The sequence below is a fragment of the Cnephaeus nilssonii genome (assembly GCF_951640355.1).
Source record: "Cnephaeus nilssonii genome assembly, chromosome: 16".
Lineage (NCBI taxonomy): Eukaryota > Metazoa > Chordata > Mammalia > Chiroptera > Vespertilionidae > Cnephaeus > Cnephaeus nilssonii.
This window is the reverse complement of record NC_137087.1, coordinates 46,625,991-46,733,588: the sequence shown is the minus strand read 5'-3', so window position 1 is coordinate 46,733,588 and position 107,598 is coordinate 46,625,991. Positions and strand designations below refer to the sequence as shown.

Below are 107,598 nucleotides of genomic sequence, written 5' to 3'. Positions count from 1 at the left end.
TCTTCCAGATTTTTCAGTGCTCTTCTCCTCTGAGACTGACAGCAGACATGTTGAGTAAGTATTTATTTGGGGAAGGCAGGAACATTCCAGAAAGCAAGAACCCAATAGCATCAGATTCTGGGACATTGGAAGGGTTCTGAAATGTGTGACTCCAAGCAGAATATTGGGAGCGTTGGAGAGAGAACCCCACAAGTGGTGTTCAAACCCTTCAATGCATGTCTGTACATAGCAGGGTGCAGACATGCATTGGTGTTCTGCTAAAGGAATTCCATGGCTCCCCTCCAGGATCTTAGAATGATGCCTCAGAATTGAGAATCCAAAACTGATATTGGGTCCCAAGAAGGTGCTATGGCTCCAAAGAAGCCTGAGTGAGTTCTGAGTTGAGACTTCCCATATTACCTACTCCAAGAGTCTCAGCTAGTCTTTAGGGGTCCTGGAAAGCCAGATGCTCTTCAGATAATCATAAAAATTATCTAGATTGGTGCAAATTGGCCCTCGAGGGAAGTCCAAGGGTTCCACGGAATGCACCTGAAATGGCAGGGCCTCTGGGAGTCCACCCAGGTGTATGGAGACTATGCAGTTGCTGATTTGAGGAACAAGAACATCCTTAACCCTCCCCAACAGTACCTCTCTCCATTATTTAGGTGGCTACATGCCTAAATCCTGTGACTAGCATGTCACTCTTTGGAGTCAGCATCACTATATCAGGTTGCCTTATTTTAAAAATATGAATCCCCATTCCACCAATTGCTTCACATTTTCTGTCACTAACATCTTATTCAAAATTAGTCCACCTACTATTTCTTCCAGGTGGACTTGACCTGGCTTGGGTCAGAATGGGGGAAAGAGGTCCCAAACATCAATCCTGCCAACTTCACCGTTCTTCTGGGGCTCAGACGACTTGACCACAGGCCACTACATGCCCAGCTACACCACGGATCATGCATATTGGGCTTTTGCGTATTCCATGGCAGTGAGGAAGGGGAATACCAAGTTGTGGCAGTTCTCTGGCTAAAGAAGGTAAGAAGTAAAACAAGGGAATTTCCTTTACACTGACCTTTGTTCCATTTTCCCCCCATCGGCCCAGAAATGGTTAATCCTCCTAAACAGGTAGGAGAAAATTTCTGCCTCCTATAAAGTTTGATTCCTGGAGGCAGATTTTTTTTTTTAAATCCCGCAAGTGTCAGATAATTGGGAGGGTGGAGTAACGCTGTAAACCACGACACACCTTTGTCGGGACTTGTCTGGGAGCAAAGGACTGAAAGAAACAAGGGGGGGAGAAGAAGTGAACATTTCTGAAAGATCACTCAGCTTTAACACACCTTGGCTGGGTCTGGATAAAAAAAGTGGGAACTGCAAACGTCTAGAAGAAAACATCAGGGGAAGAGAGAGGGGGGATTTATTCAAAGTTGTTTCCCATTCCTCCAAAATCTCAAACGAGGTGAGTAACAGGAAGACTTTGACTTTTCTCCCTTTGCCTGAGACTTTGATTTGAGATTTGACATTTAGAACTTAAATGTTTGTTGGAGAAAATAAGATAAAGTTGTTGAATTTCAAGTGTTCTCATTGAAGTGATTAATTGATCATAGTGATGACTTTGGTTTATGCATTCTGCTTAGGATAAGTCTTTTAAAGGATCAACAAGAAAGATGCATCAGTGGTAAAGAGAAGAAAAAGGCTAATTAAGATACACTGGGCTCTATTGCCAGAATTTTTTGTGTTATTTTCAGTGTTATAAAATGGCTTGTGTTAAGTTGTTTTATTTAGAATATGATAAGAGTTTATGATTTCTTCTCTCTCAACCTCTCTCGCGTTCTCTCTCATTCTCCCACTCCCTCTCTTTCCCTCTCTCCCCTGACAGCAGAGGTGAAGTGGAGGTAAGGGAGCCTTCGGGAAACAGCCCCTGAGCACTAAGAGCTGATGTGCTGCCCAGGCCTCTGTGCTGCCAGGTTCTGGTTAAGCTGAAGGCGCTGGGCGAACATTGTTGTTTATCACACTCTAAAATTACTACTTGCCTAATCTAAAGTAACGTGAAATATCTGCAATGATATAATTAATCCAGGAATTTCCTGGAGACAAATGTAGAACAAAAAAAAATTGAGTGTGTTCATACTTTAACTGGCCAATTTGGGCCCCCAAAGTCATTTTGGGGTGAGAATTACTGGCTTAGGAGTCCCACTGGACCACATTAACTACTAACTGACAAATTACTACTTCACTTTCTGAAGTATAAGCAAAGCCTCTGGCACACCACTTCTTTTGAGAAGCAGTTCATCAGTAGCCTACTGGTTGGATTTGTTCTGTCCATAAAATGTAGTGAAATGTTATAAAGAGTTTCATTTGAAAAAGCAGAATAGTTCCTACCCACCTCTTAGAGCTAAGGCACAGAGCTAAGTCACAACTAAACTAAAGCAGGCGGCCAGCCCCTTCAGAGAATCAGAGGGGCCTGCTTTACTCTCAGCCCCTTCAAAACACCCCAAAAATCTGGGCAGAGTTTACATGGGGAAAGCTAAAGTGAACAGTTCTGATTTAAGCTTAGATAGAAACTCCTTATTTTAGTGAAACCAATCTGACCTGAGAACTGACCACATTCTTAAATGATGCCTGACCCAAAGAAATCTGTGTTTGCCTGGTTTGGCTCATTTGTTGTTATTAACAGCAGTAGGGTTTAACCAAACATGGCTGTAAACAAGCAGCATAATCACAAAGCTGGTGCCCAAGCTTCCCCACTCCCAAGCTCTGAAAATCCGAAGACGCCAAGTATTGCAAGTGGGCCAACCCATTGCTGGGCTAAAGACAAAAGCTTGGAGGCAATCAACCCCAGGGCATTGGTTTTCTTTGCTGTCAAACTGCTTGGTTCCTCTATGTCTACTGATCAAAGCTAGAGGGTGGTTTTCTTACACTTTGGCCATTTTGTTGTTGTTTTGTATTAAAGTGTACAGAGATTGGAGTAATAGCTATAAAAAGAAAACAAGCTTGTGATACCTTAGCAGAGTATAGGGACATTCATTATTAAAATAGAAAATAGAGAGAAAAACATTTCGCTTCTTTATTCCTTTCTTTGTATCAAAGACCAAGGTGTTTAATGAGCCATTAGAATAAGATGAGGTCTATGCTGTGGTTTTCTATTACTGTCCTTGCTTGTGTGTGTGTGTGTGTGTGTGTGTGTGTGTGTGTGTGTGTGTTACACCTCATATCATTGGACTAGTTTTAGGTGGATGTGACATCATTTAAATGAAGTGAAAAGAAAAAACTCAAAGAAGTAGAAAAATGATTTTGAAATTGCATTTTTTTTTTTTTTGCATCAGAAAATGGCATGGGATCAGTTCAACAGAGCATTAACTATGAAATAACCACAAAGCAGCCCCCTTAGAACTATAGATGGAAATTAGCATACTTCTGAAATGAAGAACTTGAGTGACTGCTCATCCTTAGTTCTGGTGAAGCGGCCCAAACATCCAAGAAGTTAAAAATTATTCTACTCGACTGTGTTTCCATTAAGTAGTGTTTTTTGGAGGAGAGTGCACTGCTCAGAAAGACAGGATTGGGCTTGTGCCTAGGCATGTAATTTCCTTTCCCTACTGTTATTTATGCTTTTTAAATCCATCGGCACTTAAAATGTTTAAAAAGGAAGTCTTGTGGAAATACTGTAGATCCCACAGGATGATCCCAGTCTAGGTTTGTGCCTCAACCCCTCGTTTTCCATTTGATAACCCACTTACAGAAAGTTTCCTCTCACATTTGGTTTAAAGGAATCCATCTCCCAACACATTCCTGCCAACTTCAGACTACCAGTCTGGGAAAATTTTGGCAAAGTCAACAGAGTTCCATCTTGTACATTTCAGGCCCAAGAAATCTTTCTGTTTGGCCATGGGACACACATTGGAAGGGCTTCAGGCTGAGAGAGAGGCAAGGGGCCATCCTGCACCCACCTAGGCCACATTCTATCCCAGCTCTAGGCAAGGAATGAAGCATCCTGGCAAAACTCCCAGGTGGATCTGGGAAGCCACAGAAGGTCTTTTTGTAGGTCTGTGCCCTCCCACCCCAGACTCTGAAGAAGGGCATCTGATTTCTTAGCACGATGTCTCTGGAAGTTGGGAAACCCTTGGCTTTTTGCTGCAGATCTCAGGGCTCCGTAATTAGGATTTAAGAAAAAGACGGAGGGGCGGGGAAAGTCTGTTATTCTTCTGGGTATAGAAACAACAAGAAAACACTTGCCTGTTTTGCTACTTAGACACTTCAACTCTTACCAAAAGGTCATCAGCCTGCCCTGGCCAGTTTGGCTCAGTGGATAGAGCATCGGCCTGCAGACTGAAGGGTCCCAGGTTCGATTCCAGTCAAGGGCATGTACCTTGGTTGCGGGCACATCTCCAGTAGGGGGTGTGGAGGAGGCAGCTGATCGATGTTTCTAACTCTATTCCTTTCCCTTCCTCTCTGGAAAAAAAAATGAATAAAATATATATTTTTTAAGTGTTTTTTTTTTTAAAAGGTCATCAGCCTGCCTTGATGGCCACAAGTGGAATAAACCCATCCCATGCCAAAGTTATAGTTGCTGGCAGCAACTTTCATTAAAGGATCAAAATAAGCAATCATTTGTGGGAAGTAAAAGTTTCCATGGATTGTTATAAACAGTGCCTTTCAGGATAATGTTTCCTATGGATTCAGGTGTCATCCTAGGTGCACCCATCGGCAGCCAGGTGCATTTGAATGTTTAATCTTCAAAATGGTTCACAGCTAATGACCTTTTTTTTTTTTTTTTTTTTAAGTGGAGAGGGGCTTCAGAGGTACCAAAGCAATTAATGCTTAAACAAAGGATTTCAAAGAGGATATCCAGTTATATGTAGGTTTGCATGACAAAATCATACAGGTTATTGCTGGGATGCAGAGTCACAGGCCAGGTCTGGCCTTCCAGAGAGGCTGGATTCCCTTGTTAAACTGTTTATGGGCCCCTCCTCTAGGCTTTGGGGCACATACCTACAAAAAGGCCTTCTGTGGCTTCTCAGATCCACCTCGGAGTTTTTCCATGATGCTTCATTCCTTGCCTAGAGCTGCGTTTAAAAAACTTCGATGAGCAAGAAGTTGGCACATTCAACCCAGCCCTGAAGCTAGGTGTGCCGATCTTGGTTAACCCTACCAGGTGGTTGCATGTGGTCTTGCTTTTCAAGGTGGGAAGTCACTCAGGGTTAATTATGACTTTCATGGGTCCTAGACACTTTTGCCTTTGGGACCCCTTCCTCCGTTAAAAAATAAAAAAATCCTTAAAAAAATTGTATTTATTTTATAACTGCATTGGAATAAGGTAATCCAGGTTGGAGTGTGTCCATTTTTCCTTCTGGTTTTAAAAAGAAATTAAAATAGTTTTTTGGGCATGTGAAAGTATGATGGTATTAGGCACTAAAGTCACCAGGCAAGGAAAAAAGCTTGAAAGCAGAAACCTTCAAGCAAGGGGTGTCCTGGGCAGAAGTGGCTTGCCCCAGAATTCTAGAATCCAATTCGAACTTTATCCAAAAAAATAATCTGGGAGGAAGGAAAGGTTGGGAGTGTAGGGGAAGAAGACCAAGGAAAGCCAGATTTCAAGTTTTTCCAGAACCTGAAACTGGGATCTACAGCCACAGAGCTCAGTTGGGCTATATAATCATGCATGTTTAGGCCTGAGCCCCACCCCAGCCCACCCCTTGATGTCAGCCCTACCTTATCCCATCCACACTCCAGGACACAATGGACAAGATCTCAATGATTTTCCTTTTCAGAATCAGAGTAATCATAAAGGGGGAGCATAACTAGCATGTATGAATATTTTATATTCTTACATATTTCAATAGATTTTACACATGTTTTCTTCATATTATTTTTCTAGTTATGTCTGCAACAAAAAGCACACTAGGGCTAATTTGTTATAAAGAGAAAGTTTCAAATTGTTAAAAGTGTAAAGTCCCATACAAGTATGACCATTATCATGATTATTATCCTGATTTCAATCCATCAAACATCATTCTCACACCCGAACTCTAAATAATAAAGCATAAATGTCTTACATTCATAGAACTTCATATAGAAGATTGAACATTATGGGATACATCAAAATGAGTTAGCTGAAAGCACTAAGTGCTTTGACAGATAGATATCCTTCAGCTATTTGTTTGACAAAGAATGGAAGTATTCTAGTCAGAGGTCCGGGCAGCACATCATCTATGTATTAATGCCCAGCAGGGGGCAGGCAGCCTGCTCATTTAGATTCTGAAAAATAAGATCTCAGTACAAGGAATAGAATCAAAATTGAAACTATTAAATTACTTGCTATTATAAATGATACACGAATCACAAGGGATGACTTATAAAAAATGTGCACAAGAAAGAATTATGCTTTGAATTCCAGGAATCGAGTTTTAGGTTCTCAGTTTGAATAGTAGGGACCTATGATTAGAAAAAGTGATAGTAAGCCTGACTGGCATGGCTCCATGGTTGAGCATTGACCTATGAACCAGGAGGTCACGGTTCGATATCCAGTCAGGACACATGCCTGGGTTGCAGGCTCGATCCCCAGTAGGGGGTGTGCAGGAGGCAGCCGATCATTATTCTCTCTCATCATTGATGTTTCTATCTCTCTCTCTTCCTTCCTCTTTGAAATCAATAAAAATATATATTTTTTAAAAAGTGATAGTAAGAGGCATGCTTGTTTATGGTTTCTGGCTTTTTCCACAGGTGGCTATGGTATGGATGTGACCAAGAAAAGCAAGCGCGATGGCGCCGAAGTCACTGAAAGAAGTAAGAGCATGATATATATGTCATTACCACAGTGATTAAAATTTGGAAAGAGTAAATAATTCATCCCTAGTTCCAGCATTAACTACTGTACCATTTTTTTCTGTTTTTTTTTTTGTTTTTTTTTTTCGTTTTTGTATTTAGGGTGTGGTTTTTTGGTGGTTTTTTTTTTGGCTTTTTTTTTAAAAAAAACTATCATTTTAAAGGTATTTCTAAAAAAAACTATTCCTTCCCATGAGATTCCTTTTGTTTATTTTTATTTTAACATACTTGTAATAAAAATGTGTTCTGCTTTTTCTTCAAAGATGAAAACTGCCATTTTGATGAATAATTTTTATAATCAGCATTTTTAATGGTTACATAACATTCTGTTGAATGAATTTGCTATCGTGTGTTTAACCATTTCCTTATTTAGGGATATAGTCCTGGAGTGTGGATGGGATAAGGCAGAGCTACGCCTCCCCAGGAATGCTCCTGCAGATTTTAGAATGAATTATGATGTCCTTGAGACACCCTCAAATTTATTTTTAAAAGGCAAGGTAATTATCCACTTCACAGTGAAATCAGCCAGGATGATGCACGGGCCCCAGCTGGACTGGGTGACCATTTGGAAGGGGCAGTGCAGTGAAAGAGTGTGACTTAAGACACTTGAGAGTGACTTGAGGTCCTGGTCCTCCTTCAAAGGCTAATCCAGGCCTGGACTGGATCTAATAGTTAAACGAGTGATATTGACGCCATGACAACTCATTTTTCAAATCAATGGATAGCTACCTCGTTTTGGTTCCAAAGGGACATAAACATATTTTCCAGGGACACTAAACTTCATTGTTATTGTACATATTTTCGTGTATAGTGAGAAAGATCACATACCTTATCACATAATGAACAAAAATCTCTGTGGAACTGAATTTAATGCACTGAGCCTATGACAGATGAGACCTTGCCGAACTACAGGGATTTCAGTGCCTTACATAAGAGCTGATCTTTTCCTTGTCTTTTCCTAGTTGTCACCGAAACAGTGACTACGAGACTCACATCCTTACCGCCAAGTAAGTGACTGTCTCGAGAGCTTCTTCTCAGTGAGTCATGTGTGAAGGACTCTGCGTCTAACCTTTCCCAGCGGCACTCACGCTCCAGTAGAGCAAATCCAAAATACCTGAAATCTCCTTTTTCTTTACAGTTATATTGACATCAATTCGTATCCATAAAATTCACCGGTTTGGGGTGTATAATTCAGTGGTTGTTAGGATATTTAGAGTTGTGCAGCCATTGCAACTATCAAATTTTAAAACATTTCCATCCTGCCCAAAGGAAACCTCATGGCAATTTGTAGCCGCTCCCCATTCTCTCTCCAGTTCCTGAAAACCACAAATCTACTGTCAATCTCTATAGAATTTCCTGATCTGGAAACTGAAATGTTGACAATACTATTATTATCCCACCTGAGCATGGGGTGGGAGCAGGGAACCACCAGTGAGGTTTCTGTTTGAGTCTACATTTTCCTCCGGAGGTCGTTATGTGTAGTTGATGCTGTAATGGAGGTCTGAGCCCTAAAGTTACTCCTGCCCCTCCCAGGAAGCCTGGCACACAGAGGTGGAGGAGTGTGGAAATCCCACCCATCAACATGGGAGGTTGGAGTATGATGGGCTGCCGGATGGGAAACTAGCAACACAGAGCTGTTACCACTCCCTCCAACAATTCTAGGGGCTGCATGCCTGGGGCACTGACCAGGCCTTTGAAAAAAGCAAGCCCAGCCCAGATATTGGCCTCAAGGAGCTTTTTCATCATTCGCTACCTTTTCTAATATTTAGATTTTCCTAATAAACGACTTGCTATGCTCCACCCAGAAGACGTTCCTTTTAAATCGGGTGGAATATTTTCTTTTAACATTTGTATCAGAAACAAATGAAATGAGAGCCTGGCAGCTTGCACTGTAGATGGGAAAGGGAGCCCAAGCCAAGAGGGTCATGGTTGGGAAGCTAGGGAAGGCTTCCAAGGGGCAAGGGATGAGGGGCCCTCTGGGCTGACTTCACCCATAAATGATCACCTGCTCCTTGTTTCTGCAGAAGGGGGGACCACCAATGGCTATGCTAAAACAGGCTCCCTCAGTGGAGGGAGCCGGCTGGAGAAACAGAGCCTGACCCATGGCAGCAGCGGCTACATAAACTCAAGTAAGTGGCTGCTGGTGGGGGGTAAGGGTGGGGGAAGAGCTTGCTGGGAGAGATTGAGTCCTGCAAGGAGAGGGGCCAAACTCATCCATCCAAATGACCCAAAGAGTATGTAAATGACACCGAACCCAGAAAAAGTGAGACTTTCACATCATCTGCATTTGATGCCAACCTAAAATGGGGTCAACTTTCATTATTTCCCTAATATAAATAACAATGATTAATTAAGGAGGCTTCATGGGGAGGTGGCTCCTTCCCCCCTGAATCACTCTTTAAGCCATCTCCTTTAGAGAAGGGTGTGCACATCTGAGGGTTTACAATTTGAATTAACAACAACCACTAAAGAAACTGAAGGACTGGGTCACTGTGCGCAGGGAATCTGATCCCACACCCTGTGAGTTTCCACTGGGCAAGCACCCAACATCGTCCTATTGTTCCTCATGAACCACTCTTTCATGGTAGCTTTCAAACTAAGCAAAACAAAACAAGGCTAAGGGGAAAAGCAAGCACACACATAGCCCACCAATTCATTTTTAAAATCTTGGAGTGACACTAAAAAAGAAGACCCAAGCCTGTCCGGTGTAGCTCAGTGGTTGGGCATCAACCTATGAACCAGGAGGTCACAATTCGATTCCCAGTCAGGGCACATGCCTGGGGTGCTCAATCCCCAGCAGGGGGTGTGCAGGAGGCAGCTGATCAATGATTCTCTCTCATCATTGATGTTTCTACCTCCCTCTCCCTTCCTCTCCGAAATCAATAAAAAATGTATTATTTTTTAAAAAAAGACCCAAGACAGGCAAATGGTCAGGCTGGCCAAGAGAAGCACCTGCCCTCATCTGTTGAGGAACCTTCCACATGGGATTATGTTCTAGTCTCTCCAGCAGTGAGCTCAGATTAGTGCCAGGCCTCCATTTCCATACCCTGCAGCTATGTGCACCAAGGACCCCAGCTTGGGGAGGAAGGGCAGGAACAACGACGCTACCCCCATTTCTGAGCCCCCGAGGGAATGTGGGGTGGAGCCTTTCAGTGCTGATGTCCTCTGGCCCCTCCGTGGGGCCCTCTTTCCTTCAGAGCAGCCTGGTGTACGTAGTTAAGATAACTGGCTGCCAATCTGCTGAAGTGCTACGAGGACTGACACTCTTTCTGGTTTGCAGGTGGAAGCACCCGAGGCAATGCCTCCACCTCCAGTTACAGGAGGGCTCATTCGCCTGCCTCCACTCTGCCCAACTCACCAGGCTCAACCTTTGAAAGGAAAACTCACATCACCCGCCATGGAACATACGAAGGTATGAGAGAGAGAACCACTCTCTTCCCAGTAACTTCACTCATCCTTTGAAGAACTGGCACCTGTATTCACCTGGGCCTGCCCTGCCCCCTCCCCTTCCTCTCCACTCTTCCTTCATTTCTTTTAAGAACTGACATTGCCCCTTCGTTCGTTCATTCATTTAGTCATTTTCTCATGTGGTATTTTTTATCACATATCTACCATGTGTTTGACACCATGCGGAATGCTTTGAGGGGCGCTTAAATGAATCAGACGCTTAAATGGATCTTGTCTTCAAGGAATCTATAGTCTAATAGACAAGTTAAGACGACAGATAAAAACCATAATACAAAGTACAAGGCAATTATCATTTCAAGCTGAGTCTCCAGGAAAGTGTCTCTAGGGAAGGTGCCTATGAGCTGGGCCTTCATGATGTGTAAGAGTTGGATACCCGGAGGTGTAGAGATGGGTGCTCCAGGCTGCGGGAGCAGCAGCACAGCAAGGACAGGCAGTAGAGTCAGGCCCGTGGTGCTTAGGTGAGAGGGAGGGCTTGAGGGACTCAGCGTCAGTGCCAGGCTAAGATGTTTGGACTTTATTCTGTATATAGTGAGAAGCCACAGAGATTTTTGAGCAAAAGAGTCGATCATATTTGAGGTCCAGGACTAGCCCTCTGAAAGCCACATGCAGGAAAAATAGGGAGGAAATATGTTGAAATTGGTGACATGTTAGACTGTGCTCAATAGTCCAGGGAAGGGAAAACTTGGCTGGGACTAGGGTGGTGGCAGTGGGAGAGGAGAGGAGGAGCTGGAGGGAAGAGGCATTGCAGAAGGGAAATTGACCAGTTTGACAATTGATTAAATGTTGGGGAAGGGGGAGTGTCAAAAGTTCAGAAATTACAGAAGTAAAACCAACGAATCACTAAAATACTAGTTAGTAAAAGTGTATTGTGTGCACACCAAAAAGACAGTTTGCACGTTGAGAGCACTCAAACCAAACGTGGAATGAGGCTCCAGGTTGTACTGTTACAAAGCAGCTTATGTAGTTTATTTTTCATGGTGACTGATTATACTGTTAGAATTCCCTTAAGTGATAGGGAATTGGTCAGTAGCTACCTCATATTAACCTTGGGAAACAGTTTCAGTTTTGCTTATGATTTTCAGAGGCATGAGCAAGAGGCGACTTAGTTCATCTTTCAAAATTAGCTAAACTACGCTTTGCTTGAAAGATTCATCTAGTTTTGTCTGTTCAGGAGATTTTTAAGGCTGGTCTCCCTTTGTTTTTTATTTTAACAAGAAAAAGGAGATAGTGATTCTGCTGAAATTTGAAACACCGGTGATTGGGTTCATGTTGGTGCCAACAATTACAGCAGGGAGTTCACGCAGATGAGTTCAGTTATTTGGTCTTTAAATAGAACTACTGGCAGGGCTTTCAGGTGGGGGTACCAAGCAGGTAGAGGGACTCATAGGACTTCAGCTCATGGAAGAAGTCAGGGCCAGACACCCCATTTGGAGTCATTCACCAAGAGATGTTAGTAGAAGGTGGAAAACTGAAGGAGCTGGCTGAGGAAGAGAGTATAAAAAGCAGCAGAGAGAAAAGAAAGGTAAACTTTTGGGAAGAAAGAGAAAAAGAGCCGGGGATACAGAGGAAGAAGATACTTTGAGGGGAGCAGGAGACCAGGTACAGGCGGCATCATTGAAGTCAGTACAAGAAAGTGCTCAGGGTCAAGAAGGAGAAGGCAGGAGGAGGTTACTGGAGTCTGGTGATCTGCAGAAGCAGGTTTAGTGGAAAACAGACATGCCAGGCAGCAAATGGGTCTAATAGTGACTGGAGAAGCAGGATTAGGGATGGGTACCCCCAGTAACTGACTTAAGACCCAGAATTGGCCCTAGCCAGTTTGGCACAGTGGATAGAGTGTCGGCCTACGAACTGAAAGGTCCCAGGTTCTATTCCGGTCAAGGGCACATGCCCGGGTTGTGGGCTCAATCCCCAGTAGGGGGCTTGCAAGAGGCAGCCGATCAATGATTCTCTCTCATCATTGATGTTTCTATCTCTCTCCCCCTCTTCCTTCTCTCTGAAATCAATAAAAATATATATACATATATTTTAAAAAAGACCCAGAACTGCCAGAGAGTCTTGGGGAGCCCCAAATCCAGGCTAAGAGGATGGTGTCACCACAGTGCTTTCTGGTGTTGGGCCTACACAGGGGCTGGCACCTTCATTTTCACAGGGTCCACACTCAGGATGACCTTCACAAGGTCAGGGACACCCTAGATAACAGCATATCTACTTGACCAGGGCCAGGCCACCTTCACCAGCACTGGCATGGGGCAAACAGTTGAGGAAGTGAAAACAAAAAAGGCTCTTACCTTCCTTTGTTCAATCCTTGCCCCACTGAAGTAGCCCAGGGACCGGATTGAAGGGCCACAGCCATGTCCGATAGGCAAAGCGGTGTAAGTCAGGAGCTCGCTGAAGAGCACCTGTTGTCCTGAACAGGCAGGCCGCAAGGTTCATAAAGGGGTACCTGGCAGCACCCTCTCGGAAGCTGTTTGGGTTCAAGTGATCATTGGTACAGGCAGACCTCAGAGATATTGTGAGTTTGGTTCCAGGCCAGGCCACCTCAATAAAACAAGTATTGCAATGGAGCAAGTCGTAATCCTTTTGCTGGTGGAGGGTCTTGCCTCCAATTTGTAGAAAACGCCAACACCTGTGAAGCGCAATAAAGCGAGGCGTGCCTGTACTGAGTGTTTTGTCCTCTCTCCAGGGAGCTCCAGTGGCAACTCTTCTCCGGAGTACCCTCGGAAGGAATTTGGTATGTCCCTTCCTTATTTCCTGGAGAAATGGTCAAATGAGGCACTGGAAAAGGGCCGGGGGGGGGGGGGGGCGGTAGGGGGAAGGAACATCGTGAGTTAAATGGATTCTCCTAAAAGAGGTTAACCTCTGCTGACCTGTTTTTTTCTTGCTTTTCATCCTAAAACATTTATGGGGGTTGTTGCAGCCTTTGCTCGTGAGGCTACCGAAATAGCAAGCTATTCATACAAAGCTCAGGCGTGGACAGATAAGCCCTAAGGCCAAGCAACAATTGTAGGATTTATTTCCTTCCACAGAGATCTCCCAGCAAAGAGGAGTGGGGGTCAGAACACACACATGCCAAACATCCCAGCACGTCCACCATAGCAGGCGTCTGAGAGGCACATGGTGGGACAAGTGAATCCCAAGTATCTTCTGGCCTTAAGTCTTTCATCCATGTTCTCAGGTTCTCACTGTGCATATGAATTGATATGGTCATTGATTATTCAGTGGTTATAATTTTATTTGTTTGCTTTCAGTGAGAAAACCAGAGCAATCTCTAACAAAACAAAACAAAACAAAAAGATCTGGCAGCTTTTTGATACATTGATCAGTGTGTGGTAAACTAGTCCAAATGGATCATGCTCCTAAATGAATTATCTCAGCTAACCTAACACTCTAAGTGTGAGCTGACTTGACATTCATTTAGCTACCTTAACTCCTTAAATCAGTGGTTCTCAACCTTTCTAATGCCGCAACCCTTTAATACAGTTCCTCATGTTGTGGTGACCCCCAACCATAAAATTATTTTCGTTGCTACTTCATAACTGTAATTTTGCTACTGTTAATGAATCGTAATGCAAATATCTGTTTCCTGATGGTCTTAGGCTCTACAGCAGCGGCTCTCAACCTGTGGGTCTCGAACCACAGGTTGAGAACCGCTAGTAGGGTCGCATTAAGGCTTAAATGCACTGGGGCCTTGTAAAACTTTCTCTGCCTTTTGGCTACATGGTCATCATTTATTAAACATCCACTATCCATAAGGACGCCTATCTGGAAAATACATACTGTGAAAACCAGCTCCTCCCCCAACCCAAATAGGTCTACCCCCACATCAAAAATATTTAGCATACCACCTCTTATCTAAGATAACTTTTTTTTGTTGTTCGTTTCTCAGCATCTTCTGCAACCAGAGGACGCAGCCAGACACGAGGTGAGCTCTACGGGTTCAATTCAGTTCAATCAACAAGTATTTTCTGAGCATTTAACGTGTCCAGCCTTGAGCCAGGAAATGGGGGGAGTGCAGAAGAATAAATGAGGCCTGGTTCTACCCTCAAGGGGCCTACAGCCTCCGGGGAATCTTTTGCTGGCTCCACCAGGATGGGAAGGGTAGATTTGATGGTAATCTAACAAGCACGTGGAGACAGGAATAAAAACGCATGGTAACCACCTGGGCAGTAGTTGGTTCTGCTGTGGATTGTCTGAAGATGCTGGCGCTACATCTTGTTTCACTTCTCGTCTCCTGGTTGACTTTAACAAGAGGTGCTGTGAATGCCTTTATGCATCAAAACTGGGCAAAAGCCCTTCTTTTCCCAATTATCCCTGGGGACAAAGGGCTCTGTGACAGTTTTGCACTCTCCACATCTGCCCATGGATAAGGCTGTAAGCGGGAAACGTGGTCCCGGGCAAGCTGCCCTATTGAACCTGGTGAGGAGCAGGTGTCAGGGCCACGCAGAAGGCAGAATTCTTCGTAGGCTTTGGGAGTTCTCGATGACCAGCCTAGACTTGAAAAGTTAGGAACACACCAACCAATCACAGCTTTAGGCTGATAGTGGAAAGATGCCAGTCTTCCACCTGAAACTAATGATGTTAAACTATCCGCTTTCTGCCCTCTCCATTTCTGAAGAGGCCAAAATGGCTAAGTAAACATCCTAGGTTTTAGAATCCTCTCGCTACTGCCTGAGAGACCCTGGAGGCAGGAGAGCAGCGTGGTTCTGGCAACTGGGAAACGGGTGACTGGAAAGGGGTGGGTCATTGATGACTGTGATGGAGCCGCCCTCTTCAGCCTGGGGTTTCATCAGAGCATCTCCGGGCGGCTGGAGGTGTGCAGTGAGCAAGCTGGGGTGTAGAGAAAGGACATCTCTTTTTCAGCAGCACTCGTCCTGGGTATACCTGGGTGTCCTGTTCCCAGGACACAGATCTCAAAGCAGCCCAAAGGTTTATCCACTGCTCAGAGCTCAGTGTCAGGCACTGTGACCCAAGTTCCTTCACTCACAGCCGTCTCCTTCCCTTTCCTCCTACAGAGAGTGAAATCCGGGTTCGACTGCAGAGTGCATCCCCATCTACCCGATGTAAGTGGGCACTGTCTTGCTGAAAGGGCCCAGGAATCCAGGGCTGTGTGTGTGTGTCACTTAATCATTAAATGTCTCTGAGGGCCTTCTGTGAGAGAGATCCTGTGCTAGGTGCAGGGGCAAGGGGGAAGGAGCTGAGTAAGTCACAGTCCCTGTTATTCTGTTGTTCACAGACTAATCAACCACCAACTAGGACAGCTCAGGGAGTGGAGGGAGCAGGGGTCCTGGGAAGCCTTCCTGGGTTAGTGTCACTTGAAGAGAGACTGAAGGGTGGATCAGTTAGGCTCCATGGGATGAGCTGGCAGAGACATTTGAGGACCACATGATGAGACTTTGGAGAAAGCTTCAGTGTGGCTGAAGGAAAAGCAGCAGGCGGGGCCCTCATGGGATAGTTAGATTAGAGAAGGTCAGGAGTAGAGTGTGAGAGGTTGAACTTGATCTCAAATGTTAGGGATTCCCCATCTCTGCAGACTGTGTTAGACTTCTTTTGTTCTTGTTAGAGGTTATTTGACATTTTGAAATGATCCCAACTATTAGGACAGGAGCCAAGTAGAGTAGGAGGAGGAAGAGTTGAGTGGGTGGCTCAGGAATCAGAGATGGGTACTTGCCCAAAGAGCTCAGTGCCTGGGGTCCAGGAATCTGCCTCTAGGCCTGATGCTATCTCACCTGAGCCCTTCTAGGCTTAGGGGTGCTGAGTCCATAGGATGGGATCTCAGGGGAGGGGGTCCTGGGTGGTCCTCCAGCAGTTATTGTCTGCAAATCTGTCTTCTTTTATGCATTGCCCTTGCACCATGCCTCCCCCTCCTCCCTCCTTTCCTGTTTGCCATGTGGGAAGCACTGGGAGCCTGTTCCACTAGATCGCCTTGCTACAAATAATACCAGCCAGACGGGCTTGAAATCAACTCACACAAAAACAGCATAATGTTTAGGAGTTATGGGCCACAAATCCCTTTGACACTGCAGAGCATACAAGGTCAGGGACCCGACACCTGAGGTGTCCTGAGCAGGGGTTGAAATCACGACTGAACCATTTGTTTCAAGGGATCTGGTTCTCTAACTGCCCTGGGTGTAAATTTCCCTTGACCCAGGATGACATTGTCTTTCAGCCACAGAGTCATCCCTGTGGTGTCTGATGAGGTATAATTAGGAAATATCTACCGACGACTTTGACCTCCTTGTAGAGGCACTATATTTATGAGGCCATTAATATTACAAAGTGCCAGGTTAATAAGTGCTATAAATTGACAAAATGCAAAAAGTATAAGGCTAACCAAAAATGTCCCAGCATGCAAAGTAGATGCCATCCTCCCTAGTGTCCAGAACGCCATAAATGTAACTCTCACTGCAGCCGGACTTGGGAAATAATCCTGGGCCTAATGGAGAATGTGGGGATTTTTCTACAGGGACGGAATTGGATGAAGTTAAACGTTTGGTCAAGGGAAGCCGATCAGCAAGCGCGAGCCCCACCCGGAATTCCTCCAACACACTCCCCATCCCCAAGAAAGGCACTGTGGAGACCAAAACCGTGAGCTCCCAGTCAGGTGAGCCCTACATCCCGGGGCTGCTGCGTGGAGGGAAGGGAACAAGGTGGTATTCAGTCATACCCTGGCAGGCCCTCCAGACTACAGCAAAGCACTGCCCTTTATGCAGCATGAAAATGTGGGCTGGTCAACCATCCCAGGGGCCTGCTGAGTCAGGCTCTACATCCTACAGATTTTCTCCAGGAGGTTCTTGACATCTCCTGGGAATGTGTTGGCCAGGTTCCCCAAATGAAGAATATTGGGAAGTTGTCATGTTTTCTTTCATTGATGCATTCATTCAGTGAATGTTTATTATTTGCCTCCTCCATGCCAAGCACCAGGCACTGAGGAAAGGCAATGAACAAGACAGACACAGTCATTGCCCTCGTGGAGGTGAGGGCCTCTGGGGGGAGTCAGATAACCAAGAGATCGTAGTCAGATGGGATGAGGGTTGTTCAGCACTCATATATCACGTGCCTACCACGTATAAGGTGGGTTCTGTGGGAGGCAGAAAGAGGAATGAGGAGATCCTCGGAGGGAGATGAGGAAAGAAGCCAGTTCTGCTAGGATGTGAATGGAGCTTTCCTGTCATTTGCTACTGGGGGAGAGGGGGAGAAACCTTGAGATTGTGATCTTCCTTTTATTTTTTAATACAACCGAAACCTCAGAGCACATTATGGCCTGTGGGGCTGGCTCCCTCTCGTAGAAGGAATAGGCCGAATTGGCTTCAGATTTGAAGAAGCACCAAAACCCCTTCTTGGGGACAGAGTGCCATTGGGTCTCCTTGGCAAGGAGGGTTTAACCAGAAAAGGCTGTCATCCGTGCGGGGTGGCCTCGGAAGTGCGGGCTCCCTGCCTGTGCTTGCTGTGTGCCCGGAATTCTGTGGGCATTCGCTATGGGCCCTCACTCGCTGCTCCCTGGTATCTTTGAAGGTGGAGACAGGAACAAATAGAGAATGAGAACATTGGTGGGGACCGCTCAGAGGAGGTGGGGGGGGGGGGCACTTAGAAGGAGAAATGGGCAACCCCAAAGCAAAATTTACCTACTTCAAATTTCATCAAGAGCCAGCAAGAATGTCTAACCCAAGGGATAAGGTTGCAGCAGCTCCGAGGCTTCAGACAGAACTGGGATGACCAACGGCCCGAGTTTGCCCTGGACCAAGAGGTTGCTGGGATGTGGGACCTTCAGGGCTAAACCAGGAAAGTCCCAGCAAACGGAGCCAACTGGGTCACCCCAGCACAGAGTTCTGGTTTGTCTCTCACTGGGGTGTCTGTCTATCTGTCTGTTTCCAGTGTCCGGCACCTATGATGCAACCATCCTGGATGCCAACCTTCCCTCCCACATGTGGTCCTCCACCTTGCCGGCAGGGTCCTCCATGGGGACCTATCACAACAACATGACAACCCACAGCTCGTCCCTCCTCAACACCAATGCCTATTCTTCAGGATCGGGTATGTGATGCGCAGTGCATATGCCCTCCCACCCCTGAGCCCTCCTCACCTTTACCTGGAGCTGAAAGACCCTGCTGGTGTCCACCGTCCCCAAGGCTTGCTAGAGGGGCTTTCTGTGGCCAAACATTCCAAGGTTTTTCCACTGGAATTTCATTTCCTTTCAGTCTCCAAGGTGTTTCTTTGGATGGGTCCACTATAAAAAGAACTATATTCCACAGCGTGTCAGGAAAAATGCAGTGGGAAAAAACACGAAAGCAGATGCAAGGAACCTGGTTTCACTTCATGTGCATTAACTGTGTGACCTTGAGCTAGTTATTTACCGTCTCTGGGTTTCAAGTTCCTTTTCTTTTTTTTTTTTTAAATCTCTTTTTATTTTTTTTTAGAGAGAGAGGAAGGGAGAGGGATAGAGAAATAGAAATGTGGATGAGAAACATCATCAGCTGCCTCCTGCACGCCCCCTAATGGGGATCGAGCCCAAAACCAGGCATGTGCCCTGACCAGGGAATCAAACCCGTGACCTCTTGGTTCCTGGGTCAATCCTCAACCACTGAGCAAAACTGGCCAGGCCAAGTTCCTTTTCTGTAAAATGGTCACTAACATGTGGGCTTTGTCCAGAGCCAATGTCCATCTGAGGCCCAACCAACCTTTGACCACCCCTTGGTGCAAACCAGAGACGAATGTATGGTTCTCTGCTGCAAGGCAAGTGCCTCCGATTTTCTGAAAAACAAATTTAACAAAATATAAAAATGCAACCTGTTAATTCTGGAGCTTTTGGGACACCCCCTGTTCTGGGCTGGACATCTCTCTCATCAGCCCTCCCTCTTCCTGCAGTCTTTGGAGTTCCAAACAACATGGCATCCTGCTCCCCTACTCTGCACCCCGGAATCAGCACCTGCTCCTCAGGTCAGTGCTCGCCAGCTTCCACCGCCTTTTCCAGGTGGTTTGCTTTAATTATATACATGCTCCTTCCTGGTGAGGAAAATCTATGGTTTCTAGAGAAGATGTCCTTTCTGCCCTGGAGCTTGAGGACATTCCTGCGTATACACCAACACAGAGGCAGTGGCCTGGGGGCTGCCCGAGGTCAGAGACAGCTCAATCCCCAAGGGAGAGGTCTAAGGGCAGAGGGGCCGGAGACTTCACTTACATGTTTTCTCTGAGAGGTGGAGAAATGGGAGGAAAGAAGCTAAGTGAGGCCTGGCTTAGGACATTTCAGATACAACAAACAAACAAACAAACAAACAAAAAGAAAACCACAACATTGTATAGTTAGAAAGCTCTTACTTCAGGTCTTTTTATAAATACGGTAGGTCATTGGGAGCTCAAATTTATTGACTCTATTTCCACATACATTGCAACAGCCTGAATGTAGGTTACCAGCCACCTCTTTTTTTAAAGGAATGTGCCTTCTCCTTGTGGCATCATGACTAATTAACATAATGATGTGGGCCTCCGTATTTATTTGACTGGCATATTTCTGATTTCAACACCTCCAATTGACTAGCATCCCACCAAACCCAGAAGACACCTGGTTCAGGCTTCATTTCTTCTGCCTCTGCTATTCTGTTTAGCCAAGTCCTGACTGAAGATATTAAATCCACAATCTTGTACCCCAAACACTACACAGGATGGGGTAAGAGAAAGCACTAACTAGGGAGGAGTTAGCTTCGGCTTTGAAATCAGACTAGGGGTGAGGGGAGCTTGATGTGTTTGAGTCAGAAGGAAGAGTTCAAGGGAAAACGAGGTCTCTGCCAAGTCTATGCCTTCGATCCCTTTGTCTGTATCCTATGCCCACAGTTCCCACACTGTGCACCAAGGCACCCTAGGGTGCTGTAGGGAACAGGGAACTCGGGGGTGTTTTTCCATTCCAAGGGTATTTTGAATACAGTGAAATGTCAGACCCTGTGTGAGCTACCACTGTAAGCAGTGGAGACCTAAGTATTCAATAAATGGAACTATTCATAACTTTTAGCCCAAGATGGGGAAGTGGGGCATAAAAAAATTGCTGTGTCACTTAGAATGTGAGCACTGAGAAAGTTTGGGAATCTCTGTCATATGCAAAGGCATTTATGTATCATGAAAGTGGTGTTGGGGTGCTGGGGGTAGAGCTGCCTTAAGCTGAGGACCCTCCTCTCTGCACCTGCGCTCACCTTTCTTCAATTCCTTTCACAGTGTTTGGCATGCAGAACAATCTGGCCCCCAGCTCATCCGCCCTGTCCCATGGCATGGCCACCACCTCCACAGGTCAGTAGCTGAGGCTTGGAGCTTAGGGACTGGGAAGTAATGCTTCTTTGCAGCTATAACTCACAATATCCCTTTCAACAACTGCATCCGAGGGACTAAGATGTCCCTAAAAATCAATCGACCTTTCCCACCAAAGAAACAGCCCCCGCTCCCAACCTAGAGATGCCAACCTCGATCATTTGCTGGATCAGACATGTGAAAACCCGGGGGAGTATTACTGTGGGGTGTCACCTGTGTAGCCCTGTGATTCATTGCTGTCCCTGACTGCCCACTGCCACTGCAAATCAATCATCTGGCTGATTTTGTGGTTTGCTCCTTGTACACACCTGAGGAAGGGTGGACAGAAGAGGCATGAGCCTCAGCTCTGGCCCTCACTTTGCTTACTGATTAGTTGGAGTAAAAAGTGTAATAAACATGAAACTATTGGGGGATTCTATAAGATAACATGAATCAAACTGTGCAGAGCAGGTCTTAGGGTTGTAGAAGTTCAGAAGGGAAGGTGATGTGGGAGGATCTAGGAGGACTTCATGGAGGAGGTGGCCTTTAGAACTGTTCTAGAAGGATAAGAATTATACCAAAGAAAGTTCCATCTAAGCTCTCATTGCTGCCCCTATGGCTGGAGAGTTGATTGCATTATTTCTTATTCTTCATGTTCATTATTCATTCATAATTATTATTCATTATTATTATCTTCCTCTCATGTGGGGAGGCTGCCTGTCTGCCAGGGCTGGTCAGGCTGCTGCTAAGTTGCATGGAGCTGCCCTCCCACTCTGGTCCCACTCACTCAGTGGTTCCTCTCTTGCAGCATACGGGATGAAGAAAAACATACCCCAGAGCCCTGCCGTTGTGAGCACTGGCGTGTCCACCTCTGCCGGTGAGTGCTGTCCCCAGCTGCCAGGGGCAGGCTGCAGTACCGGGAGAATTGCTCCTTGGTGACACTTAGCGTATGGGAGGAGCAGACATAACCCATTGGTGGTCTAAGGTCCCAAATGGGCCTCTCGGTTACTTCCAGAAATGAGCAGAGATCAGCAGCTCCCTGACCTCACCTTGACCTTTCTGTCCAAGGGAGGCAGGAAGCGTCACCCTCCATACCTGCCTAGGGTCGGACACTTACACCCCAGCTCCCACCTTTGTCTGGAAGCCCCTGGCCTGCTCCTGTTACATGTCACACATGGCAAGAACCAAGGAGCCGGTCAAAGCTGCCACAGCCTCCCTACTTTCTGTAGAGCCATTATTGACTTGGGTTCACCACACAGGGTCAGCCGTTTCCACCATTGCTCTGATCCTGGGTGTTTCCTTCTGGACGCTGTTCTAAGTGCCTGGAGCACAGAATGAACAAGGCAGGCTAGGTTCCTGCCCACCAGCCTGACAGTTGCAGTGGAGACAGATAAACAAGTAGGCAAGATAACTTGAAGGAAAGAAATAGGTGAAAGAGTAGAAAAAGGAATGTGTGTATATTAGATGGGGTGGTCAGGAAAAACCCCCCAGGGCGCTAACACCTGAGACCTAAAGGATAGAAATGAACCACCAGGTTAAAGAAGGGCCTGTCTGAGAAGGGACTTTTGTCCATTCAGTAGAGATCCTATAGCATCCAGGTGGGAGGCTGCCCATCAGCCAGCCCTCCAGTACTTCTGACATGGACCCAGCCTCCTCACAACCAGGCCCTGCGAAGCAGGGGAGGTTGTCTTTGGTCCCTAAGATGCTTCTTAGCAGCCACTGTCAGGGAGACCAGAGACCCTTGGACACACCCACTAATCTCTCTTTTCCTCCCCCTCCCCTTTTCCTTCTCCTTCCTCTTCTGGTCATTCCTCCCTCCACCTCCTCCTGGTACCTTTTCCTTCCTCCTCACCCACCTCGTCCTCTCTAGCCTGTACCACGAGTGTCCAGAATGATGAGCTCTTACACAAGGACTGTAAGTTCCTGATCCTGGAGAAAGATAACGTGCCTGCCAAGAAGGAGATGGAGCTGCTGATCATGAACAAGGACAGCGGGAAGGTCTTCACTGCCTCCCCCGCCAGCATCGCTTCAAGTATGTGGGAGCCCAAAGGACTCAGGTGTCAGAAGAAAGGCAGACAGTGTGGGAGACCCAGTGTCCTAGCAAGGTGGTTTGAGATGTTTTAATAGTGAAAGCACAGTCATCCATTCAAATGAAAAACTGCCTGCCTAACCAGGGTGCTCCTAGAATGTAGACAAACCTGGAAAATTCTGGAAAAGGGCAACCTCAGCAAGACTCCCAACCACAAACACAGATTGGGGCGGGGGGGATTAACCCCAGGAAAGCTGGGTCCTCTTCCTACCCATGTGGACAGGATGTGGAGTGGGGTTGGAGAGGGGGGAGGGAATATCCTAGATTGTCATGAGTTGTGTGCACAGCTTCTTTTTCAGAGGACACCCTAAAAAAGGAAAAGCAAGCTGCCTATACCACTGACACTAAGCTGATCTTGGATACTAATGGTAAGACCACATCTGATCTCTGTCCACCTTGCCTTCAGCCCATCCACGTTTCATTTACGTATTTGTCTCCTGAGACCTCACCACTCCACAGGTGGTCCCTGGACCAGCAGCAGCGGCAGCACCTGGGAGCCTGTTACAGACGCCCAGGCCCTGGCCCAGGCCTGCTGAGCCAGAGGCTGCGTTTTCACAGGCTCCCAGTTGATTCGTGCGCGCACAATATTGAAACAAAAGCTTTCCCATGACATGTGTAAAGCCTACAATGGTATTTTTTTTCTCACCTTACTCATCCTCCCTTAATTTTCGGAACTAATAGAAAATGCTTTGCAAAGCACTTGCTAGCTTTATTTTTTCTTCTCAAACACCTGGATCCTCTCATAGATAAATGCATTGCTTCACTGCTGTGAGTCCCGAACAATCTCTCCAAATCACTGGTTTCACGGGGGAGGGGAGGGCGGGGTCAGTAAAGGAGGGGAAAAGTGTGTCATAGAACATTTTTAGGTAAATGCAAAAGAAATCAGTCCCAGCCCTGACAATGCCTAAGTTAGCAGTTCCTTACATTGTCGGGGTGGAAATGGGGCAGTGAAGCCAAAGGACCCTTTCAGAATCAGATGGAAGCTGTGAACAACTTTCCCAGAAAACTGTGCACTTGCCCACAAACACTCCGTGGTCAGATAGCATCAGGAACTCATCAACAGCCCTCCTCCCAGCCCATCCTTGCTGTCGGGTTCCCTCCACCCCAGGTCAGGAACTTGCATTCAAAGTCCCTTCACCAAGAAGGCCGCGGGGGGGGGGGGGGGGGTTTAATGGGGGAAAAAAGGATATCTGTAATACTTTCAACAATAAAGATAAATTAAAAATAAAAGCCCCTTCACCAAAAAAATCAAGTCATTTCTCACAAGCACATTTATTGTTTGAGAGTAAAGGTCACTCCTAAAAATGTCTAGGGCTTTACAGGTTTCAGGTCACAAGAGGGTTGTGACACTGCTTTTTCCCACCATTAATTGTTTGCCAAGTCATGTCTGCATCGATGCAATTACTCAAGGTGCCTGGGTGGTACATCTACCTAAAGCCCTGCCCCTAATCTGCACAAAGGCTTTCTGTGGGCTCCTCACATTTAAGAGCTCAAGTCAAGCCCTAGACAGTTTGGCTCAGTGGATAGAGCGTTGGCCTGTGGATTGAAGGGTCCTGGGTTTGATTCCAATTAAAGGCACATACTCAGGTTGCAGGCCCGACCCCCAGTGAGGGTCTGATTCTCTCTCATCATTGATGTTTCTCTCTCTCTCCCTCTCTCTTCCTCTCTGAAATCAATAAAGATATATTTTTAAAAATAAAAATAAATAAAAGCTCAGGTCAAAACCTGTTCTCGGTGCTTGTCTTTCAGGAGACGTGAAGACCGTGTCCACAAAGGGCAAGGTGGCCTCCGCAGGTAGGTGAGCCCGGCGAGTCCTGCAGTGACAGCAACCCATGGGGCTGGTGATGGTGAATGGAACAGATAAGGCCCCTAGCCTGGAGCCAGAGCACACCTGAGCCACCCAACTCTAAAGAGTGTCCCTGAAGGCTCAAGGGAGCGGGGTGGAGGGTGGTAGAGGGGGCAGACCGGGGCTAGAGTGGTCCACAGAAAAAGCTTAGTTCAGGGGCAGTTTACTCACAGCTCCCCCCTCACACACACACACACACACACACACACACACATACACATACATTGCTACCTGCCCTCAGGTCCAGGGGCTCCCCCTATAGCAGGAGCAACACAGCAGGGCTGCTGTTGTCCACCCCCCAGACACACACACACAGGCTTTACGGTGGCACTAATTCATGCACATCTCCAACCCTTTACACTTTCCTCTCTCCCTCCTCTAACCTGTGAGAGAGGCAGAGCAAGGGTTAGCACCCCGTTTTAAATACTAACCTTTTTACCAAAAAAAAAAAAAATTGCCTGGGCCTACCTTCAATGCTGAGTGTCATTCTAGGCACTTGGGGATTACACACAGAGTTGTAAACACTGCACCATGGAGATGGGAACACCTTGGGTTTGGGCCTAATAAAATGCAGGAGGTTGTGGCAGGTCAAAGTTCTTCATCAAGAGCTTTAAACCGAGCCCTCTGTGCTACATCCCCTGCTAACTGCCTCCCATGCCTCTCATTTTCACTCAGCAACTGTCCTATGAAGTAAGGAATCTTTTAAGCTCATTGTAGTTAAAAGAAAAGAATTAAAAAAGGAAACAGAGTAGTTAAGTGACCATCTCAGGGTCACACAGCTCAAGCCCAGGGTTGTCAGACTTCTACTCACCAGCCTCATCCTTCACGGAGCCGCACAGGACCCTGAGAGACTCACTTACGTTCACCCGGGCCCACAGGAAGTCACCCGAAGCCGGAGAATTTAGAGGGAAGAGAGCCAAACCACCTGCCTTCACCTCCCCCTTCTCTCCCCCGCAGATATCCACGGCTACGGCTACGATCACCACAACGGTGTCAGTGGCAGTAAAGGCGGCGGCGGCGGCGGCGGCGGTGGCGCCGGCGGGGGCCCATGGGGAGCAGCGCCCACCTGGTGCCCCTGCAGCTCCTGCTGCAGCTGGTGGAAGTGGCTGCTGGGCCTGCTGCTCACCTGGCTGCTGCTCCTGGGGCTGCTCTTCGGCCTCATTGCTCTGGGTACGTGGTAACGGCGGCAGGGCAGCCGGCCCCCGTGCCCAGCTGCCCATTCAAAGGGCAGGGATTTGCTGTGTCCCAAGTGTCGGGCATCAGTGCAGAGAGCTCCGTGCTGCAGGTGGGGAAACAGGCTCTGGGAGGACGCCACCTAGTGGCGGAGCTGGGTTCTGGTGCAGCTCCCTTGCCCAGGCCCCCATCCCTGCAGCACGGCTCTAGGCTCCCAGCTGCCCCGGGAGTCAGGCCAGGCCTTCTCATAGCAGTTTGGCCCGAACGCTCTGTTGGCCTCACACAGCTCCCAGGGCGGGTAAGGGCCAGCGCTATCACCCTCTCAAACGAGAAGGCTGAGCCCGCCCACCCAGACCAGGTTTCTTTAAGGGCCGATGACAATTTTGAGTAGCTAATCCGGCTGCTAGCCATAAGCATTCTGTCAAAATGTTCCCAACAGCCTGGCCTGTGTGGCTCCGTGGATGAGCATTGACTTAATGAAGCAGGAAGCCACAGTTCGATTCCAGGTCAGGGCACATGCCCAGGTTGCGGGCTAGATAACCAGGGGGGAACAGGCAGGAGGCGGCCAATCAATAATTCTCTCTCATCGTTGATGTTTCTCTCTCTCTCACCCTTTCCCTTCCTCTCTGAAATCAGTAAATATATATGTGTATTTAACATGTCCCCAATGGCAAGAAGAAGCTCCCCAGCCCTCAGAGTCCCCAGTTCAGACTTCCGGGGGAGTGAGTGTGTGCTGGGAAGGCACTGGGCTGACCCTCGGCTGAGCTGCCCGTCTGCCCTTTCAGCGGAGGAGGTGCGGAAGCTGAAAGCGCGCGTGGACGAGCTGGAGCGGATGCGGAGCGGCGTGCTGCTGCAGGAGCAGATAGAGAAAAGCAGAAAGGACCGGCTGCAGGGGCTGGCGCCCGGGGTGGACACAGGCATGGACAAGTTGGGGCTGGATGCTTCCAGTCAGGAGGCGCTCTGGCTGTTCATGAGGAACAAGCTGATGACGGAGCAAGAGAACGGTGAGCACATCGCAGGGCAAAGGGCCGGCCTGTGTGTGGAGTGGTACCCGCTCAGGGGACTCCCACACTTCCTTCACCCTCAGGACCAGTACTGTGAACCCATTTTACTGTTGGGAAAACTGAGGCCTGGAAAGAATTGCCCAATATCACACAAGGAGCACATTTCAGAATCCGATTGCTAGTCCTACCCTCAGTTTCTCCCCACTACAACCACGGAGATTCCTTCCGTGTCTGTGTGTCACACAGATGTGTAACTAACTCGGGGTGTACTTTCTCTTGTAGGCAGTCTCCGAGGAAACCCTGGCCCTAAAGGTACTGTGGTGGGTTGAGCCCTTTCCCTCTCATTTCCTGAACTTGGAGCCCTGTTTTCTGGGTGGATTTAGAAAGCTGTTTTCCAAACTGAAGGATGAGCAGTAGACAAATCTTACAGCATCTGTTGGGAGGGTTGGGAATTGGCTGTACAGTCAGAATATCTCAGGACGGGAAGGGACCTAGGGCATCCTCTGAGAGGCGGGTGATGTGCCAAGTGACACAGACGGGGACTGAGAGGAAGCCACGCCCCACGCCAGCTCACCTTGAAATGCGGTTCACCCGCTGTCAGCTGGTCTTACCGACGATGAGAGACAGGCCCTTGGGTTCTCACCCCGTTCACAATTGTTTTATCTTTCTTATTTTAGGTGACATGGGAAGTCCAGGCCCCAAAGGTAATTTTTGCCTTAATTATTAGTGAGGGTTGACGGTTTAAAGCAATCAGCGAGCATCAGAGAACCCACCTCACATGCTCTTGGCCATCGCCCTTCTGTGGTGGGACCGTGAATTGCAGAGCAGCCTGCAGACCCTTGGGCTTTGGTGGGGCAGGGGCTTCGTGACAGAGCAGGGCTTCGCCCCTTGTCAGGGCTCCAGGGACTCCCAGGCCCTCACGCAGCCTGTGTCAAGGGCTTATATCTACCCCCAGCTCCAAAGGGCAGCTGAGGGGCTGCTACTACTCAGCTTCCCCAACCCCCTGGAGGTTTTTATAAATACGGATTCCTGGGCCCAGCTGAGAATCAGGTGATCCTGGAGCAAATGCTCTGGGGCTAGACCTACCCTCTATCCGGGTTTTAATTCTGATGAATCGAGTCAGGAACCACCATTCCAAGTGAGCCACCTGCTCTCAGGGGTCTTAGCCGAGGGAGGCCAGGGATAAAACGCAGCCGTTGGGAACTGAGCCTCCTGTGGGGCATTCAGCAGGAGCACCAGCACCTGCCTCCAGGGGTGCGGGACGGAGTCACAGGAGCGGGTGCCCACAGTGCTAGTCAGGAAGGCCTTTCCTGAGGGCTCCCTTGTGTGGCACACACTTACGTGCTGTAAGAAATGGATGTATTTCCTCAGAGAAGTGGTTTGACGGTCAATGGGGTGGACCCATGGGTGGGAGGAAGCGGTTCCCAATCCCAGGACCACAGCAGCGCCCCTTGATCTAGCCGAGTGGGGTTCACACACTTCAGAGTGCATGAGCATGGACAGGAGATTCTGGGTCCCACTTCCAGAGCCTCTGATTCAGCAGTCCTGGCGGCGCAGGTGGGTGGGGCCAGGAGTCTGCAATCCTGATCACCCCAGTTTATTCGGAGAATCACTGTTGAAGGTGACAGGGTCACCTCTCTGGGCTCCATCTTTCTTCCCAAGAGATCCCTATGCAGGAGTTGGGGCTCCTGCACTTGGTGGTCCTCCTCTCTTCAGGGTTGTCTGTCTCCATGCACACGCCTGGGTCACCGCCCCAGCTCCCCTCCCCAGGACTCCAGCGTGTAGGTCACACCCCCTGACCCTGCTGGGGATGGGGACTGAAGGTCCTGGAGCCCCTGAGCCTGCAGTTGCCAGGAAATGTGGGCTGCCCAGTTAAATTCAAAGCACAGATAATTTTTCACTATAAGTATGTCCCAAATATTACATGAAACATACTTATACTAAAAGTTTATTCAATGTTTATCTGCAATTCAGAGCACCCTGTATTTTTGTTTGCTGTATTTGGCAATCCTGTCTGAATCCCACCTGGTGGCTCCTTTAGGTAATGGCCCAAGTCTTTGAGCTGACTTCTCTTTCTTATCTCTGTCCCGCAGGAGATCGGGGGCTCCCTGGGACTCCAGGTGCGTAATCTCTGATGGCACGGCTGGTGGTGGGCTGCTGGGTCCTGGATCCCAGGTCCTAGGGGGTATTTTCATGTATCTACAGGTATCCCTGGGCTCTTGGGACAGCCAGGTCCAGAAGGACCGAAGGGACAAAAGGGCAGCATTGGTAAGAACTGCTTCTCCATCCTCTCTTTCCGTTCCTCCCTCCCTCCCTCTCTCAATAAACATTTATTAAGTGCCCACTGTGTGCCAGGCCATTTTAGCTGTTGGGGAGACATCGGTGAACAAAACAGAGAAACTCCTGCTTACGTTTGGGTGGGGAAGAAAAATACTAGATAAATTTGTGAAGTTCATAGCAGAGTAGGAGGTGGTAAGGGAATGGGAAAGGCAGAGGCTGGTGGGACATGGGGAGTCCTGAGGGAGCCCCCAGGAAAGGCCTCCCTGAGCAGGTGCCATGTGAGCCAAGACTTGAGGGCATGAGGGAGCCTGGCATGAGGAGAACTTAGAGCAACATTCCAGGCAGAGGGAGCAGCCACAGGCCCCGGCACAGGTGTGCCCACTGGTCAAGGAGTAAGGAGGAGGAGGAGGAGGAGGAAGAGGAGATCATACGGGCCTCAGCTACAACCCAGAAGGGAGGCGGAGAGTCCAGAGGGAGGGCAGGGAGCAAGGCTGACCATGTGGGGCCCTGGAGGCCTTGTGAAGACTTTTCCCCCCAGCGAGGCGAATAGCCACTTGCAGGTTTGGGGCAGAGGTGGAACATGATCCTCTTGCATTCTCAAGGGTCGCTCTGGCTTCTGGGTTGAGCCTGGGCTACAGGGGGCGAGGGGAGGCCCAGGGGACCAGTGCAGAGACTCCAGGCAGGTGTCCTACCAGCGAGATGCTGCCCGCGGAGCCCTCAGGGTCCTAACTCTCATATGGCCATTTCTGTTTTTAGGAGAACCTGGCATGGAGGGACCTGTGGGCCAGAGAGGGCGTGAAGGCCCCATGGGACCTCGTGGTGAACCGGGACCACCTGGGTTTGGAGAGAAAGGGGACAGAGGTAAGAGGCGATTCCTTCACCAGGAGGGTTGGTTACATCCACACTTCCTTCTTCCATTTTTCTCACTAGCATTTGCTGGGCATCTTGAGCCAGGGTCTGGGCCAGGCCTGGTGGAGGGTGTGGGCCAGGCCATAGGTCCAGGCCTCAGGCTAAGAACCTTGCAGAGCTCAGAGTGCAAGGAGAACATGGTCACAGGGAGAAAGGGCCTTCCCACGTGGGGTGGCGAGGAGTTAGGGCTGAGGTGAAGGGTTTAGAGCAGGGCCTGGCGGAAGGCGGAGTGCGGTTCAGATCCCCGAGCCTCTCTTGACTGGAACTAGCCAGGGAAGGAGGCATGGAGAGCCCCAGACACAGGCCCAGCCCTGGAGAGGCCTGGGAAGATTTTGCAATTAGATTCTTAACCATGAGTCTGTTTTTGTTTTTGTTTTGTTGTTTGTTTTTTTTTCAAGAAAAACCAAGCATAGACCCCAGAAATCCTCTCAATGCCAACAGGTCATGAGCTGAGCAAGAAGCATAATTTTTAGCTTCCCTCTCTCTTAAAAATATTGCTCAATAAGGCAACAAATGTGTATCAAGTATCTAGGGTGCCAGACTTCATGGAGCATAAAGGCTCTGAGGGTAGAGACTGAAGGTGTTTTGCTGATTGATGATGGCCTTTGGGAGGGGCACTCAGTGGCTCAGAGGGTGGGGACCACCCCCCACGGACACCTCCAGGCTGGGTGGACTCTCTCAGTGCTCCTTTCTCCCCAGGGTCTGGTGAACCGGGAGTTCCTGGCCCACCTGGCGTCCCGGGTTCTGTGGGTCCCAAAGGTAAGTCAGGTACCCAGGATGGTACCCAAGTTTGCCATGTCCTGGATAGATAACAGAGGTCCAGTGCTAGGATCCCAGACAGCCTTAACCCTCTGCCCCAGGCCTGTGCAGGGGCGATGGGCCCACAGAGGGTCCCCTACAAAGGAGTCAGGGGTCAGGGTTGGGGCTAGTTTGGGCTGCATGGCGGATTTGGGGACGTATTTCCATCTGTTTCCAATGGCCCCGTTTTGTGGCCTCTAATATGGATCAGGAAATCAGAAGTCAGACCATCTCCTCACCTGTCTGGGCCCAGATACACACATTCAAAATGCAACGTGTCTGAACCACCCGGGAGAGTGGGCCTTCTCGATTTGATGCCCACTGCTCATCTCTCCTCCCTCCTCTGCCCCAGCCCAAACGTTTTACTCTGACTGGGAAGGAGCAGGGCTCTCTTGATCCCACCAGTTTCAGCTTCCTCCCTGGATGGCTTTGCCCTGGACTTGGGTCATCTTGGACCCACTGGCTCTGGGGTCCTGGGAAGAACCCAGACCGTGTGGGTGGCATGCACACACAGCCCTCACTGGGAAGTGAGCCCCACCCCTCCACCTGACCTTCACCGTGGGGTCAGCTGCCCCGGCCCGTGTCTGACCCTTCTGATCATTGTTGTTCTGTCATCCTTCCAGGTGCCAATGGTTTTCCAGGCCCCCCGGGTCCCCCAGGTCAGTACGCTTCTCCTTATAATAGACGTTATTTCTGGGGCAAAGAAAGGGGTGCCAAAAGGAAAAGCAAACATTATTTAAGCAAAAGAAGCAAATTTAAAGAGCGCCTGGAGGTACAAAATTCAGGTCCACACTGTCCCCTGCGGCCGAGGTCAGGTACCAGGGAGGCCTGTGAGAGCCTGGCTTGGGGCCTGGGCCCTCTGGCAGCTTCAGCAGCAGGCAGCTCCCATCCTGCCCTCACATCTGAGCAAGTGCCTGCCTCCACCTCATTTCTACTGGCCAGAGCTCGTCCTGCTGTCTTGGGAATCTCGAGCTACGGCCCACATTGTAATGCAGGCCGGTGTCTCTGTCAGGGTCCCACGAGGTGCCCTATGACCAGGGCCTGGGAGTCAAAGAGGCAGAGAAGCTGGACCAGGACGATGTAGAGGGAAGTGGGGAGGAGTCCGCAGAGAGCAGCTCTTGATTTTCACTCCAAAGTGTGTGTGCAAGCGCCTGGGTGTGTGCACACATGCGTGTATACATGGTTATGTCCTGTCTGCCTGCATGCGTGTGTCTGTGTGCGCGTCCATCCATTCCAAAGCTGGGGCACTCACCCACCTGCATGGTTTCCTCTGCTCACAGGCCCTGTAGGTCTCCAAGGGTCCCGAGGTGAAGTGGGACTCCCTGGCCTCAAAGGTAAGCTGATGGGAAGGAGCTGGGTAGGGGGAGATGTCACCCTGTAGGTGCCAGTCACTCAGGAAGAAGGTGTTGGGGGGACAGAGAGGGTCAGATGGACATAACCAACAGCCTGTGCAGGCTGACAGGCACACAGGAGAGGGGAAGTCAGGATGGTGGGCGGGGTGCTGTCTTCAGACAAAGACACTGCCCTTCCTGGTCTTCCTTGCCAAGGCTCTTTATATCAGGTTGGCCATTACTTTTTCAGGTGACAAAGGTCCTATGGGACCACCAGGACCTAAAGGTACGTTGCTCCTACTGCTGCTCAGACATCACTAGAGCCTGCCTGACTCCTAGGAACCCAAATGTGACTCATGCCCCGGCATCCAAGAACACAGATGACTCTGGCTCCCGGGCCCTGGGGCTGGGAGGGATGTGCCTCTCCAATAGGGAAACTGAGGCACTAAGAGGAGTCACAAAGCACCCACACTGCAGCATTGTGGGTGGGTAGTCCTTGGGGTGGCGAGGATGCAGTATTGAGGTCCTCCTGTTCTGGCCATCCTGTGCCCACAGCACCCACTGTATGACAGTCAGGGCCGGGGGCAGCTTGTGGGTGGAATCAAATGTGCCCCTTTGACTTCATAAATGACGAGTTCTCACCCAGATTCTGCTGACAGCAGCTTGCAGGCACAGGGAGAACTGTTCTGCAGCAGGGTCCCTCTAACGGGGTGAGAATGCTTTCCTTGCTCCTGACCGATGCTTCCTGCCCCCCACCCCATGTTTGTTTTAGGTGACCAGGGTGAGAAAGGACCCCGAGGCCTCACAGGTCAGTCCTACATGGGAATCCACTTTGATCATTGAAAGACATTTTATAAATCTACTGGGCCCTGGAGGTGGGGAAAAAATACAGAGGTATGAGACAGAATCTCTGTCTACTTCAGGGAACTTGCAATCTACAAAACACAGACGAATGGCATGAAGCGCTGGCTGGAGACAAGCCAGCATCAGGCTTGCCAGATGTAAACATCTGGGGCAGAAAAGGGAATTAGGATTGTCACTGGTTCTTTTGGGGAATCCAGTTGAGGAAATTAAGCTCTTCCCAAAGTGGCAGAAAGTTGACACCATTTGTCCCCCCTCATCCACTTACCTCCTGCCAACTTGCATGATTAAAAAGGAGATATATATATATATATATATATATATATATATATATATATATATGCCTAATATGCAAATTATCCCCCCACGGGAGTTCGACCAGGAGACCAATCGCTCGCTGTGACATGTGCTGACCACCAGGGGGCGGGGCGGAATGAAGGAAGGCCCCGGCCGGCAGCCAGAAGGTCCCAATTGGCCCTGTTCCCCAGCCAGGCCTAGGGACGAATTTCATGCACCAGGCCTCTAGTTAATAATAATAATGATACTTTAGCGACAAGGGGCTGCTCTCTGTTGCCAAGGAAATAAGACTCAGACACACTCAGCTGCAGACCAGGCTCATGCCTGCTGCCTGGGTGGCCCTGACTGTAGAATCTAAGTGGACACTGTGTCCCCAACCTCTCTGGTACCCGAAGCTCATCTGGTTGGGGAAGTGGCAGGCTTGGAGGTGGGCAGGGAGGAAACAGCATTCTACCACGGTCAAGGATGCAAAGCTTGAAAGCCTCCAACCAGCTAGGCCATTTCCTTCGCAGGCGAGCCGGGCTCCAGAGGTCCGCCTGGTGCTGCCGGGGAGCCTGGAGCTAAAGGAGCAATGGGTGAGTGTCCGGAGGAGTGAATGCAGCAAGTCTGACCCCTTCCGGTTGTCATCATGGCTCTGGAGTTGAGATCCTTCTAGAGCCACCTCTCCTGTTCTCTGACCCCCCACCCCCTGGTAGAGGATCTGTGTACAGGCTGTTTCTGGGCCTGCACATCCCTCCTGGGGCTCAGAGAGCAGCAGTCTCTGTGGGTTTCTCACTGCTCTGGCAGGGGGACTGGGCAAGGCATGGCCCCCACCCCGTCCCCAAGCCACTTGGGTCCCTGGAGAGGACAGGCAACGCCAGGGTCCTCTGGAACCCTCTGTATTCCAGACATAGCCTTGACAACCCAGGGCTGGTCTCACAACCAGATCCAGGGGCATGGAGCTGACCAAGGGCCAGGTGTTTAGCACAAGTCCCAGGAGGGATTAAGCCCCACCAATGGGGGATGTGATTTACTCACCTTCTCATTCATTTAAGAAATTGTTGCCCAGCTGGTATGGCTCAGTGGTTGAGCATTGACCTATAAACCAGGAGGTCACAGTTCGATTCCCAGTCAGGGCACATGCCTAGGTTGTGGGCTTGATCCCTAGTCGGGGGCATGCAGGAGGCAGCAGATCAATGATTCTCTCTCATCATTGATGTTTCTATCTGTCACTTCTCTCTGAAATATATATATGAAATTGTTAGGAAGTGCAATTCTATGCAGGATGCTTTGCTGGGCAAATAAGATGCTTCCCCTCCCTCGAGGGGAGATAAAGCCCGTATGAGGTGACAAGTGCCGTTAGAGGTAGAGTGTAGGAGGATTGCTTGCACCCAGAAAGGTAGAGGAGGCAGCATTCCATATTGTCCTAAAAAGTACAAGAAGATTTTGATCATGGTCAATTTGGAAAATTCCATGCAGAAATGATAACATAGTAAGGAAAGACAGATATGGGACAAGCAAGACATGGTCCCAGAAGGACCTCAGGGAGGGTGGCCTCACTGGAGCGGAGGAGACAAGAGCTTGGAGGAGCTCGACTTCCAGGACGTGGAGTAAACGAGTCCGGCCTTTACTGAGCCAAGAAACACACATCTGGTGTGTGCCGAGTCCTGCCCAGGGCCCTGGCGATGCAATGGGAGTCACCGAACAGTTTTAACGGGAAGATGGAAGTTACTGGTGTGGGGGAAGAGGGCAGGGAGAAAGCCGTGACAGACTGGGCTTTTCCACATTGGGCGGCCATGGAAGGGGCCCAAGGGCTCCCCACCGGGAGACAGCTTGATGTGAGCTTGATGGGCAGCACAGGGAGGGAGTCCCAGACGTAGCTCCCAGAGTCACTGATGAGCTGTGGTTCTGCTTTCCTAGGACCTGCTGGCCCCGATGGACACCAAGGCCCAAGAGGTTGGTCACTGATGGGCTCTCCTCACTGTCACTGCCTCCCCTGCCCCCACCCCCTGCCCTGCCCACGCCTTCTAATCATAGCTACGAGGCACGCGCCACATAGAAACATACAAAGCCGGGTTTTATTAGCTTTCTCCTCCCCACCTGCCTGCAAGTCACTCAGTAAAACCCTAAGAAGGCATCGCTCAGAGGTGCTGGCAGGTTCAGCGTTCCCAGAAGGAAAACATTTGCACGTTGGTCATCCTCTCCAGGTGAACAAGGTCTCACAGGGATGCCTGGAATCCGAGGCCCACCAGGACCTTCCGGAGACCCAGGGAAGCCAGGTAACCATGGGAAGAGGGAGCCACACCCTGCTGAGTGTGTGTGAGAGAGTGTGTGAGTGTGTGTGTGTGTGTGTGTGTGCGCGCGCGCGCCTGTCTCGTCCAATTTTCCTCCAGCAGCTCAGCAGGTAACTGACACAACTGCTGACTTGGCTTTGCCCGGTGGCTGTGTCCTGACACCTCTGAGTCACCAAGTCTGGCAACTGGGAAGAGAAAGGTGGAAGGGTTGAAAACAAGGGGCAGAGTTTAACACCACCTCAGCATCTTGCTCCTCAGAGCCTTCCCTTTGGCCCACCTCCCTTCGGGCCATACCTGGACCCTCACTAATGCCCACCAGTCTGATGAGAGGCCATCTCCACGAAGGCCCAACAGAAGCAAGATGCTCGGGGCTGCAGGAGAAGCAAATCAAAACACCGAGAAGGCTGGGAGGGGCCAGCTCATCAGTGGTGGGAGGAGCAGGAGGCCTCCTGGCTCCTTTGTTGGGAGCCCCAAGAAGGGAGCCTGGGGGCATCATGAGGGGGTCAGTGAGTGTGTGTTTTCTGGGTTCATGGCTCTCAGATGCCAGAGGTCTGTGACCCCAAACAGGCTGAGAACCGCTGCCTGAGGGGGCAGTGGGTCACTTCACTGCCGAGGCCAGTGCTGGGAGGACCCCCGAGTCTGGCTGCCCCACCAACCCCACCGGCTCCTGCATCCGAGGGTGTGGCTCCTCAGCCCTTCAACTCTCCCTCGTGTGTTTCTTTTCCGTAGGTCTCACGGGACCCCAAGGACCTCAGGGTGAGTCTCTGGGTCACTCCCATTCCAGCCTTCCAGCATCCAGCAATGCCTCTCCTCAGCGCCCTTGAGTCTCCTCTCCTCCCCGCACTCTCCCAGTGAAAATGGGCTCAGACCTTGTGGTGTGAAGCTTGAGAAGCACCTTAGGAAGGAAAAGCACGCACCGGGCAGTCTAGAACGGCATCCTGGTAGAAATGGAGTTCGCTCGTGTGCCCGTTCTGCCTGCCTGTGCCCTGCTCCCCTCCGGCTCAGGCCCAGAAGTTGGCTGGCCCATGGCAGCCCACATCCCATCGCCTGGAGGAGTGGGAGCTCGCCGTGCAGAGGGGCCCAGTTTCTCTGAGACAGCCTGGGCGTCCAAGTCCACCCTATAGTCGGGCCCATGTGCACTGGCACCACACACCCAGCCCCAACCCCTAAAGGGAATTAAGCAAAGATGTAAAAAGAAATCAAGCAGCAGGTCCCCCAAAAGCTGAGCACACGGGGACGCCCTGCAGACGCTCCCTGGTGGAGTTCAGGAGACAAAGGCTAGGCAGGAGCACAAGGCAAAGCCAGGGAGGTCTCCAGGGTGCGGTCAGCGATGGTGGCCATGCTGAGTGACAGGGCGCTGGCCACAACAGAGGGTGTCGGAAATTGCTGGGCCTTCATTATCCTGACTGACTTGTTTTCAATCACATCAGGACTTCCTGGAACCGCCGGCCGACCCGGTGCTAGAGGTAAGTGACTTTCCAAACTAGATTTTCTTTCTTTTCACCTGTCATTTTTGGGGGAGGGGAGGGGGAGGTGTTGGCAGGAGTGAAGCCCTGTCTGGGCAGAGCCTGGATCAACAGTGGCATCTAGTGGCGGTGAGGCTGGGAGCCAGGGATCTGCACTGATCAGCAAGGCCCTGAATCCGAAGCCTCTGTCCTTGGACCTCTCAGTACTTTTCCTGCCCAAGCCCGTTCCCAGTGAGATCCTGAGACACCACTGTGGGAGAAGAGAGAGTGGGAGTGGGAATGACTCTCAAGTCAGCCTCATTTCGGCCTCACTGAAAGGCAAACTCTGCCTCTTCGGGGAGTCCCAGCTTCTTCCAAAAGCTAATGTGGGCCAAGATGGATGCTCCGGCCTCCAGTGTGTCCGTGCAGAGACTGGTGCTTAATGCATCCTGCACACTCCCCTTAGTTCATGAAAATGCCGTTAGCCTGCAGGTTAGAGGCCCAGGAGTGGGTCTCAAATGCAATCAGAGGCCTTGCAAATGATTGACTGGGTCACAAATTGATCCTGGGAACAACCACTCTCCTTTTCCTCCCCTCCCAGGTGAACCAGGAGCTCCAGGCGGAATCGTGACATCAGGTAGGCAGGCCCTGGACTGTGCATTCCCATGTACCAGGCATCTGCCCAGGCTCTGCCCTAATACCCTCCAAGAAGCACCAGTCTGAGGACACAATGCTTGGGCAGGATGCAGGGCTGGGCTCTTCCGGTCAGCACTGAGGCAGTGGGCGGGGTTTAGAAGTAATGAGAACAAGAGACGAAGGCCCAGCCCGGCCCACAGCCTAGCCTGGGTCCCGGCACCTCTGAGCCAGGACAGTGGGCTCAGTGTTGCCTGTGTCTTCTGTTTCCAGAGGGGTCGTCGACTCTCACTGTCCCAGGCCCACCAGGACCTCCTGGAGCCATGGGACCCCCAGGACCACCAGGTGCCCCAGGTCAGTCTGTTTCCTTGCTTTGCTCCCAAATCAGCAGCAGGCCTGGGTTGCATTTGACAGTACCCGCGTTTCAGTACCTGAAACCCAGGATAGGAACCAAGGGAGGAGCGTGAGGAGGAGCTGAGAAAGCCCCCCAGACAGGCTAGCGAGCCCTCATCACACACCAGCCAGCATCCCACGCACTGCACAGGCCTTGCTGCACCAGACCCCACAGCTCCGCGTAGACCGCTTTCTTAAGGTCGCGCAGCTAAGCAGTTGCCTCTTAGAAAACGACTTGATAATATGCATCAAGGGCAACAAAGATGCTAGGAATCTATTTGGAGAAAATTTCCCCAAATTGTTCAACCATAATGAAATTGCTACAAAAACATGAAGACATAAAAGCAGGTTATTATGGAATGATAGTATTATTGTAAACAGCAGAATGCTCGATAAAGTGTGCTCTGTAATTGCAACAATATTTTTACAAGATGCCAAAAAAAAATGTATAGGTGATATTTTCTATTTTTTCCCAAAAGCCTGTTATTTTGATATATAGAAGCGTTTGAACTGTGCAGGTTCCACTTATACACAAACATTCTTTTGGAGATTTGTGACAACTTGAAAAAAACTTGCAAACAAACTTTATGACTTTCTTAATAACATTTTCTTGTCTCTGGCTTACTTTATTATAAGACTATAGCATATCATACATATAACTATAAAACAATGTTAATTGACTTATTGGTAAGGCTTCCAGTCAACAGTGTGCTATTAGTAGTCACAATTTTGGGGAAATCAAACGTTATATGCGAATTTTCAACTGCACAGAGAGTCAGCGCCCCTAACCCCCATGTTGTTCAACGGTCAACTCTATTTTTCCATTATCTAAAAATGTTCACATGTAAAGGAAATACATGAGTTAACATGACCAAGGCAGGTATGGACCAGCCTTCCCTCCTGATAAGCTCCAGTGAGGGAGGGGGCACTGGGGCGCGTGGAAGTCCCTCGCTGTTGAAGAGCAGTGTCTGAGGGGCGGTCCTGCCCATCCAGGGGCCCAGTGCAAGCTGACCTCTCTGGGTCACTGTCCCATGCCTTGTGAGGAAGCTAGGTGTGCACCCAGGACCCACCCTGTCTTCAGCTCTTCCTAGAACTGGGACCCTAGAGGTGTGACAAAGCCTTTTCTTCCCACCCCATTTCCAGGCCCTGTTGGCCCAGCTGGTCTCCCAGGACAGCAAGGTATGCCACGCCTGAGAGAGCACACACCTGGTGGGCTCAGTCGGGAGGGCTTCCTTCCCAGGCTGGACTTGGGCCCCGGTCTGTAAATAAAGCCAGACATGCTTTTGGGGAGGAGGAGAGGGGCTGACATGGTTCTTCACCAAGAGCCTTGCGAAGCCTCCGCTGCAAGGCGGGGTCGGTCGGACAGGGCATTGAGGCTCTGTGGCCACCTGGTCAAGGTTAGCTGTTTTCACTGGCCTCGGGCCTCTTGTGACCAGACCCTGATTATGGTGTCCAGAGACTTCTCCAAATACCAAAACACACAGTCAGGCTCGGGGAAAGCCAGTGCACTTCCTCCTGTTTGCAGTCAACGCTCTGGCCTGCCGTGCCCCAGGCACCTGGGCTGCAGCGGCCACGGGGGGGCATTTCTGCTGGCGGCATCCACCCTGACTCTGTCTCTCCCACAGGCCCGCGAGGGGAGCAAGGACTTGCTGGTGAATCGTTCATTAGCAGCAGCAGCTCCATCTCTGAAGTCCTCTCTGCCCGTGAGTGTCCCCTGACCCCGGGCAGGTGCAGGGAGGGGATCCGGGGTCGGGGGGGCGGGTGGCAGCGAGGTCAGGACACTGGGGCCTGTGGCAGCTGCACCAGTGAGTCATCGGAGCCCCAGATGCGGGTGAGGATGACAGTCCTCTGGAACACAGTGCCAGCCGAGGACAGCAGGGGCTTTGTCAGCATTAGGGGTCCAGGGTGGGGGCGTGATTCACTGGGGATGGGGCAGCTGTCAGAAAGGTTCTCAGATTCCAGGGTCACGCAGGGCCTCCGAGTGATCCAGACACGGCTGGTGTCGCTGGCAGCAGTACTGCAGCCCCTCTCACGGGAGCAGTGACCAGGGTTCTCAGCCTCAGGCCTGGCCTGGGAGGGTGAACTCCTGGTCCTCCTGTTCCCAAAGTCCGTTAAGGAGCCCAGGTGGAGATGCTGCTGGGCCTCCACCTCAGCACCTGAGTGTCTAGACAGCTGAACAGCCAGGATGACAGCCAACCGTGGTCCAGCTGTCATGTGTACCGGACATGGTGCCGTGGCATCCCGCCGAGTCCTCCCGGGGCCCCTGTGCCGTGGCATCTGTCCTCACGGGGCCCTGTGCTATAGGCCACGTGCCTCTGGTTTACAGAGGAGGAAGCTGTTGCTGGCAAATATTGAGAACTTGCCCCAAGTCACCAGCTAGAAGTGGTGGAGCAGAGGTTTGAACTCGGGCTCTCCGAACTGAAGCCATGTTCTTGCCTAGCACTTGCTGCACCCATATGAGCTATCAGGGAGTTTGACTGTAGCCCTGCCCTGCCCACAGCAGAGGGGGTCTGGTGTGTGGGTATGCATGTAGCCCAGGGTGCCTGGCACTGATGATCCTGGTGAGGGGAGAAACTGGTGGAAAGCACCCCTGTGTCAGCTTTTGCTCATTTCCGTTTTCTTCTCCCTACAGAGGGTCTTGATTTACGAGGTCCCCCGGGCCCACCTGGACCACCTGGGCCACCAGGTGAGCATCTCAGGGGTCTTTTGAAGGTGGGGAATCGCGGGGCACCGGGAAGCTGGGCACTTAGTGAGGAAGCAGGCCCTGCTCCTGGGGCAGGATCGGCTCTGTAAGTTCAGCATTGCCTTTCCTCACTCTCTCCTGCAGGACCTTCCACTCCAGGCCCCCGAGGCCCCAAAGGAGACCAAGGTGAGAGCCGTGTCGTAGGGAGTACAGGAGCCTGTATGTGCCCAGCATGCCCAGCTGGTGGCCAGGAGAGTTTGGATGAGGCTTGATGAGCTGGGGCATTTCTTCATTCTCTTGCCATATCCCTGGAGCATGGGGTGGGGGGAGGCATGGTCAGAAGCTTTACACAGGATTCCTGCCTCTGCATTGGCCTGGTGGGAGGAGAGGCAGGGGGAGCCCCAAGCCATGTCTGTCCCAGCCCTGGAGCCCCACCCCCTCCCCATGGGCCCTTTGAATTCACAATGTCTGGCTCATATGTATCTCACAACTCTGAGCCTCCTTCCCTTGGGCCCTCCAGGCCCCTGAGGACACCAAGGTAGAGCAGAACTGGCATCAAACAAAACCTGGGGTTGGGGGTGGCAAAAGCTGGCGTTCCAAGAGCCTTTGACCAGAGATTAGTGTGTGTCTCTATGAGTGACTGAGAACCCATGTGCGTGTGCGTATGTGTGTGTGCGTGTGTGTGTGTACTACTCTAGGTGCTGACTGTGCTCGTGGGTATGTGTGTGTGTGTGTGTGTACTACTCTAGGTACTGACTGTGCTCATGGGTATGTGTCTGTGTGTGTGTGTGTGTGTGTGTGTACTACTCTAGGTACTGACTGTGCTCATGGGTATGTGTGTGTGTGTGTGTACTACTCTAGGTACTGACTGTGCTCATGGGTATGTGTCTGTGTGTGTGTGTACTACTCTAGGTACTGACTGTGCTCGTGGGTATGTGTGTGTATACTACTCTAGGTACTGACTGTGCTCATGGGTATCGGTGTGTATACTACTCTAGGTACTGACTGTGCTCGTGGGTATGGGTGTGTATACTACTCTAGGTACTGACTGTGCTCGTGGGTATGGGTGTGTGTGTGTGTACTACTCTAGGTACTGACTGTGCTCGTGGGTATGGGTGTGTATACTACTCTAGGTACTGACTGTGCTCATGGGTATGTGTGTGTGTGTGTGTACTACTCTAGGTACTGACTGTGCTCATGGGTATGTGTCTGTGTGTGTGTGTACTACTCTAGGTACTGACTGTGCTCGTGGGTATGTGTGTGTATACTACTCTAGGTACTGACTGTGCTCATGGGTATGGGTGTGTATACTACTCTAGGTACTGACTGTGCTCGTGGGTATGGGTGTGTATACTACTCTAGGTACTGACTGTGCTCGTGGGTATGGGTGTGTGTGTGTGTGTGTGTGTGTGTGTGTGTGTGTGTGTATACTACTCTAGGTACTGACTGTGCTCGTGGGTATGGGTGTGTGTGTGTGTGTACTACTCTAGGTACTGACTGTGCTCGTGGGTGTGTGTGTTCTACTCTAGGTACTGACTGTGCTCGTGGGTATGTGTGTGTGTGTACCACTCTAGGTACTGACTGTGCTCGTGGGTATGGGTGGGTGTGTGTGTGTGCATGTGTATGCTACTCTAGGTACTGACTGTCCACTCTCACTGTGTTCCTCAGGCCTCCCAGGGTTCTCAACCTCAGGTAAGTGCTCAGGCCTCGCCCCCACCCCCAGTGCAGGCTCTGGCTAAAGCCTCTCCCAGCCCTGGCTGACTGCACTGTGTATGGTGTTGGCTTCCAGGTTCCAGTTCTCTGGGATTCAACCTGCAGGGACCACCAGGCCCACCGGGACCCAAAGGTGACAAAGGTCAGTAAGGGACCAGCCAAGAAGGCAGTGAGGAGCTGGCTCCCAGAGCCCAAAGAGTGACCAGCATATATTTATTGGTGCTAAAGCCTTGAGGGGAAGAAAGGAGAAGCTGGAGGGAGGAAGGGAGGAGGATGTGAGGACACACACAGTCTCTGCCCAAAGGGAGCTTGTGGTATCATTGAGGAAACAGAGGCATGAGACAACTGTTGAGCCACATGCTGATAGGTGTGGTTGGGCTTAACCAAGGAAGGCTTCCTGGCGGAGGTGATGTAAAAAGGGCTTCTCGTTTTGGATTCCAGGTGATCCTGGAATTTCTGTTGGTTCCTCTCAAGGTAAGAACCAAAGGTGACGAAGTTCCTTTCCCCTTCTTCAAGGCTGATCATTGCCAGTGAGGACATGGATTCATTCATTCATTCAGCCACGATTCAATGTTGATTAGGCACTTTCTCCACACGCTAGGATCTCTGAGCTGCCTTAAGGTTACATGTTAGTGGGGCAGGAGGGAAGAACCCCTGTGTGTAAAGGTGACTAACAATGCCAATGACAAGAGATGGAGATAGAACAGGCCCTGGGAGCTGGGGGTGTTCAGATGAGGGATACTGTGGGGTGGTGAGCAGGCTGCCCAGAGAGGAGTGAGGGTTTGGCCTGGAGAGCTCCCATCTCTGTGCCCCTTGCAGACAGTGGCTGCTGCAGGCACTCCTACCCTCTCCTTCTGGGGAGCCTTCTCTTTGCCACTGTCCTTTCTTCTGGGCAAGACCCTCCCTCCAGCTGGTGGGAGCAGTGCCTGGCCCCTTTGCCTGCCCCTAAGGTGGAGAAATCAGCTCAGGCTTTCTTTCTTCCAGGGGGATCATCATCTGGCACCATGTTCATGCAGGGCCCCCCAGGCCCCCCTGGACCGCCTGGGCCTCCAGGCTCCCTCAGCAGCTCTGGCCTGGAGGTTCAGCAGTACATCTCTGAGTACATGCAGAGTGAGTGCCGGCCCAGTCGGGCAGTATGTTTGTGCACGTGTGCATGTGTGCATGGGTGTGCGCAACTGCATGCACATCTGTGTTGGAGGTCGGCCGTCTGTATGGCCAGGCCCAGGTCTTCCACCCCTGCATGCGAGACAGCACGTCCATGAGCTCCTGTCTGCTAGCTGCCCACACACATGACACTCACACACCCACACGCTTGTCCACATGCATACACAGCTACACACTCACTTTCACATGTGTTTATTCCCGACCCCATCCCTGAACTCCCCACGGATGTGATTTCCACAAATGTGGGCAACAGAGCTTTGCTAAATGAGTGGCTGAAGAGTCTTGTTGGTCCACAGCCCCCGAGCACCCCCTGGCCCGCCGAGGCCACTGCCTCAGTTTATCTGTAAGGGGACATCGAGGCTCCCTGCTTGCTCTGCCTTGGGCCCGAGTGTGGGGTGTGGTAGGCATTTCATCCGGCGCTTCAGGTCACCTCCACGGGAAGCACATGCCCACCCGGGGACAGGCTTGACTTTGCTTTGTTTGTTGGCAGGTGACAGTGTTAGGTCTTACCTCTCTGGAGTTCAGGGTCCGCCAGGCCCACCTGGTCCCCCCGGGCCTGTCACCACCATCACTGGTGAGACTTTCGACTACTCAGAGCTGGCAAGCCTCGTCGTGAGCTACTTACAGAGTAAGCCTCTCCCACCCCTGAAATGACCCTTCTCCCAGGGCTCACTGTTGTTCCCAGAGCCTTGTCTCTTAACTTGTGTTGGCTTTGCCTTTCTTCTGAACCTGACATTCAAATCTGACCCCAGGGTAATCAGGCCCCCTGGCGCAGCTTCAAAAGGCTTTGCTCAGATGAAGAAAGGCTGCATCGCCGTGTTCAGTGAGCCTTCTTGCGGCTGAGGGCCGTGTCCTAAATATGTGAAATGGGATCCTACGGGCTGGCGGGATCTCGTAGGCCTTAGGCTAAAGCACCTCCATAGCAAACTGCGTTTACCCAACAAAATCAAAGTAACAACCTTCCACCACCTTTTCATGCTTTAAAAACAACCTCCTAATGCGCCCCCTTGGTTCATCTCCCCCAAGTGGAAACAGCCCGTTGACCAGTCTGTGATTCTGGAGTCATGGGGGTACTGCTTCAGTACAGATACGCAGGTAACCCCAGCTTCCCTTCCCGACAGCTTCCGGGTACAGCATCAGCTCGTTGTCGGCTGCCTCCATCACTTCTGAAGACATCCTGGCTGCACTGCAGCGTGAGTCTCTTGCAGGGGCTGGATGTGGGAGCCCCTTTGCCTTCTCCTGACCGCCCTTGTCAGGCGCATCTTGTCCCTCTTGAGCCTTGTGAGGGCTGCAAAGGGGAGGTGGTCCTTCAGGACAAGGAGCCACTCCCTCACTGCTCCCAACCACTGACGGGAAGGAGGCAGCAAATCTCCTGGCTTCCAGTGCCAGGCAACGGGCAGCGGCCCCTCAGATACCTGGGAGCTTACAGATTCCCCCCCCCCCCCCCCCCGCCCACCGTGGGCCTGAGAACCAGGGCTCACACCTAACAGCCAGTCTGTGCGGGGAGACCACACTGTCCCATGGCCCAGGTGATGCTACCACACCCTTTCCTTTCAGGGGACGACGTGCGTCAGTATCTACAGCAGTACCTGATGGGCCCTCGGGGCCCCCCAGGGCCACCAGGAGCCGGTGGAGATTGGTCCCTCCAGTCTTTGGACTACGCAGAGCTGAGCAGCCGCATTCTCAGCTACATGTCGAGTGAGTATCTGTCCTTTGCAGGCCAGGGTGGTCAGGAGTTCAGGCTGACCTTCCTTGAAATGGCCCATGACCCTCTCCTGCCCGGCTGCACAGACCCAGAGGGAGTGAGTGGCATTCAGAGCTATTCTAAACCGAGGCCGCAGAACAGGTCAGAGAGCCTGGTGAGGGAAACCAAAATGAGTGTCTTGGGCACCGTCCTGCATGGAATTTGCACATGACTCCCACACTTCTCTATAGACACAACATACCCACACACACTTCTCTATACCAACACACCTCACATGTACACTTTTATACACACACATATCTATACATACAATCACACGCACACTTCTCTGCACACACACTTCTGCATACATACACATACACCTCCATACACACATCTCTGTACACACACACTGGCAGGATGGATCTGAGCCTTTATGACCTATGCTCTTCCCAGGACTGGGCCCCTCCTCCTTGGCATCATTACCCCGGATTGTATCTGCGTTCCTCCGCCTGTCCCTTCCGACTGCCTCTTCCCTGTCTTGCCCCCACTTCTGGTTACATTGCTTGTCTGGCTTCCTCTCACAGGTGTTTCTGACTTCCCTATCTGATCTGAATCCATCACAACTTGGGATTTTGTTCCTCAGGTTCTGGAATTAGCATTGGACTTCCTGGCCCCCCAGGACCCCCTGGCTTGCCGGGAACATCCTATGAGGAGCTCCGCTCCTTGTTGCAAGGTAAGGCTGAGCAGGGGACATCTGTCCAAGTGGTTTGGGATGGAAGGCAGAGCTCCCTGGCCCCGGCCATGACCAACTCTTTGCTTTTCCTTGGCATCTCAGGATCTGAATTCAGAGGCATCGTTGGGCCACCAGGTCCCCCTGGGCCACCAGGGATCCCAGGCAACGGGTGGTCCAGCATCAGCGTGGAGGACCTCTCATCTTACTTGCACAGTAAGGAGTGGGGAGCAGGGGTGAGGAGGGCAGAGGGCTGCATGGTTTTTATAAGGGCAGCTGTGGAGTTAAATCCACTTAGTTACCAAGTCCTCCTGCAGCACGTACAGGGCTGGGCCCTGGGGCCCTGCAGAGGGACATATGAGCTTTGAGGTGCTCAGTCTGTCCCATCAGCGGGCAAAGTGGGAGGGACAGTGCTCCCAGGCACAGCACTGCCCTCAGGCAGCTCATGAGCCAGTGTGTCATCCATGATCAGGAGCCAGGCAGAGTTCAGCCTTCAGGGGCAGGAGGGCTGAGGGGGAGAGGATAGGATCTGGGTTGAATGCAACTCAGGATTGGGAGAGGGAGGACCAGTCAAGGGCAGTCATTCCCTGGTGGTGCTCTGGTGTCAATTATTCCCTCTTCGTCCTCTCCTTCCCAAGAGGGGCCCCTGAGCTGGGAATTCAGCATTCTCACAGGGCGACCTCTGACCTTTCTTTCTCTTGCCTCCTGCTCAGCTGCTGGCGTGTCCTCCATCCCAGGCCCACCAGGCCCTCCGGGTCCCCCGGGCCCTCGAGGGCCTCCGGGTGTCTCGGGAGCACTGGCAACCTACGCAGCCGAAAACAGCGACAGCTTCCGGAGCGAACTGATTAGCTACCTGACAAGTGCGTGCCCCCAATGCTGCTGTCCTCTGTGCCCCTTCCCCGTCCTTGCTTCTCCCTGTCCGGGGAGAAGGTGAAGGACCCTGGGAGGCCAAATACATGACAGGCACTGGTCAGAGAATGCCCAGTGCCTTGGAGTGCATATCCTGCTCAGGAGCGTTGAGACTCTGAGAGACCCCCTTAACTCCCACTCTCTCTCTCCACCCAGACCTGAGCTCCCACTCACACAGCTTCCTCCCCACAGGTCCTGATGTGCGCAGCTTCATTGTGGGTCCCCCAGGCCCTCCTGGGCCCCGGGGACCACCTGGCGACGGCCGCCTGGGGTCCATGGATGGCTCCTACAGTCAGGGCAGCAGCTCGTCCGTCAGCAGGAGCACCTCCTACAGCTCTTCCATGGGCGTAGGAGGAACCAGCGGAGGCTCCCTGGGTGAAGGGGGAGCCTTTGGCTCGGAAGGGGGCTTGTACGGCAGTGACAGCAGACTGTTCGGGGCTGGCTTTGCTGGAGGTCTGGATTACAACGAGCTGGCTGTCCGGGTGTCCGAGAGCTTGCAGCGTAAGTTGGGGCACTTAGGCCTCAGTGCTGTGGAGGGCGCGGGAGCACGTGAGCCTTTCCCCATCTAGGCTGCAGAAACTCACCCTCTCATTTGGGAGCACCCAGGTTGTGAGGCCAGCAATTCTGGAGTCAGAAGGACGGGGACTGAAGACAGGAAGCCCCAACCTAATTCTGTCAGCTTAGTGCAAGGGGCCCCAGACAAGACCAGAACCTCTACTGCAGGGAAGGGAGAATATTGGGGTCTCTGAGCTTTGCTCTCCCACTAACTTGTGTGGGCCTCAGAAGTCCTTACGACTATGACGGTTTCTGCTGGGGCTGAGGGGAGGTTGTTGGCTAAAAGGCTTCTGATGAAAGGCCACAGCACAGGGAAGACAAGGAAGCCGCAGCGCTTTTCCCTCCTGTCACTTCACCTCCTCTAACTGCGTTGGGAGCTAGGCAGTCAGGGGTGCTGTACGCCCACTGTGAAGTGTGCCCACACTTTCATGCTTTACAGGTCAGGGCCTGCTGCAAGGGCTGGCCCACACCGTTCAAGGCCCACCAGGCCGGCCTGGGCCCCAGGGCCCCCCGGGCATCAGCAAGGTCTTCTCTGCTTACAGCAATGTGACTGAGGACCTCATGGACTTCTTCCGAAGTAAGGGCCTCCCCGCTTGTTTTCCCAACCCGTACCTTGCTCCACAGAAACCAGTCTCCTGGAAAACCCCATTATTAACACTGAGATGCTAAAAATCTGACAAATTCTAAACTTTTCCTCTTACAAGTTCAAACTTTCCCACTGTGTGTGAACAAATCCCTTTATCTCCCCAGCTTCATGGTGACTGCTAGTCTAAGGCCAGTTTTTTCTCCTTGCAGCTCATGGAGCCATTCCAGGACCCCCTGGGCAAAAGGGAGAGGTGGGCATCTCAGGACCCAGAGGTAAGTAGTGGCAGGACATGGCCACCAGGATCCTGTGTAACAACCTCATGCTGAAAAGCAGCTCCCTTGCCAACGCCATGCTGGGCTCTGCCGCTCCTCCGGGCCCCACACTACGGCTTCACTTAGCATCCATCTCTCCTCCTAGGTGAGAGGGGCCCTGCTGGGCCACCTGGCTGGCCTGGGCCACCCGGCCCTCAAGGGCCCAAGGGCGAAAAAGGAGACAAAGGTAAGCCTCCACCGCCACAGAGATTTGTTCCACAGCAAGCCTGGAAAATTAAGGCCAATGTGAATTACTAAAGGCAGACCCTCCAACAATGTAATCTGCACAACAGTCAAACAGCCGGCAGGGGAGAAAGGAAAGAGAGTGCCAGTGCAGGGAGGAAAAGGGAACCAATCTGGTAATGAAAGAGGGTAAACAATCTAAACAAACTGACAGTCTCACAAAAGAGTTTATCTTTCAAACCAGTTTTTAGTCACAGTTGCCATAATTGCCCACGTTAAAGTCCCCACAGGCCACAAGGTGTTTTTTAACTTCCTCCTCATCTTCTAACTTTCAGGTGACCAAGTCTATGTTGGGCGGAGAAGGAGAAGCATCGCCACCAAGCCATGAGCTACCCTTGGTGGAACAGCCCCCAGACCAGTTCTTGCAATGGCTTATGGTGCTTAGGTCAAAATCTCTCCAAAGGATGAAAGCTGGAGTCTCAATGCCTACTGATACAGCACAGCCAGTCAACTACACACTTATTTCAGTCTGACACAATACACGCATATATAAATGATTCAAAGACACCCCATCTGCAACAGCTTCGTTGGGTAGACTTGAGTAGCTGCAGTGTGTGGCAGCAGACACACTTCTCTGCTATCTAGATGTGAGCTCCTTGGCCTCTTTAACGTTAGTCCAAGCCCTAACCTAGGAAAGCCAGTTCCATATGAGTTGGCTCAGCAGTCCTTGAGCTTTGCCTGTAAATGAGCCCAGAAAATGGAAGATGGGGATGGTAGGGGGCGCCTTCCGGTGGGTTACACTTAATGGGGGAGCATTCTGATTAATGCTATAAAGCTGTGCTGTCAGCTCCTTCCTCCCCTGTTCACTCCGCATTCTCTAGTCACAGAAAACAGTTGGCTAAGGAGCCACTCTTGCAACTGAAAAAGTTAAGAAATTCACTTCTCCTGAAGGTGGCTACGGGGTTTCTCACAGTTATTTCTCACTACAGATAGTCCCACTTGCTTAGAAAGTTTGATGGTAGCTATAATCTATATCCATAGGTCTATGCTAGAGTTTATAGATTAGTTGTACTGAACTGGGCTGCAGCAAATAGAAAAAGAAGGGCAAGGGGCAAGAAGAGAAAGAGAGAGGGAAAATAGAATATCTACTGCTGGGGCAGGATGTCACCTGTTCTGCACTTAAACAAATGGCATTGGGTACTGGGTGCAGTTGGTTTTAAGCACTTTTCAATGTCTAAAAATGTTAATGTGGTCTATTAGATGAAAAGTCATTTCAAAAGTAAAATTTCCGATTAAAGGATTTTTTTTCCTTTTTTAATCCGTGTAATGTGATCCATTTAACCAAAGTTAAGGGAAAAAAAGATATTTTGAGTTTGACTCTAACACTATTACAAACGCAATATTCTGGGACACAGTTTCTGGTATTTTGTTTAATCACTGAGATCATTAAAGGCAGACCTTCATCTGGAATTAATAATTCAATTTGGGCAATTAGAAACTAGCATTTGAAGAGTTTCCCTAAGCATAAATTACTTGAAATAAACATATATGCAACAGATGAGTAACAAGATTATTTTCAGCTAATGTAGTGATTAATCCTGGGGCATAGGAATTGTAATGGCAGAACAAGTAATATGGAATATCAAAACGCCTATTAAGGAAAAACACACAAACATCAAATGCCCCACAGAAATGCAAATTCAGACAAGGCTACCGCTGGCCCACTTTTTTTTTTAATATACTTTGATTTTTTACAGAGAGAAAGAGAGAGGGATAGAGAATTAGAAACATCGATGAGAAACATCGATCAGCTGCCTCCTGCACACCTCCTACTGGGGATGTGCCTGCAACAGAGGTACATGCCCTTGACCGGAATCGAACCTAGGACGTTTCAGTCCACAGGCCAACGCTCTATCCACTGAGCCAACCAGTTAGGACCACTGGCCCACTTTTAAATTTGTTGTAAACTGTGATGCTCGATTACTGGATAATTTAAAGTGGGGTTAAATGAAATCTACTTCTACACCTCTATTCTTCTAAAAGACTGAACCGTTTATTTTTTACGTGGCCTCTACTGAGTATCTGACATATTATCCTGGGGGAAAACACAACACTTAATTCCACTATATCAAACAACTGCTAGCAGCATCCACCAGTCAAGCACCAAACATTCTATATGGTCTTGTTTGCCTTTTTCATATCCTGATAGTTACCTGCTGTGAATCAATATAGGAATTCTTTTAAAAAAATGAGTTCAGAAGGCCTTCAGAATTTCAAACTTTTTACTTCCTAATGAAAACTTATTGTATAATAAATGACTACATTGTACCTTTTTAATATTTTAGTTTTACCTAAAAAGTCTTACCTAAAGTCTGAGTCCATTTAGTGTTTTTTATTTAAATATATTTCTTTATTGATTTCAGAGAGGAAGGGAGAGGGAGAGATAGAAACATCAGTGATAGGAGAGAACCACTGATTGGCTGCTGCCTGCACACCTCCTACTGGGGATCGAGCCTACAACCCGGGCATGTGCCCTTGGCCGGAATTGAATCTGGGACCCTTCAGTCTGCAGGCTGACTATCCACAGAGTCCTAAGACCATGTGAATTAGGTGAAAGTCCAAACCTGCTTACCTTCTCTGGACAGGACCCAGAAAAAAACAGGCAGATATGTCCTCAGCTGGAAGGCAATGACTCTGAGCCTCTTTGGTTTCTATTTTAAAAAACACACACACAAAAGTTAAGAATGAGCTCAATAATGTACGATACTCCTGGATTAGAAAATGACATGCTTTGCCTCCCTCCAGCCAAGCTGAACACTTACCAAATGATACTGCCTAGTGTCTACTGAATCTTGCATGAACATATCAATGACAAAAAGAGGTTATTTTTAGCAAAAGTGAAGTCATATGGCTTGTGAAATGTTTGGTGAGAAAAAGAATCCATCCCAAGGGGAAAAGGGGAAAGAAAAAATATGTACATATACATATGTTGATGGAAATATTTTAAGCACCTCTAATAAGTCTGAAAGGCCAGAAGACCTAAAGGACTGCAGGTGTTAACCCTTTGCACTCGCTTGCTTTTCTCGATTCCTTTATTCTAATGCTAACCATGTCGAGTCACACTCGACATCCGAGTGCAAAAGGTTAAAAATGTAGGCCCCAAAAAAGCTGCATACTGTTCTCACGTATGACAAGCCTGTTTCAACGGTTCTCAATAAAAAGACTGCTTTCTCAACATAGATTAAGAAACAACTTTATTTTTCATTTGTCAATCCCATGATTGAAAAGACAAATTACTCCCAAGTAGACAAGAGGCATAATCTGAAACAAAATTCTGAAAATTTAGTTTGTGAAGTTATTACACTGCAAATCAAAGAAGGATCACAAAAAGCTGCAGCCAACATTTAAAACTGGTATAACATTCTACCCGAAGCTTAGTAGCAGAAAGTGTAAAGCTATATCAAAACCATGTCAGCCACAGAAAGGTAACAACAGAGGCATTAACTGTTGTGCCTTAAACTTAAGCATTTAAAATATCCCATTTCCCATAAAAGAACATTTCCCAGAAAAGAATTGATTTATTTAATCAGAAGACTATTAGCACTAGAACTAACTCTCCCCTTTCACCTCAGTTCTAGGTTTCCTTTAATCAACACTATCTCTAGCTAATCATTTGACAGAATTTGGCTTCTCAGAAGAGACTGTCATTTAAGCACAGTGTGGAATGGGAAAAAGTGTGTAGTTACAAGGGAACCTAGAATACAAAAGACAGTTGCTTCTGAAACTCGCTGATGCTTGAGAAATCAGAGACCCTCCATTAAAGTGGGTCTCATATGCCTGAGAGCTTTGTGCTTGAGGAAACACTTAGAGGTAGCTCTGGTTCTGGTTTATATTTAACTACAATTTGCTGTATCCTGTTAGAGGAAAGTTCTAATATTTTCAGCAAAGTATAAGCACTCAATTTCCTCCTGACCCACCCTATAGCTTCCCCATAGAAAAGGGTAAGAAAAAGCTTAATTGTGACTCCACATAATATAGCAGCTAATTCAGCAATTCACACTCAACTATGGATTGACAGGACTAGGAAAGGCAGCCTGGTGCAACGAGCTCTAAGAGCCAGACCTGCAGAAAGGTGGCGGTCTGGTGTGTCCACAGCACACAGGGAGAAGAGGGGAGGGTGAGCAATTAGGGTACACATATGAAGAAGTTCTTTTATGCATTTCACAGCACATTCTGCCACAGCAACAACATCCAAATCAGGAGTGGATTTGACTGCATTCTTTGATTTCAAAGAAGTCTGTGCCCCTCCCCCACTGCCCATCTACACTACATGCAACAAAGAAAGATCACTATTATCTATTTGAATACAGGGCCTAGAAGAAATGGGCAGGGATGGGTACAAACAGCATATTCTGTAACAAAACAGTTAAGTATTAAAATGAATGTTTCAGCTCTATATATGTATCACTCTGTAGTCCTGCGGACACATGAATATGGTCATATTTGAAAGAAGACTCAAGCATTAATACTGAATCCAAAGGGCAGTTTTAAGGGAGATACCAACAGTTGCAAATAAACTTACCAGAGTGTCAACCGTTCTACTCTGAGCCTCTTTCCTTTACTCAATACTCTGAATATCAAGTTAAAAGGAATAAAAAGAATCAAATATTCAGACCAAATTAATTATGTGCCACAAACTCTTTAGCATACAGAATATAATTTAAATGATACTGAAAAAATGTCCACTGAAGATTTCAAGGAGAGCCTTCCTCCTCTTTCCCTCTTAAAATAAGTCATTAAATACACTGAGTAACTTTATACTGTCATTTTTATCATAATATAAACAATTTCCATCATCCTGAATATTACTTTATAAAGATATATATTTTAAAAGGCTTTCAAAACATTTTTCAACCCAGCATTTGAGAATAAAGCATTAAAGGAGTTTTGTATACAGTAACACATTCATGTGATAAATGTATGAATTTACAACCATACATAATATATATGTATATATATATTTTTATATATAAAAACAAACTTGGCCAGAAGTTAAGGCTACCCACAAAGTTGTCCAAGTAAATTATGCTTGTCAAAACAATTACAAAATGAAAATCATACATGCATTTAAATCTAAACCACGGACAAAATAAGGTTCAGCATTCAAAGTTTTCAAATTAACTGCAAGAAAGTGCTACAGATATTTACATTTCCTTAATAAGTGTTCCCACAGTTACATTTAAATTTTCATCAGCATCAAATGTAATGTAACAAAAACTGAAACTTGTACAATTTGGTACCTGGTGCTCTTAAAAGAGAAAAGGTTGCAAATGGCAGGCAGCATCACTTACTGTGTCACACATCACAGTACAGTTCACAATACTGTTTGACCTGACACGTGCTTGAAATTCTAAGCCTCAAGAGGGACTAAGAGTGAGCATTTCATTAATAATTATACGTATCAGCAACCACATGGATAAAGGTTTCAGGCTTTTCCCACTCAAATCAAATAATTTAAGCATAGAACAAAATAAAACCAAAATATAAATGACTATTTCAAAACAACTAAGTCATTTCCAACATTTGCCTAAATATTTTACTTAATTTTTTTAAAAAGTATTCTGAATAAATGCCTCTTTTAAAATCAATTTCAGAAAATACGTAACTCAGAGCCAGAAGGCCTCTGACAGTTTTCAATGAACAGAATTTGCTGAGATGGGAGAAGTCATTTAACTAGCTCATGTATTATTTTAAAAAATAAGCTGGGAGAGCTAAATCTATATATATTTTTTAATTTGGTGAGTAATACATTTCCAATTTGGACATCTAAGAGTTCTTTTTTTTTTTTTTCTTTCATATTTCCAACCTTGAACAACATGTTTAGGATGAAAATTTTTATCAAATGGTAATAGAACCAAGATTTAAAAAACAATAATGCTTAATGCTAAGGATGTTTTTGTCCCTGTTGAATCAGAAAAGAAAATCCTATTTTAGATTCAATTGAAATTTAGTGTTTTAGGCACTATCTTAATAAACCCAGCACCCTTGAATACTAGCTCAGGCCTAAACAGATAATTATATTAGATTACTGAAATAATTTTTCTCTTTTAAAAGAGTTTGTTGATATTTAAAGATAAAATTGATTTAATAAATCAGTATTATATTTTGAGCAACTCAGAGCTTTTTCATGAGAGCTGATTCACCAAAAGAAAATTATTCCAACTCTCTACAGCAGAGTTCCAAAGATATTTACTAATACTCAGTGACATAACAGGTTTTTTAAAATAACTTTAAACATTATATCTCTAAAAGTTTTTTTAGGTAACAGCAACTAAAGAACACAATGTTTAAGATTAATACTAGTATACAAAATCACCTTAGGGAATTACTGCAAAATGCTTCTATGCCAACATGGCCCAGCATCTGTCTTAGTTCCTTTCCCTTCATCTTTGCTAAATAAACAAGACAAACAAAAAAACTTCTAGAAGGTGAGGCAGGTGATTGTCTTCGTGCACTCTCTAATGTAGACTGTGGCAGAAGATGAAGAGAAAAAATGACATATTTCAAAAGCCAAACTAGACCACAGAATACTTCCCATTGTTACGATCCAGTGGAATGCAAGCTAGGGACAGGATAGAATTTGGAAATTCGGCTCTGTGTTGATGGGTTAAGGCATTCAGACTCCCCAGTCATTTTAAAGAACACTTCCTGTTCCTGCAGTTTCCTGGCAAATTCTTCTTCCAGTGTCTTAAAAAGGAAGGGAAAAGGAAATTATGTACTGGTATTTCAAACAGAATTTACTCTGGTGGCCAAGATAAAACTATTTGCCCCAAACACATTCTCTGTATATTATCTACGGAAGAACAGACTGCTCAGTAGTTAGGATCAAAGGCTGTGCACAGCCCTAGGCTCAATTAAGTCTTGGCTCAGCCATACTAATGGCTAACTTGGGTCAATTACTTAACTTCTCTATCGTACAGAATCATTTCATTCTTCTGCTATAAATAGGGAAAGCACCACCTACACCTCACTGGGTTGCTGTGTGAGGATTAAATGTGATGATGATGTACTTAACACATACTTGTACTCAATAGATGGCACCTACTATTATCTGTGATTCCCATTTGGACTTACCATTTTCTATTTTTTATTTTGATTATTCATGTGCATGTTTTTTCTACCACACTGGACTATAAACTGTTTAAAGTTAAAACCTAAATCAGATTCAACATTATATCCCCATAATACAGAGCAAATATAAGTGCTTGACAAATATCTGAGGTATCAATGACTTTGCAGAAAAGTGATTCAGGGATAAAGTGCTGCTACAGAGGTACAATCAAAGTATAGAAGATGGAGGGACACAAGGTTTCTCAGAAGAAATGAAACATGAATTTAGTCTTGAAGTCAAGGTAAGAAATTAATAGACAGGATGGGGAAGGCATGCCAGACAAAGAAAGCTGAAACAATGCAAAGGCAGGAAACTGCAAAAATGGTTTGAATAATGGTGATTATACCCTATTAGAGGCCTGGTGCATGAATTCGTGCACCAGTGGGGGCCAGGCCGAAACCAGCTCTCCAACCACAATTCCCCAAGGGGTACTGGATTGTGAGAGGGCACAGGCCAGGCCTAGGGACCCCCACCGGTGTACGATCAGGGCTGGGGAGGGAAGCAGGAGGTTGGCCAGCCAGAGAGGGACTGCAGGCAGGCTCCAGGGCATGTCCAGCCTGTTTCGCTCAGTCCTGATTGACCGGACTCCAGCAGCAAGCTATCTTACAGGTCAGAGCTTCTGCCCCCTGGTGGTCAGTGCATGTCACAGTGACTGGTTGACCGGTCAACTGTCTGTCCCCTGGTGGTCAGTGCATGTCATAGCAAGTGGTTGAGTGGCCTTAGCATATCATTAGCATATTACACTTCGATTGGTTGAATGGATGACTGGACGACTGGACACTTAGCATAGTAGGCTTTTATTACATAGGCTACTGGAACAGAACCTGGGATCAAAGTGGTTAATGGAAGATGAAGCTAGAAAGGTTGATTGTGGCCAATATGTGGCACTATGAAGGCTTAAAAGTCATACTGAGCCCTGGCCGGTTTTCTCAGTGATTAGAGCATCAGTCTGTGGACCGAAGGGTCACAGGTTTAATACCTGATCCCAGGTTCAGGAACGTGGGGAAGACAACCAATTGATGGGTCTCTCTCACATTGATGTTTCTCTCTCACACATTGATGTTTCTTTCTCTCTCTCCTCCCCTTCACCCTCCCTTCCATTGAAAAAAATCAATGGAAGAAATATCCTCAGGTCAGGATTTTTTTTTTAAGTCAGAGTGAGGTATTTACATGTATTTCTGAAAGAACTAAAGATTTATCAGTACCACTATGACAGTATCAGAAATGTTCTTGAGGGTAAATATTCTGGTGATGGTAGGCAAGTAGGAAAAAAGAAAAGGAGCTAGAGACTGGAAAGCCCATTAGGATATTATTGAACAATGTTAAGCAAGTAGTAAGATGATACTATGAAAAAGAGAAATATTATGATTTAATGTAGGGTATCATGGAAATGAAAAATAATTCCGGTTTTTAGCCTAGACGGCAAGAGAACAGGAATGCGGAAAGAATATCTGTTGGTGAAGGGACTAGAGAGAGAGGGAAAGGGTGACACATAGATGAAGAAAAAAGGATGTTAAGTTTAGTTTTATCTCCACCGAGTTTACAATCTTTAGTCAACATTCAACAGGTATGCAATGACCATTATAATGTGCAGGAACTATTCTAAAAGTTAGGGATGTACCAGTGACCAAAGCAATAATGTCCTTGCTTTCAAGGAGCCTACATTCTTGTGAGAGAAGACAAACAATAAACAAATGTATCTGGTGGTGATGAATGCTATGACGAAAAACAAAGAAAGGTGAAGGGATAGAGTGTGTTTGAGGTGGGCATGGAGTCTATTTTCTATATAGCGATCTAAAAAAGAACCTTTGATGAAATGATATTGGAACAGAGGCCTGAATGAAATGAGGAATGGAACATCAAGGTGGAAAATGAGAGCTCTGAGAATGAACCAATAATAATAAAACAATAAACAATAGTAGCAATAATAACCATTCATTGAACCCTGACCACACTCAAGTACTGGGACTACTGCTGTGCACGCAGCACTTCTTTTAACTGTCTTAACCCCACTAAGATAAATTTTACAAATAAGGAGAACTAGACTTAGAAATGTTAAATAACAAAATTAATCAGTGTCAACACTGATATTTGAATCCAGATCTGTATGACTTTACAGAATTTGTGCTCTATACAACCCCTACTATACAAGTTTTGGGATTGTCCTTAAATATGCAACAGTTTAAGCCATGACTAGCTACGAGATCATCAAGATAAAGGACAGAGCTAAGGATGTAAAACTGGGAATGTCTACACTTCAGGTGCCTGGATGACAAAGAAAAGGTGATAAAGGGCACAAAGAAGCGAGTATATCACAAAAGTCAGGCAAGAAGAGAATTTTAAGAAACAAGATTTATAATCAGAACCATTAGATAATGTCATAGGACCTGGTTATTATCAACTCACTTTGTGGCCTGTTAAAGTTCAATTTGGGAGTTTGAAATGAAAGCTAGACTGCAAAGAGTTAAAAGAAACTAGAGAAAGAGACTTCTTCTCACTGTTTACCCTTCCATGCCTTTTGAATTCTGAACCATATGAATTACCTATTCAAGAATTTTAAAATAAAATTTAAATTAAAAAGCCACACTATCAACTGACTTGGTCATTTCACTTCCTCTAGAAACATTAACAAATAATAGGTGCTAAATTCATATTTCTGTAATTCACTGATTGGATGAATAGAAGAAAGGAATGGCTGAAATGTATAGCAGGCAAGAAGCCCAAGAGAAAATAAACCTTTAAGTTTGAGAGTTAACAAAGGGAGAGGATCATATAGTGGTAACAAGAACTGAATGGTTGACCAACTGGACCAGGCTATCAAACAGCCAAGTGCAAATAAGGAAAATGGGTAGCTGGTTAGATAAAGACAGAGAAGCCATTCCTATTTTATTACATAGCACCCAATGGCCTTGTAATCTGGCTCCGTCAACCTGTCTAGACCAAGCTGTCATTACTTCCTTCCTTCTCCCCCTCTCTAATGTCTACACATAGGAACACACTCCCCCTATGGGGAGCTACTTACAATTTCTGTACTTTCAGTCATTTTCTTCTCTGTGACTAAATTGCCTCGTCCCACCCCAATCTGTCTGTCCACCCAGGAAGCTCTTACTCATCCTTCAAGCCCCCCTTGGCTTACAAAGCATCTCCTCTCAGAAGCTTCCCTGAGTCCCCCACTCCTGAAGATCTAAGCACTCCTCCTCCTTGGCTGGCACACTGTGCTCCTCTCCCCTATATCTTGAACTTAACTCCTTCAGTAGAGCAATGATCCTACTGACCTGTAATTGCTTGTCACTAGATTCTGAACCTTTGGGGGACAGAGATTTTGTCTCCTCTCCCCTGTATCTCCTGCATCTGACACTCATTAGGTAAAGAGCCAATAGCTGGGAGGATGAGTGAGTGGGTGGGTGGGTGGGTGGATGGATGGATAGATACAAACATTTTAATTAAAGTTTTTAAAATTACCTTTTTCCTAGGTCTCAATTTCTCTCTCCATTCCTTTAATTCCTGGCTGTGCTCCTCATCTAACTCCTTTAGTTTCTGAGTCTCATGCTCCACCAATAGATGGCATTTTTCATTCTGGAAATAAAGTATGGGTTAAAAAACTTCAGATCAACAAAGTAACTTTTCACAAATACATTATCTTCCAAAATCATCAATTATTCATCAAACACTAGGCTATTACTGAGGTTCAAATTCTCCTCTAAAAACCAAGGGCCAAGAATTAGGAAATGAGTCATAGATTCATCTTTGCAAGTTTAGAAGCTAGGTCTATTACCACATGAAAAGAACTTAAATAGGTAGCATTGGTTTGATCATGCTTTTCCTTTCTAAGGTTTACTCATAACACTGACACTTCAGAAGGCAGCTTGTATGCATTTTACCTGTTGGTACCAGAATATGGGTTTCAGAAATCTTCTGGTAAATTAAGCAAATACGTAGAGTATCCAAAATGCATATACTACTATGAAATTCTAAACATTTTAGGCCAGTGGTCGGCAAACTCATTAGTCAACAGAGCCAAATATCAACAGTACAACAATTGAAATTTCTTTTGAGAGCCAAATTTTTTTAACTTAAACTTCTTCTAACGCCACTTCTTCAAAATAGACTCGCCCAGACCGTGGTATTTTGTGGAAGAGCCACACTCAAGGGGCCAAAGAGCCACATGTGGCTCACAAGCCGCGGTTTGCCGACAACTGTAAATTTAGGCTATCTACTAGATGGGTTGCGTATTCCAGGTAAGGTTCAAAAACAGTCCTCTCTAAAGTAATCTTTAAATTTCTTAGGGAAAAATTCTCATATATTTAGTTTATCACCTTTTTCATAAACCTAGAAGAAAATAAGCTATTTTTCCCTAAATGAAATTTCAAATTCAGAATCTGGTAACAAAACTGCTTACATCATTTTGAAAACTTTGTTCATCTTCTTTGCAAAATATACTAAAAATACTCAATACTACTTTTGAAAGACTCAAATTCTTAGGTTATAATTTAGTTTCATGCTATATTACAGTTATATAAAATCCAAACAAGTGCCTATGATGCTAAAGTGGTCTTATTTTCAGTCTGTAACAGGAAACAGATTCCAGCATTTCCATGAGTAAAGTGAAGCTTATTTTGGTTAGCTCTTATTTTCCCAAACCCGGTGCTGCTCATCTATTACCAGCTTTGTCTTAGAACTTCCATATCTAACCTGCAGCTGATGCAGCTCTCGGACATTGGCTTCACACTGCAACTGAAGATCCCGCATTTGATTTTCATGTTTTTGATGCTGAGCCATCCTCTCATTTTTCTGCCTCTTTTCTTCTTGAGCAGCAAACTGTAAAAGCAAATATGGTTAACAAGCAATGTAATTTCTGTATCTTCCAAAGGTATAATTAAGAAATTTACCAAAGCTTATAGTACAATAAATTCAAGCTGCATGTAATAATATATTGTGACTCAAGCTGGAGTCTATTTTATGGGGAGGGGAGGACTTCTGATTACAACCTTGTTCCTCCTATCAGCTTAGGGACTGACCTCAGTTAATTTGTGTGTGGGACTTCTGAAATATAGTGAGGTCATATGTTTTTACTTTAAAAGCTGTCCAAGTCATCTCATTCCCAGGGCTAGTTTTAGGATCAGTATAATCCAGGACCCGGTGTGGGGCATGGGAGGGAGGGCTCTGCCCTCTGTGGCCATGACCCTAGGAAGACTAAGTTGGTACATGCCATATATCTAGCCCCAATCCACAGAGCCAAAGTGAACATCAATAAGTGCAAGCTGCCTCTAAATGTTTACAACACTATCATGTGACCCTTCTAAAAGTCATTCAAATATTCTTAACCTAAAAGAGAAGACAGTAATTTGCTTATTTACCTGTTTAATTTTTTCACGGTCCTGATCTGGTGTGGCCGTTGAGTTAATTCTCAAACTTTTCTTAAACATGGCCATTCGAGTCTTGGCTTCACTACGCTGAATCTTAGGCAGTCTTGCTCTTTCTTGAGTCTGTCTATTTTTCAATTCCTCAATAAGTCGTTGATTGTAACGCTGCATTTGTTCTGTTTCCTAAGAAAGTTTTAAACAGAATCCAGTTGATGTAGATCTAATTTAACACTCAGTACCCATGCATATGTTCAAACATGCCATTTTGTTGTTGTTGTTTCCCAAAATTACTCTCTCCCTCACTGCATAAAAATCAGCAAAATATCAGCCAAAAAATAACTTCTAGGAAAAATGAGCTATTAGTAATAAGAGTCTTATGTTGAAGCTCTCTTTTACTAAGAATAGGGAGTCCACATTTTTAAGATACATGAACCATAAATGGAGCCATAATAGCTACTTTTGAGAGACCAAGATGAAGATTATCAAGGCCATTAGGCATTATAATTAGTTACCTTCCATGGAATTTGTAGAAAAGAAGTTTGCAATCAGGATCAACATACAATTAATAACTCCAAACTTCATCAAAGACATTTTAGGGATAAAATAAAGAAATCTGAAATGCATTCTCTAAGAAATATAAGTTTCAAAACTAAAATTCTCACTCTGCAAACTTTAAAATGAACAAAAAAGTAAATAAATTTTCCTTTCATTAACCTTCTCATGGCGCTTCAGTAACTGATGCCTTTGCATGAAATACTGATCTTTAAGTTGCTGTTTGAGCAGCTGGTGTTTTTCTTGTAAGTGTCGTTCTTCAAGCTCCCAAATTGCAGCTTCTCGAGCTAGAAGAAGAAAGCAATTTTCAAAAATGTCACTTTGATCTTTTTACTAATGTACTTTGGATTTCATTTTTTACACAAATTTACATAAAAGCGATCTATATACACTTACATACAAGCTGACATTCTGAGCTATAAATAAAATATTACCAATGTAAAGATAACATCTATTACTACTTTCAGTTCTGTTCTAATGTCCTATAACAGAGAATGCCATACCCCCTATACCAAAATTCTATTTAATCATCTTCATGAGAAATTTAAAAAAAAAAAATCTAAGCTATTTCTTAGGGGAAATAAGTGGTTAAAATCCCATTCTATCATGTAGCCATTAAGTATACCAACAATTATAAGACATAATGAGTATGTAAAATTATTCAGGTATATTTCTAGCATCATCTGGACAAAAAATGTTTTAAGGAATATATTTATTTTCACTTCTACTGTCATAAAGGAATTCTATAACTCACAGTATTTTATAATTTTTCCTCTTATTTACCTCAACTTTATCTTTCCCTCTACCACTCTAGCAAAGGAGAAAGCATTCAAATAATTTTCAAGGTATAGCTCCACAATGTTTCTGAGATATCATTTCATATGTACACATATGCTGCATAGTTTCACATACCTCTCATGAGTTGCTGCTTGTTATTCAGGCACTCTCTCTCAATATTGGCTAACTCTGCCTTCTGCTGCTGGATGATCTTTTTCAGAGAGCCATCTAATTCTTGTTGTTGCTTCTGAACAAACTCTTGTTCCTATTAGACATAGTTAACCATCAGTTAATAAGTATTTACTGAGCAAAACATCCATTTATCTGTATGACTGTATATATTAATGGTTATCAAGATTTCTAAACCAAGTTTTTAAAGTTAGTGAAATTTTTAAAATACCAAGATTATATAGTGTATATATAAATGTATTAGTCACCCAATTCAAGCCTAGAAAAAAAGTACTAGAATACATATTATTCTAAACTCATCATAAGACTAACACATACAAAAGAAGTCTATTATAAACTCATAATTAAAATGCCCTGTTACACTGACATCTTTGGGAAAATAATAAATTTACATCTTCTAAAACTGACTATTTCAGTATGGTGTGGATAAAACAAGAACAAACAAGGAATGCCTTTTAGAAAGAAAGGCAATAAACAGCAAATAAGTAAAACAGATGTCAGAATTTTAAACACTATTTTTCTGACAAATAAAGAGTTAGGAAGAAATACCATGCCTATACGAATAGAGAAAGATAGTTTCTGTATCAACAGCCTGTGCTTAAAAAGAACAATAGTTTGAGGACTTAATAAGAAATAGTCCATTGCTAGAGAAATGTGAACTAGGAATAGGAAAGTGAGCTACATTTATAAATCTATAAACAAAATTCCTTATAATCAGAGAATTCTTCTAAAATGTTTGGAATTCACTCACTCTTTCAACAAATATTTACTGAGTACATACCATGTACCTAAATACCAAATTTATGCTTTAAAAATATCCTTTGGTTACTTTGTAAGAAAGGATAAAGTGACTTGTGATCTTTATGCTAGAAGATTTACAGAAGAAAAGAAACAACATCCAAATTGAAGAAATGTAAATTTTGCCCAGGAAATGTTTGGATCCCTACCCCTCTCTTGGCAGTTACAGCAGTTTGTGATCAGCTCAAGGGACACTCAGATCAATCTGAGTGTAGATTAAAAAGTAAGTGGTGAAGCACCATTTCACCTGTAAGTCCTCCTCTTGCACATCCTAGAGAAGATAAAGCCCTACCATCCTTTTGGAACTAATTTTGGGGCCTCAAACAGAGTCTCATAGATCTAAATCACAACCAGCCTGGCCTTCGATACACAAAGAACAAGTCTAGCAGTGTTCCTCAAGCCCCTGCATTACTACTGTCCCTAGAGGTGAAGATCAGGTCTTACCATTCAGGACATCCTGTAATTCAGAGTCACAAAAGCTGCTGTTTCATCTGCAGCATAATTTGTATTTTAGCAAAAATACAAATATACAGTAGCAAAAGACTAATGAATTGCCTCTATAAAATAAAATTGTCAACTTAACTACGGATACCTATATAACTTTATCACAGCAAAAAATAAAGTAAAACTAAATAAATATTTAAATTCAGCTACATAGAATAAGGTCTTTTGAGAGTTTTATTTAAAGAGATGCAAAATTGCCATGCCTATCTTTTACGCAGTTACAAAAAGAAAGTTGTTCAAGCTTCTCCTTGTCCTACAGCAAATATCAATTATAATAAAAATTAAATTGTTTCAGCCGAAACCGGTTTGGCTCAGTGGATAGAGCGTCGGCCTGCGGACTCAAGGGTCCCAGGTTCGATTCCGGTCAAGGGCATGTACCTTGGTTGCGGGCACATCCCCAGTAGGGGGTGTGCAAGAGGCAGCTGTTCGATGTTTCTCTCTCATTGAAGTTTCTAACTCTCTATCCCTCTCTCTCTTCCTCTCTGTAAAAAATCAATAAAATATATTTTTAAAAAAAATTAAATTGTTTCTCTAATTTCATTATAAAATTTCTATATGCAAACTTATTAAATAAATTTACATTAGCTGGCAGACATATCAAAGGGTTTTCTTTTGTTCAACATTTTTTGTCATTGGTTGGCAAAGAACTTAAAAAAAATGTGTGTGGTCCTGGCCAGGTGGCTCAGTTGGTTGGTTGCCCCATACCAGGGGGCAATCGATCAATGTTTCTTTCTTTCTCTCTCTCTCTCTTCCTTCCTCTCTAAAAATCAACAAAAAGACATATCCTCAGGTGAGAATTAAAAAAAATATCTGTGTGTGGTGGACAGAAACAATGGGTCCAAATTAACTAGCATAAATATAAATATTACATTTAGACTCAAAAAAATCAAGTGCAAAAATACAAGATGGGGCAAATTTATTTGTACATATTTATATTGAAAATTAAAAAGGTATATGCAAATCAGTGCCACTCAAATGCAATTTCTTGTCAATGCCAATTTTGGTCACATTCTGTAATATCACTGTAATAATATGTCTAGATAAACAATATAAGAATTCCATTAAAAGAAAACCTTAAGTATGCAGTGGGCCCCTTCTCTTAGTATTACACTTTCAAAAGTTCAACAGTAGCCCTAGCCAGTTTGGCTCAGTGGATAGAGTGTCGCCCCTCAAACTGAAGGGACTTGGGTTTGATTCCAATTAAGGGCATGTACCTGGGTTGCAGACTCGATCCCTGGCCCCAATCAGGAATCATACAGGGGGCAACCAATCAATGTGTCTCTCTCACATCAATGTTTCTCTCTGTGTGTCTCTCCCACTCCCTTACACGCTAAAAATCAATGGAAAAATATCCTCGGGTGAGGATTAACAAAAACAACAAAAAACATCACCACCAGAAATCATGCTACACAATGAATGACTGAAGGAGCTACAGAAGCATGCTGTGAAGCAGCTAATAGTAAATGAGGAAAAAGAAGAGCTAAGACTGCCTATGGAAGCAGGCAGAACTAACATTGCTCTGGTCCAGAAGGTAAAATACGAATCAACAGGAAAGAGTCAAGGTAGCAATACATGGAAGAGCTTCCTAACAACTAGTTAGCAAAAACACAAGCTGCCTTACAGAGCTATGGACTTGAATAATTAAGCAGAGTCTGAATGATTACACAGTCAAGAATAATGCATAGAAAATTGTTTATATTAAAGCTAAAAATACCTGAAAGGTCTTTTACATACTAATTAATATATTTTATTACCTCAAAAGAAATGAAATTTTAATATTATTGAACTTTCATTAAATTTCCTAACTCCACAAGCCAAGTACAATATGTTCACAATGGAATTTTTTAATTAGAAATTACTCTTAAGCTCTAAATGAAAAGTTATGTTACATTCCAAAAAGACTGTACAAATTACATTCATCCAATTAAAAAAAATTAAGAGATGAATCTCATCACTGGAAGTAAAAAGTATTTTTTAAAAAGACACATAAATTGTAAAATGAGTGCCCATTAAATGTACAAGTTTGAATTTTGATAAGTAATTTTATCATATTAATCAGATATCTATGAACATGAAAAATACAACTTTGTGTTTTAGAAAACTGTAAGAAAGGGTTATAATATATTGGGCTATTTGTACAGAATTTGATCATTTTAACTCAAAAGAAAATCTAAAAAATGGTAATGATCAGAAAAGTGATCGTAATTCATAATTTCTCCCTCTCGTTAAAAAAATTAATGTTTTGCTTACTCTTTTAGAAGACTATAGAGTCCAACAGCTACCAATAAAAAAAATTAATCTAATTTCAGAAGAGGGGAAAGAGGGGGTTGAAATCAAGCTGTATTCTATCTATTCCAGTTGTATATATCAAACGTAACAAACAAAAATTACAGTGTTAAATGAGCTAGTCACTCCCTATAGAAACTGTGAGAAAGAATACAGCCTGGAATTCCAGACTTAATTTAAAACTACAAGAAGAATAGCAACTCGCTATTCATTATGGACAATTTGAATAGTGAAAACTACAGTTAAATGGAACTAAAATCACTACTTTTAATATGGCTTTTCTGACCATATCCATAATTAAAACAGCTACATAAACATATATGCAATCAAAATGTCACTTCACACCAAGATAAAAATCTAACCACAGCATTCAATTTCTCACATGTGCAAAGTTCATAAAATACTTTTGGGAAGATATTTCTTAACCCTTTGCACTCGCTTGCTTTTTTCTCGAGCTCTACCGATGCTAACCGGGGCGAGTCACACTCGACATCCGAGTGCAAAAGGTTAAAAAATATGAAAATCTCAAATTAAAAATTGTGGTGGAGTAGATAGAAAAAGAACACTGTATTAGAAGTGTTCTAGTTCTAATCTCTTTGAGACTTTAGGCAGATCACTTAGACTTCTGTGCCTTGATTTCTTCATCTGTAAAATGAATACACTCCATCCCTACATTAGGGTGGTGGCAGTGGGAATCAAATGTGAAAACTCTGAAGAATACTGTACTATAAAGGTCATGTCAAGTTATTACTGTTATTGTCATTACTGACATTATCATCTATCAATCTGCTAAGATTGTAACAAATAAAGCTAACAATGAAAAGGCACATGTGAGTCAAAGAAAAAGCAGGTAAAATAGGAGAAGGCATCCTCCTACAGGCACGTGGGACTTACATCCTGCATTTGGGCGTTGAAGACTGCACAAGATGACAACTGAAAAGACTGAATCATGACCTGAGCAAGACCCTGTGGATCAGAATACAATGCACCTCCCAGGTGAGAATACAGCTGAATGACTTTATAAAAGGAAAAAGATAATTATACAAATGTTGAGTTTCTTGAGGCATGGAACAGCAGGGCCTCTTTCTCCTCTGTAAAATGAAGGATTTGAACTAGATCAATGGTTTCCAAACTCTAGTTTGCTGGCATTTTTTTAAAATCAGTCAAGCCCTCTTTTAAAAAACTCACCAAAAATACATACAATTTATAAAACAGATAAAAAGTGGTGCTGCTTGAGTTGAAATGGAAGCAGGGGCCAAGAGCCCCACAGTCCTTACTTTCTGAAGGATTCTCAAGGTACTTCTTCTAAACTCAAGAGCTACTGGAAGCACAATTTGAAAACCACTGGACCAGATGATCAAATACATTCTAGCTCCATGAATATATGGCTATTATTTATAAACACTCAAAAAAAGTTTAAAATAGACTCTGTAATCAAGTTTTAGCACCTTCATTAAAAGCAGTAACTAAAGAGAAATACTTGAAATTTGTTATACTAAATTCTTCATTAAGTTTACAAAAACAATTACCTTCAGCTTTCATTGGAAAATATAGGCTAACACCCAAAATTATATGAATAATCACCAACAAAGTTTTACTAAAGTATAGGATGACCTAATTCATTCAATGCTAAATTCTCAATTTCAACTCTATAGTCTGATATATTACCCTTTGGAATTTAAAAAGTCTACATTCCTTTACAAGGCAAAAACTGTATTATTATCTGATTTAAAATCCAAATTACCCAAAAACATACGTACAACTTGCAAGGACTTCCCTTTCACCTAATAACAATAAATGGCCAACAACCACTAAGCTAAGCTGGTAAGAGTTTAGATTCAGCACAGAAAGGGTAGCTTGAATATGAGAGGCAGTATGTTATGGTGGTTCAATGTGGAACCAAAGTTGGCTAGACAAGTATTCTGGTTTTACCATTAACCAGATGTGTGATCCTAGAAAAGTCACTCAACCTTCCTGTGCTTTTAATTTCCTCACTGTAGAATGAAGGTAATAAGAGAAACTACCTCATATATTGTGAGGTCAAATGAGTTTATACAGGTAAAGCATTTAGAACAGTGCTTGATACATAGTAAATGCTATGTTTGCTATTTAGTGATCTCCACATCAGTCAAGAGAAAACTTTTCACTATTAAAATTTTTAATTCTGAGATGTTTATTCTTCTTTATGGTATTAAAATAGTCTCTCCTTTGAAATGATGGTGATAAGTAAATGGCAGTTTTAAAATATCCTTACTTGGCAAAAATAAAAAAAATTTTAATAGCAATCCATTTGTCATGGCCCCCAATGTTTTTGGTTATATTTTATGTTTCTTTTCATGAGTCTATAAAGTTTAAAAGTCTGGGAACCACTTTTGAAATTATATAAAACCACATTATAAAGATAATATAGCCAACAATTAATATATAATCCATGTGTGTTCTTCCTTTCATTGACATATGTAACTATAAATTGAACTCACTTTTCTTTGCCTCCAAGCTGAGTGCAAACTTAAAAGAAAGATATTCCTAGTATAAAAAACCTTGTAGAGTCACATGAAATAATTCTATATAAGAATATATTGAAGCCCTGGCCGGTTTGGCTCAGTGGATAGAGCTTCGGCCTGGGGACTCAAGGGTCCCAGGTTCAATTGCGGTCAAGGGCATGTACCTTGGTTGCAGGCACATACCCAGTAGGGAGTGTGCAGGAGGCAGCTGATCGATGTTTCTCTCTCATCGATGTTTCTAACTCTCTATCCTTCTCCCTTCCTCTCTGTAAAAAAATCAGTAAGATATATTTTTTAAAAAAGAACATATTGAAAATACTAATTCATCTAATTTAATAAAGAATTCACTCATCTTAACTGGTTCAGCCTTATAACCTAGAATCAAATTTATATGGGTAAAAATAGTCTATTTTTTTAACTGCTAGATTCTGAGTCAAAAGAAAAACAACAGACTTATATTTAAAATTGGGCTCAGCCAGTGTGGCTCAGTAGTTGAGCATAGGCCTATGAACCAGGAGGTCACGGTTCAATTCCCGGTCAGGGCACATGCCCCCCGGGTTGCAGGCTCGATCCCCATCATGGAGCATATTAGCAACTTAAATGTCACCATTAGTGTGCCTTTAGAAACTACCTTAAGAATGCCCTGGGAACCTTTGTATGACATACAATGTCAATAACACATACACTTAGAAATTACCCTTTCAACCATGGTTTACTGAGCTGTTAGAATAATGCTGCTTTCTGTTTTTAGTAGCATTAAGCTGCTGCTGTTACCTGAGCATGCTGGGTTTGTGCAAGCTCCTCTTTCCTGCGTTTCATGAGCTCTTTTCTCAGCTCTTTGGGTGCACTCTCCACTTCATTTATAACCTACAGTGTATAAGCATGCAGGAGGTGGGGAAATAATACTTTCTCCACGGCAAGCATTTATGTGAGCAGACAAGCTACAAGCCAAATATTAAAGCTGTTAAAAAGTTGAACATGCATTAGCATAGGTGTTAGTTTGGTGGAAAAGAATGAAAGGACAGAACATGCTTAATCTCAGTGCAGAAAAGGGACATTATGCCATGTAGAAGTTAATTAGTTGCTTAATTATCCCTATATATCATTCCCTCTAAAGACCCAAGATAATCAGTAAAGGATTACTTACAGTACTGATGCTGAACTAAGATAATAAACTCAACTGACCTTGAAAGATCATAAAATTATAAACATATCCATTGACACTGTTTGAAATATTGGGCATAAGGAAAGCTAATGGCCCTTATAGAAGTGAAACATTTCATAATTAGCTTGATATTTTTAAATAAAACCCACTCAATGAGATCAAAAGAACAGGGCAAGTAAGCCTGAGAACACACAAAGGAGAAATAAATGGATACCACATTTTCTTTTTTCAGAAAACACACCATTTTATACACGGTGTGATAAAAATGAATATATCTGACACTTTTGAGTTGGATTAAAATGACATTCTCCTTTGCTGACAATTTAAGCCAAACTTAATTGTCAAGTTTAAAATCAGTAATATAGGTACTCATAAAATAAGTTTAATTTGCTTTGATTTATTATAACTATTAAAACATATCAGAAAATGAAGTATATTTTAGAGTTCTTTCTTTTAAATCATTTCAAAATTCTAGGTATGTATTCCACCTAAAAACAGACCTGTAATCCAACTATGAAAAATGATCATGTATTCACACAAGTAGAAGCACCAAAAGCAACCAGATTCCAAATCACCACATGCTATTGATGGTTTGTGAAAGAGACTGATTTTGATTTAACAGTGTACTTAAAATTTCCCATCAGTAATTCCTCATGAAACCAAATCACCATGAAAAGGAAGAGACTCCCCAAATGCAAGAAGTTCAGTGATAAGGAAAAAAATACATAATATAATTATTTAAAATATGCATTATCATGATCTCAAACATATTCACTGGCTAAAATTCCCTTATCCAAAACAGTAATAATAACTAGAGGCTCTTTTGTACTTAGGATTAAATCACATATTTGCCTGTAAAATTTTATTTATTAAATTTGATATTAAAAATAACCTCTCACCCAGCTGGTATGGCTCAGAGGTTGAGCATCTACCTATGAACCAGGAGGTCACAGTTCGATTCCTGTCCAGGATACATGCCCAGGTTGTGGGCTTGATCCCCAGTAGGCAGGAGGCAGCTGATCAATGATTCTCACTCATCACTGATGTTTCTATCTCCCTCTCCCTTCCTCTCTGAAATGAAAATATATATATTTTTTAAATAACTTCTCAATGAAAACTACCCATGGTTTCAAGAGAATTAACATGTAGCCTCAGTAAAAGTCATACACCATGATATACAAAGCCATTTTATGTAAAATATGTGACAAAACAGTAATTTTTAGAAATGATAGCCACATCAAATAAAATTATATACCATTTCATTCATCTTTACCTAAAGAAATCATTGAACACACTATATTTATTAATGTTTGATTCTATCCTTTTTAAAGTAGATTCTCAAGTTCAGCAATATAATGTTCAATTTTCTGCATAATTTAAATGTTAAACTAATGGAGCTGGGTATTTGAAACATACAAAGTGAAAATGCATTCACTAGTTTGGTTGAGATGTTTTGGTTCCAATCTAATACAAATATCATAATTATTGTTCCTGGGTCCTTTAGAATCATGAAAAAGTAACTTCTCCTCCTACACTAAAGGTACAGAATAAATGATAGAATTATCTCTGAAAGCTGCTAATATATAAAGCTCTCTTAGTTTGGGAGAAAAAGACATACTGATCCAATATATAAATCTTCTTTCTCAATCAATGACAATCTTTCATACCACAAACAAGATTCTACCACAATATGGAACAGTTTCAGGAAAAATGAAAAAATTCAACCTATTCAAATCACTTTACAGATGTTTTCTACCTTTGATTCTTCAAAGTATCTTACAATTTGATGAATTTATAGATACAATTTTGAATTACAGATTATTTAGCTTTTGTTTTAGTACAATGTCACAGAGAGGCAATCAAGTTAATAAAAATAGTATTTTAAGTATGAATTAAATATATTATTGCCTCCTACAAACACAACACTAAGTTTTCTTGAAAAAATACATCTGTAGTATGCCTTAAATGCTGTATTAATAAAAAAGAAATGATAATTTGGAAGAAAAATGAAGATTTGGCTCAACGTGTAGCTGGATATTTACTGGCAGATTGTGAACTTGAACAGGCCATTAAAACTTCTTCTACTCAAGCCTCCTGAGCAGTAAAATGGGTTAACACCTGACCTTACTACTAACCTACATGACTGTTGGGAAGATAACAAAAAATATATAGAGAGAGTCCTATTTAACTAGTAAAAGTAGCTTTAATAATTAAAAACAGTAGTTACACTTACCTCCTTTTTTCGGTTCTTCAATATATTCTGAAATTTGGACAATTCTCTCTCTTGTTCTCCTTTAATGCGTTTGGCTTCATCTCGCAGGCGATTTGTGTGTTCTTGTTCTAGTCGTTCAATAGTCTGTTTCTGCTGTTTTTCTAGATTCTCAATTTCTTGGTCATATTGTCGCTTTTTGCTCTGTAAAACAATGTAGCTCAAGATCATTTTATTTTTCTATCACTCATATTAACTATTATAATGAAGATGTTTACTAAGAGGACATAACTAGCATTTTAATTTAGATGTAATGAATATATATAACCTTTGTAGTACTGAACAAGTCAAATGAACTAAAATATATAATTTTTCAAAAAGTCATGCATTTCTTTTCTTCTAACATGGAAAATAAATACAGTTGACCCCTGAACAGGTTTGAATTGTATAGGTCCACTTATATACAGATTTTTTTTCAATAAATATACAGTTGGCCCTCTGTATCCCTGGGTTTCACATCTGCACATTCAACCAATCACAAATTGAAAACAGTATTTTTGACCCATGGTTGGGAATCTGTGGATGCAGAGGGCCTATTGTATGCATTGTTCTACATGTGCAGATTTTGGTATTTGTGGAGGGTCCTGAAACCAATCCTCCGCGATACCCAGAGACAACTGTAGTTAGGTTTTTAAGGAGTTACAAGTTAAACATGGATTTTCTACTGCACAAGGGAAGGGGCAGGGCTGCAGGTTCATGCCCCTAAAACCCTGCACTGTTCAAGGGTCAACTGTACATTTTTCAATTATACAAGCAGTAGAATGTTGCAAATTTTTAGAGAATCCAGGAGAATATCCAATTGCAATGAAGTATTAAAGTAAAAAAAAAAATCTCTACATTTATACAATATAATGTTTGATAAATCAAAGGTCTTATCTGAAGTCTATTTTAATTATGTACCATTGTCATTTTCAGATTTACCCTTCTTCATTAATTTCTTAAAATAAACATCTTATATCATCGAAACAAATCTTTTAGAATTATAAATCTACACTTTTCAACAAAATATTGCTGCTTATATAAAACTTGAGTAACATTGCAATTTTGGATAAGAGAGAGTTAAATATTTGTAAAGGGTATTTTCTTTAAAAAATTAAAAAGCAAAACATTCTGAAAAATATCCGGGGGGGGGGGGGGGGGAGGGAAGAAACCCAGCTTTTATAAGGTTCTGGAAAAATATACAGTTAAAAATACTCAGTAAGAAAAAAAAGTTCATTATTAGGAATTCTCAGTTATGATCCAACAAATGTAATCAATAATACTGCACTTCACACAAAACAATTCTTAGCACTTACAAGAACAGCAAAAGAACTATGTTTAAAGCATAAACACTGTAACATTTCAAATTATCTTTTTTCTAACCTACATTAAGCTAGATGTTCAACGTAAGTTATCAAAATGTTTTACCACATTACTAATTCCTTTTTTAACTTTGGGCATGAGGTAAAAACCAAAAGACTCGGTTACAATTACCCTTGACTAATCAGCACTAATTTATCTAGCAGCTGTGAATTGCCAGAGAAGTTTGTTTGTTTTAAAAAAGCCCCCAAGAAGTTCTAATACTCAGCAAGGTTTAAAGATAACTGTTCTAGACTGGCTTAAAATCTTGGATTCCAAATCTGAGAGGTCAAACTGTAACACTGAAAAATGATCCAGCAATAGGCACACCAAAAAACTTTGTAAACATCTTCATGATTCCAGGTTTTCATGACGGATTTTAATCAAAGAAAAATGAGGACACCAATCACACTATAAGTCAGTGATAGGAAGACGAGGATGGACCCTTTTGGGCAAAAACACATCATAAAGCCAGAAAAATCTAGTTATCAGAGAACAAGATCTAAAACCACTAGTGGGTTTTTTCTTAAAGCATCAAATTTCATAATTAACAAAATGGTACAAATATTTAAGACTTTACCATCATTTCTTGCTCAAAGCGCCGGAAGATTTGCTCTCGCTGCTGCTGCAGTTTGCTATTGAGCTGTTGTTGGGCTCTTTGCTCTTCTTTTTGAAGAAATCTTAATTCCCGAAGTTCCTGGCGTCTGAATAAAATGTAATAGCCATGATAGAGGCAGAAAACAAAAGTTATACCTTTGAAGTAATGCTTTAAAAAAAAACACAAACTTTAAAAGTAATTTTTTGCAAACATAAAAATAATAAAAGAATGGTCCAAAATTAGCCAAGTCTTTATTCCTTTCTCTAGTCTTCAGACTTTACAGAATCTAAAAAGAAGTCACAAAACCAGTTTTGTTTTATTGATTTCAGAGAGGGAGAGAGAGGAAGAGAGAGATAGAAACATCAATGATGAGAGAGAATCATTGATTGGCTGCCTCCTGCACGCCCCCCAACTGGGGATCGAGCCCGCAATCCAGGCATGTGCCCTTGACCGGAATCAAACCTGGGACTCTATCCACCGAGCCAAACCCGCTAGGGCACCAGTTTTAATTATGTTGTTCTCTACTCACCTAAGAAACCTCAATTCTTCAGTTTTGGAATCACTATCTGTAACTATCTTTGATGTTGTTACACTCACTTCTACACCATCAACAATAAATTTGCGTGTTTTCTTCAATGTTTTCTTTTGTCTTCTTGTTTCCTGAATGAGATTTTATTTTAGTTAGGCTTTATATGAGCAATACTAAAGACAGAAAGCATTTTCTTCTTTAAAAAAAAATTGAACAACCATTAAGACTACACATATAAAATAAGAATATAAAGCAATAAGACTCACATGTAGAACCAGTTATATCATCTTATTTGACTTTCACATGACTTTACAGATGAAATCTAAATTTTTCAAATCAAAGTATGACTTTTCATATGTGCCTATATAATTTTTATGATACCACATCATAATCAGGTAAGGACCCTTACAGTGGTAAGGATCAATTCACATAAGTGACTAATTAGTAAACTTTTACATGTTAACCATTAGTTTTTCTTCCTCTTTCCACCTTGTAGGTTCTCAGATACCTCTTCTTTCAGTTTAGGACCACTGACAAAACAAAATTGAATTCCTGGGGCTCAGCCCTTAAAGACACTAAATCAATAGGGTTAAGGGTAGCTGGGAATTTATATTTTGAAAAGGCTCCCAGGTAATTTTTAAACACTTGCCAGGACTAGGAATCAAAAGCTATTTCATCAGCAACAATATCAACAGCTCTGCTCTCCATTTCAGGGCTGGAGATGAATGTGTGATTTTAGAGTTATTAGCAAGATAGCACCTCTACTGCACCTCAAAAGAACCATATTTGCCCGCTAGCTATTGCCTACCATTCTTTTTTTTTTCCAAACTAAAAGAGAAAGTTTATTTAGAAAGTTACAAAGGTAGTAGAAGTGAGCCAGTTGGGCTGCTAAGCTCAGGAAACAAGTTACAGAGGCAGAAGAAGGGCCCTTAGAGCTTAGGAGGGAAAGAGAAAGGTAACACACCTGGAGGGAAACCCAAGAGGGAGAGCTGCCTATCACTCTTTATTAAGACCAAACTTTTGATTCCTCAACTGATATCCAAATGTTCTTTAAATGTAAACAAATAATAAAAATATAACACTCCTACAAATACATAAACATGGTAAAAATATATGTATTGAGAACAGATAATTACTAGGTTTTGATATGGAGGAAAGCTTAGAAAGCAGAGGGAGCAAAAGTAGAATGTGAAAATACTAAACTCAAAATGCATTAGAATTTTAAACTGTCACTTTCCAGTCACCTTTTTGCAACCTCTTATTGTTCTATTCTCCAGGCTTCCAGTTTCCTCTCCTCCCCTTAAGCACCCTAACCAGGCTTCCTATAAAATCTAAAGTGGGCTTGCCCCCAAAACAGATCTACATCCCCATAACCTCCAAACTTTCCATTTCTTCAGTTCCTACTAAAATATCCATAATTAACATGACCTTAATTCTCAAAGTATTTGCATTTTTAAAAAATTAGTATATTTTTATAGTGTAACTTAAAAGTTACCATACATAGTTACATTACTCAGTAAGTAAGTGAATGGACTTCAGATTAATAGAATTTCAGTCAGTGAAATAAAAATAAAATGAAGACAATCTAGGCAAGATGTAATAATCTGAGGCAGATAGGCAGACTGATTAGTCATGCCCTAGTCTTATCCCTAAGGTCTGTTTTCCTAAGTTGTTTCTGCTTTTCACAGTCTTGTCTTCTGCTACCTATCAACCCAAACTCTTTGTCCATGGTTCACCTGCATCAAAATTCCATGGGATCTTTTGTTACAAATACTGATTCTTGGGCCCCACTCCATACTCCTGTATAGCTCCCCGCTGCTAAGTCTTAAGCACACTAATATTTAGGAGCTGCAAGTGTTCTGGGTTTTAGTTTTGTTTGTTTCCCCACAATGGTTCTCATGGCAGTAGTGATGGCTATGACTGAGGAAGAAGCAACAAAATGGTCATCTGTGTGGGCCAGTGGTAAATCAAGGACTGTTTATACCCTAAACGTGCTTTAAAAAAGATCATTCTTTCTCAGTTCTCTCATATGCTATTGATTCTTGCTAAAACAGTATCTACCTATGTACAATAAGAGAACCCAAATCACACTAAGCAATAATATATACTGTTTCTATCAAGTTGGCAAAAATAGGTAGGTACTACCAAAAAATTTAAAGGTACTACCAAAAAATTTAAAGGTCACATCCACAACCTCTCTCCTTGGTTCTGTTAATTGACTGCATTTGTAGGCCTTAAGAATTTTATAGGGGTAGTAAATACTACACTGATTTAGTGCTGCCTCATTTTCAAGACATCAGTTTCACATAAATTCTAAATTACCAAAATGACAAAGAAAAACCCGAACAAGGACTCATGTACACTTACTTGTAAAGATATTGATCCACTGTCTTTAGTTTTGCTTAGGAAGCTAGAGATGGATAAATTCAAGTCAATGCTGCTATTATCAGCAGTAGAACCAGTGCCTGAATCAGTATCATTTTCCTTTTGAGTCTCAGATTCTGGTAGCAACATGGTTTCAGTTTTTGATAAAGCACCTATTTCCTCTTTATTTTCTGCACCATCAGAGTTGATATTAATACTAGGTATTGGAACAGGCTGAGGTTCACTGGGCTGTGAAGTGGCAGTAACGTCAGGTTCTGTTTTAATTGGCACTTCACATGGAATCTCTTTTTGCTCTGTATCTGTCTGAGTAGTGGCTTCATGAGCATCCTGTGTTTCACTTCCTGAAGCCTTTTGGTCAGTATGAATCACTGCACTTCTGACCTCTATTTCTTCAGTGCTACTTGACTCAGTAATTTCAACTTCGTTTGTCCTGGGTTCCTCAGTGGTCTCCACTATGTTCTCGGAACTGCTGATCAACTCTTTCTCACCTTTACCTTCTATAGATTTTTGATCTATCTCATTAGTTTCAACTATTTCTCTAAGAGAAACTTCCTCAGTACCACCAACCTCAGGACCCTCCATGGGTTTACTTGCTAATTCCTGACCTGCTTCAACCATTTCTTTCCCATCATTACTCTGAGCGTCCTTAGCATTGTTTTCAACTGCCTTCTGAGCAACATCTATGGCCTCACTTGTTCCTATTGCATTACTTGTATCACTGATTACATCTTTTTTCGTTTTCTCATCTTTTCCCAAATTCTTTTGGGTGTCTTCCTTTGTAAGCTCAACTTCATTGTCAATTGTTTGAATATCTACCTCTTTTTCTCCAGTCTCTTGAGAAACTAAATCAATTGTTTGCATAGTAGTATCTTTAATTTCTTCTTCAGATTTTATAACCTTATTTTCAAATATCTGTTGCTTTTCCTGATCCCTTTCTTCCTCAGGTTTCAGACTCTGTTCAATATTTGTTTCTACAGTTATGTTATTCTCTTTTCCTTCGTTGATTGACTTCATGTCTACTCTTTCTTGGTCTTCTATGTCAGGCAGATTTTCAAGCTTGGGTCTCTTCTCCTCTCTCCCATTTTCCTTGATTATTATTGTTCTAGTATGGAGTTCAGCCACAGCTCCTAAAGTTTCATCAATACCCTCCACACCTTTTTCAGGCTCTTCAGTAGTGGGTTTTTCATTAAGAACTCTGCTGTTAAATTTATCTTCAGGAGTATTACGTTCTGTTTTTTCTGAGACAGATTCCAAAATACAAGCATTTTGTGAAAGTTTATCTTCTTCGGAGCTGGCAATACTGAGGTCAGAGGAGGCACGCTTACTTGCAGGTATTGGCTGAAAAAGGTTTTATATATTTTTAGTGTTAAAACAAGATGGTGACCAAAACAACATTTTACTTTTTTTTATTTATTTATATTTTAAATTTATCTACTTCATATATAATGATCTAATATATTTATTCAGTAAATCTGATGAAGTTATAAAAGTAGTTTAAAGAACTGATAAATCTTCACATAATAAATATGACAAAAATGGATAGCAAGAGTAAACTTGCTATTAATCTTCATCTCAAAAATTAGTTTGTACTGCTACCCATCAACTAATCCTTAAATACAGGTATAATCATACCTCAAAACCCAACTCTAAAAATTACCTAAATAAAATTTCCTTTCTATTATACTGACCAGAGAATTTTCTGTTTCTTCATCCTCCTCCTCCTCTTTACCATCTTCAACTTCTTCTGTTACTTCAGCCTTGGCCTCTGCAATCAATTCTCGGATTGGTTTGTTGGAATCCACAGTAACAAAAGGATGCTGTCAGATCATTAAAAAGAGCATGCTCAACAACACCTGAAATGCTTGGTCATAGAGTAAGTTTCAAAACATAAAACACATTATTATGTGGTGAAAATATGAATACATAGGTAGGAAAAATACAAACACCATCAAGTAATATTACATCTAGGAAAGGAAGAAGGTAAAGGGGATTGAACAGGGGCCTGCAACCCCTACTTGTACCTTTTTAAAGTCTGAAGGAAATATGTCAAAATAATGACATTATATCGGTAAGTACACGTACTTTTGTGTATTTTTGAAAATTTCGTAATATAAAAATTAAATTTAAATTTAAAGTACCTTTCAAGTTAACTGTATAATACCAGTTCTTAAAAAGTAGCAATACATATAAATCCAGTTTAAAGCCTAAATAAAATAACAAAAAATTTTAAAGTTAAAAGTGTCTACAAACACCTGCTTTTTTGACATGGTTCTAATATTCTTTTCTTTTTATTTATTTAAATTCTTTATTGTTTCAAGTATTACAAAAGTCTCCTTTTCCCCCCATTGACCTCTCCCCAGCCGCTCCCACCCCCCAGCACATGCCCTCACCACCCTACTGTCTGTGTCCATTGGTTATGCTCATGGTTCTAATATTCTTAAGAGTAAGAAGAAACTTTATTATCTCTGTGTACTTGGCACTTAACAGTGTCTGTCACAGACTAAGGCTTTCAAATGTGGAGGTAGTAAAATAATAAAAGTGTGTCCCAGGGAATTCATATTGCACAGAACAAGGCAATTTGTCCTGCTTTCACCTGCCCCCCAACATAAATACGTATAACTAACTGTTCCTATAACTCCTACATTATCGTGTTTTCAAAAACATGATAATGTAGGAGTTATAGAGTAACTCAACCTAACAGTAAGTGCCTCAATATTTGCCATTCTTTTTGTTCACCTGTAATATTAACTATTTGACTACGTTTTATTTCAAATATTATAAACATGTTCCGCTATAAATCAAAATTATCCAATCACTTTGATACTATTTGTTAAAATCAGCAATATTTATCCTCAAGAGAGATGAGAAACAAAATGGAAGCAACTAACAAAGCGGAAATAACTAACAAAATGAAAGAACACAAACTCAATCAAAAAAGCACAGAAGGAATGACTTATAAGTTAAATACCTTTTAGCAATGGCAGCACCTACTAATATATGTTGATAAAATAAATATTAACTACTATAATGTATTTTGATTTTCCACAAGGAAATTCAAGTGTAAAAAGAGCACAATGAATAAATCTTATCTTACCTGTAGTAGCTGAGATGTTGTCCACCGGGAATCCACATTTTTTTCCAAGCATTTCTTTAGAAAGTCCTTAAAATTCGAAGACCTTCAAAATAAAATTTTAACAATGACATCCCATTTTACTTTCATGTTATTAAAATCAAACAAAACTCTAATAAATTAAGTTTCATTATGTATACAATAGTATTATTCAACATAAAAAAACTAGTTAATGAGAATATTAAGATTTTATTAGTTATCTATAATAATAGCATAATATACTAATTAGACCGGACAGCCGAATGACCTTCCAGACGTCCTTCCGGACAAAGCCACAACACCAGGGGCCGAGGCAGAGACGGTTACGGGCAATCAGACAGGAAGGCAAGTGGTTAGGGGCAATCAGGCAGGCAGGCAGAGGCGGTTAGGGGTGATCAGGCAGGCAGGCAGAGAGGTTAGGAGGTGAGCAGTTAGGGGTGATCAGGCAGGCAGAGAGGTTGGGGCAATCAGGCAGGCAGGCAGAATGGTTAGGGGAATCAGGCAGGCAGGCGAGTGTTTAGGGGCAATGAGGCAGGCAGGCAGAGTGGTTAGGGGCAATGAGGCAGGCAGGCAGGTGAGCGGTTAGGAGCCAGCGGTCCTGGATTGCGAGAGGGTACAGGCCAGGCTGAGGGACACACACACACACCCACACCCATGCACACATTTTGTGCACTGGGCCTCCAGTTTATTTATAAACTGGAGGCCCAGTGCATGAAAATTCATGCACTGGAGGGGGGGGGGGGGGGTCCCTCAGCCCAGCCTGCTCCCTCTCACAATCCGGGAGCCTTCAGGGGTGGGAGGTGACCTGGCCATCAGGGGAAGGCAATGCCCCATCACACTTCTGCTGCTGCCACTACCGGCAGCGCAAGCCTCAGACGACCCTAGTTATCTGAGCCTCAGATGGCCCTGGCTTGCCTGTACCTTGGGCCGGCTCTGGGGGGCTGGGCAGCTGACATCTGAGGCTTGCCTGTGCCTTGAGCCTGTCCTGGGTGGCTGGGGGCAGAGGGAACTGGGGGACTCTGGAGGCAGGTGCGCAGAGCAGCTGGGCCCAATGGGGGGTGGGCCCAGACTTGATGCATGCCTGCGGGGCTGAGGGTACTGGGTGCCACCATCTTGTGGCTGTGGGAGCAGCCATATTTGAGGGTGGGGCAGTCAATTAGCATATTCCCTCCTTATTGGCTGTGGGCGCTGCCATCTTTGCGATGATGTGAGGGTCAATTAGCATATTCCCTCTTTATAAGATAGGATACAATTTACACATAAGTAAGTAGGTTCAAAGTTTTAATCAATGAGATATAACCATATATTCACAAGTATGCCAAGTCATGAATTAAAAATTCTTCTATATTAAATTCCACAAATATAGATCAGATACATGTCTCACTTTCTCATAGAACAGAAAATATTTTTTTTGTGTAGAACTCAAGTCACTGGTATCTTCAAATTTATAGGAAAACCCCTGGCCAGTGTGGTTCAGCTGGTTGGAGAGTAGTCCTGGCAACTGAAGGTTAGATTTGATTCCTGGTCACAGCACATACCTAAGTTGTGGATTTGATCCACTGTCTCTCTCACATCAATGTTTCTTTTTCTCTCTCCCTCTCTCTCACCTTCCCTCCCTCTCTAAAACTGATTTTTTAAAAAGTTATGGGGCCCTAGCCAGTTTGGCTCAGTGGATAGAGCCAAAGAGTCCCGGGTTTGATTCTGGTCAAGGGCTCGTACCTCAGTTGCAGGCACCCCACCCCCCCAGCCCCGATCAGGGCATGTGCAGGAGGCAACCAATAGATGTATTTCTCTGACACTGATATTTCTCTCTGTCTTTCCCTCTCTCTTCCACTCTCTCTAAAAAATCAATGGAAAAATATCCTCGGGTAAGGATTTAAAAGAAAAAAATTATGGGAAAAGTTAGTTTTAAGAGTTTAAATGGTCCTTAAGTCTTGAAACTATACCAAAAATCAGTTTTCTACTTTATATAGTCTTTGTACCATAAATTCAAGTATTCTTGGAAAGTTGGAAGAATAAAGCGTCAAGTTTTGCTTCTTAAAAAGCTTTGTTTAGAATATTTTACCATTTTGATGGTTGTGCTAATGTAGGAGGCTCAGATTTTGCTATTTTTAGCAGCACTCGCATTGGGTTTAATTCATGATGTGGTGGTTCTATCTCAGCCATTTCTATTAAAGTGATACCCAGGGACCAAACATCAGCTTTGTAGTCATAGGGTCTGTCCTTCGATGTTTCACACATGACTACCTCAGGAGCCATCCTATGAAAACAGAAAATTGAAAGTTAAGATGTTTAAATTAAGACTAGTGATCGCAACCCTCATAAAAGACAGACAGTATCACCAATTATGTGAACAAATTAATGAGTATAATAACTGCTGACATAACTAACCTGTAAATTCATAAAAATTAATACATACCAATATGGTGTGCCAATAAAGGAATCTCTTCTTTGGATTGTCCTTGTGTTTTTAGCTGATACTCCAAAATCCGCTTGAAATAAATTATACAGAAGTGTTAATGATAGTGTTTAAGCAAAGTTCCCTGTAGTCAATGAAGTTTGGGAAAACATATGAAGTCCTTCATAAGGCCATTCTTATTAAAGGGTAAGGAAAATAAACTCTACCATCCTAATTTTGACCACCCTCTTTCTATCACACCTACTCACCAAAAATGATGCAGAAAAGATTCCATCATTAACACACTTAATACCACCAACTTTATACATCTTCAGATCACAAATTCTCCAGAATTGAAGAACAAGATTGTAACTTTAAAACAGACCAGGCTATCCACTTCAAAACAAATGTCAACTAGTGCTATATTATAATTAAATCAATAGATATAAACATTTTTCTATAGTACGAAAAACAGAAATTATACCAAAGCAGCCTTTATGACAGCATATGGCTTGCTAACTTCCTCAGAAAATTACATTACAAAGAAAAAAATTAGGAACCATGTTTTCTTGTTTAAATTATAGAGCACAAAAGAGATTAAAAATGATGGCGGAGTAAGTGGATACTACTACACAGACACATTCCCAGAACCAAACTGGAATTACAACTAAAATACAAAAAACAAAACAAAAAAACTTTGAATAATCAACTGAAGACTAGCTGGAGAGAATCCTGATAACCAAGGACGGAAAGTGGAGACTGCATAGAGACTGAGAGAGAGGAAGGGAAAGAGAGAGGAAAACATCGAAATGAGAGTGTAACATCAATCAGCTGCCTCCTGCACACTCCCTGCAGGGGTCAAGCCAACAACCCAGGCATGTGCCCCGACCAGGAATCCAACCAGCAACCCTTCAGGACATGCATAACCAACTGAGCCACACCGGCCAGAGCTGTATCTGTAATTTTGGCAGATATTGCCAAATTGCTTGCCCCTTCCCTGGTGGTAGGCAAAATAATGGTCCCTAAAGATGTCCAAATCCTAATACTCTGAACTAAGTACATCACAACACTTCACATAAGGGACTTTGCAGATGTGATTAAATCAAGACAGGGCAATTATCCTAAATTATCCAGGTGTGTCACTGGAATCCCAACGTTCCTTATAAGAAGGAAAGGAGGCTCCGAATCAGAGATAGAGAAGATGCTAGTTTTGAAGATGGAGGATGGATCCATGAGCCAAAGAATGCAGACAGCCTCTAGAAGTTTTTGCTAAAGAAATGGATTATCCCTTTGAGTCTCTAAAAGAAATGCAGCCCTGCCAACACTTTAACATTAGGACTTCTGACCTTCAGAACTGTAAGAGAATAATATTATCTGTGTTGTTTTAAGCCACTCAAAAATAAATAAATAAATTTTAGAGAACAGCAACAATATAAAGCCATTGTTAAACACCATCTTTTAAGTTTACAGCAGAGACAAGCATTAATAGCAACATAAAACTGCTATAGCTGCCTAAATTACCTCATGCCATACATCTATCTATCTTTCAAGGTTTCATGTTTGACATGCCACAATTCTCAAAATTAAATACCAAAATCCTGCATTTAGTACTTATGCCCCAAGGCCTGGCACAGTAAATGGTAGCTACTATTATTAACCATATCTATTATTCTAACTTTTGGGATATTTTATTGTTAGAACTCTTAAAACTCATTAAGTCCTGCTTTGTAATCTAATTATTTGTGCTTATTCTATGGTCCTCTCTCTCTCTCTCTCTCTCTTTCTCTCTCTCTCACCATGTAGTTCTCCTGCTTAAACATAAATAAGCAGCTACCTATTGCCTGTGAATGAAGTTCAAGCTTCCTAACATAGTGTACAAAATCCTTCATTACATTAGATATTGAATTAAGGTTTTATAATTAAATTAATAAAGAAGCAAACAGAACATATTATACTTGGAATATATTATTTACAGAAGATACAATATAGATTTATTCAGGACTCCTCACCCCTATTGCCACCCCTCACCTCCTCTACTTACAAGCTTCTCTTATATTCCTGGAGGAAGGAGTTGAGATCATAATATGAAATTCTGCCAGAGAGGTTCTGGACTCAGGTAAAGTCAGCTCAGTACTTATTCCATTGTTTTCCTAGAACCTACTAACACTATTCTTTTTAACTCTCTCCCCTATGAACATGACTGAGGAAGGAGGTCCCGAAACAGGCCTAAACAACAACTGTTCACTGTCAACATTCATACCTCTCCAAGCACTCTAATGAACAGGAGGTACAAAAGGCATCTTTGTTTTTTCTGTGCAAAGGGAAAAATTAAGTTTGGCATGTGCTTCGTATTTCTACTTATAATGATGTGGCATGTACACACTGGTCTGTGAAAATAGTATTTTACATACTTATTTTCATTTGCAATTATGTGACCCAGTAAGATCATAAAAATTGGGATATGGTTCTTGAGCATAGTATAACTCTATACTTCTGCATATTATTTAACAGGGTGTAAAAGAAATGGGAGGTTCTCTGTATTTACAAATTAATTAAACAGAAATTGAAACTATTTTAAATGTCAACCAACTCAAAAATATTTGACATTCCTAGATCTTCAAAAATATACTTAAAGTATACATTATTTTACACAACAGTATATTCTTATATTCAAATAAGGTTTTAATACATTTACAGAAAAACATTCACCAAAAAATTAATCAAAATTATAACATAACTATTTCAAAATGAGCTACGAGACTTCAAAAAATGATGTAAGACAATCCTAGCCGGGTGGCTCAGTTGGTTGGAGTGTTGTCCTGTACACCAAAAGGTTGTGGGTTCAATTCCCAGTCAGAGAACAGATTTGGTCCTCAGTTGGGGAGCATGTGGGAGGCAACCAATCAATGTTTCTCACATCAGCGTCTCTCTCTCTCTCTCTCTCTTTCTTTCCTCCATTTCCTCTCTTTCGATTAAAAAAAAAATCAATACAACATATCCTTAGGTGAGGTAAGACATAAAAGAGTAACATTAAATCAGAATTACAAAAACTCAGAAATGAGGTGGCAGAACTTGAGAAAATTAGAAATAAAAAATCATTTAGAAAAAAAGACTAAATTAAGAGGAATGCAATAGCAGATAAACAAATTCATAACCATTACCACTCCACACCCGTAACAAATATTAGCAAGGATGTGGAGAAACTGGAATCCTTGTGCATTGCTGATAAGAACGTAAAATGGCAACTACTATGGAAAATTATATAGTAGTTCCTCAAAAAAATTAGCACAGAATCACCATATGATGCAGCAATTCCACTTTTGGAATACCCAAAAGAATTGAAATCAAGGGCTCAAACAGGTATTTGTACACCCATGTCCATAGCAGAAGCAAGCAAAGTGCCCATCAATGGATGAAAGGATAAACCAAATGTGGCATATACATAAATACTATTCAGCTTTTAAAAGGAAGGAAATTGACACACGCTACAAAATGGATGAACCTTGAAGACATGCTAAGTAAAATAAGCCTGACACAAAAGGACAAATATTGTCCGATTCCATTTATATGAGGTACCCGGAGTTGTCAAATTCATAGAAAGAGAAAGTTAACAGTGGTTGCCAGAGGTTGTGGGAGACAGAGCAATGAGGAGCTAGTGTTTAAAGAGTTTCAGTTGGAGAAGATGAAAAGTTTTGGATAGTGCTAATAGTTGTACAACAATGTGAATGAATTTAATGGTACAGAACTGTACACTTAAAAATGGTTAAATGGTAAATTTTGTTAAGTATATTTCACCATAATAAAAAAAATGAAGATAAAAAGCACATATTCAAATGTCTTATTTAAGGAAATAAACTTACCCAACTTAATATCTCCATCTAGGGTAAAAAGAATGTTGCCGGCCTTTAGATCTCTGTGGATGATTTTATTATCATGTAAGTAGTTCAATGCCTCTAAGGTCTGTTTACAAACTACTTGTATTTGGGACTCAGTTAATGGTCGCTCAAGTTCTGTAAGGAAAAAGTAAACAAATCTGCATTTTTACACAGTGAAATCATGTCAGCAGGCTCTTACTTTTACCATCATTGTCAATGATTTATATAGTGAATTTATTTTAGAAGAACTGAATATCTATAAGATTACTTTCCTCATATATTATACTCATCATTTAATTTTAGAATTTTATTACAATTGTCTAAGAATATAAAAATATAATTAAGCTGATTTCTTAACTGATTGAACTTCACCTAACAATAAGATATATGCATAAATGTTTGAAATCCATCGATTTTTATTAAGTGTAATTTAAGATATGAACATAAAGGAAAAAAGGTATTTACCAAGCATCACAGCATCCACTGCTCCACCTGCACAAAATTCAATGAGGATCTGCAGGCATATAAAAAGGCATGCATTTAATACAACATTGAGTTTGAGTATTTTTTCTTCAATTTAGCAAAAAGGGTAAAAAATAGCTGTCAATTTAACTGGACTATGGAAATAATATTATGCTAACCATACAAGTGTTAAAAGTGTTAGGAGTCTTAATGATAATCACTTGAGAAAGCACAAAGAGAACACATTCTGGAAATATGTGCTTTTTTGTTAATCACCAATTTTAGCGTGCCTGCTTCTCTAAAATAACCAGGCATAGAATTTTTCTTCAGGACAGTATTTTTTTTAATTTATTGATTTGAGAGAAAGAAACATGGACCCACTGTTCCACCCATTATGCATTCATTGGTTGTCTTTTGTGTGTGCCTTGACTGGGGATCAAACCCGCTTAATGTATAGGAACAACTCTCTAACTGAGCAACCCAGCCAGGGCCAGGATAATATTATATATCCATTTCATCAATACTGAATGATTTTATTACTTTCATTTTTAAGGTAACTATTGTGATTTAAGTGATCAAATGTAGTATTTTTAGCTTTACTAACAGAAATAAATCCGGAAAATATAGAGACTTCGAGTTAAAAAAAAAACAACGATATACACAAAACCCTCAGATCCTAGCTCAATTATCACTTCCTGATGGATGCCTTCCCAGACCTTCCTGGTACATACCAGCACGTACCTTTCCTTCTTAACCCTTATCACAGTTGTAATTTTGACTATGATGCTTTGGTTAATTAATGTCTATCTCTCCCACTAACCTGTCCCTTCACAGTTGTCCAACTTTTTATTTTATACTAATCTTGAATAAATATCTTATCTCTTTATTAAATCATCTAGGAGTTCATTTTTATCATAATCTCTGGAAACATTTTTTAAGAGACCTGATCAGTTACATTAAAAGATATCACAGTAATAACTGTAACTTTTTAAAATTACAAATATTAACAAATTACATACCTTCCTGTTTTGTTTTCCCTCTATATAATAACAATTTATTTTTCACAGATGCTTGCCAATTAACAAATTGTTTTTAAATGCATTATATCATTTAAAAAATAATTTGGGAGGTAGGTGATTAACTCATCCTATGAGTACACAGACTCATAAAAGTTAATTGATTTATTTAAGCTCCTAGCAACACCAAGATCAAAAAATATAGGCCTTTGATTCCTAGTCAGGTATTATTTGTACTACCTACTCTTCTGTCATAACACTTTGCTTCTTCCTTCAAGGAGAAAAACAAAAACTGCATTTCAAAAGCCCTCTTGGTTAAATTAGTGTTGGTGCAGAGCAAGAGACTTGTTACTATAATAAACATTAATTTTTATATCTACTTGTGTCTAATATTTTCTAAAAATGAACATAATTTATACATATAGCCTGAACTACTTATATCATGTACTAAAAGCAGGGCCTGATTATCCTACATAATAAAATGGTAATATGTAAATTACCATCACTCCGCTACGCCCACGATTGGGCCAGCAGGAGGCGCAGGGGGCGGGACTCAGGGTGGCCCGGGTAGCTGATTGGGCCAGCAGGACGCTGAGCTCGCGGCGCCAGTGGCGCCGCGAGCTCAGCGTCTGTACCATGGCTGCCGGAGGCTTTCAGAAGGCCTGGGGCACCAGCGGACAGCCGGACAGGTCCCCCGCGATCAAAGGCCAAAGCGGGGGACCTGGCTGCCTGTCTGCTCCGGCGCAAGGCCTTTCGAAAGCCTCCGCAGCGCCGGAGGCTTTCAGAAGGCCTGGGTCGCCGGTGGACAGCCAGCCGGACAGGTCCCCCGCGATCAAAGGCCAAAGCGGGGGACCTGGCCGCCTGTCTGCTCCGGCGCAAGGCCTTTCGAAAGCCTCCGCAGCGCCGGAGGCTTTCGGAAGGCCTGGATCGCCGGCGGACAGCCAGCCGGACAGGTCCCCCGCGATCAAAGGCCAAAGCGGGGGACCTGGCCGCCTGTCTGCTCCGGCGCAAGGCCTTTCGAAAGCCTCCGCAGCGCCGGAGGCTTTCGGAAGGCCTGGATCGCCGGCGGACAGCCAGCCGGACAGGTCCCCCGCGATCAAAGGCCAAAGCGGGGGACCTGGCCGCCTGTCTGCTCCGGCGCAAGGCCTTTCGAAAGCCTCCGCAGCGCCGGAGGCTTTCGGAAGGCCTGGGGCACCGGCGGACAGCCCGCTGGTGCACCAGGTGCATGATTAAATCATGCACTGGGCCTCTAGTATAAGATAAATATGTAACATTTCTAGAAAGCATTTTATAATTTATTACATGATTTAGAAAAAATTTAGGATAATAAAATTATAAGCAAAAAAATTTTTTTTAAATTTTTAAGTAAATGCTAAGGTTTAAAAAAAATAAGAAAAGGCTATCTAATTCCATAATTTAGGAAATTTAATATTCTAACCAAGTTTCTCCATTTGAGTCCAATGTCAAACAATCATGAAATATGGTACAATCTGAAATACACATCTGAATACACAGGGGGGCAAAGTAGGTTTACAGTTGTGAGTCGCAAAACACAGAGTTAATAAAGCTATTGTAATAATCATAACTTGCATGTCTTTTTCCATATGAGTAAATGTAAAACTGCTTTTGCCTACCCCTGTATCTGTTGAAGCTAAGGGTAATTGTGTTGTCAATGACCCTCTCATCCGCAGATAACTCTCAACACAAGTAACTAAACAAAAGAGGTTATATACAAAATAGGCTTTCAAAACTTATAAACCTCTTTAGGACAATTAATTCATTTTGACTACTCCTATAGATCAACAGAAAATACTTACCCAAAGATTGTTCTCATAATAGAAGGCATCTAAAAGTTTTACTATATTTGGGTGATCACAAGATGCTAAAATATCAATTTCAACCATGTAATCTTCAAGTTCTTCTTCAGATTTGGTGTCAATCACCTTTGCAGCAGCTAAAACATTGGTCTCTTTATTCTGGGCCTAAAAAAGTAAGATCGAAAATATCCCAATGCATACTTAGCTTTTTAATTTTATTTTTAATAAACTTCATTTTTTAGAATAGTTTTAGGTTCACAGAAAAGTTGAGCAGAAAGTACAAAGTTTCCATATACCCCCTGCTTCTACACATGCAGAGCCTCCCGCACTATCAAGATTCTGCACATTTGTTACAATTAATGCCCTCTTGACACATCATTATCATTCTCAGACCACTGTTTACATTTGGTGTACAGTCAATCGATTTTGACAAATGTATGACATGTGTCCACCACTATATTATACAAAATAGTTTCACTGCTCTAAAAATCCTCTATGCACTACCTATTCATCCCTCCCTTCTTCATAACCCCTGGCAGCCACTGATCTTTTACTCCATAGTTTTGCTTTTCCAGAAATCACATAGTATATAGCCTTTCAGATTGGCTTCTTTCACTTAGTAACATATATTTAAGGTTTCTCCATGTCTTTTCATGGTTTGACAACTCATTTCTTTTTAGCACTAAATAATAGTTCATTATATAGATGTGCGAATTTATTTATGCATTCACCTACTGAAGGCATCTTGGTTGTTTCTAACTTTCAGTAATTATGAATAAAGCTGCTACAAACATACATGTGCAGGTTTTTGTGTAAACATAAGTTTTCAACTCCTTTGGGTAAATACCAAGGAGCACAATTACTAGATCATATGGTAAGAATATGTTTAGTTTTATAGGAAACTGCCAAACTGTCTTCCATTTTTCACTCCCACCAGCAATGAATGAGAGTTCCTACTGTGCCACATTCTTGTCAGCATTTGGTGTTGTCAATGTTTTGGATTTTCACCATTCTAACATGGGTGTATAGTGATATCTACTTGTTTTAATGACATATAGTGTTGAGCATCTTTTAATGTACTCACTGACCATCTGTAAATCTTTGGTGAGATGTCTGCTCAGATCTTTTGTCCATTTTTAATCAGATTGTTGGTTTTATAATAGTTAAGTTTTAAGAGTTCTTTATATATTTGAATAGTAGTTTATCAGATATATTTTGCAAATATTTTCTCCCATTAGTAGCTTGTCTCTTTACTTTTTTTACCCTAGAGGCCTGGTGCACGAAATTTGTGCACCGGAGGGGGGCTGTCTTCAGCCTCGCTCTGAGGTTTAGAATAAAAAACTCTTGCAAAGGAACAAGGAACCCAAACTATGGGTGACAGCTTCCCTGGATCTATTATGATTCTAAGAAATAGAGGTGAAATCAGCGAGGAGGCGCATAGAGAAACACGCATCTGCAGGGACCGCCTCTGCGTGAGGAGAGAGGACAGACTCCTACTGTGAGCAGCCCCAGCAGCTCTTGTCTCCTCTCCACTGGGCAGGTGCCACATAGAGGCGGGAGAGGCTCCCGTCACCGCCACTGCGCTCGCCAGCTGTGAGCCCGGCTTCTGGCTGAGCGGCGCTCCCCCTGTGGGAGCACACTGACCACCAGGGGGCAGTTCCTGTGTTGAGCATCTGCCCCCTGGTGGTCAGTGCATGTCATAGCAAGCGGTCGTTCCGCTGTTCAGTCGATTTGCATATTAGCCGTTTATTATATAGAATGCTTATTTTGAAAGATAGCCTAAACATAAATATTAATTAACTAGTGGCCTGGTGCATGAAATTCGTGCACATTAGAAGGGGATTAATTAGAGGAAATAATTTAATATTGCTATTTGCCCTTTCTCTATAATAGAAGTGTCAGAGATGAAAGAAAATTAGTAAAATGTATACGAAAACCTTCCTCCTGTCAGAGTCTGGGGTGCACCACGGGACCCAGAGTCAAGTCCCCACCAACCCACATGCGCCTCAAAATCGTGTGAGACCCAGACCTGGCCAGTGCCCCCCCATTGGGCTAGATCCAGACCCGGCCAGTCCCACCCTTGTCAAGCCCTGCCAGGCAGGGGGCGTGGCCTGAGGTCCCCCAGCCCAGACCGGGCAGGGGGCATGCCTTGAGGTCCCCGGTCAAGCCCCACCTGGTGGGGGGCACGGCCTGAGGTCCCCCAGCCTGGCGCTGGGGCGGGGGCAGCAGCCTGAGACCCCCCAGCCCAGCACCAGGATGGGAAGTGCACCTTGAGGTCCCCTGTCAAGTCCCACTGGGTTGGGGGTGCAGCCTGAGGTCCCCTGTCAAGCCCTGCCAGGTGGGGGGCATGGTCTGAGGTCTCCTGGCCTGGCACTGGGGCGGGGGGAGCAGCCTGAGGTCCCTTAGCCCAGCACCAGGATGGGAAGCGCACCTTGAGGTCCCCTGTCAAACCCTGTCGGGTGGGGGGCGTGGCCTGAGGTCCCCTGTCAAGCCCCATGGGGGCGGGGGAGGGTGTAGCCTCAGGTCCCTGCTGATTGCTCCTTAAGGCTCCTTATGGGAACTTGGCCTCAGCTGTGGGTGCAGCCATATTTGTGACGGAGTGATGGTCAATTAGCATATTCCCTCTTTATTAGATAGAATGCATGCTATGCACCATGCTAAGAGCATATCTTAATCAGATCTTAAAATACTAATTAGATTTTTTAAAAAACATTTCAATATTATATGTTATCATTCCAGCAAAACTGAATATATTACTTAAAAGAAAAAAAAAAGAAAAAAACAGAAAAAAATACCAAACTTTTAGAAGCTACTAATAAGTGTTTCAAATTATAAATAAAAGTCCAAATCCCACTTTTAAGAACTGATCATAAGGAGGTAATTTTACAAAATAAAAAATATGCATGTATAAATATATTCATCAAAGTACTATTTACAATAAGAAAACTGAATCAACCTAAATGTCCATTCACAAGAACCTGCTTAAATCATTCAATATAATTCTACAATGAGACATTACACAGCCAAAATGAATTGACTAATCAATTAATATTTCTTAAGATGGAATAGTAGCCATAAGACATCAGTGACTGGGAAAAAACACAACTTATTAAACATGAGAGATATGTAATTTTACACAAACTACACATCCATTTTCATATATGGATAGCTTCATAAGTATCTAGAAATACTTCATTAGTGAGGATGGTGGAATTTCAGGTGATTTGACTTTTTCGTTATTTCATACCATATTTTTTGAGCTTTTAAAAACAAACATGTATTATTTTTACAGAAGCAATAAAGCATTTTAAAATCAGTATGTGGGAGATTTCTTAATGATCTATTATCTAACCTTGGCAATAATGAAGAAAAGAATAAGCAAAACAGGTATCAGCCTGTATATGGGAATTTTTTGTCAAAAGAAAAATTCTGTACGTCTTAAATTAATTACAGTGGACAGGAGAGTCAGAGAAAGAAATTGGAACAATTAACCAGTTAACAGTTGTGGGCCAACTAACAAGAGTGCTCTCACTCCTGAATTTGTGTTGGAGCTTTAAATCAATCTCCAGAGTCTACTAGCCAATCACTAGACAAGTATACATGAACTTTCAGGACTGCTGCCCGTAACTAAACAACAAGAGTAAATATTTCTTCCTTATGGATTGTGTAACTATCACAAAATTGCCCCCAGTTCACCTTTTCCCACCCCCCCCCCTTATCTGTAGCCAATGTATATTCTTTCCAAACAATCTTTCTTCCCCAAAACAGAATGTACACAAGCGCCCATCAATGCCAGTACGAACGTTCTAACTTTTCCATCTAGCTACGTTACCAGTGGTTTAGACTTCATGCCCCAAGACCTGGTCCTTTCCAGGCTAGCACTTGGCTCAATAAAACCTTTCTTTCAAGAAACTTTTGACTGTGAACTCTTTTGTTTAACATTTTCTAAGTACATCATTGCTATGTTTTACTTCCTTAGAAAAAATATAGGGGCAAAAATACTAATTACTAATTAAGTAACCCTAATGTTTAGGATTCAAATAATAAGTTTTGTACAAAAGACTTCAGCCCTACCTGGTTTGGCTCACCCATAGCTGGTTTGGCTCAGTGGATAGAGCGTTGGCCTGTGGACTAAAGGGTCCTGGGTTCGATTCCGGTCAAGGGCACATGCTGGGGTTACGAGCTCGATCCCCAGTGGGGGGCTGCACGAGGCAGCCAATCAATGATTCTCTCTCATCATTGATATTTCTATCTCTCTCTCCCCTCTCACTTCCTCTCTGAAATAAAAATATTTTTAAAATAAAAAAAAGACTTTGCCTAACTGGTTTGCTCAGTGGATAGAGCCTCGGCCTGTGGACTCAAGGGTCCCAGGTTTGATTCCGGTCACAGGCATGTACGTTGGTTGTGGGCACACCCCCAGTAGGGGGTGTGCAGGAGGCAGCTGATTGATGTTTCTCTCTCATCGATGTTTCTTACTCTCTCTCCCTCTCCCTTCCTCTCTGTAAAAAAATCAATAAAATATATTTTTTTTTAAAAAATTCATGCTGATCATCACTACACTCTAGAAGAATATTCTAAGCTATCATATTTTAACAAATCTCCAATGCCTTTTAAGATATCTTATCTACACTAATAAAAGAGAAACATGCAAATTGATCATACTTCTGCTATGCCCACAAGCCATGCCTACCAGCCAATCAGGAGCGAGTATGCAAATTAACCCAGCCAAGATGGCTGCAGCCACGGAGCGAGCAAGAGGCTTGGGTTTCCCTGGCAATGGAGGAAGCCAAGCTTCCTGCATACCCTGGCTGGCCCAGGCCTCCACTCAAGGCTACAAAGTTTCAATTATAGAAGATAAATAAATCCCAGCAAAAATGGCTGTGGCCACAGAGTGAGCAGGAGGCTTGGGTTTCCCCGGTGATGGAGGAAGCCAAGCTTCCTGGCTGGCCCAGGCCTCCGCTCAAGGCTACAAAGTTTCAATTATAGAAGATAAATAAATCCCAACAAAAATGGCTGCAGCCACAGAGCGAGCAGGAGGCTTGGGTTTCCCCGGCGATGGAGGAAGCCAAGCTTCCCGCCCCCCACCTGGCCTGCCCTGGCCTCCGCTCCAGGCTACAAAGTTTTAATTATAGAAGATAAATAAATCCCAGATACCAAGGCCTCCGCTTGGGTCGCCGGGGGGCGTGGCCGACCTGCAAACCATCACAGGCCCCTCACCCAGGCCACCCCATGCCCCAAGGGAACCCCCACCCTGATCCAGGACACCCTTCAGGGCAAACCAGCCGGCCCCTACCCGTGCAACAGGCCTCTATCCTATCTAATCCTAACTAATAAAAGAGTAATATGCAAATTGACCATCACTCCAACACACAAGATGGCTGCCCCCATGTGGACACAAGATGGCCAGCAGGGGAGGGCAGTTGGGAGGGACCAGGCTGGCAGAGGAGGAAAGTTGGGGGCGACCAGGCCTGCAGGGAAGGGCAGTTTGGGGGGACCTAGGCCTGCAGGGGAGAGCAGTTGTGGGGGACCAGGCCTGCAGGGGAGGGCAGTTGGGGAGGACCAGGCCTGCAGGGGAGGGCAGTTAGAGGTGACCATGCCTGCAGGGGAGGGCAGTTAGGGGTGACCAGGCCTTCAGAGGAGGGCAGTTAGGGGTGACCAGGCTGGCAGGGGAGCAGTTAGGCATCAATCAGGCTGGCAGGGGAGTGGTTAGGGGGTGATCAGGCTGGCAGGCAGAAGCGGTTAGGGGCAATCAGAAAGGCAGGCAGGCGAGCAGTTGGGAGCCAGCAGTCCTGGATTGTGAGAGGGATGTCCAACTGTCCGTTTAGGCCCGATCCTATCGATAGGATCGGGCCTAAACGGACAGTCGGACATCCCTTGAGGGGTCCCAGATTGGAGAGGGTGCAGGCTGGGCTGAGGGGCCGCCCCCCCCATGCACGAATTTCATGCACCGGGCCTCTAGTAAAAGAGTAATATGCAAATTGACCATCACTCCAACACACAAGATGGCCAGCAGGGGAGGACAGTTGGGAGGGACCAGGTCTGCAAGGGAGGGCAGTTGTGAGTGATCAGCCCAGCAGGGGAGGGCAGTTAGGGGTGACCAGACAGGCAGAGGAGGGAAGTTGGGGGCAACCGAGCCTGCAGGGAAGGGCAGTTGGGGGGGACCCAGGCCTGCAGGGCAGGGCAGTTAGGGGCAATCAGGCTGGCAGGGGAGCAGTTAGGCATTAATCAGGCTGGCAGGGGAGTGGTTAGGGGATGATCAGGCTGGCAGGCAGAAGCGGTTAGGGGCAATCAGGAAGGCAGGCAGGTGATCAGTTGGGAGCCAGCAGTCCTGGATTGTGAGAGGGATGTCCAACTGCCCGTTTAGGCCCGATCCTACCGGGATCGGGCCTAAACGGGCAGTCGGACATCCCTTGAGGGGTCCCAGATTGGAGAGGGTGCAGACTGAGCTGAGGGACACCCCCCCATGCATGAATTTCGTGCACCGGGCCTCTAGTTATCTTATATTTCACTAAGGAAGAAAAACTTCCAATTAAACTATATCAACACTTTTTCATTTAGAATTTTTATATTATACCTTTTTTAAGAACTTTTGGACATATTTAGACAAAAATTGTTATTGTATATCTATTATCCTGATTCTTTTATAATTAAATACTTCATATATTGAAGTTTTAATCACTTATTCACTGAGATATCTAATGTCCACACAATATCATTCTCTGGCCATTAAATTAACTACTATCTCCAAAATTTTATTTAAAGTCACTGTCTCCCATTTTGCAATTATAATGATACTACTTTGTTTATCTGATCACAGGTGCTAAAAGATTTTTAGGTAACAACCAGGATTTTTTCTTCAAAAGGTCCTTAAATAGTTTATTAATTGAAACAGCAAGGGATTGCAACTGTATGACACTAGTGATACAACTAAGTTCAATGACAGATATAACATGACCTTTACCTGGCCAACAATAATACTAAGGCATCAATCAATAAAGGACATATTCCAATTTCAGAGATGTTAAAAATCAAGAAATCTGTCATAACTGATGAAAATACAACATTAAGTTGTATCTCTAAGAAAGATACACAGTTGAGCCAATAATAATTAGAACTCACCGTCCCCCTAAGTCAGAAGAAATAAGCCAGTGAAACATAGCCCCTTCTCTCATCATCTATAATAATAAAAGCGTAATATGCTAATTAGACCGGAAAGCCGACCAACCTTCCGGACATCATTCCGGATAAAGCCACGACAGTGGGGGCCAAGGCAGAGACAGTTAGGGGCAATCAGGCAGGAAGGTGAGTGGTTAGGGGCAATCAGACAAGCAGGCAGAGGTGGTTAGGGGCAATCAGGCAGGCAGGCAAAGGCGGTTAAGGGCGATCGGGCAGGCAGGCAGAGGCAGTTAGGGGCAATCAGATGGGAAGGTGAGCAGTTAGGGGCAATCAGGTGGGAAGGTGAGTAGTTAGGAACAATCAGGCAGGCAGGCAGAGGGGTTAGGGGCAATCAGGCAGGCAGGCAGAGGGGTTAGGACAATCAGGCAGACAGGCAGAGTGACTGGGGCAATCAGGCAGGCAGAGTGGTTAGGGACAATCAGGCAGGCAGACAGGAGAGCGGTTAGGAGACAGCAGTCCTGGATTGTGAGAGGGATATCTGACTGCCAGGATCCTCCGGGATCGAGCCTAAACTGGCAGTTGGACATCCCCCAAGGGGTCCTGGATTTTGAGAGGGTGCAGGCCAGGCTGAGGGACACTCCCCTACCCCCCATGCATGAATTTCGTGCACCAAGCCTCTAGTTTTAATATAATACTCTGGGAAGAAAGAGACCAGAGGAACTGTCTTTGAAGAGGCACACTATAAAATATAAACTCTGGTAATAGACTAAGGATATTGTGAGTGGAGTTAAAAGTCATTCTACTTCTGCATGCTTCTACTAATGTCCTTAGAGATTTTAAAGATGTCTTTTACTTATGAATGGAATAGTATGAAGAGGGAGAAAATAACACTAGATAATCTCTAAAGTTCTTTATAGTAACAAATTTAATTATTCCATTCCCCTGGAGATACTGATTAAACCAACAATGAAACCTTTTGGTTTAATATAATAAATAAAAGTTACATTAGAAAGTATAAGTGCCTCCTACATTAATGCTTGAAAACAATTATTCATCAGGATCTGGTTCTAAAGAACTCTGAAACTCAAAACTGAAATAAACATTTATAAGCATGTAATACTACATTTTAAACAAATATAATGGATATAAGTGTTAAAAAGAAACAATCTCGCCCTAGCCGGTTTGGCTCAGCAGATAGAGCGACGGCCTGTGGACCGAAGGGTCTCGGGTTCGATTCCAGTCAGGGGTGCGTACCTTGGTTGCAGGCTCCTCCCCGTCTGGGCTCGTGCAGGAGGCAACCAATCTGTGTTTCTCTCACATCAATATTTCTCACTGTCTTTCCCTCTCTCTTCCACTCTCTCTAAAAAAATCAATGGAAAAAATATCCTCAGGCAAGGATTTAAAATAATAATAATAATAATAGAAAAACGGACTACTTAAAAAATGTTTAAAAAGAAACAATCTCATTTTCACATAAAGACTTAATGAAATAACTAAACAAATGTTAATAAAAACAAGAATGGAATAACACACACCAAGATAGTACCTGACATTGATAAAATGTTTTCAGAGATCAGTCATAATCACATAAAACTCACCGCTTTAATTTTTATAAATCATGAATAGAGCTTGGCCACTTTACATAAACAACTAGTGGCTACAGGGAAACATAACGATTATTAAGTTTCCTGTACTGTTTTCATGTTCTAAATCTAAATGAAGTAGTGTAAAAATTACATCATCTTACATTACTCTTGTTTCAACTGTGGCTTATTTATTAGCTTATTTAACCAATCAGGGTCCAGTCAGGAGAAAGAAATCATATTGACCATTTTAAAAGAGAATTTTATATAAATAATTATTGATTCTGTTGTTAACTAGGTAATTAAAAAATAAACCGAAGATTAAGTCTGGGAGGTGGAAGTAACAACTGCAGGAAAAGACTACTACCCTAGGACCAGCAGAGTCAAGGGATTGGAATTATTAAAACTCAGAAGCTTGGAGGAAAGGTTCTGCAGAGCTGAAACTCAGATCCCTGGGGAGAGAGTGCTGCTCAGCTGCTGCTGGCCTCTCTGAACTTGGAAGAGGGGTCTTATGGAATTTTTGAGGAAGAGGGGGCCAGCCAACTGGAGCTGGTGTTATGAAAGGTTATGATGAGGCTAGCTCTGAGTGTTGCAAAAACTACAAACTGGATTTAACTCCTGTCGCTGGATGAGGAATTTCCACTAGGATGATGGTTATAGTAACAGGAAAGCAAACAGGAAGCCCACAGAAAAAGAAAAAGGTGAAAGTCCTTTCTTCATTCATCTCCTTACAGCCTTCCTCCAGTGCTCCATAATTGTTAAAACTACAAGTGAGCAGCAAGCAAGGTAGAAAAGTGATTTACAAAATGGTTAAAATAAACAATACACAAATAATCAAGAGAACTGAACCCAAAAGAAGAAATTCAATCTACCAATAAAGCTGTGAAAAGAATTATTTATTAGTAATTAGTAGAGAAAGATGAATTAAAACCACAAAAAATATATATATAACAACATTAGATTGTCAAAACTGAAAAATTTTGACAATATCAAAATTGTTGTCAAGGATGCAGAGCAAGGAAATTCTCATAGGCTGCTGGTAAGAGTGTAACTTGGTACACTTTGGCATCATCTAGTAAAATTAAAGATACACTACCCTATAACCCAGCAATACTACTCCTGAGTTAAGTCTTAGTGAAACTCATGCATATATGCATCAGTATTGTGTATAAAAGCCAAAAACTGGAAACAATTGATACACCCATTCTTTACCATTAAGAGTAACCATATAATGGAATTCTATGCAATAATGAAGTAATTACAGCTCTAGGTGATAACAAAGGTGAACCTCACAAACATAATGCTGATTTTGAAAGAGGCAAGACACTCAACATGATTCCATTCATATAAAGTTCAAGTGTATTCAAAACTAAATTATAGCCCAGCTGGCATGGCTCAATGGTTGAGTGTCCACCTATGAACCAGGAGGTCAAGGTTCAATTCCCAGTCAGGCTTCATCCCCAGTAGGGGGCGTATAGGAGGCAGCCAATCAATGATTTTCTCTCATCATTGATGTTTCTATTTCTCTCCCTCTCTCCCTTCCACTCTGAAATCAATAAAAATATATATTCTTTAAAAAGCTAATTTATAATATTTAGGGTTACATACCTAGATAGTAAACTATAAAAAAAGCAAAGAAATGAAAAACTTAAAAAACAGGATAGTGCTTTCCTTTAGGGGGAGAGGTTAACTCAGAAAAAAGGTGGGAGGAATTCTGGGGTGCTGGCAGAATTCCTTGACTCTGATGATTAATATTATCATATTATTATTATTATTATTATTTACTAAATGTACATGTGTTTTTATACTTTTCAATACAATTACAGCTCTAGGTAATTGTACACCCAATTTTTTAAATTTTTATTTTTAAAGGTGTACACCCATCAGTGCCATAAAAATAATCACTTTCATCCAGTATACAGTCAGGAGGTCAGTTTCAATTCAATACATAATTTTATGTTACTCCTTTTTTTCACATTAATAACAACAGAAATCCAAACATTAAAAAAAAAAAAGCCCTAGACAGTGGTAACTAAGGAGAAAATAAACAAATGGGACTACATCAAAATAAAAAGATTCTGCACAGCAAAAAAAAAAAATCAACAAAACAACAAGAGCCCACTGCATGGGAGAACATATTTGCCAATGTTATATCCAATTAGGGTTTAATCTCCAACATTTATAGGGAATTCATACAACTTAAAAGGAAGATAAGCAATCAATCAAAAAATGGGCAAAGGACCTAAATAGACACATTTTGAAAGAGGACATACAGAAGGCCAAGAGACATATGAAAACATGCACAAAGTCACTAATGGTCCAAGAGATGCAAATCAAAATGACAATGAGGTACCATCTTACACCTGTCAGAATGGCTATCATCAACAAATCAACAAACGACAAGTGCTGGCGAGGATGTGGAGAAAAAGGAACTCGTGCACTGCTGGTAGGAATGCAGACTGGTGCAGCCACTGTGGAAAACAGTATGGAGTTTCTTCAAAAAATTAAAAATGGAACTCCCATTTGACCCAGTAATCCCACTTCTAGGAATATATCCCAAGAAATCAGAAACACCTATCAGAAAGATATATGCACCCCTAAGTTCATAGAAACACAATTTACAATAGCTAAGTTTGGAAACAGCCTAAGTGCCCATCAGCAGATGAGTGGATTAAAAAACTGTGGTACATCTACACAATGGAATACTACGCTGCTGTAAAAAAAGGAACTCTTACCATTTGCAACACCTTGGATGGATGTGTAGAGCATTTTGCTAAGCAAAATAAGCCAGTTGGTGAAAGATAAATATCACATGATCTCACTCATTTGTGGAATATAACGAACATAAACTGATGAACAAAAATAGATCCAAAGACACAGAAGCATTGAACAGACCGTCCAACCTCAGAGGGTAGGGGAATTGGGAGGGGGATAAGAGGTCAACCAAAGGACTTGTATGCATGCATATAAGCATAACCCAAGGACACAGACAGTAGGGGAGTGAGGGCATGTGATAGGGTGTGGGAACAGCCGGGGAGAGGTCAATGGGGGGAAAAGGAGACATATGTAATACTTTTAAACAATAAAGAATTTAAACTTTGAAAATAAATAAATAATAAAAAATAAGCCTTAGCCGGTTTTGCTCAGTGGATAGAGCGTGGGCCTGTGGACCAAAGGGTCTGGGTCCAATTCCGGTCAAGGGCACATAACTCGGTTGCAGACTCCTCCCCAGCCAGGGCCCTGCTCAGGGCTCATGCAGGAGGCAACCAATTGATGTGTTTTCTCTCACATAGATATTTCTCGGTCTTTCCCTCTCCCACTCTCTCTGAAAAATCAATGGAAAAATATCCTCGGGTAAGGATTAAAAAATAAAAAATGAATAAATAAAGTAAAAAGTTTGAGAGATATATGTTTTCCTTTATATGTCAAATAATACAACATTAAAGAGAAAATTAAAAATAAAGATAAGTCAGAGACTTAAAAAAGAGAAAATAGATTTAAAATAGGGAAGACAGATTTCTGTAGTGCTGAACTGAATGGAAAGAATACAAGTATATGATGGAAAAGTGTTTCAAATAAACTAAGTACTTAAAATGATTGCCTTTTATAATTTAATCTTTATAAGTTACTAATTTCCATAAGTAAATGATGGTTACAATCAATTTTAGAAATAGTTTTCTACTTCATACAATACTGAAGTTTAGTAGCTTTTTCCCCCACACAGAAGGAAGTTTATAAATTTAAAATTTCTAGCATATCTTGGAAAACAGAAACTTTCAGGAAAAAGAGAAAAAACAGGTCAGATAAGTTTAAACTTTCTTCTAAAGAAGTATCAGGCTGAGAGAGGACAATGGGGGAAGAAGGGGACATATATAATACTTTCAAAAATAAAGAATTTAAAAGAAAAATATCTCAGAGTCTTGGAAGCATAGACCAGTAAAATGAAAAGATACAAAGGATTTAAGATCTTCAAATATCACACTGAAAGTCATGAAGCCCAGAAAAATTATCCTTGACACAATTTTACAGTGTTTCAATTATATGGAGTGTCTTATTTTTCAGAAATTTTTCAATTGATATCTCACTATAGAAAGATATGTAACACTTTGCAGAAAGAGTCATTAAATAATTAAATCCCAGAGCATTATCATGTCCATACAATCATCTGTGCCATGGGAAAATAAGAAAATGGTTCACTATTTTCATAGGTCCCTTTTCCTGTCCCATCCTATAGTTTGCTTCTGAATTCTAAATATAATAACAGTAATTTCTACCACTTACTGAGCCCTTTTTATGTGCCTTATATTAACTATCTCCTTTAATTTTCACACATTTAAAAGCAAGTCTTACTGATCAGGAAAAGTGAGACATGGAACAAATAAGTAATTTGTCCAACTCACAGGCTGCTATTGAGGGAGGCAAGATATAGTACAACTCCAGGGCCAGTGTTTTAATACTACAATGTTCTATTCAATAAAGCACTTATACCATGAAAACTGCCTATAATCACCTACCACCTTCTAACCACCGGATTCCAGGTGTCTTGAGTAACTTATTTTTGCCTTTCCCAGATAACTGCATACTCAGAATTCTACGAGGTGAAGAAATCAAAACAAACGTTTGGGGAAATCTATGATTCTCCAGCTAAGAAAATGGAGGTCCAGAGAAGTGTTCTGCCCAAGACCCCAGAGCTGGTTTGTGACAGCCAACACTGGAGCACAATTCCCAGGAGTGATCTTCCCACTGCACTGAAAGCCCTTCCTTCCGACCATACGTCTAAACTGTAAACTCTCTTTGGCACTCATTCTCTATCCTCTACACAAGCACTGAGGTTTATTTTGCCAACTTTCACTGCATACAATAACTTCAATAGCACTCACATGTAGGTAACATACATTCTTTCATTTCAACAAATACAGAGAGATACACTGTGTGCTAAGGCAATTGATGAACCCAAATGTTTATCATCATTTACATTTGGCCTCTGGTTTTATCATAAAAACATAAACATGTTAACTATAACATGTAACAGTGCCATAGCAGCCATGTGAAGACTGTGTTCTGAAAGCACACAGAGTGTATATTTCACCTGAGTAAAGAACGAGCAAGGCAAGGGGCTGTGAGATGCACCTGAGGCAGAGCAAAGGCAGAAGTGCTGGTGCTTAGAGAGGAGGGGGGAAATTCTATCATTTTTACCAATGGACATTCAAGCAAAAACAACAGTAAATATGGGGTCAGAAGACCTGAGTTCAAATCTAAACTGTGTGACTAAATCTGACTCGTGTGACTTTGAACAATTTCTGACTCTCGGTGTCCTCATCTGTGAAATGTAGATTCCACCCACCTCTCTACCTCACAGGACTTTCATGGGGCCGAATTATGTGAAAGTGCTTTAGACCTGTATAAACATCAGTTCTTTGTTTTCACGAGGATCTTTCCCCCAAACCTGTGTCTCATAAAAACCTCACCCTTCAGGATGAAAATATTCTAATGACATCATTCATATGCCCTTATGGGGTAATAAACAGCTAACACTAATGCCTTCAGGTTGAAACCTCAAGACTCTTTCTACTGAAATATAAATAAATGGGTAAATAAATAAAGTGTGTGTTGTTTTTAATTTCTTAAGCACTGGTATTGACTTCTAGTCCATGCTTCCTCTGAAACTAGTACTAAGTGCAGGTTTTTCTTCTGGAAATTTTCGATCAGAAATTCCACTCCATTTTATAGTACGTTGTGAAGCAACCAATTCAAGAACAGTGGGCAAGTAGCAATCACTGTGCTCTCATCCCAAGACATAGGTTACGTATGACCTAGAGACACAACCAAGTATATGCCCTGACTCTAAAAAAGAAACTGGTTTAGTACAATCATACACATGATTCCAAACAGCTAGTAGACAAACATAAAGCCACTGAAAAGTATAATGGGTTTCTATAGTAAGTGTGGTTTTAAAGTACTTGAAGGCCACCACCTGATCCCTGCTTTAAATTAAAGAGCTCTCCCCACTTCCTTTAAAGTTTGACAGAGTAGCCAGTATAATAACCTCACCTCCCTTTAGCAATCACTCTTTAAAGTTCAACCTTAAACCCTACTGTCTTGATTGCTCCTTGGATGACAGCCTGGATAAAGTTCCGATGTACGTTTCCGAAGTCAAAAGATGGGCAAGAGACAGGAAAGGGACAAGGGGGGTGAAGGGTGGGGGGGAGAAATCCTCGTGCCACTCCCGGACAGTGGCTGTTTTATCTTACAAGCGCCAACTTCCCGTTTTCTCCCTCTTACCTTGTACACTTTCCCAAAGGCTCCGTCGCCCAATTCTCCGATAATTTCCCAAAACTCCTCAGGGTTCAGGTCCCTCTTCACATGTTCGTACTGCTTCTTCTTCTTCTCACTCCCCAACTTGAAGATCTTACGGAAATTGAAGAAGGACATTTTTCCTCCCAACAGAGTTCCTGGCACTTAAAGGACTAAAAACAACAATAAAAGGCAAAGTTTCTCCTCCCTCTTCTCCCGCGCGAGCCCGGCGGGCGGGCGGCGGCGGGCGCGGGCTCTCCCGGCTCCCGCCGCTCCGGCTGGGCGTCCCGGGGAAGGCGGGGCGCGACTCGGACTCCGACCCACCGGGTGGGAGGGGGGTGCGCTGCGCGGGCGGTCCCTCGGCCGAGCCCGGCCCGCGGGCCGCGCGGTGGGTGCCTTGCCCCCTGTCGGCCCTAGGGGTGGCGGCACCTGCCCGGACTCGGTCCCAACCCGGCCCAGCCCGAGGGGTCCGAGCGGTCCAGACGCCCGCGGTCGCCGCGGCTTAGGCCCGTGTCACGGCGAGTCTCCAGGGGCGGCGCCCCACTCCGGGCAAGGGACGCGGCCGGCGACCTCTGGGGGCCGGCAGTCCCCAGGCCGAGCTCTCCCGCCTCGGGCCGCGAGCCCGGGGTCCCCTCCGCAGCTGTCCGCTCCCGCGGCGCGAGGCCCGCGCGTCCCCTCGGCTCCCGGGCTCCGACGCCGCCGCCGCCGCCGCCTCCTCGCTCCCTTCCCAGCCCACACAGCCTCGTTCTGGAGCGCGCGCCGACGCCGACGCCGACGCCAATGCCGCAGCGCGCCCGCGCGCTCCGCAGGTCGCGCGCCCCGCTCCCCGCGCGCTCGCGTGGGGGCGTGCCCTCTGGTCCCGCGCACGCGCGTTGAGCTCAACTTGCTGGCGGCCTTTGAGGGGCTCGCAGGCGTCCCGCCCGGGGTGCGACGTGGACTTTTGCGTTCCTCGATCCTTACGAATTGTTCCCCATTTACCTTCTAAGCCCTAACATCCTATCAGTCCAGGATTTTGGTAGAGTTGCCCCGCGGGCACGACCCTGTTGATGTTGCTAGCGGATGTTGCCTCCATTCTGGATCTGGAGAAATTTTGTAAACACTGAAAGCTGAGCTGTACCGAGGGGGGCCCCCGAAAGGATTTTTTTTCGCTTTCAAATGGGTCCAATAGTACAGTGAGAGGAGCATGTGTGATGGCTGGGAGCTTTAGAGCCAGAAATTACCAGCTCTGTGACCTTGGGCAGTAACCTTTCCTTTCTTACGGAGAGGAGTAAATGAGGCAATGGATATCAGCCGTTTGCGCGGTGCCTGCTCAATTTTAGTTCCTGCTGTTGCTACAGGTGTGCAGGTAAGTCCGACCAGTGTGCTTCAGTGGTTGAGCGTGGACTTATGAACCAAGAGGTCACGGTTGAATTCCCCATCAGGGCACATGCCCAGGTTGCAGGTTCGGATCCCCAATAGAGGGTGTGCAGGTGGCAGCAGATCAATGATTCTCATCTTTGATGTTTCTCTCTATTCCTCTCCCTTCTCTCTGAAATCAATAAAAAAAAATTTTTTTTAAGTGTGCAGGTAGATAGACATAGATATATATAAAGCGTGTAAGCCCACTTCTCGAATGATGACCATGACACTCCTTGAGGGTAATCTACCTTCTGCTGGCCACTTCAACAACCGTATTCCCGTGCCACCCTTCCTGACTCGATCTGAACCACTTACTACCTTGGCTTCCAGATCTGCCTCTGGCCCCTTGGGCAGCGTGAGTGGAAGAAGGCTTGGGCCATGTGGGCGTTGGCTGGAATCTACCAGTGACCGGCCTTCCTGTTCTCCACCAGAAAGGAGCGCTGAGGGCAGTGGCTTGTTACTCATCATTGTATCCAAGAACCTGACAACATTCCTAACATACAATGAGAAGGCAGTTCCCTTGAATGAATGGAGTTTATCTGGAGCAGAGGCCAAATTGCTATCTATATAAGGCCCAACCATTTTTCCCTCCAGCCCCAAAACTCTTCTTCCAGAAAGAGGGTTAAAATTATTTTGTTTCTCAAGATCCCTCTTGTTTTTTTTCTTAGTTTCATTAAGGTAGAATTGATATGCAACAAACTGTACATATTTAAAATATACGATTTTATGTTTTGACAAATGTATACACCTGTGGCAATAAAAACTAATCTATTTTTAACTATTATTATTTATGCAGGTGGCACTAGATGTAAAGGTAATACATACTCATTGTGGAAATTTTTAAATGCACAAAGAATAAAATAAGAAGCAAAGACATACTTTAATTCTACCATCCAGATATAAACATTGGTAAGATTGTATTGAATTTCCAAACAGGACTTTTTGGCTGTGGATTGACTTTTATTTACGTGGATTAAAGTATCTATACTAATAAAAGGGTAATATGCTAATTAGACCGGACATCTTCCGGGTGCCCTTCTGGACAAAGCCACAGTGGCAGGGGCTGAGGCAGAGGTGGTTAGGGGCGATCAGGCCGGCAGGGGAGGGCAGTTAGGGGTGATCAGGCTGTCAGGGAGGGCAGTTAGGGATGATCAGGTTGGCAGGCAGAGGTGGTTAGGGGCATCAGGCAGGCAGGCAGGCGAGCAGTTAGGAGCCAGCGGTCCCGGAATGCAAGAGGGATGTCCAACTGCCAGTTTAGGCCTGATCCCTGTGGGTCCCAGATTGGAGAGGGTGCAGGCTGGGCTGAGGGACACCCCCACCCCGTGCATGAATTTCGTGCACCAGGCCACTAGAACTGAATATAAAGGTTTGCACCCTACACATTTCATATTCCCATACCATTAGCAACTGTTTCCTTAAAACATGAAATATTTAGATTACATAGAACTTTTCTCAACTTTAGATAAAACATTGATAAATATCTCTACAAATCCTTTTCCACATATTTGATTATTTCCTTAGGGAAATTACCAGAAGCAAATTTGGGTCAAAGGGTTTAAATCTGTTTCCTTTTTTTGCTATTTTCAAAATAGAAAAACCTTTACTGTTTTCGCAAATTAAAAGATAGTATATCCTTGTTGTAAATTAATTCAAATAATATAGAAATGGTAAATTAGGAACCTGTCTGTAATTCTCCCATTCTGCCTTC

At 44.0% G+C, this 107,598-nt stretch overlaps 2 protein-coding genes across 4 annotated transcripts; one reads left to right on the top strand and one right to left on the bottom strand.

Annotated features, from left to right (window-relative positions):
* Positions 1 to 1,307: 1,307 nt before the first annotated feature.
* Positions 1,308 to 51,513, top strand: COL17A1 (collagen type XVII alpha 1 chain). 2 transcript variants are annotated; one of them, XM_079793680.1, is made up of 54 exons: positions 1,308 to 1,441; positions 6,703 to 6,765; positions 7,767 to 7,811; positions 8,829 to 8,933; positions 10,085 to 10,216; positions 12,956 to 13,003; positions 14,159 to 14,194; positions 15,285 to 15,332; positions 16,736 to 16,873; positions 18,145 to 18,303; positions 19,135 to 19,206; positions 20,473 to 20,544; positions 21,350 to 21,418; positions 22,412 to 22,573; positions 22,918 to 22,998; positions 24,380 to 24,424; positions 25,434 to 25,646; positions 26,435 to 26,653; positions 26,936 to 26,965; positions 27,331 to 27,357; positions 28,747 to 28,773; positions 28,859 to 28,921; positions 29,690 to 29,794; positions 30,542 to 30,601; positions 31,264 to 31,299; positions 31,921 to 31,974; positions 32,222 to 32,257; positions 32,744 to 32,779; positions 33,642 to 33,704; positions 35,029 to 35,064; positions 35,316 to 35,387; positions 36,132 to 36,158; positions 36,833 to 36,868; positions 37,449 to 37,484; positions 37,754 to 37,834; positions 39,017 to 39,052; positions 39,499 to 39,576; positions 40,506 to 40,559; positions 40,701 to 40,742; positions 42,225 to 42,248; positions 42,346 to 42,411; positions 42,711 to 42,743; positions 43,254 to 43,379; positions 43,924 to 44,061; positions 44,555 to 44,626; positions 44,991 to 45,131; positions 45,764 to 45,853; positions 45,956 to 46,066; positions 46,564 to 46,710; positions 46,952 to 47,260; positions 47,754 to 47,891; positions 48,110 to 48,172; positions 48,318 to 48,398; positions 48,730 to 51,513. In XM_079793680.1, the coding sequence occupies exons 2-54, from the start codon at positions 6,714 to 6,716 to the stop codon at positions 48,780 to 48,782; spliced, it is 4,323 nt and encodes a 1,440-aa protein (XP_079649806.1). In that variant the 5' UTR covers positions 1,308 to 1,441; positions 6,703 to 6,713; the 3' UTR covers positions 48,783 to 51,513. The 2 variants fall into 2 exon arrangements, with proteins under 2 accessions (XP_079649806.1, XP_079649805.1); XM_079793679.1 differs by having other exon boundaries at positions 48,318 to 51,513.
* Positions 51,514 to 51,631: 118 nt separating this feature from the next.
* On the bottom strand, positions 51,632 to 105,263 carry SLK (STE20 like kinase). Of its 2 annotated transcripts, XM_079793681.1 has the most exons (19): positions 104,481 to 105,263; positions 89,500 to 89,664; positions 86,670 to 86,718; positions 86,190 to 86,339; positions 82,351 to 82,423; positions 81,997 to 82,191; positions 79,917 to 79,998; positions 78,511 to 78,639; positions 76,805 to 78,160; positions 74,438 to 74,568; positions 73,891 to 74,014; positions 71,937 to 72,116; positions 69,313 to 69,405; positions 62,393 to 62,522; positions 61,643 to 61,767; positions 60,923 to 61,111; positions 60,258 to 60,383; positions 59,028 to 59,141; positions 51,632 to 55,141 (listed from the first exon to the last, which is right to left on the bottom strand). In XM_079793681.1, exons 1-19 carry the CDS (start codon positions 104,628 to 104,630, stop codon positions 54,995 to 54,997), a joined length of 3,708 nt encoding a protein of 1,235 aa, XP_079649807.1. In that variant the 5' UTR covers positions 104,631 to 105,263; the 3' UTR covers positions 51,632 to 54,994. The 2 variants fall into 2 exon arrangements, with proteins under 2 accessions (XP_079649807.1, XP_079649808.1); XM_079793682.1 differs by lacking the exon at positions 69,313 to 69,405 and having other exon boundaries at positions 104,481 to 105,262.
* Between the last annotated feature and the right edge of the window lie 2,335 nt (positions 105,264 to 107,598).

What these genes read in the sequence shown, in the direction of transcription:
- COL17A1 (XM_079793679.1), top strand. Translation starts at nt 6,714, where the DNA reads ATGGATGTGACCAAGAAAAGCAAGCGCGATGGCGCCGAAGTCACTGAA. An exon ending in AGGCGGAATCGTGACATCAG is followed by an intron (nt 37,485 to 37,753) that starts GTAGGCAGGCCC and finishes TTCTGTTTCCAG; the next exon opens with AGGGGTCGTCGACTCTCACT. An exon ending in ACTGATTAGCTACCTGACAA is followed by an intron (nt 46,711 to 46,951) that starts GTGCGTGCCCCC and finishes TCCTCCCCACAG; the next exon opens with GTCCTGATGTGCGCAGCTTC.
- SLK (XM_079793681.1), bottom strand. Translation starts at nt 104,630, where the DNA reads ATGTCCTTCTTCAATTTCCGTAAGATCTTCAAGTTGGGGAGTGAGAAG. An exon ending in GAAGAATTGAGGTTTCTTAG is followed by an intron (nt 74,015 to 74,437) that starts GTGAGTAGAGAA and finishes CATTTTATTCAG; the next exon opens with ACGCCAGGAACTTCGGGAAT. An exon ending in GAGAGCTGCATCAGCTGCAG is followed by an intron (nt 59,142 to 60,257) that starts GTTAGATATGGA and finishes CTTTATTTCCAG; the next exon opens with AATGAAAAATGCCATCTATT.